General features: G+C 41.0%; 3 protein-coding genes across 8 annotated transcripts; 1 reads left to right on the top strand and 2 right to left on the bottom strand.

The window, feature by feature from the left end:
• Positions 1–21,045: 21,045 nt before the first annotated feature.
• Positions 21,046–30,037, bottom strand: THOC7 (THO complex subunit 7). Its single transcript, XM_074879043.1, has 8 exons — positions 29,866–30,037; positions 29,257–29,374; positions 28,264–28,391; positions 27,846–27,932; positions 26,376–26,433; positions 22,823–22,889; positions 22,633–22,702; positions 21,046–21,431 (listed from the first exon to the last, which is right to left on the bottom strand). The coding sequence occupies exons 1-8, from the start codon at positions 29,882–29,884 to the stop codon at positions 21,364–21,366; spliced, it is 615 nt and encodes a 204-aa protein (XP_074735144.1). The 5' UTR covers positions 29,885–30,037; the 3' UTR covers positions 21,046–21,363.
• A 1-nt stretch (position 30,038) lies between these two features.
• Positions 30,039–119,092, top strand: ATXN7 (ataxin 7). 6 transcript variants are annotated; one of them, XM_074879036.1, is made up of 13 exons: positions 30,039–30,124; positions 47,659–47,751; positions 55,915–56,175; positions 56,860–56,928; positions 79,275–79,379; positions 106,658–106,910; positions 107,575–107,837; positions 108,614–108,696; positions 110,481–110,746; positions 111,165–111,363; positions 112,243–112,364; positions 112,649–113,606; positions 114,907–119,092. In XM_074879036.1, exons 3-13 carry the CDS (start codon positions 55,926–55,928, stop codon positions 114,922–114,924), a joined length of 2,586 nt encoding a protein of 861 aa, XP_074735137.1. In that variant the 5' UTR covers positions 30,039–30,124; positions 47,659–47,751; positions 55,915–55,925; the 3' UTR covers positions 114,925–119,092. The 6 variants fall into 6 exon arrangements, with proteins under 6 accessions (XP_074735137.1, XP_074735139.1, XP_074735138.1 ...); XM_074879038.1 differs by lacking the exon at positions 79,275–79,379; XM_074879037.1 differs by lacking the exons at positions 30,039–30,124; positions 47,659–47,751 and adding an exon at positions 55,581–55,743.
• Positions 119,093–124,790: 5,698 nt separating this feature from the next.
• PSMD6 (proteasome 26S subunit, non-ATPase 6) lies at positions 124,791–131,303 on the bottom strand. The gene is made up of 8 exons (XM_074879044.1): positions 131,069–131,303; positions 130,185–130,390; positions 129,491–129,636; positions 128,189–128,408; positions 127,972–128,080; positions 126,634–126,802; positions 125,240–125,317; positions 124,791–125,096 (listed from the first exon to the last, which is right to left on the bottom strand). The coding sequence occupies exons 1-8, from the start codon at positions 131,211–131,213 to the stop codon at positions 125,000–125,002; spliced, it is 1,170 nt and encodes a 389-aa protein (XP_074735145.1). The 5' UTR covers positions 131,214–131,303; the 3' UTR covers positions 124,791–124,999.
• Positions 131,304–144,179: the final 12,876 nt, after the last annotated feature.

The raw sequence follows: 144,179 nt of genomic DNA on the forward strand, positions 1-144,179 counted from the left end.
AGGAGCATTTGACTGCCTTTGAGGCCAGTGCTCTGGATCATGAGATGCTCCCGGTTATTTCTTGGGGGCTGTGGATCTAAAGCTTGTAACAAAAATTGTCACTGATTACCAAAACTGTCACAAATCTGATAGGTCTTGCTGAAGGAGATGGAAACGGTGTGCTTTGGAGGAGAAGGTGTTTTGAGGCTTGCATCCGGGCGGCCTGGCAGTGGCATAGAGAAGCACACGGCAGGGGATGTAACTTGCAATCAATAAACCTGTTTCTTCTGTTGCATTAATCCTTTGTCTGAAAGTAGTGATTAAATTGTTCCCAGGGAACCTGGGACGCGGCAGCCCACGCGTGTGCTGTAATCCCAGCTGAGCTCTGGCTCGGCACCCCGGTGTGCCGGTGGCAGTGCACTGTGTCTCGCTTGGTCAGAGGGAGGGAGATGGCAGCTCTGCACGTCCCCTGAGCCCTGGGGACAATCCCTCTGCCCCCAGCAGCACCTTTTTCAGGCAGGAGCCCCTGTCAATGACAGGGCTGCATTTCCAGAGAGCACGATGCAACAGTAAATACGCCTTGCACAGAGCCATGGTACCAGGATTCATTGGTGTTAATTAACCTCCTCCCTTTCTCTCTTTCCTCAACAAATAGTTCCTGGTGAGACTGAACTTAAAATACATAAATGAAATTCAGTGTGATTTTTATTTTTCCCATAAAGTAGTGACTGAATCATAGTTTTCCTGAAGGCAAAAGCTATGTTTTTTTCCTAACGGCATTCCTTGTGCGTATGGCTGCACGAACCTGCTCTTCTATATCTGCCTCTCCTCCACCCCCTCTGGCAGCATGTACGCTCACGCTCACACATGCACTTGTTGCTTGGAGGGATGATGGTTTCAGGAGCCATGAAGTGTCTGTATCGGTCAGGGGTAAGCAAAACTACTGCTACAAGTGCTATCTGTGTTCAGTTGCTGGGAAGCACTGAGCTGAGAAGCGGGGGGGAAGCGCTGGTTTTGGGGAAGTGGAGATTGCAAAACACAGCCCGTGAAAGTATCGTGTTTGCAGGGACTTTCTCAAATCCTGGTCTAGGGCATAGGAGGCTGAAGTTCAGGTTTTGTCACAAAATAATTACAGCAAGACACTTAGCCCTAGATGTTTAGAAGTGTCCTCCTGGGGCTCCTCTGCCTATTCAGGAGTGGCTCCAGTTGGACATTCCTCTGCCCTGAATAACTGATGGACTCAGCACACCTTGGTGGGATGGGACATTGCACCAAGTGCACAGGTCACCAGAAATATTTTCTTGTTTTTTCCTAATTCTGCGCCTTAATTTGACCCCTCCGGTGGGAGAGGAGTTGTGCTTGCCTGGTCATGGGAGAGGAGGGGCTGCAGGAGAAGACTGGCCCCCAGTGGCATGTCTTGCCCCAATAGAAAATTCAATTTATGGGACAGGGAGACAGGCAAATTTTTTGTTTGCCTACCCCTTGTTTGCACTGTTCTAACAATAAGGTGAGCCCAGAGATGCAACGGTGATTTTTGAGACACCTTGGCATAAATCTGTGAAGAATTAGTATTTTTGTTCAACACTTATCCCAGGGATACGTCCCCATTTACCCTCCCTGCTCGATGTTTTTCAAGCGTAGGCTGCTAAGACCCACCACCTCGCATAGCTAGCACCCAAATTACTGCGGCTGGCGTTGTCTTGCAGCTCTCACCCAGGAATAATACAGAAGTAAGTGCAATCAGTGTCGGTGCTGCAGGCCAGCGCCGTGCCCACGGAGGCAGCACACCTGCTTATTGGGCCTCGGCTCTGCCGGGAAGGAATAGGAACCAAAATGGGTTAAAAATGCAACAAATTTTGCACATTTATATGAAGGGACTGTAATTTTCACATTTAACACTCTGTTAGATCTAATGGAAAGCTGATATTTTTCTGTAGGTGTGAAGTTAACCTTTCAATAAAACTAAAAGCTATCTTGAGCATTTTCAAGCTGAAGTTTAAAATAGAGCAATTATGAAACTTGTTGAAAGACTGCCAAGTTTTCTTGTTGAAAACTGCTGCAAATGAATTATGTTTCCCTTGTGATTTACAGCACAGTGTGAGGAAACTTTAGTTTGTATTTAAATCTGCTTCTATTAAAGATGATTTGCAGCTTAAAGAAATGTAACTTTTTTTTTTGGACAAAGTTGTCAAATTCCATCAGAGAAAATTCATTTCGATGTTTAATGCTACAGATTGCTAAACATGGCATTGTTTTTATGAATGCCACATGTAGTAATTGCATGTCTTGACAAAATAAAATTTTCTTTCTAAGCAAGGATGTCTGATGCTAAACAAAGTAGCTTCCCTTCTTGTGGAGACTGTTAGAGGCAGGCAGGGGCATGAGGGCAGTTTTGTCTTTCCTTAAATCCCAGCAAAGCCAGGCTTTTCCATGCCATGCTCCATTATCCTCATTTAGGTTAAAAAAGAGAAGCTGAAACACATATAGGTTTTGCACTCACACGTATATACATACTCGTGTTGTCTGTGTAGAGGATGGTGTATGCCAACAGGATTGCTATAGGACACTGGAAAAACTAATTGAGCCAGCATCAATTCTGGAAATCCAGCCAACTTTGCATCCTACTCCTAGAAACAAGGGATTAAATACCAATTCACAGCTTGCTGCTCTCTTTTACACAGTGGCAGTCACTGCAGACCGCAAGGAAGATATTCCTGGGGAAATGGAGTCTGGGGAAGATGGTCACTTACACTATCATGGCTGTAGTGTCTGGAGAGAGAAGTGGAAGCTGCTTCACTGGCCGATTTTCTAGGAAGTGGGTTGAACTTTCTGTGAAATATGGCTTACAGGATATGAAAATAAGATGGGTCTGCAGAAAGGACTTTAAATAAGGAATTAACATGAAAAATATTCCTGTATGGAATGGCTTTGTGTCACCATATACAGATACCGTCATTTCATGTACTTTGACACTTGCAACTTCAGTTGGATCCTTGTAAAATAATTCCTCAGTAGCCCTGAAAGTTTGACAAAGCAAGCTGTTCTGCTAATGTTAAGTGGTTATTAAAATATACATGGTTGGAATCATATATTCCATTTAATTACAAGGTATCTTCAAGATATTAATATCTAAGATCAGAAGCCAAAGAGCATTTATCTATTTATTTTTCTAATTGCATTCAGAGAACAGTAGGGAAGAGGCAATAATCTCCTGCTCAAAGCCACCCCTATCCTCAGTGGTCCCGAGGCAGGAGCAGCAGGTCCAAGGGCAGGAGGCCCACCTGCCCCACGAGCACCACGGCACGGCAAGTGCTGGCTCCCACAGAGGTGAGGGGACCCACGGGTGCTCTCCCTGGTTGGGGACCCGCCACCCCATCTCCTGGGAGAAGGCAAGCCTGTGCCTGCAGGGTCTCCACTGCCAGCTGTGCCTGGCAGCCTGCTCCAGCCCGGCCAAACACTGACAGGCATCCTCCAGCTTCACAAAATCAAAGCATTTTGCTGTTTTTTCTGGTTTAAATAATTAAAGGTGCTACTGCCACTCCCAGACCCACAGCACACCGTGCACAACTGTACCTCCCACGGGTGTGGGGTTAATCAGCTCAACACGACCTGCCAGGGGCTCCCCCCTCCCCTGTATCTCTCCCTTCCCTGCTGCAGCCTGGGTACATCCAAGCCCTGAAGCACCAGCTGCTTTGTGCCACAACCCCCTTGATTCCAGCTTGGGGTGGGCTTGGATCAGGCTAGACACCACCATAAATGGGGCAGCTTGTGGCAAACAAGGCACTTGGGCTCAGTTTTACTTCACAGATGGTGTCCCCAGCCTTGGTCTTTTGGGCTCAGTTTTACTTCACAGATGGTGTCCCCAGCCTTGGTCTTGCTTGAAGAGCTTCCCCATACTTGATGGACTGCTCTTTGGTACAGAATGAAGTACATCTGGGGACCTGCCCTGGTAACGACATGCTAGCTCAACAACAACTGAATTATTTGCAGTCACCTCTGTGCCTGTATATCTAATTAAAAAGAAACCATTAACCTGTCAAAGTAACTAATATTCTTGCAGTCTCCATAATTATCCTACATAAATGTCTGTCAGCTGTACAAGGTTCATCTATTGCCATCCATCCTAATAGGAGATAGGCTATTTGCCTGGCTCGTGCAGATGGGCTTGGCACTACCAGATTCAGCAAGGTGATGATGATTTACATCAGTGGAAACCTGTTTTGATAAATGTAATAGCTAGTAGATAATTGATTTCTTGGTAAAATTCAGATGAGAGAGTGTCATGATTCCTGAAAAACACAGCAAAGGGGCTTCTAAAAGTGATGAATCACATTTCTGATCTCATTTATGTCAGCCTTGCATCAACGTAGCAGTGAGATTTGTTGAGGGGGTAGGTTCAGCTGTACCAGCGCTGAAGCCAGCATTGATTTAAAGGATGCTGAATCTAGCTCTGCTGTCCCAGAGCTGTCTGTGCAGTCCCACGAGGGCCAGCTCCTGAAAACACAGAGGACCTGGTCCACTGTTGATAGCTTTTCAACTGTCTCTGGAGCGAATCAAGCATCCAGCACAGGTACTGAGGATGGGAAGCAAGTCACTCCCTAAAAGAGCAGGAAAAGGACTTTTGTTACAGTCACTTCCAGTGCAGAATTAAATGCTGAAACACAATGCTCACCATCAGGGCTCCGGCACACAGCAGTGGGCATGTGGGGACCCCAGGTTTCACAGTTAGAATAGTGCTGTACAGGAACACTATTTGAGAGTTGGGATTTTTGGTGTATTTTTAACATACAGAAAATCACTAGAGATTGTAAAGGATAGAAAAATGGAAGGGTTTTTTCATACAGGAAAATAAAAAGTGCATTTTCCCCTCATGTGCATACTCTGCAGGATCTTGAACAGTGGGAGCACTCTCTTCTCCGTGGGTGTTTAGATGGGGAGGGTGCTGCCCTGATGGATAACTCTGGAAAATTACTTGCTCTCCTGTCCGAAATAGCTTGACTGCAGTTCCAACCATAAGTTGTCAAAAAGCTGCAACAGATACTGATTTTTTGTCGAAGTTATTATCAGAAAATGAGCTATACCTGGGCTTGTGTTATAAACAGCATCAAGAGCTCATCAGAAAATCCTCATTATAATGAATATTGAAAACACTGTCACACCAACAACCAGCAGCTTAGAGCAGCCATGGGTTTGAACTGCTTTTGGTTTATGGTGTGTTGCCAGGACCAGGGGGAGGTTTTGGCTGTCTCTTAGTATCTGAGACTTCCCCTGTAAATCTTCTGTCTCCAATTCTTTTCCTACAGCCTTGTCAGAATGACCAAATTAGCTCAAATTAGTTGCTAGGTTTTTGTGTATCCACTTTGGCTGGATAGTTTGCTATTGCAAGATGCAAGAGGGAAATATTTGTGCTGGATTTCTGACAGGATTAGATTCCTGTAAAGCTACTAATCTTGGAAGCTGATAAAAAAGATAGAAAATCCCATTTCCTATTTCAGGGTATAATGCTGTTCCTTACATAGTTAACCTCACAAAAGGCCTCATTTTCATGGAAACCTCCAAAGTTTTAAGTTTTCTGTTGCCAAGAAAGCAACATTTTCTTCAATACAACTCCTCTTCCTGATGTCCTTCAAAATTTCTGTTTACATGAAAAACCTCATTCAATAAAACACAGCTGAGAGATTCCAACCAGCTCTCATTTTAGTCAAATAAATTAACAGAATTCTCTTTACCCTGTAGAATAAAGATTTCTTTGGTAGCAAATTACCTGTTGCTGCTGTCAAGTCTTTCTGGTTTTGAGTTACTTGAGAGTATCAGTGGTGTTTGGTTGGGTTATCTGCATGAAGCTGAGCTGTAGAGAGGATAAGGGGTTGCTGCAAGGTCCTTCACACCTACCACTTGCACTGTTTGTGATTGTTATTTCTTATTCTCACCACTGGATTCTGTTTTTAAGCATATGCGTAACAGAGATAAAAGCTCTGCTGATTAAATTATGTCTCCACAAACTGGAGAAGAGGGTGTGCAGTGCACAAGTTTCTAAATTTCCCATCAAAACAAGGGTACAAGCACAATAGCCACAAAGGTAACTGGCCTGCCCCAGCTCCCCATCAGCAACAGGAGGACATTTGGGGAATTTCACAAACTTTTTGGAGGTGGGATAACTCATTATCAATTATTTCATGGCTAGCCTTAGGAAAAAAATGCCTGTTAAAAACAGATTAAAAGGGAATAGGTTTCTATATTTAACAAGGACAGACAATATTAATATGCAAGAACAGGGAAATGGCTAATGAATAAGATTCGTTCTTACTAAGGCAATCCATAACCTCTTTGAGTGCCACAAGTGGTTGGGGAAGTCACTGCTGAAGTGACTAGAATTAATGAGTTGTCTCAGGAATTCTATCAAGTTCTCCATAAAAGTCTTTCACTTGCTCCTGAGGAGATGGATATATTCAGAGAGAGGCAGAGAAAAATTTTCTTTGTATCTGCTTAAAGGTTGAATGATCATGAAGGCTATAAAACCCCTGAGCTTAGGAAGCTCTTCATGCTGAATTTTTATGGGAGCTTTGAACGGCATCAGTCCCATTAGTAAAGAAATACATTTAACCTCTTCAATCTGCTGGTTTACCTCCTATGGCTCCAATCCGTCAGGATTCTTTGGTGTATGAGCACATTTAAAATGAGAATGGTAGCATGAATAGACCGGACTAGCCACGGGCTTTGATGTAGGTTTTTAATAAAGACACTGGTCTGCAGCTTGCACAAAACTGTTATTACTTAACGTTTTCCCAGGGCCAGATTGATTGAACCATCCTACACTAAATTGATTATTTATGTAGTCATTATAGGAGTTTTAGAGGAAAACAAAAAAAGCTCGAGGGTCTTAATGTATCTTATCAGTGACTGGATATCAGGTGAAGCTGCCTCATTTCTTTGGTAGCTACATTTAGGGTGGAGCAAAAATGAAACCCCACTCTTCCCTCCTGTAGAGGAAAGCTGATGCTCACAATTACCACATGAAGTAGTTACCTCTCTGCATGTCCTACCTTGCAATAACTGGAGGGTAAAAGCATATTTACTAGAGTAGTTGTGCCATGGCTTACTCGAAGACAACTTATTCGCATGTCCACGTCACAAAATGACATGTTCTCTTAGGTCAGAGCTCGTGAGGAGGGCTCAGGTGCATATTCACCCCCTTCTTCGCTGCTGAACTCTTTGATTCAAGCAAGAGCTAACAGAGGGGCATCACCTTTCTTTAAAAGTATTTCCTTCAAGAAATTGAAAAGCCTCAAAGGCTCAGGGTGCATGTTTGAGTGTGTGTATATATGCATGTATTCATAATTTCCTGTGGCAACTGTCATCCTCTTTTTATTAAAAATTTCTCACATATATATCCACAGATATATATATATATATATATAAATTGCATGTAGGAGTTGCTATCTCCTGTATCCGAAGAAGAATGCAGAATAAGTAAAGGAAGATACGGGACAGAAATGTGCTTCCCTGACATTAACATTTTGTGCCTATGTGTAAAAGTACTACCTATAATTAGACAGTGCGAGCAAAGAACAGCAATCTTTCTCCTGTTTTTTGCTCCTCTTTTACACTGAGGGTTGTGGGTCACTTCTCAGCAAGCACAGGAACCTGCTAGACTGGAGCAGGTGAGTCAGCTGAGGATCCCCCTCTCCTGGCTGGGAAAGGATGCTAGAGGAGCTCTGCTCCAAACAATGCTGAGATGTAAGTGGAAAGTGGCCAAGGACAGGTTTGCAAGGCATCCCTATGCAAACAGCAGAGACACAAGCAGAGGGGAAAATAAGTCCTTTCACAGGGTTTTTTCTTGATTATTTTTATTTTTTAAGTAGGAAATAGGAGACTTGAACAAAGAGCTGAAAGTAAGTAGATAAGAACCATGTGACAGCTGTGCAGAAAAAGAATTCAGGGTTTGTCATCAGTCTTCTAAAGATGCAACTTCAGGGTTCAAGAGGGTTTTTTTCCAGTTAGAAAAAAATGGGAAGAAGCTGTTTTCAACAGTTTCCTATGGTTTCAGAAGGGAAATGCAACCTGTCCAGGGAAGAAGTGGTAACCACTTTGGTGGAACTATCTTTATAAAGAGAGGATAAAATAAATACATTCTAGACTGAAAGAAGATGTCATAGAAATGGTTCCAGTATCATCAATAGTAAATGCTTTGCTCCTAAATAAAAGCTTTAGGCAGTCCTGTCACATACACAGAAAGGAAGAATGCTGCAAATTCTATGGACATAACCCCAATGTTTTTTAGTGTCCTATACTATGAAGAAGTTAAGGCCAAGCACAGGACACTTAACAATAATAAAATCCCACCCCTTAGCCTTTGGAGTGAGTGTATTCTCTGTTAGCATTGAATGTCACTGCAGCAAAGCTTGAAGTAAGATCTGCTCTGAAAAACTTCATTATAAGGTTTTAATAATATGAAAACTAAATTCCATGGCAAATGTTGGGGCTGACTGGTGTTCTGAAATGTCTTTATGCAAAATCTGCTGCCAGTTCAAATTAACATCTCGCATAACTAGCCCTGGAATGAGAAGTGATCATCTGAGTGATGAACAAGCCTGTTTCTGTCCTTGCTCATGCCCTGCCCCGAGGCTAATGCTCCTTTCTTCAGCACAGCTCCTCAAAAGCTTATGGAAAAGGTGTTGAATCGTGGTTCATAAGGGTTTAAGCAGGAAACAAAAGTATTTTATCATAGGTTACATGTCACTAGTGCCTACTAGAAGCTTGTATTTGAGTGCATTTAGTGCCTGCATCCTTCTGTGGGAGGGAGATGGACTCTCATCTCTCCTGGAGGAGCCCAGCTCTGAGCCCTGGGGTCAGCTTTGTCAGCAGACAACAGGTACCTGTAAGTGTCGTCCCTGTGCAGGGCACAACGCTAACAGCAGTTACTCGGTTGTGTCTGGATTAAACTGGGGTATTTGTGTGGTAATGAGTGCTATGGCATACCCCTGCATGTTTAGGTACTCGAGCTCTCCAGCATAGAAGATCGTGCTTAATAATCTGAGGTTTAGAAAAATATATATGCAAAATGTAAGTAATGGAAACAAGTATATTTGTGGAACTTAAAATCACATGAGGCCAGGCAGCAATATCTGCTGCTGCAAAGGGTCATCCCCCTCTTGGAGGTGCACTCCTCCCGAACTGCCACAGGTGCTATTGGTGTGAGGACATTGCCTCCATCCTGTGACAGCCCACAGGTAAAAATTTTTAAAAGGCCCTTTAGTGCCTAAGTGCAGAGGCAGGTCCTGTCTGGAATCTTCAGCATGGTCAAGGAGGGAGGGAGGTATCACAGTTTTCTCAAGACTTTTCTAAAAGTCCCAGTAGGTGCTGCTCCCTCTACATGTAAGCATCTAAAAGCTTTGAACACCTGTCCTGGAGCCTGTGGAGGCTGAGAGGCTGCTGCAAACAGCACAGTTTTTGTTTCTGCTGTTTTATGAGTGAGCTACTGGAGGGGAAGGGGGCACAGTACCCGGGGAGGGCAGGAGAAACCAGGCAGGGAGGCAGCAGCGGGTGGAGGAAGCTGAGATGGAGGGGCTGGAGGAGTGGGAACAAGTTGTCCAAGTGAACTTGCTGACCTGGCAGCTCTCATGGCTGGAATTGATGCCTTGCCCTTGCCTGCTAAATCACGGCTCTTCTCCTGCCACCCAGCCCGAAGTTGCGGGTTGTTGGGGTGTGTGATGCTCCCGGGGCACTGGGCAGCAGGCTGTGGGTGACAGTGGGGAGTCCAGAGCTCACCTGGCAGTGGGACCCCAGCACCAGGCAGCACTGGGGTAAGCTCCCTACCTGACAGGCTTCACATCTTATCTTCCAGCGCAAGTGTCAGTGATGCTGGGAATACCAGCTCTCTGTAATTAAGACACAGCACATCTCATTCAGCAGATTTTTATTCCCAAGTGTTGCTTCTGATGAGCTCTGTGGGGACCTTTCCCTTGAGCCAGGCCTGAGGGGTGGAAATATGTTCTCAGAAATGCGTGCCAGTGCGGATGATTTTCCGGGCAGTGAATGTCTCTGTGCAAAGCCTGAGCATCCCTGTGTGTCCCCTGGCAGGGGAGAAGGGAAAAGCCTGTACACCGGTCCTCACTGGAGGAAAAGGCAGAGAGATGAGGAGGGGGCAAGGCTGGCTGTGTAAGCCAGGCAGCACAGTTTATAACTCCTGGGTCTTGGGAGATCAGAGGTAGCTGCACACTTCTACCTTGCAGGCAGGTAACATCAGCTGCCCTGAGCATTTCCTGCTGCAGCCCACCTGTCCCAGGATGCGCCAGCAAAATCCAAGTCAGCAAAGCCATGTCTGGATGATCACCGCTGTGCCAACCCAACGGCCGTGGTCTGTGCAGACTTCCCTGCATCAGTTTGTCACTTTTGTTATCCTCTTTTTCAGCCTGGGCTTGGCTTGAAGGAGCTTTACTTAATAGCACCACTTACTGGGGGGTATTTCCAACGCAGTTCTGGGATGTGCGGTGGCTGCTTGCAGGGTAGGAAAGTTTCAGCAAAAAACTCCCCGAGTAGGTGATGCCGGTGTGTGTGTGTGGTACCTGTACGCTCAGAGCCCATCACTGGTTGCCTCTTGGCTGTGTGCTGCTGGCTGCTCTGCTCCCCTCGACTTGCTCAGCTGCCGGGTCAAGCACTGACTTGGAGTGTGTGAGCCCTTGCAGGGACAGGCAGTCTGCAGGGGGTGAAAGTTTGAACGCTTTGTCTGAATTCCTGAATGAAGGAAAACTAAAGTGAGCCACAGTTTGGTTCTACAGTGGTTCAGAAGCAGAAGCTGGGGAAGGGACAAGCTTCATCTTGGTTTTAATATTTTTAATATTGCAAACTGGTGAGTTCTTAGTCTCTTTATGCCTAATGAAGTTTTATTGTTTAAAATGTGTTTTTAAATTTTAGGTAATAACTAAATAAATCCCCACTGGTACTTAGGGCACCTTCTAAACAGAGTTCAGCAAAGCTCCTTGATGGTACTGAGCAATAATTGGCCCAGTGGACAGTGGAAAATGTTAAAGCAGCACTATGTCAGCTTCAGTGTGATGGGAAAAAGCCTAGTGAGACACTTGGGATGTCCCCACCCCATGCCGTGATGGAGGAATCATTGAAAGTTAAAGGAAAGCCCAGTACTCATTAACACAAGGACTTCACTGAAATTTCCCCAAAGCTTTTAATAGGCAAGAAACACATCTTAATAAGCAAGAAGCACAAAAAAACTCCCTAAAACTTTAATTGCTGGTCTATAACTCTGGAACTGGCAATCTCACTTTTAATGGGTCCTGCTGTACAGCTGGATTGTCAGCCACTGAAGATATTAGTTTATAATTAAAATGCTGGCAGTTCCTTAATTATAGGAACTGCTACAATATCATTCACCACTGTAATTGTTTGGCTTTCTGATGGGGAGCATGAGTAATTATTTTTCTTCAGGACCTTCAAATAAATTATTGTTGGAAAGGATATGGTCATCATGTCAGTCTACCAGTGGGAGGAACGTACTGTGCTGGTGTGATGCACAGTGTGAGTGTTCAGCAGGAGACTCTGCAGGCAAAACTCCTTCAGAGAGAAAAGTTTTGGGGTGAGGTTTTCAACCACCCAGTCTGACAGCAGAGCAGGATCTGACATGATAAATGCTGGGGTTGCTCTCTCCTGTTGGCTGCTGGAAAGCCAGGGTGGCAGCGCTGATGGCAGGAAGGTAATAACGCTGTCCGAGAGCTTGGTTCCTATCTTATGTGAAACCCTACCTCTTCATCTCCTATTTTGCTGAAAAAAAATTGGAGCACCATCAATAGAGGAGCTTTTTTAACCTGTTTGATGCTTTGTCTAAATGAGCAGTAGCAGAACTGCGTGCTAACTTTGGTGGCCAGATTTGGCTGCACGAAGACCTGGAGAGCGTGGCTGGGCTGGGGAGGGGCTGCTGAGGGGACGTCTCATCCAGGCAAAGCTGCTCAGCTGTGTTGACAGAGCCCAGCTTGTCCCGTGGCCACAAGGACCTGGGGCAAGGGCACAATGGCCAGTAAGGGAACATCAGTTAGAGAGCAAGAAGTAAAAATTTCCCAATGGTCAAACATGGGAACTGGGACCCAGAGAGTCTGTGGACACTCGAATACTCAGGTCCAGGCGCTGAGCAACCTTGCCTAAATCTGAAGCTGGCCCCATTCTGAGCAGGAGGTTGGACTAGAGACCTCCAAAGATCCTTTGTAGCCTAAATCATTGAATGATCCTGTATAGCCAGTTCAGGTACCTTACTTTACCTGTGAGTTAAGAAAAGGCAAAGAGAAGCAGGTCACCTGGTGTGCAGGAGGGGACAGGAGGGACGTGCAGCATCCGCACAGCGTGCCGGGGCATGCCAGGTCCCTTGCACACACACCAGGAACTATTCTGCTGTGGAGGCCCAGGAACAGGCACCTCAGAGCGATTCAGTGTCTCTCTGGCTTGAGCACACTGTCCAAGGAGATTTACAGAATTTTAGCAGACACAACCTGCTCCCGTTGCGCTCGCTGGGAATTGTTGCTGAAATTAATGAGCGGGAGAAGGACCGGGTGCTGAACCCGGCGCGCTGCAGCTGACGTGGCTAATAGCAGGCCCAGCAACAGGCAGGTAGCAATTTGGAGATAACACAACTGGGAATCTTTCTTGTCTCATTTGTGCTGATGTATCCATGTAATCAGTTCATTTTGATCGGTTACTATTATTTCTCAGTGAAATTGCTGCTCTCTGCTCCTCGTGCCCAGTCTCTTCCCCCGCCGCTCCCCCAAGAGATGAGCAATTGTAAAGCAAACAAGCGGAGGAAGTTTGACGATGGGTGATAACAGGACAATGTGAAATAGCAAGGTAGCCGAACTTTCCAGTACTTCCCCAAGTGTCAAGGCAAATAATGAGTATTTACTCCTCCAGTGTGGTTCTGTGTTTGTATTGCTGGCGGAGGCGTGGGAGTGGAAGCAGCGGTGGGGGCTCTGGGCTGGCTTGATCGAGAAGGCATGGTAGCAGTGGGTGTGAGGTTTTGAGCCATGGTTGGAAAAAAACGGGAGCCACTGAGATGCGTGTGTTGATTTAATCAGTTTTAGCTTCAGAAGTGTTTTTGTACAGCATACTCGGCAGTCTGCAAGGTTTACAGTTGGGGGGTGTGGGTGTGTGTGCACATGCACACGTGTGTGTATACATGCACATACAGAGGCTATAGGTCTAGTCCTGGAGGATGGGAATAAGGCAGGGGCAATCAGCTCACAGTTAATTTTCTTTGCTTTTCATTTCTTTTTTGCTGCTTTTTTCTTCTTTTTGCTCTTCCAAGAAAATATGCCCACTGACTCGCATCTTTTATGTGGTCATCCCCAGCAGGCAATGCAGTGGTTTAATGCTACAGCCTGTCTTTGAGCACTCTGCCCTGAGGATTTGTTATGTTTTAGCTGTTTCTCCCTATGGAGCTATGTCCTGCAGTTTCTTTTCGCCCCCAGCCAGGCTTGGTCTGCAGCTGGCTGCATGCAGGTTACAAGGTTTTTGAAGTCCTCTGCTTGCTACTTGCATTAGCAGGAGAAAGTAAATATTCCCACCGCTCTTTAGCAATTCTCGTCCTCAGGCACTCTTAATGGCATAAACCATCTATCAGTTGGCAGCAGGCTACAGTGGGAATTGGCACACTTGAAAAACCCATGACATTGGATTAAAAAGCATCCACAGGCCAAGTAAACGCTGGCGAAGCTCAGGCCTGGGGGGGCGGGGAGCCGGCAGCCCCAGGCAGAGCCCACAGCCCCTGGCTGCGTTGCCAAGGCTGAGCTTCCACAGCGCAGCCTTTCTGCTGGTCCTGCAGTCCAAACTCCGTGGAAATGCTGTGCTGCCAAACAACCCTTTTGCTCGCCTTAGGATTCTGCCCTCAAATCACGCTACAATGTTTTTTTTCTTTCTCACTTGATTTTTTTTCTTTTATCTGAGTGCTTTTGCAACCTCCCTGCATCGTTTTCAGCACAGCCCCTTACCCAGATCACAGGAGCAGTGATATTTTCTTCTTAAGACTTGCCACCACTCTGTGACGTGCTTGTTGGATGCTGACTGCAGCCCTTACGTGATGTCTAGTGAATCAGCACCGTGTGAGAGGCCTGTAATACACAGGTGAACTGTTTTGTTTTATTGCATATTCCATTATTTGGTGTAGGATGGTGTAGGCATACCAGTGTTAGCTGATGCCCCTGTAGGATTGAGGTCTGGGTTTAGTCCTATTAAGCTTAGAGAACGTCTCTATCTGCATGTTGAGAGACGCTGTGGTGGGACACAAATCCCCTTTTTACATCTCTTTACATTCAGTAAATATGTTGGTTATTTACTGTGTTGGAGCAAGGAGATTACACGAGGGTTTTTCCTCATGTGCCTTGAGATCCTTTGTCATTGCTTGGTGTACTTAGTGAAGCAGCTGGCAGGTTTGATGGGTTAGGCAGTAAGGAGGAGAAAGGGAGAGAACTTAAGCGCAAGTTAAATACAAATATAATCTGTCTATTCAAAGAGGGATTTGCTGTCTCTTACAGCATCCATCTGAATGAGTAGTACTGAAAAGTCAAAACCAAACACACCCCAAATACACCGCTCTGCTGCCCCAGCTCTTTGGCACAGTCTTTACGCCCAGGCAGGTCCTGGAGAGTGCTGCCTGTGTGGCCAGCCCAGCTCCCTGTCCTGCCTCGCTGCCACCCTCTGTCCCGCTGCCACCCTCTGTCCCGCATACACGAGTAAAGGGATCCACGGGCATTCCCAGAGCCCACACAACATACAGGAACAGATCTTCCCTCAGCTTTGGTGGGGTTTATGGGGCCAGGAAAGGTTGGTCCTGGGGATTTTCCCCTCTCCATCAATGTGCCAAAGAGTGCTGGGAAGAACCTGCTTTTATATATGAGAAACTGAGTGAATATGTGCCCCTGACAGGATGAGTCCTGAGATGCAGCTCATTCTTTCAGTCTCATTCTTTCAGTGAATCACACTGCTGTTACACAGCAACAAAGAGTTCTGATGCTCACATTTTATTTGACTGAGGCACAGGTCTCTCAGGGAAGGTTTCTGTCATCAGGACCATCAGTTTGCCTTCAATCACTTCTCAAGCCACCTCAATAAAATGTCAGACTGGTATGTCAGAAGGGCAGAGATCTCGCACAGCTCTACAAGCTTTGAAAAATTACCAGCACTTATCAGTCAGCCCAGTGAAAAGCTCCGGCATAACCTGTCTCCCGACACCAGGACATTCATGGACCTGTAGGCAGGTAGTGGATGCTCCCACCACGGGAGATGTTCCCGCTGTGGTTTTGCACCTTGCTGGGTACTGGGGACACTAATGACACAGATGGCAGGGGTGGTGGCCCCAGTGCTGCACGGCCCTCTGGTCCCCGCCGTCACAATAACAAAGCAAAGCAGAATTGATCCAAAACCTTTCTGTGAATTCATGCAGAATAAGTCTAAAGATATTGATGTTAACAGGCACTAAGAGAAAGAAAGAAATCAAGATGTTAATTATTTTTTTCCAGGTTTCCTGTCAATTAAGTTAAATATCTACCCCTTCAAATTTCCAGCACGTTGTAAAAGTTTCCTGAATGTAACTGGGAGAAGCTGCTCTGGACAGTGGTGGTTGTTTCCATGCGTTGTGTCTAAACTTGTCTCTTGTGCTCCGTAGGCAACCAGAGGCTTTTGGTTTCAGCTTTGAAGCTGAGTGTCGTTTGGGAGTCTTTTCAGCAGCAATACAATGCTTTAGGGAAAGTATTTTGTTTGAAATAGGAGTTAATGCATGGGGATTTTGGTGCAGAGAGTTGGATGTAAAGATGTATTTCACTTAAGTTCATATAAGGAGATTTAAGTGTAGTAATGCTTTATGTAAGAGTCATTGCAAAGGTGGCTGCAGAAAACTTGTCCTGCCAACTCATAAATTACATGTTGTTTTTTTGTTCCAAAAGGGCTACTAGTGGGGCCTATTTGTTACATGCAGTACACGCTGTTATTTCCAGCATGTACTTACGATGAAACCGTTTTTTGTTGAGAAGAGCACGATGCTTTCCTCCTTGGAGTTGAACCATCATTTTGAACTCTCTCAGTGGTGACTTTTCCATTGCAAGCAAATTGGCAAAGCATAAAAAAGGTTGCTTAGTTGGTTTGTTTTTTATTTTTCCTTCACGTGAGAGCAATTTAAAAATGTGTGTGTCTGGGCTGTTGACTATTTTAGGAATTCTCACGCAGTATAACACTTTGAGCAAACTTTTGCCAAGTTTCTCACCGTGATGCTGCAAATTCTGAGCATCCCGCTATTGAATGATCCCAAAGTGTTTCTCACCTTGGTCTCGGGCTGCCGCACTGGGTATGCAGGAGGGTGCTTCACCCGTGCTGCCAGCGCTGTCAGGCTCTGCTCTTCTCACCCGCGTGTGGGAGAGGCAGCTGGGAGGGTTTGGTACCTGACTGCTCTGTAACATCCACAGGAAAATTTAAGTATTGGTTATTGTCTGTCGCGTCACAGGGCGTTACAAAGAGCAAAGGTTTCAGCGTTGAACGTTTTGCTGCTTGGCATTGTTTTCTGTATTTTGGAGCGGTTTGGGAGAGGCTTTGAGAATCAGGGTGGTTCAGGTGAGATGCTGAAATTGAAGCATGGAGGGGGTGAGCGGAGAAACCCTCTGCGGGTTTTGAGCCCTCCAGACACCGGTGGGGCTGCCCGCGCGTGGAGAATCGAAACCTTAAAAAAAAAAAAGAAAAAAAAAAAAGTTTAAAAAGGGCTTTCGAGGCCGGGCAGTGATGAAAACCCGAACACCGAGGGCCGTGAGGCGGCCCCGACCCCCCCCACCCCCGCAGGCCCGGGCCTGCACCGCGGGGCCGCGCACCGCCCAGGCCGGCCTCTGCTGCCCCCTGCCGGCCGCGCCCGGCCCGGCCCGGCCCCGCGGGGCTCCGCGCCTCAGCGGGGCCTGGCGCCGGGCCCCGGGCCGGGGCGGGGGGGAAAGGCCCGTTAAACGAGCGGGAGCGTGGAGTGCCGGCAGCTCCTTGTGCGCTGAGGGAAATGGGAGAATTCGGAATTCGTGCCAGTGGGGTGGAAACTGAGTACTGCCCACCTCATCCCGGCTCTGCGGAGCTGCGGTCGGTGCTTGTCGGCGCAGCGGTGAGTCATGTCGGGGGCGAGCTTCAGAGCTGTCGATAAGCCCACGGGGCCTGACCCTTGGGTGGTGTGAGCCAGCGCATCACCTCGCCGGCAGCTGCGGCTCACCCGGCTCCCGGGAGCTGGGGTGGTTTATGTAATCCAAACGTGTGGCCCCATGCCAAAGCCGCACGAAGCGCAGACATAACCAGCGTAGAAAAGCGAGTTTGGTTCCGAGTTCCCTCCTCATGGGTTTCTCGATTAATACCGGCTCCTGCCATTCAGCCAGCAACTCCCGCTGCAGCTGCCTGATACAACCAGCTCAGCTCCTTGTGGGGACAGACCTAGAGCTCCTCCTGTGACACGAGCCCTCCACCATTTCACCCTGCACAGAGGCCACTCATCCTTCCCATCAGGACTCTGCTAATCTGGACAAAGAGCACGGCACGCTGTGTCCCTGCCTTTGGGATGGCTCTTGAATACTTGGGAAGCTCCTCGACGTGAGGATGCCGAGTCCCGTTGGTGGGGATGAGCGGCGTCCCAGCCCTGGTGTCCCATTTCCCCCCATGCCTTCAGCTCACAAGTGAGGAGCCTCGCACCATGATGCCCTGACAGTTCCTGCTGGCTCCTCGCCCGCTGCCAGCGAGCAGGTGAATCGCACCAGGCCAGGGGGAACATCAGGGTGTTTGCAGGTGGGCTGCGGTGTGTACTCAGCTCGGGATGCTCTGCTCCAAGCCTGGCTTTGCTTCTCCACCGCTGTGCTGCTGCCCGGTACGTGGGGGCAGGAACAGCCTTTTTGTTCTGCCTTCGCAGAGTGCTTAGCAACACACCAGCCCTGGGCTACGAGTGGCGCTTCTAGGGACTTCTGCAACACAGATAATAACGTTTATTAAAATAGACTTGGGAAATAGAGGCTGAGGTAACCCAAGAACACATTTGACAATCAGGATGAAGCATGAAAGGTAGAGCACTTCTCTAATGCTAACTTGCTTTCCCCGGGGTCTATTGTGTGTGTGTGTATATATATTTTAAGTGGTTCGTGCAGTAGTATAGTATTTCCCTAATGAATATATTCTAGAAAATCACACAGGTTCCCACAGCAAAACTAACAGTACTTGCCTGTATTTCTATTTCTTTTTTCTTTTTTAACTCACAAGAAAAGAACCACCTGACAATTGAGTAAAGGAGTGGGGGAAAGGATGGTACAAGTCACTGTGACACCTGGAAAACGTACATGACAAATATCTAAAATAATTAATAATTTCTATCTCTGAAATCCTTGGATAGATTTTTTTGCAATTTTCTTTGCTGGCAGCAGCTGTCTTCAAATTACCATGGTTTCAGAGATATCCCATCACTTGGCAGTGTGTCACCATGACCTTCTTTCTCCTACTTCTTCCATCCCTCCATAGAGCTCGCTAAATCTCTCTTAAAAAATTCTGCCCAAGTTACCAATTCTGTCCAATGTTCCACTTTTCCACTCTCATTTGGAGGACAGAAAAACAAGTCCTGGCGTAGAAAATGTCAGCTTATCACTTCAGCATCTCTCTTTCTGCTTGTATTTTTGCATCTACATGACAATGGCATTAAGAGGGAGCATTTAGCCATGTAATAATCTTTCAGCTCGCATAAGGCAAATCGTAAAAACAGGAGAGATTTCTTATTTAGTCTTGTTGAGATCCTGAGTGTATTGTATGTATAGATTTTTCTGTGTGTACATTTAGAATTAATGCAGGTAAGTAGCATCACAGAGGACAGCTTTCCAGGCAGGGATGAAACAGTGACTTATCTGTGCCTTGGAAATATGACACAAAGAAAACTTCAGTGGAAGACTAAAGGGACACATTTTCAACACATGCAGAGCAGATTCGAACCTGGAACTTAGAGCAGGTCAAATGTTGCCTAGTGTTAGAGTTTCATTCGGTTTTGTTTCTCTTTTGGTACAAAGCTTATGTTCAAGAGGTTACAGGTATAAATACTGAAAAAAACAGGAGCAGAGATTTCAGATGCCCCACTGAGGCTGCATTTGCAATAAATTGATGTCAGTGGTTTTGGTTGCTCTCCAAGGCAGTATGGTGACATCACCCTCTTGCTGCCACATTGCGCTAGGGTGACTTGATTTTCTAGGGCAGTAATTTCTTTTCAAGATTGCATCACTGTAATTCAAACTACAATACACGCCTTACTTTGCTGTGTATTTGTATTGCTTCTCTTCCATACAACTTTTGTTTCTGCATATGTATTCCTTATCATTGGGACAGACTCATGTGCTGGCATGTTTCTGGTCAAGTTCTATATGGAGCATGCAAATTCCAAGATAAAATACTTGAGTGATTCAAGTAATTTCCAAAGAACCGTGTAAAACAATGAATGGAAAAAATTGAGGTTTTCATGACAATGCTGTTATAGAGACCATTTTTAGCTGGTAAATGTCATCCACCTCTGCACCAAAATACAATGCAGGTAGCTCACAGAGGGCCTTTCAACCACAAAAAAAAATGTTAATATGCTTTAAAAGTGTCTTGAGAGTTTATGATCTTCATAATTCGTACATTCATGAAAGTGACTCCTCCCTGATTTGGCAATAATTTAGTACTGCTGCTTTACAAAGTATTTTACTGTTCACTGTTGTTAGGAGGGGAAACAATACAGAACACTAAATACTTTTTGACAGTGTATTTTTCATATTAAATCCCTTTTGTTTGCTTACCCACCCCCCCATCCTGCAAAAGTTGTAGTGCAGGAGAAGCACTGCATGTCTACACAGGCTCTATCAGGCAAACCTGAGCTTCCCCTGTGTTCTGAGTTGACCAGCTGTGAACGAGAAGACTTTTGACAGCTTATTAGTCCAGGGCTGCACTGTGCTCCTGAAGTTGTATAACTTCTCATTCAGCTGGCTTGCCTTTAGCAACCTTGGAATGTGAGCAAAACAAGCTCAGATATGTCTGTTCAGTGCAACGCACACAGATCCACAGCCACTGAGAGTGGGAACTATATGGCATTTAGACTATAAAAGTCCAAAGTCACAATCCTGTAAATCCCCCTCAGCTGTCACCTAGTTTTGAGGAGGAGGCTCCATTCTGTATAACATCTTTATTCTACCTCAACCACATAAGCTTATGACTCAGTCTGAGTGAGATCCAAAAACGCGTTCCTTTACCCAAACCATTGCAAGGCTCGATCTAACAGGTGATTTTACAACACGGCCAACAGGTAGTGACATGACCTACTACTGCCCCTTGTTCCTTCCTCCCTGCCTTACAAAACTTCTCTTCTTGGGAAGGTTGAAACCTGTATTTCCTACCTCCCAACAGACTGTGTAGGCTGCAGGATGATCCAGGTGGATAGATTCCACCCTCCCCATTAGTAATAAAAGTATCTGAGATTCTTTAATATCATGATTGCCTCTCTACTGCTTCAGTTTGTCATCATGAGAAAGGAAGGGTTCCACCATCTATTTCCAGAACTATGATGTATTTCATAATAGTCAATTGTCAGATAAAATCCAGAAGCAGATTATAAATGGTATCAGAATTAGATTCCTGGTTCTACAAGAACAAAGCTTTTAAATTGCAGTTTTAAACATGTCCTTTCAAAATGGGACTTTTGACATGGTTGCACAGAACACAGCATAGCAAGGCTCAGATCACTGCAGTCCTCTGCATCACCTTAAGGAAAAAAATAAAGCTAGTACAGTATGATTTTTGTTGTTTTACACCCCTTGACAAGCATTAATTCTATAGAAGTAATTTGTTTTATATGAAACTAGCAAATTCTAGTCTAGTCACAGGCAAGTTCTAAAATGGCAGCTACTTTGAAAAATTAAGACTCTACTTAGTTGAGTTTTAGGTCCCATCTGGACTAGGGTATGGAAGCTGGGACTCATGCAAAGATGCACTGCCCTCGCTCCAATGTCAAGTAAGGAAAGGAGCCCGTACTATTAGGCTCAATGCCTACAAAAAATAGGAAACTCTTTGTAAACACCTTTTATTGACAATGTTTTGCAAACACCTTAGTTCACAAGTACTGTGCAGAAGCTTCATCCTTTGTAAAACAAAATATATTTCTTGTCACAAATTACAAAGTTTGTTTATTAACACAAATTGCCTGTCTGCAGAGATCTGTAACTCTTTTTTCTCCCAAAGCATAAGCAAAACAAGTATTTTTCTATAAAAATTCACAGAAGCAGTAGAAAACTATTTTTCGGCTCTGTCTCTTACTGTTGGTTTCAACACAAAGCGAAGACACTTGGACATTCTTCAGTGGTATAGTCAGTCTTCATATTACATCTACTGTTTGGTCTCTGTTTCCATCTGAGTTTCTTGAGATTCTTCAGCTTCTGAAAGTTTTTCATCATCTAAAATTCAATATTACTGTTAGTCAAACATGCTTGGTTATATTTACAGACTATATTGCAGAGCTGTGTCCCACTTAAATATTTTATGTTAATTGCCTTAAATGTGTAGTTGAGTATCTCATACAAAATGCTGTGTTCAAACAAAAAAAAAAAAATCTGTCAAAGTTTTTAAGGCTGTTATCTGTAACAGCTATTACAGAAAACATGGGGTAAATTCAAGCAAAGAGTACTGGATTGCTTCAAACCACATGCCTTCTCTTTGCCTTTTAATAGTTTAACTCAAACTGAAGCTGTGGCTTCTGCTAAAATGTTACTTCCTTCACAAAATTCTAGAAGCTGAAAGGTAATCTATACATTCACGTGAAAATGTATTTTAGAGACTAATACTTAAGCAAGTGTTAGCAACACAGAATAACAATAACCTTCTGCTAAAGTGCACCTAGGATTAACAGTTCGTTATGCTTAAGAAGATCTAGATGGCCTTGGAGAATGAAAGTCCGCTCTTAGAGCCATCTCTGTATGTTAATCAGGTCATGCTCAAAGACTGTAACAATTATTCCATCTCAGAAAGACATGGCAAAAAACCAGCAAATAATATTTAAAACAATACTATCAGGGCATGAAAAGTAAGCACGGATTTGAGAATATTATTTCTATGACAAAAACGGGTATGACTAAATTCCTGAATTTTGCTCTTGTGTATGCCAGTTTTAGTCTCTGCTCTATTAGACTCACGCTCTGAGTAGGTAAGTCATTTGGCTTTCCTGTATTTCAATTTCTCTTTAGTAAAGCTCAAACAATACCACAATGGCAGTGGCATGTTCAAAACTACTGAAACAGGAATTATACAAATAAGTTTGGAAACTATGCACAAGAATACTTTCCTGTAAGAAATACTTTTTCTGTTTAAAAAAAACCCAACTTCAAATTGCTATTCTCCATCCCCACATCTCAAAAGAGTCTGTTGCCTACAGATTAGTCTGAAGCTAGTCAGGAAATGACATGGTGGCTAGCTTGTACAAGAAAAAAAATTCTGAGCAGTCTCAGGCTCTGGACTACTACTGTGGAAAAAAAAATGCTGCTGATGCAAGAGGTCACCAACCTCAATTGCACATAACTAGCCCACTGCTGGAAGCTGCAATTCCTTTTGATCTGCTGAAACCCAACCCAGTTATATATATAAATTAAGAACACCACTTACTTTCAAGGGTTTGCTGAAGTTCATGGATGGTGCTCAGGAGAACATGAAACTGCTTTCTTCTCAGCTCCAACTGGAACAATAAAATACATATTTCAGGAAACAGAGAGCACAGCCAGTCAAGCAATCCATAGTAGATTCTCCATTATGTTCCCAATAAATAATTAGAATATAATCTCTAGGAAAAACCTACCTTATCTTCAACATTTTCTTTAATGTGAGAAAGATGTTGCAGTTCTTTTCCCAAAGCTTCTAGCTGCCTGGAAAGAAGTTGTCATAGTATTTTTAAAAAGTTCTGTAAAATTCTTGAAAAATAGATTTGAACTAAGTGGAGGAAAAGGAACTATTAGATAAACAGCATAGGTAAACAAAGCATAACAAATGAAATTACATAGAGACATAAATGTTAAATTATTATGTCATAAACTTGTAATTTCAGGACTTGTTTTCTGTAAAAGGCCTCCAAGTTTGAATACAATTGTACACCGGGCATTTGGACTGTTAACAATTCAGCCCTGCCACAAACATGTTATTTACTTGACCATACAATGAAAGTTAAAGAAGTGGGTTACATTAAACACCCATGGTATTTTCATAAGCTTCACTACTTCACAGATTTATGTTGACATCAGTAGATTAAATAAAAACACGGCATCAGCAAGAACATATTTGCTAAACCTACATACCCAACATACAAACACAACAATTCCCAGACACAACAACTGACCAAACACATAGTCAAGTACCTTATCTCTGACAATGGCCTGACCAGGCAGAGTACTGGATAACATGTAGACTTTACAGTAGGTGTATGTAGAATAATCCATGTTTTTGATGAAACTACATGATACAGCTTATGCCTCAGCACACAGAATTTAACACTCATTTCCTTCTCAAATGCCTCTGGCATTAAGAGATAAAGGAAACATGCAACACCTATAATCTTCATTGTTATTCATATCCTTTTGAAATACATCTTTCAACACCTCTTCAGGATCTTTCTGCAAGCATTGGACTGTTTTCTGTTCCCACTTGGACCCACCATGGACCACCACAATCCTTTTTGAGGCAGGGCAAAGACTAACAGGTACCATAATGTACACTAGCTTTCAAATGAGGATGGAGCATCAACGCCTACACGCAAACCTCCAGTTTGGCCCTTGTACTTTTCCTCTAATGCCTACCATAACTTATGCTTCATGTAATGAGAACAATCTGTTTCTTTAAAGGTGAAGTGGATTGAGGCTGACCATCCCTGATTAATTAGCAGGCAGAGCCATACAGGGGCCAGTAAGGGAATAAAAGGGTTTTTTTCTGAAGTACTGACAACTGCTGTAACTAGTCTGGGCAGAGAACCACAAAAAGGCCTCCAGTTCTAAGTAACTCGCCGCGGCTGGGAAAAAGGCCTGTTTTAGTGCTACCTGAGGGTGTTGTCTTTTTTTGAGCCAGTACGCTTGGCATCTTGAGGGAAATGCCTGAAAGAGGGTTGGGTGTGACATTATCCCTTCCCATAACAGAGACTGGCTAACAGGTTATAGGCTCATACAGTGCTTTTGCTAATATTTGGTTTTTAGTTTCTGGAAGACTTCTGTTTGGCCAAATCTCGCTGTTTATACTGTGCTGTCAGGTATAAGCAGACTGTGAGAAGACATGCAATTTTTTTCTAATAACATCCAAGCTACATCTGGCATTTTACTTCTTTTACTTTCTGCTCCAGAGAATCTCTGCCTAGCCTTCTCATTTTTGTATCTCCTTTTCTAAAACTCAGTGTCATTTCTTGGTCCTTTTAACAGCTCTTCTGATACTGCATCTAATTACACTGTGGGCACTGCCATTTAGTAGTTCAGGTCCTGTCACTTCCTGAACTGACTAAGCTGGTAACACCTTCTCTTCTTTTGTGCTGTATGACTAGTTGTTCCAAGGAACAGTCCCTTAAAAGCATAAAGAAAGTATTTTTCTGAACTTTGTCCTATTGTGCCATATGACCTGCAAAAGCTATAAATGTAACTCTTGCAATAAAACCTGACATTTCTCCTCACAGTAAGTTTTCTCAAGTGTTTTTTAGTGATTAAGGGTTCCATGAAAAGCATGACATTGTTAGTGAGGCTTCCTCCATTCTGATTTGAGGGTGCTCCTTCTTGGTTCATAGTATGAGTTTCTGTATACTTTCCTCAAACTGGAGAGAAAGGAAGCTTTGTAATTAAAACATTGGATAAAAACTTCATCTAGTCCCTATATTCACTTGGAGAGGTCAGTTAAAGCTAGAACACTTATGAACCAAGCTCCCTTTCAAAATGTTACATTTTGTTACTATGTCCTATTTCCCCGTCTCTAAAATGGAGGATCACACTCTGCTATAGTTCAAGTTTGGATACTAAGGGCAAAAGGGGCATACAGTGTAGCCATTCTTGTGTGGATGAACACACCAGTATTTCTAACTGTAGTACACTCTTCTAAAGAGATGATAAAATCAAGTTTAAGAAAAGACAAAACGCCAAATTTACTAGCTGTGCCTTACCACCATTTCTAGCTTTGCTCAAGAAACTTATGCTTGGATGTGTTAATCAAAATTAGAACAAACCCTCCAAACCTAAACAACCTGGCATCCCCCAAGAAAAAGGTATTACTGTTTAGTTGTTTCCATTCTTAATCAACTGACTCATCTGAAAAACTTCGCTTTTGATAATTCCTTATTGTGAAGCCTCTCTTGATAAATGGCACATGCTGACTAATGAAGTAAGGAGTAGCCAAGCCTCATGAGAATCACCTGTAATAAAGTTGTGGTAATGATACCAAGGCAACAAACGATATCAAGAAAAAGAACATACAAGAAAGAAATGTGTGAAATATTCTTGGTAGCTTATAGCTACAAAAATCCTACTATTAGGGTAATAATATAATAAAATATCTTCCTTTTGCTATAAAAGGCCATGGAATGTGAAAAGACAGCCTCCCTCTGCAATTTCACTGAAAGTAGGCAACAGGATAGGTGCAAACTGCTCTTCAATGAGAACAGTAACCCCATGCTATATCTTTAATCAGGTTAAGAAGAACAAACTCATAGATGCAAGGAGTTCTGGAATGTTTCTATGGCTTGATAAAATTAAAAAGATTATGTCCCCACAACTGCCCGAAATGACCCAAAGGCACAGATAGCGATCCAAACCCAACAGTGACACAAGCAATACTGTCAGTTACATGCAAGATGAGTTGGACAACAGGTAGGTCTAACTGGCATGCCAGGGCAGGTTATACTGTGGTACACAACGTAGTCATTTATAACCGGCCATGCAGGAACAACTACTACAAGGAAAACATAAAAAAACCTAAAAGTTTTCTCCTGCTTTCTCTCATTCCACCTTACTTGCTTGTGCATTATGTATTTTGCGTCACTACTGAATCCCTTGCTGATGCACTTTACAGCACTTCCCCACTATCTCTCTTTTCTGAGCAACTCGTCCCCAGTAAACAGACATTAGATGTGCATTTACATCCGAGTTCACTTATTCACCTTAACAATGGAAAAATTTCAAATACAAAACGATGAGCAATGCTTCTGAACCCATACAGATGGGGATTAAAGCAAGCTGATAAGGGCACACTTTGAAAACGAAACCCAAGTTTTTCTTGTGTCAAAAGAAATTATATGAAAGTGAGGAAAGGTCAAACTGAAAAGCAAGGAACTGTCAAATCTGGTGACTTCTAGATTACTGGCTTATTATAATTTAATGTAGTCTCATACTTACTTCAGTGTTTCATGTCTGTCTGGATGGTGCTGTATGACTTTGGCCAATGCATCATACTCTGAAAGAAATTTAAAGAGTTTGTCTAATAATTCTGAAATTATTGATTCAAGAATCGAAAATCAGGTACCACAGAATGGTACAGATTCTTTCTCCTTCTTGAAAAACTGTTTTAACATTTTTCAAATTTGTACATAACACCTTACATATATAAAAAGTACCTGCATAATTTATACCATGCTGTAACCTTTCAAAGTGGATGATTACATGAAAAGAGATTTTAAACAAACTACAGATATGATTGTAGGCAGATAATGATCTACTCACACTTACCCAGTGCTAGTGATTCACAAAGGATGAGGCCAGAAAACAGGACCTTTAGATATCTCTGTACTGCTGCACCTTTGGTCTTATGTGTATGATTCATAAACATTGGGTTTAGATACAGTGTAATGTATATGTACAGAAAACAGTGCTGATGTTACGCATAAACATTTAAAATTTTTAGAAAAAAAGTAAAAAATGATGCATGAGAAACAACAGGGTTTTTTAAAAACTGTATTACACATTGAGAATAATATTATGGTTATACAGGCAACATCCATTTCCTGATAGTAAGACTGTACATATACCAACTACCTCATTCACATGGAAAAATCTGTGCTGCAGGCTGGACAGAACATATCAAAAAGCAAACATGTCAGAGCTATGTTTGTGAAGACATAAGAATTCTACATTCCTACCGGTTAAGGTTCTTTTAATTTCCAGCTGAGTCTAAAATTATCCACAAAATTGATCAAACAGTTGTATTTAAAACCTCCATCTGTTACACTTTTAATCATTTTCTTTGTGCATTTCATTTATCAAGAAAAAACAAAGTCTTGCCTCTCCTCAATTGCTAATCTTTTTATAAGACAGTATTACAGGGAAATGCTTTAAGTTTCAATTTAAATTATCAGCACATACTTTTAAGAGTAGGTAAAAAATACACCTCTCAGTAAGGACACATACAGAGCTCTTGGGTGTGTAACTGGCACCACTGTCTCTGTGTATGCCAAGACGTTACCTTCCCTTAAGAGCTGAAGGAAGACACTTGCATGATCTTCAGTGCTTGTCTTCAGCTTCTCTTCAGCTCTTGTCTTGCTGTTAATAATGTGCTTTAGTTCTTCAAGTCACCTGAATTGTGATAGGATGCTTCGGGGGTTTTTCTTTGGCCGGAAAACATCTCTCTGAACTACTGTTAAAGGTTTTCCTGATGTTGTATGTCATTGAGATCTACTGGTTCAATCCTGCCTGCCTCATCCACCAAAAACTTTCAGTAGTGGGTGTGGAACCCACCAGACTAAATATAGTATTCATGATGCCAGTATATTGCCGTGCATTTTCAAAAATTTGGTATCTATTTTCTGATACAATGTATTTTAAAAGAAAATAACAAAACCAACCAGTGTAAATACAAATATTGCTCCTTACCCTGGCGATTTTTTCGAATTCTTTTTGCTTGCAGGATTTGTTTTTTGCATTCAGAAATCTTCTCATGTGCTGCAGCTATACTATTTTCTTTTAAAAAAAATAAACACAGAGTTATATTGAAATCAAACAATACATGTAAACAAAGATAAAGAGCAATTTGTGACATGGTGGCCTGCTAGCTCCATCAGCTTCAAAACTATATACACTTCAATAGGTTAAAAAAAGATTTTATTTGTATGTATTTTGATATACTCATAAGAAGCCTACAGCATATATATGAGTGCTATCTATTAAGAAAAATTAAAAAAAACCCAAACCACTCATCATATGTATATATTATGTTCACCAGAAGTGGCTCAAGCTTGTCCATAAAAGAGAAACTGTCAAACAGGAAACAGTAATATTTTCTCATCTTTACCTATATCCTTATATATTTTTTCATAATTTTCCATTTCTCTCAGGTTCATATCATAGACCAGAAGAGTTTTTCCCATCGAAAATTCACACTGTGATAAAGTACTCAGCATTCGTTGGTACTGGCTGTAACTGAAAACAGACAAGATATTTACTCCTAAGCAGCATAAAAATACCCCCTACCTTTACAAAACAAGAAAACAAAGCCTCATGTAGCATAAGGAACAGTTAAATAACAATGATTAAGTAAAGAAAATATTTCAAAGATTGAATGTAAAGTTTTTTGAAAGTGGTTATAAACATTGCACCCACTAATTCCACCATCATGTCCTTATAGGTGTAGAGTATTAAAGCAATGGGCAGGTTGATCCAGGGCTTATAAATTTCCCAGCTAGGGCTGGCTCTGTGACCATCGAGATCAGTATTTTAATACTGCAGTGCTTCTCTGTACACAGAATTGTTATATTGTCTCCTCCAGGAATTTATATCCAGTACTAGTACACACCCCGCAGCAGAACACCCTGTTGTCATTCATCCCTTACTACTTTAGCCTGTTTTTTGTTTGGGTTTTTTTTTGTTTGTTTGTTTTAAAAAAGGGAACCACAGCAGCAGAAATACCAGCAGTGCTACCCTTTCCTAACAGAACAAATGCAGAACTGCCAACTAAAATATTACGAGCCATGATGCAGTTATAATAGTGGGACTCCCGGATGGATCACGCAGCGGCACGACAATCCTGAGGGCACTCGAGCGGTGCTGCCAGGTTTCATGATACAGCCTGCAGCCTTCAGTACTTTCTGACCCATCTCTAGTCCTCATCTCTCACCACAGTGCTCGGCGTCTGTGCTGGAAACACCACACAGCCATAGCGAAAAGCAGATGTGTACATTTTAACACGGATGTTTTCAAAATGGATCAAGCCCAGTTTTCCACTGAAATGCAAGCTAATCAGTTCCAAGACTAAAAAAAACCAAAAACAAAAAAAGAAAACAAATACCCTTCCTCTTGAGATCCGGAATTACACCACTTAATGAAACTCTTCACCAACAAATTGATCCGCCTGTCGTCACCAGCACCATCGCCATCGATCAGAAGTCGCTTGCGGATAACTTCATCTGAGGGAAAACTCCTGTTTAAATGGCAGCCGCCTCCCAGGGCCGAGCGCGGGCTTCACCCCCGGCCTTCAGGGAAAGACTCCCGGGGCTAAACCGGGAGGAGCTGCTCGAGAAACGCCGTCCCCGGGCGCCAGGCGGGAGCGCGGGGCTGAGGGACCCTGGGGCCCGGGCGGAGAGGCCGGGGGGCGGGGGGCGCCCAAGGCCCGGGCGTGCCCGGGAGCGGGGCTGCAGGCTCGGGGCCGGGATGGAGGCCCGGCTGCGGGGTGAGCGGCCGCGGGTCGGGCTCAGGGGGGCCGCGGGGAGAGAGGCCCGAGGCCGGGGCGTGGGGAGCCCTTCCCCGAAGGGCGGCCGGGGCCGTGCGGCGGGGGCAGCCCGGCGGGTGGGAAGGGCGAGGCGGGCCCGGCGCCGCGGGGAGCCGAGCGGGCCGGGCAGGGGTCGGGGCGCGGGGCGGCGGGCGCGGGGCGGGAGTGGAGGAAGGAGGGAGGTCTCACCGTCGGTCACGGCCCCCATGGCGGCGAGTGCCGGAGCCGGCGGGGCGGCGGCAGCAGCGAGTGAGGTCAGCTTCCCACAATGCAGCCGGCGAGAGCGGCGGCCATGGAGGGGGAGGCGGCAGCGGCGGCGGCTGGGGCCTGAGCCGGCTGGCGGCGGACGCGCGGCCCGGCGGCGGCTGCTGCGGCGGCGGGGAGGGCCGGCGGGCGAGGCCTGCGCCCCGCGTGGAACCGGCCCCCTGGCGAGGGGCGGCCCCGCCAGGTGAGGGGCCGACGGGGGAGGGAAGCGGCGGTCCCCGCGCCCGCAGCCAGGCTCCACCTCCCCGCCCTCGCCACCGCGCCCCCGGCCCCGCCGCCCCCCGCCCGGGCCGCCCCGCCATGCCCCCGGCACATGCTCCCTCGCCCTCGACGCGCCGCGGCGGGAAGGCCGCCGGGCCGGGGTGCGCCTCGGCCGCCCTCCCGCCGCGCTCCTGCCCCAGCGCGTCCTCCCGGGGCTTCTGTCCCCATCACTCTTGGCGGCCCCGTCCTCCCCTCACGGGGCTCTGCACGGCCTCGGCCCCCCACGATGGCGGCAGCGACACACGGGAAAGCGAGGTGGACGGGGCACCGCGGCGCCCAGCACCGAGGCGATGGCGCCGTGAGGGTGGTGGGACCCACCGCGGTGGCTGGAGGGAGCGGGAGTGCTGGCCCCTTGGTGCCCGCTCCCTGGTGAGGGTGCGGAGGACGTGCCCATGGCGCAGGCGTGAGGGAGGTGGGCTGGCCTCCTTGGGCCACCCTTGGGCTTGTCCCCGCTTGATGCTGGGAAGACAAGCAGCAGGGCCCGGGGTGTGCAAACAATCATCATTCTGATACGTTTCCTGGTGAGTTTGGTTGTCGCCAATGGATAGGAAGAAAAGTTGTTTCTTCCTACCCTGAGAAACTAAGCTGGCGCTGGAAAAAAAAGCTAGAGGTGTCTGGAGAAAAGAGTGTTAAGGTGTTAGCGATACCAAGTGTTGAGTTTTAGGCTTTTGGTCCACAGACTTTGACACCTGGGCAGTGCTAAAGCTGGTAGTGTTATTGTAGTATATATCATGGTACCTGAGAAATACCTTCCCTCTTCGTTTTGGTTTGGACACTTAAGTAGTTTATGGACTTGTTCTGCTTAGCACTTTGCATTGACAATTTTAGGGTCCTGGCGTGAATGTGTGCTGTAATCTGTGCTTTCCTGGTTTTAGAGCTGTGAGTGATTATGAGGTGCTTTTTTGTTCTGGATAGCGTCAGTTAACAGCTATTTACAGATTTGTAGATTGTTTCGAGCCAGTACTTTGTCTTCAATAGGCAACTGGTCAGATTCTTTGGAAGATGCTATTGGGAAAGCATTACAGGGAGTGGTCATTAAAACTCTGCCCAACTATTGGGAATAAAGAATTTCCAACACAGAAAATCTGGATAAGTGATTTCTGTTCTTGAAATCTTTATGTATTATTATGTGATTTGTGAGTGATATAATTATACGTGATAAACCTAGCTCTCTGCAGTTATACAAAGCTTGAGCCAAGGAATGGGCCATGAATTCATGTGTCATTAAAAACACTCACTTTTATGAACTCTGAAATTGTTGCCGTTTAATATAGTTGCTTTGATGAAAACCTTTGTTTTTCCTAAGGCTTTAGTCACTATGTTATAGCCCTAGTGTTTTGCCAAAGAGTGAGAAGACCTAGCTGACGTTCTCTACACAAATGTTACGCAGTGGGGTTTGTTGCTGCCTTTCCCTCTTTACCACTGATTACCTTTTGGAAGTCTTAAGCATCTTGAAGCATCCAGTCTTATCAAGACTTAATATTTTTCTTGCCCTTCTCTGAGCTCTTTCCGTTTTCTGAGACCTATCCGTTTCTACCACAGAGAGAAGTTGATCTGAACTGAAGACTTGTAGGTGAAAATCCACAATTATTTATTTAATCGCATTTGAGTACTGTTGTGTTATTTTCTGTCATTTAATCCAATATAATCTTTTTTCACTTTTTGTTCATCATTCCAGTGTTGGTCTGATAGTCTTATTAAACTCTCTACAATGACAGATAGTCCTTGAGTAATTAATTTAGAATACAGCAGTCCATATGATTAGTTAATAATATTTAATGAGTTTTGTGCCATTCTTGTCTTCATATGTGTTACTAATTACAAAAGTCTTACAAATTCTCTGTTCTGGGTCTTAGGCTCATAAGAATGATTTTGAGAACAAAGCCATTATTTTTCTTTTTAAGACAGGACTTTCAGGCATCATCAATGTTCATTAACTTTTCTCTTTTAGAATGGGAAGTAGAATTTGGTAAATACGTCATCAAGAACCTCACTAAAGCTACATATTGATGTAATAGCCTGTTGTCTTTCCTGCCCTATTTTGCCATTTTAAACATCCACGAGATTTTTTTGCCCAGGAAGCCAGTTCCAGCTTGCTGGGTTTCTATATGCACTTGAGTCTTTGGAGTCTTCTTTCGATTTCCAAGTAGAGTTCCTCATCTTGTAAGTATGAAACCACCCTTGTTTCACATGTATGGAGTGTGTGGCACTGGCTGTATACAAGCATGTTTTTCCATTAATTCAGTGTCACGTATGATGTAGATCTCAAGAGCAGGGTTGACCTAGTCTTATTTATTTGTCCTTCACCAGTTTGTGCATTCTGTGCAGATTCTATCAGCTACAGTCTTTTATATAATCCTTCAACTGACTGACAGAAATACCAAATAGCATTGGACCTTCCTTACGGCAACAGTATTGGAGATTCATGCAATAGGAAAAAACGTCTTGCATGGGGTATAGCACCTTACTCTGTGCCAGCTCTTTTAGAATAAGTACCTGTGTTTGCAGGCTTTCCAACAAGCTAATGTGATGTAGTTTTCCCTCTTTCTTTGAGTTCCTTTATATGTGCCATATGGTAAGACCTTGAAGCAGCTTATACATAATAATTTCTTGCACACCTGTCCTTGTCAAAAGTGTTAAATGATCCTCTGTAATGTTTCCAGGTGACTCTGGATACAAGAAGTATAAGCTAGGTAAGTTTAGTACTGCAAGATGTTACATGTGTGTGGAACTGGCTCAGATTTTTCATTAGTATCCTTTTTTTTGCTGAAAAAATGGCTTTTAAGTACACCAGATTATTTTTTTTTTTAATTGAGGAAATCTGTTAATGTTGAAGTTTCCTTCCCTGAAAAAAAAAAAATCTATGAGAGTCAAAGTTTAAAGAGACTTTATACCTCCTCCCCTTTTCTTTAACTGCATATAGATATTTTTTTTTTCCAACTGCAGAAAAGTTAAAGGGGAAGAAGCTTTTTATTAGTATTCCAGGCTATAATGAGCTATGATTTTTAGAGCTAAGAAAACAGCTTTAACTATTGATGAGGTGGATTTAAAATATTTTTCCTAAGCCTCCCTAATAATTTATGAGGTGGTTTTAGATTCCAGGTTTTCTTCGTGTTGAATAACTTCTAAATCAGACTGTTGTGTGGCACTAAATCTTACAGAGATCTAAGTATAGTAGGTCAGAAACTACAAGGTATTTTTATCCAGTCCAACCTATATTCTTGTCAGAAAGCCATACCAAATATATTTAGCGAGACCTATTTTCTGTAAGCCTATGTTTAGCATTACTTTTTATCACTGTCCTTTATTTCTTTGTTGATTGTACACCACGATTTTATGCAAGACGGGTATCAAACTAACCTATTGGTGTCACCCTGTTTTCTCATTTTAAATTATGTTAGAGTGTTATATTTTCTTTGCAGTCTTTAGCCTCAGTGTTTACTGAAAACTAGCATCAGTGTTTCAAGAGCTTGTCATCTGATTCTGTAAAAATTCTTAGACGCTGGCTGTCTAGTTCTGCAGATATTAAAATAATTCACTTTTGGCAGATAAACCTGAAATATTTCAATCCAGTGATTGGTGTAAAACAAGTAGTAGCTTTTTTCTTTTTTCTTTTTTTTTTTTTTTTTTAAGGTACTAAGCAATGTGGTTCTTAGCCTTGTAAAAAGCTTTCCTAAGATGGACCCTTGTGTTTCTGCAGAGCTAGCACATTTTCACAGAATTACAACATAACGAGAGAAGGGAGAGTGAAAATACTTGTTGCGACTGTAGTGACAATAACAATAATTCAAAAATGCAACATTTTATTATCAATTTTGCTGTCTACTGCCTGTGTTACCAAGATTGATTAAATGTACTGTTAATACCATACTTTAAAAGCTGGGCTCCTATCAGATAACAATGTAACCACAAGTTGTGGGCTACCGGATTGTTTTTATTTCTTATTTTTCACTATGTAACTGAAAGAAGCCTGTAAAATTCCAGAATTTTTCACAGAAGCAGTTTGAAAAATACAAGTAATAGAAATGCTGTGTTTGTTATAAAGACATTTCACTACTACTACTACTTTCCTCATGAAGTGAGACAAAAGCTTATCTTAGTAATTTAAAATAACAATAGTATTGCATGATCCTTTTAAATAATTTTTTGTTAAATAAGGGCACTGTCTCTTGGTTAATCTAGATTATACAGGGGGCATTCTGATATTGCCCTTTTTCAGATATCTTCACAGGAATTATGTAACAGCTTTCTACAGTTCATATCTGGATCCTACTGAATATTTATGAAGCTTGGAGATCAATTATGGTATGTTTTAAGGTGATCTGTCACTAATTTATTACAGCTTGTCAAACTCAAAACTACATGAGACTGGAAATTTAGGTATTCAGTGTAGAAGAATGAGTTTACAGGTGCAGGGATGCACCCAGCAAATGAAAGCGTGCCTTGCATGCGTGTCAAAAGGTGCTTTAATTGAGGCAGTGGAATTATCAGAAGTTAAAAGTGGTACACGGGGTCATGATGCCTATTCCCAGTGACCTGGGAGGTTCCCACTTGGCAAGAAAATGAAGGTGTTTTAACAGATATCTCATGAAACTCAGTGTCGTGAAACTGCTGCAAGACAGGTTAGATGGTTAGATTTTTCTTTTATTCTAAAAATTATTAACACCGTGGACTTCAGCTGCCTGTGCAATGCCTCGGAGATCCCACATGGTGTCTGCATTCTGTGATTTAAAATGACTGTCGGGTAATTTTAGAGCGGCATTTCATGTTTTGTGTATTCTGTAAGGAAGCAGCCATTTATTCTTTTGGAATTGTTTTCGACGGGATTAGTCAGTTATCTAGTAGCCTCTTAGTTTGTTGGCAGGATGTTTTCAGAGTGGTTTCCTTTATTTATTTATTTTTTAATAAAAAACCAGCATATTTTTATTTCTCCTTGCCCAATCCTACAATTCATGGGTTTGGTAGCATTTACATTGTGCCCTGAAGATCATCAGTGGCATGCCAGAGTTTTCAGAGGAAGAGGTGGATGCTGAAGGAGGTTTTGAACTGACTAAGAAGAATTTGTCTTTGTTGGCAGCAGGCCAAATGGTAAATGTTTGTATTAACTGTGGCTTGAAACATTGGATGAACAATAAGAGAGTTGTGAATATCATGTTTACTTGTATCATGTTTAAATAAATAACTGTTAGTGCTACTGAGGAAATTTTGCACAAAGATTGCAAGGGAAAACAGGCATTTCCTCCTTTGGAAAGCAGCTCTTGCCCGACTTCAGAGTGGCGTTTGCTGAATCACGTGGCCAGATGCTTTGACTCGGCTAAGAAAGCTGAATCAGAGCTATTGCACAGCTTCTGAGTCAGCTTTTCAAAGTTTAATAAAAGTTGGTTGGTTGGGTTTGTTTTGGTTTATTGGTTGGTTGTTTTTTTTTTTTAAAGCAGTCCAAATCTGTAAAAAAAGTCCTAGAAATCTTACAATTTTACAAGGCTTTGAGCTTGGCCACATCATGGAGAGATGTTGAAAGAAACGCTTCTGTCTCAGAAAATGAAGAAAGAGAGTAGAAGGTCTATATTGGTAAATATATGTTTCTTGTTTTAAATTGGGGTTATATTTTGCTTTGGATTATTTTATGGTTTATTTTCTTTTAATAGAGTAACTCTGTCAGTGGGTAGTGTTTAAGCACAGCTACAATTTACAGTTCCCGTAAAACATGATACACTGAAGCATGTTCTCACCCCCTGATTTCTGAGTGAGGTACAAGCCTGAGTAGTGAAATAGAAATAGTTGGAGGCATGGTCGCACACTTTGGTGATGCCTGCTCAGTTTTAGGTTTTAGTATGACATATGTTGAATGAACACACTGACTTTGTCAGGATAACGATGGTGAGAAACAATAGTGACTGGAAGCAGGGTAAAACCCCAAAGAGAAGTTGTGGTCTTCTCAGGAAGGAGGCACGTTCTCCTCAGTTTCTTTTTCTGAGTGGGCCAAATGTAGCTTCTAAACTATTGCTTCAGTTGCTGTCAAAGGAGATGGTTTAAACAAATATTTCAAGAGATGTATGATGAGAAAATAATCGGTCTCTCCAGGAGAGACTCTCAGATCCAGAAGGGGCAGATCCGGGTTATGGCATTTCCTTACCCTTCTCAAGCTGGTTGTACCAAAGGGAAGGTTGGTCTGGCTGAGGCCAGGTGGGTCGTGTTTCCGTGAAGGTGGAGGGGGCCAAATGCTTTAGTATTTGCTGGTGTTTCATTAAAATTATACCAGCCAGAGCAGCTTGAAGGAGATGATGAATCTGCACATTTTCTATGCAGTAGCTGAAGTAGGAATGTGCTTAAATCCTGCCTATATCCAGGGCTAAGCACCTTTCTCTAGGGAGCATTTTGGATTCATGCTCTCTTGAAATTAGGATCATAAGCCCTTTCTTTCAAAAAGGGAGCAAAGGTCAATCTTTGCTTTCAAAACCCAGGAGGTGGCAATGGTTCTGGTTCCCTTTTCGTCATTAGCAGAGCTGTTATCCGCTAGACTGCTCACCACATATGTGGGAGACTTCAACCCAGCTATCCTCCTTCCTGAGGGGATTAATGCCCATAATTCTTTCCATCAGAGTGAATTTTGTAATCACCAGACTGTTGACTAGTATGAGGTGGTGTTGCTGTCAGAAAGATAGACTGAACACAATGGTATAGCCCAACACAGAAGATATTAGACGACTAAGGACTAAGGCATTTAAGGAAATAATCCATAAAAGCAAACTAGTAGTTTCAGAAGTGCAAGAGAAGAACATGCAAGATAATTTTTGCATTGCAAATCAGATTCTGTTCAAAGATGTGTGAGTGTCTTCCTGGTGATTTCCAAATTTTATTTGCAAGCAGGGATAGAATTTGGACTTGAAAAGTATAGGCAAACAGAAAAAAACAAATTGTGGAATAAAGTAATCTGCTTCATAAACTGTTTTGGTGAGTTGCAAAAGGTAAATAGAACAGTTAATGTCAAACATTGGCAAAAAGAGAAATTGGATGCAAAATACGTTACCTATAAAGTGTGTGCATATACATATGTATTTATATATACATGTAAATTTTCAGTTGAGGTACGAAAGTGGTTATATGTGTGCCTGAAACATTAAGCCCAGAATGTTATTTCTCTTAATAGTATTTACAAAACTCTCAAGGTAAATTTTCTCATGATAATGTTTTAGTAGAGACTTGGTATAAACAAGCATTCAGGTTTGCTTGTTTTTTCTTTTGTAAAACATTAGTGCAGAATGTTTGAAAACCACGAGGAGTTCTTTTTGGTCTGCTGCCTTTTGCCTTTTTTTAAATAAAAATTTAAATGATGATTATACATGGAGAGAATTGAACTAATAAAAGAGGCAAGGCAGATAAATTGGATTTTATAACTTAAATGAAAAAAGATTGGCTTGTAAGAGATGAGAGTGAAACAAAGCAATGCTAATAATAACTACAAGTATGCACCTGTGATTTTGTGGTTCATTGTAAATATTTTCACTTCAGTTTCATTCCAGTGTTGCTTTGGCAGTTATGGGTTGGGGTTTTTTTAAATTTTTGAGATCTGCTTGTGGTTTCTGGTATATGTGTGTGTATATATATGATGGTGTTGAACAATAACATATCCTGAAATAAAATTGTGCACATGTATATTAAAACATACAGAAAATTTTTTTTAAATGTCATGAATTTGAAATTTAATTTTAAAAGTACCTAAATTGTGCTTGATCTGCAGCCACTTTGCCCAGATTGGAATAGGAGGATATTACACTCAGGTTTTCTGGTAAAGCTTTTCTTTCCTGTTGTTACGTGAAAGACTTGCACAAACAGGAGCAACTGACTGCAGCTGTAGTTTATGTCATCAAACAAATGGAAGGAAATAGCTCCAGAGCTGCTGTTTTCAAATGTTTATGTTAAAGAAGTCTGCCTTAGTCTTGCAAGCTCTTGAAGGGACTTTGAACTGTACTTGTCCTCAAATGTTGGCTAGACTTGTAATGTAATGATAATACAGGTAACAGGTTTCCTAACAACTGGATCATTCTTATTGAATCTGCTTTGTTTGTAATTGCCTCTTCACAGAGTCTGTTCCCCATTGTGTCTTTCTAGGACTGGCCTACTAAATTTGGCACAGAGAGTTACAATTCTAAGACAGCCATTTTGCAGCCTACATTTTCTTCTCTTTCTGCTAGTATCACTGAGTAAAATTGCTATTCTGTATCTTTTTTCTGGTGGTGGTTCTCCTTGGTGCTCTTCTGTGGAGATGGATGCTGTAAGAATGTATTGCTCCCTTGAAGAGGCCTCTTAAAGTTATCGGCAAGTATAGTCGTCTTTAAATAAGCAGTTGTTCTCTGTTGGCTTCTGTGCAGGTGGTGTCTTTTAAACAGCTGCAATACTTGGGGAAAAATAAGTAACGGGTAGCCCTAGCACGAGACAGCTTCTAGTAGATATGAGTAGAGTACAGGACTGTTTATTGTGGTCAAGAAATGTATTACAGTAATTCACGTCAAAATGTGAATCTTTTTTGACAAAGCTATAGAAATAGGAAAATATTACCTTAACTATGTGTCACTGTAGTTAAAGAAGAATGATTTCTGCTAATCCAGTTGTCAGCAGGGCCCAGACTTTGCTTCGTTATCCTTTTTATTGAGAAAGGAGGAAAGAGTCATTGGAAATTCCATGATCTCTTCTGCCAAAAATCATCTGATGTCAAGTCAAAGATCTTCCCAGGCAAGTGTCTTCATCAAGAGGAATGGTGAGACTGTGATATAGTTGTCTGTTGTTATCAGAGAGTTTAAAGCTTAAGAGTAAAATTTACTTTAAAAATATAAATACTTCAAAAATAGAAAATGTAACTATTAAGGGTTTATGAACATAAATATAATATTGGAGGATATATGAAAGAAAAACCTCACTTTTATGAGGTCATATTTTGCAAAGGTTTACTTTGATGTTTTCAGATTAATTTTTGACTTTTTATTTTTCTTGTCATTTGGCAAGTATTTTTCTGTGTTTCTGGTTCTTCACCAACTCTTCTTTGTGCACCATCTCTGATAACAGGAAAGTGCTTAGTTTTGCTGCAGGGCAATGGGTCCAACCTCCTCTTTATATTTGTGCTCACACCATAATAATGACATTTTATTATCTTGGGAACCTGTCTTGAATTTTTAAAGTGACAGGAATATCGTGTATACTTTTGATTGATTTATTTGTAAGTATAAAACATTACATAAGGAAGGAGTGCCTACGATGTCCTAGCTGAGCTTCCTAAACTTTCTTAGGCAAAAATATACCTACAGTATTAAGGATCCTGAGTTTGTGAAAATCAGACCACTTGGTCTGCTTTAGTTTTGAAATAAAGTATTCATTAACTGCACACACGCAGGACAACAGGGTCTGTATTGAATGAAATTAGGAAAGAGGAAGTGTGGAGATGCCAGTGCAATTGCTTAAAGATCTGAAAAACGTGATGTACAAACAAGTGCCGAAAGGACCAGTTCCTTAGCTTAAGTAAGTGGGGACTGAGAGAGTGAGAAGACAAATCTATTGAAGAGCGTTGCAAAGCGAGGGGACTTATGGCAGGTAGGGAAAGAAATAGATCAAATTGCAGCAATGAAGATTCAGCATGACCAAACACAGTTTTCTAGTGGAAGTATCGAAATGTTGGAATAATCACCTGCGGTGACAGGCTTCCATTGCCCCAGGTCTTTAAGAACAGGTTCGATTACCTGTATTGTTTCCACCAGATAGTTTAGTTATCATGCCCTGGGGCTGAGTGATGGGCTAACGTGACCTTTAGAGGTTCCTTCCATCCCTCCTTTAGTTAACAGATCTCTAACTACATGTTGCACAGATTATCCTAGGAACAGAGTACATAACTGAAACACGCTGAAACCTATTTTCCACCTCTGTAACCTGTTTAGTAGTTCTATTTCAACTTTTATTCAGTTAAAGAGCATCCAGTGATTGGCTGCTTAATGCCTGAGTGAGTACTGAGTGCCCTGTTAATTGCTACACAAGTAATAGTAGTTAGAAAAAGATATTTTTATATAGTATAATAAACAGCTGTGAATTAATACAGTATATAAGTATGTGTCAAATTTACAGTAAGAAGTGGTGTTGGCTTGGGTGGGCTTTTGTAGACATTTAAGCCACTAGTATATTTGGGTCAGTATGAATGTATTAAAATGAAAATGTTAAAGTTTTAAAATTATGTTTCATGCTACTAGAAAGACATTCTTCATCTCATTAGTATCGCTAATGTCATTAATGTTAAAGCTTTGTCAGCATATTTACACAGGTAGGCTTTGAAAGGTGACTGTTGTATCTTTGGCTATTGATGAAATTTTGTATTCAGTTTCTTAGCATGGCCTGGCATATTTCTTAGCAAACAATCTGAAGCACAAGATTTACTTGGAAAGCAGTACAGTGCTATTTTATATATACTTTCCCCACATATACAACTTAACTTTATAACAAAATGCAATTGCAGTTTTCAGAGAAAAGTGGGGAGACATGGGCCAAATGCTCATTAGTCAGAAGGCATGTTAAGAAGAGAAACCCAAATAATTTAATTTTTCAAGCTAGTTGTAACTTTCTAGAATGCGTGTTCTTGGTATTTTTTGAATGGGATTAACATTTCTCTCATTGCTCTAACATTTTTCTCCTTGTTACCAATACCGTGTTTCATGTGAGGTGGTGTACTCTGACTCTAGATGGCAGTCACTGGTAGGCAAAGGGAAGGCTCGTTCTGGGTTGCTTGGCCTGGATGCTGCAAGTCTCTGCACCAGTTGGCTTCTCTAACTGGAATTTTTATAGCGTTGGACAGCACTAAAGGTGTCACCTCAGCTTCTCTCCCTTCCAAACTGCAACTGAGATACTATGAAGAAAGAAAAAATAAAAGGCAAAAAATAAGAGAAACTGAGAAAATGTTACGGTGAAACATTCACAAAAGAGAGCTTTAGTAATGCTGACAATAGTGAAGAGATTTATTTTATATCGGCAAGACTTTGTCCTAGATTAACAAAAATAAATTTGTTTATAATGGGAGAAATACCACTTTCCCACTACATTCAGTTTCAAAGAGTAAAATAGATTGACCGTGGTGCAACCAGGGATAATAGGAGTGGAGGAATTTGTGATTGTAATCTCATTTTAACAAAGGAGGATTTCCTCACAGTCACGTGGGCACGTGTTGTTGGAGAAATAGTTCTTTTTGCTTAAGACATTGTGTCTTCCACCACCCTGTGCCCCCCATCCTCCCTTTCCAATGTCCATCCTCTCCTCTTAATTTCTAAACTCCTTCCCGTAATTTTACGGGTAATTCCTTTCCATCATACTTGTTAGCAGTCTGTCTCTTGACTTTCCACTCTGTCTCTTCTCTTTAAAACAGGATAAATTTGGGGGTTTTTTCTCTCCCTTTCTTCGTGTAGGTGCTGTTTGTCTTCCTTACTCGTCACTACTAAACAGTTTGATGTAATGTCGCACTTAGAAAAGGCAGCAGCACTCAAGCAAAGGACCAGCAGTTTCTCAGCACTTGCTGTGTAGGGATGATTGCACTTCATGGGATGAATATTGTTTGATAAGAAAGCTGTTATAATAAATACAGTTCAAACCCAGGAATTAATCTATACATTTTATTGATCACTGGTTTCCAATGCAGTGCCAAATTACAGTCTTGTTTACGTATGTGCAAATCCCAAGAAACTCTTTGGAAAGTGCTGGAGTCATTCTGGATTTACAGAGGTATACTTAAGTTTTGACCTTCAGTTTCAATAATAAGAAATTGATTTACTGTTATATTGCATATTGTATTAACTACCAGCATTAGTAAAGGGACTGTGATCCAGTAAGCGCTTTACAAATATTCTGGAGGACATTTTTTGCACTAAAAAAGAGTAACTGAAAATCTTGATCTTGATTTTTGCTTAACACAATCCTAGCAACAAGCCCTTAATTTCTTAATGTACTAGTTTAACCATGGAAAACTACTGATTTTTTTAAAGGAAGGGTGCTTTAGTTGCAGAGGAATGAAAAAAGCAACCAAAGCTTTAATTAGGTCTTTATTTTTACATGTTTATAATGAGAAATACCATTGACATCTTGTGCCAAGTTTTACAATTCACAGTCAAGTGCATTTCCAGAGCCAGTTTGAGAAATGTGGACTATCATTTGTGAGGGAAGGCCTTCTAAGAGTTAGCAGTAATCTAGTACAGTTTTCTGTGTGAAGTTCATGTGCAAGAAAGACAAGATAGAGATAATTTTGGTATTATGTCAAGATTATATATTAAGATGACAGGTATCACAGTCCCTAATAGATTGCACAGTGCAGAGATAATGAAGAGTGATGCTCTCTGTTCCTAACCCTGCCTTGGGCCTGGTAGGTAACTGTGGGCAAATCACTCCTTCTTCCTCAATTTTTCTGTAAAAATGGTGATAATGATGTGGATTAGTTTGTGTTTCATTTTGAGATCTAAAGGGAATACATAGAAATGAAGTGGTAGGAAGATGATGGGAAATATAAGGTGGTGAAATAAGCATCTGTATTACAGACAGCTTTGTACTGGCAACTGATTATAAAATTATTGATTCTACTGTTCCTTCCTGTTGAGGGTATTACTATGTACTTGTTCACAGGAATGTAGAAAAAAATCTTGCTATTTCTTATGATAGCTTATTTTTCAGCTTCTCAGTCAGAATTTAGCATAAGGTTATTCTGCTTTTATTCTTGCCCATTACCATCCCCATGAGGGACAGTTAAAGCTGTAGTTAATGGAGGATAAGGACAGCAAAGGTCTGTCTGTCTTTCTTTTCTCTATCTCCTCCCTTTCTATCTCTCTGTGTCTCTTTGGCCATTGAAAATGTAGGTCATATTGCATCACCATAAAATGGAACAGTCAGAAAGGTGTTTGAAAAATGCTGACATCCTTAGCCTGGGGTGCATGCCAGTGTCCTTTGTTTACATTGTGAATAGTGTTGTACCTGTGTAAGAACCAGCATCTCTGTTAAGGTTAGTGGTATGGTACCTAAATTATGAGTCAGATTTTAAGATGACTTTCATCTGCCTGCAGTAATTTAAAATTAGACAGATAAAATGCAACCACTCACAATAATGATATACATGAGGAGCTAATTTGAAATCTTTAATCTGCAATAACCGTGACGGTGTAGTTTGAATAATATTACCTTTGACAGAGAAGCTCAGTAATAAATTTTGCAAATCATGTTAATCATGTACTCTGCATTGTCTTGATTAGCTGTGCCTTTCTGTCTTGAAAAGTATGTTTATATTATACGTTTGTATATTCTTTTTAACATTACTGTTTTACTTCCTGCACCCTTTTAAATGAGCCAATCAGGATTTTATTTATTTAAAAAAAATTGAAAATCCTGATGTCCAGTGTGTTATTGCTTGCTACCAGTCTTTTGTTGTTTGTGTTTCTGATGTAATACAAGTTGTAATTGGTATGAAATATTCCTGTGGCATAAAATGCAGAATATATCTTTTTCTCCTCTACAATTGTATATAAATACCATTTTAAAAGAAATATATAAATATAATTTCAACTGTCCTTATTTATCTTAGATGCAGTAAGCTAATGTTTTTTTATGGATTGAACTTCCAAATGGTGATATAAATCATACTGCAAGATGCAGGTGTTTTGAAATATAAGACAAGATACTCACTTACAGAATATCTTTCATTGTTTCTGAAACAGTATTTTTTTAACCTGTCTGTTTTATGCTTTGTGTGGTTGTACTTAAACTGTTGAAGTGCGATATGCAAAGACTTCTTATGACTTTGTTAATCTTACTGCTAAAGAAGACTTCTAAGTTAAAAGAGAAATTGCTGGAAGATAAAACTAAAATTAGTGATAACATGATTTGTTGAACAAAATAATGAATGCAAATCTTTTCCTGTTGCCATTAGACAAAGGAAAATGACAGTAGTCAAAGTTGAATGCACTTTGTGCGTAATTATTTTGCAATTTTTATCGATTCATTTAGAATTATGTGAAAGGTGTTACTGCTTCTTCATTGACTAGGGTATTAGTTCTTTAGTAACTAATATATTAGTTATTTATGTTTGATGCTTCTCATTATGGAGATACCTATGCATGTTTGAAATAGTTTCAAAATAACTTGTATCATGATTATATTTTGCACTGAATATTCTGTTGCATAAATAATAGTAAATATTTAGGTAATTCTGAGAAATATATTGGTATACATAGGAACTATATGAAATCTTGAGATGCTGCAATTTTGTATTTGGTATTTACAGAAGTTTGGTATCTAATCTCTGTTTGAAGCATGTAGCTGGTATTTATTTTTTTAATCTGTGAAGATGTAAAGAATTGTCTCTCCCAAAGAGAACAGGAGGGCCAGTTATGTATTGGTAGAGCTTATGGTTCTTATATCATCTTTGGCCCAATGAGAGTCTGTAGTTGGCGGGTCCTGAGTTGGTCTCTAGCACAAATGAGATTAGCCTGAGAATTGCTCTGATTTACCAGCAGCCCCGGCCTTCTGCTGGCCACCTCGTGTTCCTTCAACACATGCCTCCTGGCACCCGTTTTTCCAAGGGACAGAATAAGACCTCCCTAGGTTATCCCCACAAACAAAATGTCTAAATGAAGCCCGGTATTGGGGTGATTATACCTAGCGTGTTCAAATCTGTTTATATAAATGTAGACATTGTATTTAATCTTAAATTTGGATATTTAGTAGATAACAAAGGAGAAAGAATGTTCCAAAATTTAGGCACATTCTTTGGTGCCTGTTTTCGACAGCTGAAAAGAAAGAGTTAAAGGGGTTTGCATTAGTTTTGATACTTTAAAAAGTTAGGGATGCTTTATCACATACCTTTACGTTTCCTTTATTTTAATAAGTTGATTTGCAATTACAATTTTCATGTAAATGTGTTTCCCCTCAAATGGATAATATGCATTAGTCATTGTAGCTATGCCTTTATTATATACGTCTGTGTAGATGCAATTTTGACCGGGGATTATAGCTTTTGCTCTGCCAGGCTGTGGTTTCCTGTCTTGCATATCAGTAACTCCCCAAAGTATTAAATAGCAATTGCAACCACGTTGCTTTGATAGCCAAGCTTCGAGAGTGACATAATGCTAAGTCTTCTTCGCTAGTTTGAAAATGCAGGTCGTTTTCCATTTTCTTGGATTGCTGGTTTAGCTATTTTTGTCATCTTTCTGTCTTTCAACTAGCTCTCCCTTTTCCAGGGTACCAAAGTGCTTACCTTCTGGAGAGAGAACTCCTCCTGGCTTATTCTCAATCATCCGATTGCTTCCTTGCATTGCTCTTTGCTGACAGTTGTGGTTGTAATTGACCTGCCGTAAATTCTCAACAAGAATCATTCCTGGTCTTTGCCACCCATTATCCGGAGAGAGAGTTCTCTTTAAAAGGGTCATTAAGCTGTCACCTTACTCTTTTGAAACTTATTCTCTTAACTTCCTTCAAACTCCACTCCAGATGTAATCCCTACAGAAAAATTCACAGCTGGTGACATAGTATGCTCTGATCTCTCCTATATAGGAATAAAATTTTTGCTGATCCTTCCTTCACACTCATCTGGTCCATTTTTGTTTTTGTACTTAACACTTACTTATTGCCCTATTTCTAGATTTTTAAGTCTTTGGAGAAGTCTTCTGTTTCATAGGTAGGTTTTGTTTTCATTTTTGCATGAAGCAATGGAGCTTGCTTTTTATGTAACAAATAACATTTACATCAGGATAAAACAAAGAGTGTTTTGCATGCAGAGCTCTCGTATCCCCTAAAGAAATAGGGGTAGAAGGAAGTGAGTGAGTTACTTCCATAGTAGGGAGATCGTATGCCTGAAGGGACTGGCACTTTGAGGCTAAACATTGAATGATCTTCTGTGAAGGGGATGATCCCTATGAATTCAGTTTCCTGTCCTAAACAAACAAAGAAGAAGGATTTTTGACTAACACTGCATTGCCTTTGCCAGTGAGCAGCAGCAAGAGTTGAAGAGAAGGGTTTTACACTGTAGTATTCAATGAGCTTTGTATGTGTAACAAGGAGATATAACGTTTTCTGAGACTTCTACTAGTGTAGAAATTTGTTAACGATCAGTTTTATTAATGATAAAGCAGAACTTCAGAGGAGAGAGGGAAAATAATACTGAACTTGCTCTTGAGTCTTGTCCACTGAAGACAAATTTTGGATTTTGTGGAGTACCTCAAATATAATTAAGGTCAGATGTGCTTCTTAGGATCAGGTGTGTCACTGAGCAGAGTAAAGCTTAGAAATAGTAAATATATATGTAGGTGATCTCAGTCAAGATAGTGTCAGCTGCTAAGCTGCAGTTTAAAAGAAGAGTTTAAAAAAGGGTTTTATCCACAGTGCAAAGAAGACTTTAAAGAGATGAACTCAGTTTGCAGACAGCTTCCCAGAGGAGCAGCAGCAGAAGCCAGGAAAAGCTTTGTTTTGCACCTTCCACTGGGACAGAGCCCTACAGCCTGTGGGATGGCTTGGATGCCCTGTTGGACTGCATGCCTCTTGTCTGGACTTTAATCCTTGAAGGGAAAAAAAATAGTTTTCTCTCAAGTGTCGTCCGGTCCCAGTGCTAGATTGTCTTATCTATATCTACCTTCATGACTTTCTAGTAGATGAAAAAAAATCATCAGTTTAATTTCAAAGCACTTATAAAAATCAATTATTTGATCTTAATGTAACCTGTGCACAAGGATGGTTGAATTTTTTTTTTAAGTTTTAACAGGGCTTTGGTTTAGCTTTAACCAATTAGTCATTGTTTTATGCTAAACAAAAGCAAACCGGGCTTAAATTTGGTTTATATAAACAGTAAGTTTATAAGCATTGAATGAAAGGGTTTTATAAACCTGAGTTTGAGATGATTAAGGTTCCTTTGTGGGAAAGGCCTCAATCTGTACATCTCTCTAATTTTCGCTAAAATCTTCATCGGCGATACAGTAATAGTCACTAATGACTCTTACGTGAGGGATCATTTTTAGCTATCTGCGTTCTATGACACGGTGGTAAAAATGTCAATGGCTGCGTACCGAGAGCCCCTGTTGTTGGAGTCGTGCTATATTCTAGAAAAACCCTGTGTAGAAAATCCAGCGCTGTCGTTTTACCAGCTTGTGATACAGACACAACCGTCTGCTTGGAAATCTGGTCAGTAATAGTCGATGTAAGTGCAGTAACTGGGCTGAAGATTGAGATTTCATCCAATGCATACCTTTCTGGTAATGTCAGGCTGCCATTTAAAGAGCTGCTCTGTACATAAGAGTGCGTAACAGCTCCCTGCTTACCTTTCAATTTTAAATCCATTGCAGAAACTGTATTTGTAAAATTGATAAAATGCTTCATATTAGTTTTTAAATAGATACATTTATAGTTGTGAAACAAAGGTGAGGTTTCAGATGTCTTATTGCTGTACTCTTTTTGGTTTTTTTTCAGAATTAATCAGGTACAAGTTAGAAAAAGCTTCCAAAATCTGAACAGATGAAGATCAATTGATAAATCAACCCAGCGATTCACCATACTTTCAAGGTACTGTGACATGCTTACCGAAATATTTTCCTTAAGCATAATATTCACATACTTTAGATGTGAGAAGTGTGGAGAACAGGATATTAGCAGGGTTGCAAAGCAAGTCTGAAGTGTTACCAGATGCAGTGGGGAGACTCTTTTTTTTAAAATGCAGGTGTTTAATATATGTTTCAGTGGGAAATAAAGCGACCTTACAATCAACTTAAAGGGAGTTCAATGCATGGAACAGTCAAACTTAGAAAGATAAAAGTAAGTTGGATTATATCGCTCAATCACTTACATGAAGTGATTTGGACAAGTAAGATGTGGCAGACAAGCAATATTTTTTATTTATTTATTATATTTCTGAAGAAGTAAACTTCTTTTTTAAATAATTATTTTTGTCTATTTCCATGTCTCCATGATTCTTTAAAGCATTTGAAGCCTGTTAGCCTCTGGTATATACCATAGCCTACCAGCTGCATCAGTTTTGTTATCTTACAAGTTCAGAAAGTAGAACTGTAAACTGAGGCAAAGACTGTGCAGTTGCCTAACACAGTGGGGTTATTCTCCATGACTAGCATTCCTGGCAGGACATTAGGAAAAAGGGAAAATTATGATAATAAATTGAAATTTTGACTAAAAAGCTGCTAGTGCAGATTTTTTTATTTGGTAGTGGTAATTCATTGAAACAATATCAGTTTCTTTCTTTGTTTCCCTTACATTTATCTTTACTCTTTATCATCATATGCATTTCACAGTTTTGTATATTTTTGCTTGAAATCACAAAAGAACAGACTTCACTCTTAAGTGAAGTACTATTTTTCTTATGCACAGGCTTGAAGAATCCAGTCTGTTATAGCCTGGCCGGTATTTGCTGTGCAAATCATCCTTTAATAGATTTAAAAATAGATTGCAGCAGAAGGGGCCATTACAGTGAGCATGGATCTGGTGTGCAGAACTTAAGTGACAGAGTTAATCTGGGCTCAAGAAGAGGGAGGAATGTTTGTCATGGTGTGGCTCCTGCAACATGTAACATTGGAAGCTGCAATATCTGAAGTTTCTATAACAAAATGCTTCCCTGGATTTTCTAGCAGCCTGAGAAGTGGCTGTATCCAGATTCGGGCTGAATTCATAGTGCCTGGGGTTACAAACATTGGCATTGTTCTTATCTACTTCCTTGCCTCTCACCCCTAAATAGGGCTACAACATCTATCAGATTTTCATATAATCATAGGAAGGTCTAGATTGGAAGAATCCTATGGACATCATCTGGTCTGACCTTCTGTTGAAAGCAGGTTATCCAAGGCCTGGTCAAGCCAAGTGTTAAATATTTCCAGCAAGGAAAAGTCCACCATTTCTATGGGCAACCTGTTCCAGTATTTAATTGTTCTCACAGTGAATATTTTTGTCTTGTATCCAGACAGAACTTCTGAAGCAACTTGTGCCTGTTGCCTTTTGCCCTGTCACTGTGTTTCTTGTGAAGAGAGTATCTTCATCTTTTCTATAATTATCTTTTACTTGTTGAAACATCATGATTACATCCCACCTGAGCCTTCTCTTCTTTAAGCTGAACAAACCCAATTCCTTCTTCAGTAAGTTTTACAACCTTCTAGTCACTTTGGTGGCCTTCTGCTGGACCCTGTCCGGTTTTTTAATGTGTCTCTTGAACTGGCCCAAGTCTTCCAGCCTGTTACAGTCTCTGTACACAGTGACACTTCCTTGGGGTATATCTACCTGTCTTCCAAGTTTCATATCATCTGAAGACTTGGTGAGGATGTGCTTACTCCCATTATCCAAATCATTTTAAAAGATACTGAATAGGATTGAGGATTGATCCCTAAGGAACTTTATTGTGACTGATTGCCAGTTTGATTTTGAGCCATTACCACCCTTTGAGCACAGCAGTTTAGCCAGTTTGCCAGCAGTTTCATGGTCCACATCCATGACCTTTACTCTCTTAGCACCCTTGCATGCATCCTGTCAAGTCCCATAGACCTGTCCATGTCCAATTTGTATGACATTTTGTTGCTAACTTGCTAAGCATGTGGTCAGTGCAGGTAGCATCAGCATGCAGCAATCAAATGTGAGAAGAATGGTATAAATTTAAATGTCCTTCTGCCAGAGTTCTCAGGATCCTTGATTTCATATCAATTAGCATATCAAACTGCTGAGGGTATGAGGACTCTGGCAGCTTCACATCACAGGTAGGCATCATCGTGGTCTCAAGGACCTCTTGAGTCCTGTGGGCTGTGCTTGGACCCAGAGTCTTCTGCCTCAATGAACTGCCAAGAAGCCATGTAGACAAGCTGGCAAGAAACCAGGCAGGGTTATGAAACCTTGCGTGGTGGTTAGGTTCCATCGGAAGATTGTTGATATTAAACTGTTCCCATTAAGTGCTTTGATTTCAATAAGTGGAAATTCAGCATTATTGGTTTTTTACAATTGACCTGAATAGCTGTGCATTTTAATAATTCTAAATTGTAATATCATATTCTCTGTGTATAAATGAGGATTTAAAAGGTCATATCCATTTCTAATTCCTCTGATTAAAATGATTCATCTGCATAGTTAGGTTGCTGAAATTGTTTTTAACATTTCCAAATTCAAAAGGTGATTTCAGTACCTCATGTAAAATGAATAAACGTTAGTTTGATTTTCAAATAATTAACTGGATGTATTTTGTGTAGTTTTACCTATTTACCTTTAACACTTGAAAACTTTATGTCACTATTCAGTAAATTCTGTGAAATTCTTTTCAAGAATTGACAGTATTTAGTGACACCTAAGCAGGGCAAAGATCTGTGTTTCTGTATTCCTTATGTTCCTTATTCTGCTTTAGATCGCTATGTCATCAATTCTTGCAGAAATTTGACTTGCATTTAAGACATATTTGATAAGTAAAGAAGGAAGTGGCTGCAGCGTTTTGCTAGATACTGTATGTTTTATTAACACATGGCAATGACATGGCTTATAATTTGAGTGTAAAAAAGTTACACTATCTCCAGTTTAGTCATTGTGGTGTTTGGATAAGCGTACAGGGGCATCTGTTGCATTTTCATCCTAATGCAGAATTCTTCACAGATTTACTTACATTTCTTAGCCTCCATTCTCCTATTCCTTCTCCACAGAAAAGGATACTTTAAGTTAGTCTTCTAATCTTAACAATATTGTTCTTCCCCTGGTACAGATGGTTTACAGTAGGTATCCGCAATAATTTCATATTCCAGCACTTAAAGTAGCTGTATTCCAGCACTTCTGTGCATCTTCAGCTCCCCCTTTGAAGTGTTACTCATAAATAAAATTATACCCATCAACCTGTTCCCAGGATCTGTGGGAAAAGGGATAATAGACTGGCATGGTTTGTTGTATAATTTTTTTATTGTGTGCTGCTCATGATTATTACTCTGTGGGATCACAGTCCTGTGTATAGTTATAAAGGGAGAAGTTGCTTGATCTCACTGGAGGTGAGAGGGAACTACAGATTACTCTAATGTGCTTTTCTTAATGTATTAATATTTTTCTGTAGTGGGGCTTAAATGAAATGGTCTGTTTTGTAATGGCTGGATAGTTCTCTCATCATCTGGATGTCCTGATTTAGATGAACTTTTTCTCTCTTGCCCAATTATTTACTTATAGTGGAGACATATTTTAAAATGCACAAAATGTACTCCCACCACTGTCAGCAGGAGCTGACAGGAGGGTCAGGACTTCACTTCAGTGTATCAGCTTCATCCTGAATCTCATCTACCGACAAGTCTTCGCTAATAGTATTTCTTCTTAGTTTTTAAGCCCTTCTTGACCATTTCATACCTTTTGGCTAGAATTAACTTATTTGATTTCCTTTAATGCCGTTATGCGCCTCAGATCTTTTCCTTGACAGACTTTTTTGTGAATTCACTATTTTTCTTTCTTCTGAGTACTGATAAAGTGACGTCCTCGTCGGTTCTCCCTGTCTCTCCCTTCGCACTTCAGTTCTTGCATCCTTTCACTTTCATTGTGGAACATCGTCAGTGAATCATATCATTGTACTTCTGTTCTTAAAAAGAGTTCAGGGCTGCAGATTCATCCTTCCTTTTTCATTCCAGTTAAGAGTTATCGTATCTCAGGTCCTATACGGAGGGTGTCTTACAGATTCTAACTGAACAGCTGAGGTGGGTGTTCCCTGTTTGAACGGCTTTCCCAGACCACCTGGCAAAAGAATGAAACCTGCCAGTACAGGTGAAAAAATGCCTGCAGTGTCATGCCACAAAATAACCATCCTCTGCAGTTTTCAGCAGTTGCACGCTGTTTGTAGGCATGCATTTAATCACAGTATCATCAACCACATTTAATATGTTGTTAAATCTATTTAGTGAGCTTTAAAACAATGGGCTTTCATTTTCTGTATGTTTTGTTTCCTCTTCTTGACTCCTTTCTTTCTTTCCTTTTGCAGGCTGTGTTATATTTTTTGTTTGTTTATGCTTTCTTCACCCCATAATTTGGCTGTTTTCTCTACATCATCCACTGTTTCCACTGTTTTCCTGCCATATATTTTACTTCTCCTCTTTCTATCTGAGCTTAACTTACCTCATTTTTTCTCTCCATTCTCTGAATACCTGTTCCTGTTCACACATATGAGCAGTCTGTGGCTATTCACACACTGTCTCAGTCCCAATGTTACTTCTTGGGCTATTTTGCTTCCTCAGTTAAGCCCTTTGAACTGGTGGCATTTCTGGGCCCCTTTTTGCTCTCTTGAAGGAGCATTGGCTTCTCAGCAGTGCTTTCCCCACTTGAGCGTTCAGCCCACTCCTGACGAGGTTCATCCCACTTAATTCTGGGTGCCTAATGCAAGTGCTTAATTTATGTGCATGGTCATTCTTGACTACTTCTGTGGTCAGCAGGAAGAGAAAGCCTTCTTCAAAAAGTTCTTTGGACCAGGAGGGACCAAACTGATCCTCAAAGTATCGCTGGCTCTCTACTGATTGCCCTGTGCTCCTGACCTGGATGCCTCAGATTCATAATAGTCACTTCTGTTCAAACTCTACAGCTTGTGCATGTGCTTTCAATTCTGATCTCCTTCTAACGTGATGGATTTTCAGGGTTTTCCCTATTTTCCCCTAAAATCATCAGTGTTTACATCCACGTATAACACTATGGAAACAATTTAAGAGAATTGAACTTGTGTGCTTAAAAAAACCCAAACACATATGCAGCCTAGTGAGTTTGTGGGAAAAGAAAATTCTCTCCACCTCCGGTCCTTGTAAAATTAGTTTTTCATCTGCCCCTGCTCCTGCTCTCTGACTAATCGGTCTTGTGCATTGAACTGATGAACTGATCTTTCTGCTGCCACTTTCCTCCCTCTACTGGAATACTGATGTACTCACGACATAGTGGGAAGATATTTTACTAGCGGAAGAAGGTTTACTAAAGGACAGCCTGAGGCCCAGACTGCAGAATTAGATCTTGAGTGGGTATATATAGGAAAAAAAGAAAAGCTGTGAAAGAAGGAGGGGAAAAAAAATGCAACAACCAGTTTGAAAGAGGGAAAAAGCAAGAAAGGGAATAATCAAAGTTGTATGAAATAAGTGGTGTGTGCTTTACCTGTTTGGCTGGCACTTTTAAAGCAAGAGGCACATCTGAGGAACTTGATGAGTGTCAACCTTAAAAACTGAGGAGTTGATAATATATTGGTTTGTTAGTTATCTAATCAGTGTGATTTTGCCGATTTAAGCCATTTTACTTTTGTGTAATTTGACATACATACATCAGTAATGTTTAAAGAAAAGATTCGTGAGATGTATGAACATTAAATTGATATGCCACGGTAAAATCTGTCACTATTTCACTATTAAAAGGTAGATGTTCTGTGACTCTGTTTGGTCAGCCATCACTAGATTTGCTTTACGATCCATGTAAAATAAATAATCAAAAAAGCCTTTACAAATTTGATGGACACTGGGGAAGCATCGAGGATTTTTTTACAAACTGCAGCTGAGGCAGCTTCCTGACAGCTTTCTCCAGAACAAAGGAGAGCTGCATGAATGAAGTTTGTAATATAAACCAGAATATTTGACACAGAGAATATAGTTGTGTCTGTAACTTGCCTTATCCTGTGGCTGGAGTCTGAATTGAGCTATGGATGTTATGTTAGACTCCATTTGTGGAGCACTTGAAGAACTAAGCTTGAAAGAAGTCAGTCATAGATTTTTTTCCTGTCTGGCTTCTACACGCTGTGTAGATTCTGTTCAGAAATTGTTTAGCACCTGACTGACATTTTCTTCCAGTGGTGTCCTTAGCTTTAATTATAAGTAGTTTTCTATATTAAGTATGTTATTTGATAATTAATCAAACAGTAATGCCCTCCATCCATCATTTATCTTTAGACTCTGGTTCCATACACACCTTTACTCATGCTCAGGCTAAGGAGTTATTTCACTGTTTTGGGGAGCTACAGTACAGTTAGGAGCAAGTGTAACTCTCTGAAAGATCAGGGCCCAGCTCAAGAAGTTGATAGCCTTTGTTAATTAATCCTGCTACAGACGTCCGCAGTAGAAGTCATTGTTGCTCTCTTTATCTAAATCTCATGGGGTTTGCCTTTTATTAAGGAGTTAAGTTAGACTTGCAGTGACCAAGAGCAGAGAAAAATCTCCCTAGCTCTGCTGTATTAGATCCACAATTTTACAAGATACATTGAGTGTGACAAATTATCAGTTGGGTGGAACACTGAAACTATTCTTATAATTACAACCTGTCCCATCCCACATGACTGATTGTCTGATGAGCTTGTATTTATACACCTTTTATAGGCATAAGTTTGGAAAGAAACATCTATAGCTTGTATAGTTCCACACTTCAGTGCAAACAGCGAAGCCGTAGCTAAGCCTGCGTGTATATACACCCCTGCAGGACTGGGACCGTGTAATCTAGGCAGATTTATTTACAGTTTTGATTTCTGCTGTCTAGTTTTGCAAATATGCATATGGGATCTGTGAGCAGTTCCACCCATGGCACAAGTCCTGTGCTCTTGAGCTTAAATATGGGCTGAGCACCTATAGAGGAGGCAGTGGATCAGACTTATATACGTTTTAGCTGTTTGTTGAGGATATTATTACTGACAGTGGCATCAAGCGTGTCCAGAAATCTTGGCCTGTAAGGTTTTTTTGATGTTAGTACTTGAACGTTTTAGTCGACTGGAGAGAAAACCCTGTAACAAGTGAATTCTAAACCCAGATTTTTTTTTTATCAACTTGATTTTGCAAAACTGAAACTTTGTTACTAGGAGTTTTCAGACAGGAAAGCATCCTTTAATCCTCGCTTTTAACACCGCTCAACGTCATCCCAAAGTTTAGGGAAGTTTAAAAAAAAAAAAAAAGCAAAAAAAAAAAAAAAAGCTGTTGTTTAAAAAGAAATGCGGAATCACAATGACATGACTCCCCCCTGGGAGACAGGTTACGAGTATAACGAAGGTAGCGACGTGCAGGAAACTCGCTCCGGGCGGGCGGCGTCTGTGTGTACGCCACCCCCCGGCCCCGGGGGGGGTTGGGGGGGTGGGGGGGGGGGCACACGGACGCCGCCCGCCCGGAGCGAGTTTCCTGCTCGCCGCTGCCTTTAAGGAGGCGCCGGGTTTAAGGTGGACCGGCCGGGAGGGGCGGGGCGCGCAAGGCCGGTTCCGCCCCGCCGCGGCGCGTCGCTTGGTCCGCCCGCCCCCCCCCCCCCCCCCCTTCCCGGGGCAGCGGGTGCCAGGCGGGGTTGTGATGCGGCCGTTGTTTTTGTAGGGTCGCGGGCCGTGGTGCGGAGAGAGAGAGAGAGAGAAAAAGAAAGGCGGCTCATGGAGCCGGGGAGCGCCTGGAGGGCGGCATAGCCCTGCTCCCCCCTCCCCGCCCAATCCCTCCCCCCGCCCCCCCATCCCTTCCGCCGCTTTGTTAGCGCAAACACACACACAAACGCGCCTCACCTACACGGTGAAGAGGACGGGAGCGCCCCCCGTACAATAATGGGCACCCGGCTCCTGCCCCCCGGGCCGCCGCAGAGGTGAGTCGACGCCGCCCCAGGGCCGCAGGTTCCCCGCGGGGAGGGGAGGGAGGGGAGGGAGCGGGCTGACAGCGCCGCGGCGCTTCCTTAAAAGCGCGGCGCCACCTTAAGCGCCCGATGACTTTTTTTTTCTTTTTTTTTTTTTTTTCTCTCTCTCTCGTTACATTATAGCAGCGGAAAGAATGTCGGCGCGGGCCGCGGGTGACGTCAGAAGGGAGCAGCGCAGCGCGGCGGCGGCCAGGCAGCGGCAGCGGCGGCCCCGCCACGGCGAAGGAGGCGGAGGCGGAGGAGGCGGGAGCGGCGCCGGCCCCGCCGCCACCGCAGCGGCAATGGCGGCAGTCGGGGAGCGCAGGTCCCTGCCCAGCCCCGAGGCGATGCTGGGGCAGCCCTGGAGCCACTGGGTCGATGCTGCTAAACTTCACGGGAACGACGGTGAGCGCCCGCCCCTCCCCCCCTCCCCCCCCCCCCCGTCTTTCCCTCTTCCAACCCCTTTTACCGGCCCGGCCTCCGCTCCCCGCGGGGCTTGGGGGTGCCCCGGGCGCGGCCCCGCCGCGGGAGGGACCGCGGGGCGCCGGTGCGACGCGGCAGGAGGGCGCCGCGGGTCCCGGGCCCGGGGAGGAGGTTGGATCCGTTTCCCCCCCCCACCCCCACCCCCCCCCCCCCCCGCCCCCAACGGCCGAGTTCGTTGTCCGGTACGCGGCTCCCGGGGCCCTGGCCCGGGGGCTCGGCAGCGGCGCGGAGCGGGCAGCGCCTGCCCCAGTTCCTGTAATCCGGGACACGGTGCGAGGAGGTCTGAGCCAGCCCCCGGAGGCCGGCACCTCCTGCCCTCGATTCAGCTCGGGGCGGTGGCGGAGGGGGAGCTCTCGCCTACAGGTGAGGGGACCCCCTGCGCTGACAGCGGCCGGGGCAGCCCCGCAGCCCGCACCGGGGACGGGGCGGCGAATCCCGGTCCCTCTGGAGCTGTTTTTGCTGGCGCAGCTGTAGGAGCACGGACCCCCGAGGTGCTGGTCTGTTCCCGCAGGGGAATGGGCTACAGGTCAGCAGTGGGGGGGGTTGGGATCAGCCCTGTGCTCTGACCAGTGCTTGGAATGAGACCTTGTGGCTTTTTGATTTTAGGAACAGCATTAGAAGAAAGTTTCAAGGAATATGGAAGGAACCGAGAAGCAATGCGACTTTGCCGAGAAGGTGAGTGCGATTCGTTCTTGAAGAAAAGTGCATGAAGTTTTCCTGCTCGTAACTAGTTACGAGAAGACGTGCATGGGAAAGAGAAAGGAAATTTCAATCCCGTATCGCTTTGGATTTGGGACTTGCGGCCTGTCAGTGAGTGGTGTTATTAGCATTATTATGAAATTAATATATAATCTCAAAACTACAAGGTAGGGCATAGGTTACTTGTCTTACTGTGTGTCTAGTTGGATTTTTTTTTTAAAGACTATAAATAGTCTAAGGAAGCTGTGTGACTAGAACTGATATCTTCTTTTTTACTAAAATATTTTGATTCTTAATATAATCTATGTCAGTATTTGAGCATTGATCCCTTTCCCTGTCATGTCAGTGTGTTATGCTTATTTCTTAGTGTACTGCTAAATGAGAGTGACCTTTCACCTGTGATTAGCAAAAGCCCATTAATGGCCCAGGTAGTTTCAAGAGTAACAATGTTCCTTGAAGTTGTCAGCAGATGGTGAATGAAAGGTATAGATTATTGGTAACTTTGTAACAGGGAGTGGAAAAACCTGTGATGAGTCTGATTTGATGTTCAAGTTTGTTTTTTGTTTGTTTTTCCAGTTTAACAATTGTTTTACAGCAGAGAAATGTTCTAAAACTTTCTTAATATTGTTGCCACTAGCTTGGTTCCGTCGGACTTTGAGAAGCATGCCATAGAATGGGCCTCGTTGATTGATTTAAATACTAGATCAGTTAGACTCGAGTCATTCATTTGATGCTATTAGAAATGGAAGATGACGGAGTTTGTAAACTTGGTTTACGATCACAGAAGGCAGGATTTGCCAGGAACCTCAGGAGATGATCTGTTTCAGCATTTGTCTGCTTGTGAGCTACAAACAGCAAATGAAACATAAAGCAAGGTGGCACAGGCTAGTAAGATTGGGAGGCAGTGATCCGTATTGAGGCTGAATCAAAATGTCTATTTATTGTAGAATTCCTAGTGTTACTAAAATTTGGAAAAAAAATTCGTTCCTAGGACCAGAGTCAGTGGCCACTGACCTGTAAGAAAGATGTAATAGACAGCTGTGCTGCAGCATTCAGAATCACGTGTGCCATTTTGCCATCTTCGAAGTGTATGTATAAGTTCTTAGGCATTTGAAAAATCATTTTGTCACTTCATTGCTGAGTTCCAATCTAATAGTTGTGTTGGATATTCAATTTATTTTTCTGAATAGGCAAATCATTCAAGTGCTAAAACAGCATTTATAACAATAAGCATACACATTATCCTGGTAAAGATTTTACTAATAAGGATTTTCAGACATTCTTTCTTATTTCTACCTCTTAAAATGCAAGCATCTAAGGTTTCCAGATTTTAAAGATTAGTTGGCAGGGTGAAGAATAATCTTTTTTTTTTTTTTTTTTCCTTCCCCTCTGGAGAGAGATCATGAAACTGTTTTTGCATAGGCTAACCACTGAGACAGCTTCTCTACACTGACTCCAACCATGTGAATGATTCGTAGGGTTATGAGTTGAAGGAAGTTCATAAAACACCTTGAGAATTTAAAAGTGAAACTTAGTAGCTCTGTCAGGCTTCCAGAAGTCTATTTATTTTGTTTGCTTTATGACATACGAATGAGACACTAACTTGGCGTATACCTGTAGCTAGTCTGTAGGGAACTTGGCCTACTGCAAAATAAAGCAAAAGGAAAAGTAGTATTAATTAAGGTTGCGCTTAAAGAACTGGGGGAGCAGGAAGACATGCCAGCATATCTATGTGTTGTGATATCAAATAAAATTTCAAGAATACAGTAATTGATTCCTTTTCCCAGGAAGAATTTTGCATTCAGAATTGAGGAACAAACATGTATTAAATAATTGGACTGTCTAAACCATGGATCTTAACACAGAAAGGTGAACCAGAGCTATAAATTTTGTCAAATCAACTCTAACCTCAAGATTTTTGCCATGGTACCACATGGTATTTTAAATATGGCTAACAACAGAACTTGTTGTGTAAGAAAATTATTTCTCTACAGATTGGGAGTTGACTCGAAGGCCCAACTTCACAAAAGGATTTCAAGGTTATTTAGGCTAATTTAACCTTGCATTGCAACTCCTCCAGTTTGCATAAAAGAATTAAATATTCATGGCCTGGAGAGGGAGCGAAGGAGGGAACATGACTTTACAGCCCACTTACTAGAATTGGGTTCAAAATCAAGAACTATTTTCTTTATTTAACAATTGTCAGCTTTCAGGTCAGGCTCCCACCGGCCTCTGTACCCACTGGGTTATGGGTTGTAGTTGTTTCCTTTTCCACATGCTGTTTCTCTGCATCTTCTAGTGGGAATAGCTTCACCGTCAGCCTGCCTGGTGGCGAGAGGTGGATTTCAGGCTTGCAGGCAGTAGTGTCTGGGTCTTCTGCACAAAGAGTGAGCATTCCCGTTGTAACATGGCATTAAAAAGGGGCTTAACGTTACCAGCTTCTCCTTTTGCTGCACTTTAAAGGAAAAGAATGATGCCTGTTATTATTTTAAAGGAATAAAGGGTATAACTGTAATTTCAGGACAACATTTGCAAGCGGTGGAGAGAGGCAGGATTTCAAACACACCTTTGTCACTGGCATTTCCTATTTGCTGATCAGGCAGCTCCTCTCTCAGCATGCTGGTATGTTGTGAAGCCTGATGAGTCCTTAATACCTGTCAGTGATGCTGGTTCCATGTAGGGATCAGGAAACTAAAATTAGTTCATAGTCTCAAACACTTTTTTCTGTATATCTAACGCTCCTTAACATAACTAAGCTCACACTGAAGGAAGAACTAGAAATTGAATTTGGGCTTCCCAAACTCCTAATGTTTGTGTCTCATACTTCCCTGTTTCTTTTTCACTGCTTTTATATGCTTTCTATTCTGCTAATCATAATATGCAATCATTCCTGCTGGGTTCCTCGCAGACCTTCACCAAAGTGAGAAACTCACTGGATGCTTTCCTGCATGTAGCTTTTTGAGGCAGTAACAGTCCACGCTGAGCTTTGATAGAGAAGTTAGAGCTGCAGGAATAAGGTACGAGCCCAATGGACTTGACTCGCTTTTGGTACGGAAAATCCCCAACAGATAGAAATGAGAAAGGGGCATCCATCATCATGGGAAAATTTTACTTCAAAGTAAATTTCAACTTTGTACACTGAAATCTTCTTGTGATGAGCAATACTATCAATGTTAGAAGCAATTGTACTTCAGTTATTTTCATACGTAGTTCACATGACGGGATCTTTTAGCTCATACAGTCACTTAATTACTAACTGCTTGTGAACCAGCCAAAGGTGTGATTCCCCTGCCACACAGCTTTTGCTGTGATGAAGCAAGTATAGCATGTTGCATTATAATCTGTAAATGCATTCTAAATCAGCGAGGCAGAAAATCTAGTCCTCTTCATGCATTTTTCCTATATTAAAACGAAACTTTGCTGAAGTACATCTTTCAAACTTGTTTGTGTGATACTGGGAGCCTGCAGATGCAGCCAGTGTACTCACGTACACTCAGTTCATCCTGGAGATGCAGCAGGTCTCAAAAGGAGGTTGATGTGTCTGTAGTATCTGATACTTTTTCATGAAGAAAATGATTCTTAGGGTCAGACTTTGTAATCAGTGCTTGAAACGTTTCGGCAAACAAGGTCATTTTTCAGGAGATTCTAGCTAACCTGTGCTGAATTTGGTTTGCCTTTAAAAATTTTTCTAGCCCATTGTTGTGAAGATGATCTCTAAATAGAACTCTGTCAGCGTAGAGTTCATTCGTGGTAACTTAGACAGGCTTCAACAGAATCTTTTGCCTCTTGCAAAATTTTACAACAGGTTGGCTCGTTTCCCTCTGTGGAAAAGTAGAGAATCTCTGAGTAGAAACAACAGGGCCTAAAGCGTTTATTGGGACTGGGGGCTTAACCTTCCCTCACCCCCCGAGAAACTCAGACTCTCCCCATGGTAAATTTCCAGTTGCTACCAGTTATCTTGTATGTTGTATTAAATAAAACATCGGAGAGATGGGGGGAAAGAATGTATCTGCTCTTAACAGAGATCATAATTAATTTCAGTAATACTTGTTAATATGTGCAACCCTTCTGAAGTGGTTGGGGTGAAAGTCTGTTAGATTCTTATATGGACTTATGAAATAATTTTGAAATATGTACAATAATAAAAATGCAAAGGAAACTACAGCATCTCAGAACGGAAAATAAAAGCATGGAGAACAGACGAGAGATTTGGTTAGACAATTTAAAATTGTTTGAGTGTTTGCTTTTAATAGCATATTTAGTGCATGCTGAAACTATGGGGTATCTTTACTGGAGCTTAAGCATCTCGTTCGGTTACACATACACCCCCTTTTTTGGTATTTTGTTTTGGGGTTTTTTTGTGTGTTGCATCCTTTGAGAGGTGAATCCCTTGGTACTGGCTATTTCAAGCACTTCACTAGTACTGTCACCATAGTTTATAGCTAACTGGCAACAAAGTATAGGAGGAGGAGGACAGATCATTTGTGACTTGGGTCTTAAGCTCGATTTGATCAAGATTGTTGAATCTTGGCCAAAAAGAGGTCTTTGCCAGCCTTGCTGGATCCATATGGTCTGTCAGTGATTTGTTCTAACCATTTGTACTTGGTGCTGCTGAGAATCCTGAGGAAGTTTCTGCTGGTTCTCTGTATGTAACTGAGCTATTTTGGATGAGGCGGTCCTCTCGATGGTCATGGAGGGAGATGAAGAGGAGGCACTTCTGTTATCAGAGGTTGAGGTTAGTTGAGAGATGGTCACTGATGCATTAGATCGTGCTTGGAGGTATCGCAGGTCAGAACTGATGCTGGCTGAGTGGTGCTGTAGCGTGGTACTGGTCTTTCAGTTTTTACAATGAGTACTGAGAGCTGTGCAGCGAACCCTTGTTCTTCTTGAGCCCATGTTGGGCAGGGTTGAGCAGTGAAATCCAGGACCAGGCCAGGCGACCTCACTAGAAGCATCTTTATCACATAGACCCAAGGTCTAGAATTTTCCCAGCAGCAGGTTCAATAAATAATTAAAACATTGCTGAAACTTTTGTTCCAATATTAAGTTGTAAATACAAGTAAGAGACAGCATCTTATTTCAAATTTAAATTTGTTTTTATTCAGCCTTGGGAGGTGCTCAGTTGAGTTGATTTTTGTTGTGTTAAATCATGTCAAAGCTGCTTAGAGGGCTCTGTAGTCCTTGACTGCCTGCAAATACACTGTGAGAATTTTTAATAGATTGAAATAAATATTTTAAGGTAGCAGTACAGAGTGCCATGCTTCTTTTTTGACATTTTGCATAGCTATTCACAGCCTGTAATCAGATAAATCTCCTCTTCATTTCATTGCATTTTAATTGACTATTTACACAAAGTGTTTTAAGGATTTGTGGACTGGTTATTGTAAAACAATTACAAGGAGACTTTTAAAGTGCATTGAACCATTTAAGAAAATTGTAGAGATTTTATGAGATAGCTTGAAAAACATGCAATTTGAAAGGATGCTACTTTTGAGATTATGTGCAGTGACTGGCCCTCGTTTTCTTGTTATTTTTTCCCTTAAATCCAAGTTCTGTTTACAATATTTAACTATTTCTGGCGAGATGAGTCACAGGTTATAAATAGAATATTGTGATGTTAGACTGCAAGTTAGAACTGTGTCATCTTTTATGCTTTAAAGATACTTTGCAGGTTTTAGATATCACCATAGTATTAGTGTGATATTGCAAGGCCTTGGGGACTTTCACTGGAACTGCAGCCACAAAACTGCCTCAATCTATCCGTAATATATGAGGAAGCAGGATATTTTACTTTTTTTATAAGAACCTTTGAATTAATTGTTGATACACAGACATAACAATCAGGAATTCACTGTTATCTAATGCTTCTTAAGTGGTATGTATGATTAGCTAGGTTATCCCTCTGCGGAAGAGGTGATGTCTTGATAATACTTGATTAGATATTGCTTTTTGTATAGTTTCTGTTCTGTATTTAACAACAAATGTTCAGTAAGAGAACAATGCAATAAATGTTATGCAGAAATATGGCTTTCACACGAGTTGATAACACTATCATGTAAGTAGAGCAGGAAAGACAAAAAGGCTTAGTGAAGGGTACTTTTAAATAAATTGGGTTAAGAGGATGCAGATTACTCTCTCTAAGGTAACTATTTTAAAAGCTATTTCTTCCATTGCAGTGGATCTATAAGAGAAGATGCATATAATTCTTACACTTTTTCTGACTACGCCTAGCCTATGGCTGTGACTGCCAAAGACTGACTGGGAGTACATGTGACCTCTTATCACTTATAAGCCAGAAAAGATTTAAGTTTTCACAAATCATAATATTTGATTTGTAATTAGGTATTCTAAATAGTCTATAAGATGCTTAAAAACTGTTTCTCTTTCCTTTTAATGAATAAAATTATTACCGCTGTGGAAGTTGCCCATATGTATGATACCCAACATTATTTCCTAGACATTCTTACAGTGTAGGTGACAGCACGGAGATGAATAACAGCTTTGTACTTACACTTTAAGTTTTTAGCAGCAAGTGTTAAAATCTGGCAAAGGGAATTCAAAGTATAATGGAGCCAAGTAGCACAACTGTAAAAGGCAATGAATTTATTGTAGTCGGTGTTCCTGTTGCTAGAAGGCTTTGCACAGTCAGATCTCCCTGCTTGTGCAGGCTGTGTGCAGCTGTGAGCCAGGATGGGTGGTGCAGTGGCTCTCAGACTGATTCTCGTGGTAAGTCAGATACTCGTGGTAACCCCAGATACTACGGGGTATGACTTCATCAAAGTAAACTGCACATGCAGCTGCTCCCACATCACTTGGGAGTCATGATCGCTAGCTTTGGAAATGGTCACTGTGATGTTGTATTCTAGGTTATTGGCTCAAGTAGATTAGAAATACTCAAATGCTCAGTTATTTGTGTATAAACGCTCCTTGTCAGACCTTGTGGAATAAGCTGTCTTGTGGTAACCTGTTTTCCCATGAGAAAGATTGTTTATTTACAAGCTCACACCCACCCTGATTTCGACTTTCGATAGCTCCAGCATAGCCCAGAGACGAACTTCATTGATAATAAACGGTGAAAGTCATAACTGGTTATACCTCCCTTCTCTGCTAGTGGAATTATAACAGCCAGAAAACTTACTCAGTGTTCTTGATCTGCTTTTCTGTGGCTAAGCAGGAACGTGCATCTTTCATCAACTGTTTGTAGTGTAAAAGAAAATGCAGTGTTCTCAACTGGCACTGAAAAAATGTATACAAAGCAGCTGAAGGCCTAAATTCCAATAGGGAGCAGCCTTCGGCTGTAAGCCCGTGATGTGCGCTTTTGTTCCGAAATCTAGAGCGCTCACCGTTTTATTTGCAAGAAAGTTTGTTGGACAATTTCACACTGATATAGTTGCCTGAAAGTCCTATAGCAGCTTGCTTGAAATGAAGTGTAGAAGCTTTAATGAGTTAAATTTGAAAAGAAAGTAATGTGCTGAATACACAGTAAATTGGATGTTTGTTTTCCTTTAACGTCAAATTCTGTTGCATCTTGCCCTTCATAAATTCAGTTTTCTGTCTACAGTTTTTTTCATTGACTGCATAAACGATGTAGTAGATGTTGTCAGTGGGAAAATTGGATTTCTGCTAGTTTATTAAGTGGTATCTGGGGGTGTGAGGTTTTATCATGAGCTGCTGAAGTCAACAAGGGTTGTGCTTGTGACTGGAGGGAGGACGCAGGACCAGGTTACAGGGCTGGGTGGGTGGCAGTTTGGATGTGCGAGACAGCCGGTTCCTAGAACCTTGTGATCAGACAGTGGCAGAGAAGTACTTCGCTATGCAAACATTTAAACTGTCAGCCCCTAGATATTGTAGCCATTGCTTTGTCAAGGTGTGTATAGCCTAAATGACACCCTCTGGCTATTGTTTCAGGCTAAAATACAGAAGAAAATCTGTATCAGTTTACACCTAGGGTGTGGTTCTACAATCTTTTTTTCCTCCCAGTAATGCTGGATTAAGCAGTATACCTAATCTAAACTAAACATACTTAATCTTAAACTAAAGTTGTTTCCAAAACAAGGTGATGGTTGCTGAAAGAAGATACTGAATTTTCCAGCACGTATTTGGTCTGGTAATCCTAGAATCTGTTGGACTGTTCTTGATTGTGTATCTTTTCAGAGTGAATCTGATCCAGTTTTTACATAGCTACCTACATGATCGTATAGCATAGTAGAACTTGTATCTTGGTTATCTTTAAGAGTGTCAGAGATGTTGTATCAGTGAATAACTGCAGTGTAAATCGGGATCAGTTGTAAGTAGTGTATCATGGAAACCAAACAGCAAGTAAGAACTAGTTTATATTATTTAACATATCGGTTAGCTTTTTTTTTTTTTTCATTTTCAGTAAATAGCTACGTCAGAAAGACAGGTAATAGAAATCAGAAGTTTCTTTGACTGAAATTCCCAAGACGGTTCCCAGTAGCTTTGTGAACTGGAGAGAATGCCATTTGAATTGGGGTTACTCTGCTGAGGAGGAGTTATGGTGTCATTTATTTTTATCTCTTATTGGACGGCTGTTACAAGTGATGCCAAAAGGAGAAAGAGGCATCACCTATACAGTAGACATAAATGTGAACCATACCAAGTATTATTCTTATCCCCTCAGAACAAATCTGCAGTAGTGTGGAATATCCAGAGGCCTCAAACTGCAGAGATTGGTTAACTGGCTCTATTTTTGATGGATATGTTAAAAGAACAAAAACTGTTCCCAATAGTCAGTGTGGGTGTTGGATTATTGAGACAGGCATGTAAAATAATTTGGAAAGCAGCTTTAAAAATAATGGGTTTTCCCAGGAATTTTCCCACTCTTCCCAGGAAATGCTAAAATTGTCTGTTTCATTCCTGTTCAATTAGAATGACTCTAGAAATGTATTAAAGGAGTTTAACTGGCCTCTGACAATTAGAAGGCTTCACTGGGCTTTGGTTTGTAAGGTATATAATTTTGGTTTTTAGGATGTTTTCTTCAGATAATTTGTTTTTTAAAATGTAGAATCTCTGTTTGAATGCATCTGTTCTGCTCTGCTAGGAGAGACAGCAGTCATCCTGCTCTCGCTGGTACTAAATGGAAATATTTCAGAGGAAAGGCTTAAATGAATTTCCTGATAGGCAGCATTTACTTCATAAAAGTACTTAAAGATGAATTTCGGAAAGCAATTTTGTTTCTAATTTCTGTGTAAATTGCGTTACCCAAAGCAACTGTCTAGAAATCACGCTTGTTAAGGAGCTTCTGTTCCATGTTGTAGTTTGTAATTTACAGAGGAGAAGTTTTGAGCCAAATTCAATAGATCGGTGTTGCCTGCTGAAGCTAGTGTGATATGTGCTTATATAATAGATTGCAAATTTTTGTCCTAAATGTGGCCAAGTGATTGAAGGAGGACTTCTACTACCAGTGGTGTTATGAGACGCTGGGAGAAATATCGATGTCTGAACTATACCTGATACAATTTGATTATGTTTTATACCTAGGCTGGGCAGAGCCCTCTCCTTATCTCTTGTACCTTCTGTAGAACCTGCTTTAATAGCCAGCTAACTTGGTTTGCTTTGCCTGACTATTTCAACACTGCTATTTCCATGGGGTGTTTGGAGAAGTCCAAAACGCATCGGCCCTTGTTTGGAAAATTTCCTTTTGGTTCTGCCTGTGCCCTGAAAGGTAGGGGCATAGACTACTGTGTCATTTGCTGGAATAAAACTTGCAAGTCTCTTCTGTTGTTTTTGTGGCCTGAATTTAATGATCTGAAGTGTTAGCTTGATAGCCTTGGAGATAAGAATGCTATTTTTATCCGCGGAGTAGGTAGAGCACAGGAGTAAAATCTTCAGTGTGCTGTCAGTGTGTCTCGTCTGAGGCTTGTTTACAACTGCTTGGGATGAAAAAGGGGTTCTCTGTGCAACACTGCAATTCTCTGTCCTCCTGCTGACACCATCGAGAGTCGTTGTGGATAACCATGACGATGTGAATGAAGGAAGTCTCCTGTCCTGGGAGTGAACCAAAATCACAGTCTGGATAGATGATGTTCTTCATTGTAAAATGGGAAGACATGATGGTAAGGTGCTGCATCAGCAGTTTTATTTATAATTTAATCACGCTAAGAGTTTTCCTGCACTCCTGTGAGTAGTGTTGTGAGATCGAGGTCACAGGAAGCGCTCTGTCGTTCGTCATTGCAGTGATTCAGGGCGATGTCACCAACTGACGGGAACATTTAGAGTGTCCCTACTGTTATGGTGGCCCTGCAATACCTTTTCTTGGACTCCTTTGGCACCTTTCCCCAAGTGCTCAGTACTGTTGCTGGAAGCAAAAGCTTTTGAGCAATTTCCAAACACAGAGCGGTGCATTGTGGGCCAGCGCTGGGAAGACTGGCTCAACAAGTTTGGCAACAGTGGCTTTGGCTTCCTGCCTACCCTGAATAGGCACCAGTAGAGATTGCCGTAGTCTCTGAGCAGGTTTGAGTTGAAGACCTCAGCTTAGGTCCTGAAATTCAGGCACGTGCAACTGCTGTGTCTGGAAAAGGATCCGCTTCTGTTGTAAAGCTTGGTTTTGTTATGCTAGATACATTTGCAGTAGTTATCTTTTGTCTGCTTTAGGAAGGTGGATGTGTTATTTGTTGTCAGTGTACTGGAGGGTGGTAAACTCTACAGATTTGTTATAATTTCATAGGATCCTGTTCACCTTTCAGTTTTCTGTTACCTGTTTAATTTTACTTACTGTTGTCATCCTGAGTCATCAAGGGGCAGTTAACTAGTGCTCTGAAATGTTCTTTTCCATGCCTTTTTTTAAAATACCAGCTCTGTATGTTCTTTTCTGTGCCTCTTGCTTAATACTGACTCCATGCGTCTTCTATGACATCTCTTCTACAGACCTTTGCAAACAGGCCTAGTCTTGTAGCACCATGCATCGGGACCACCGCTTGAGGTCTGTGGGGTTCCAGGGGGGGCAGGACACCACTTCCCTGTGTCTCGTTGCACAGTCATATTCTTGTATCTCCATAAGCATAACTTTTGCTGCTTGTATAATGAGATTTATTTGGTTTATGTCCTTTTTTGACATGAGATGTCAAAAAATTAAAATGTGTACCCAATTCCGTACTGTTTTCGAGGAGTGGAGCATTTTGCTTCCTAGCTGGCCTACAGAAGGGAGAAAAGCTCTTTTTTCATCTCCCCCTGTGTATTTAGGTCCATTCATACATATCCATATACCTTCTTCCCAAGTGTGACAAGAGTGCTGTTAGCTGCAGAGGGACCAGGGGAAAGAATTAGTGTTAGAAATATCTGTCAAATATGTGAGTTAGCCCAAACCAAGCAAATCTGTAAGTTGTCTGAGCAAATTCTTCACTCCTTTCGTTTTGTTTTGCTGAAGGTATTTGCACTTGTGATGTACACAGAAGGTCTGGAGTTCTGGTTATGTTATAGAGGCCCAGACCATGAAAGAGCAGAAAAATTACTTTAAAGAATGTCAGCCCTTTCAGTTCTTCTGCATGTATAATATGATCTAAATGTTCTTCATTTTTTAATACATCTAAATTTAAAAATATTAAAAGTTGCAGTCTCCTTCCCAACCTGTTTCTATTTAAGAGTAATATGGGTGATATCAGTAGCAGAGAACTAGTGCCAGATATGGAAGAATAATACCTGGTATAGATTTGTTCACCCAGTGTTTTCAAGGTCTTTTTTATTCTGTAACAGTTATCATGGACTTTGTGTAATGTTTGGATTTGGAATTCTGGAAAACTTTGTGAAGATGGGCTCCTAAATTAAGGCAAATCACTCTTAAAAGTGAAGAAATATATCTTGAAATAAGGATAGTGAATAAGGCTTATTCTAAAAGGGAGATGACGTGCAAAAGCAAAACCTAAATTTCTTCTTTAGAAGAATTTGAAATTCCATAACAATAAAAAAAAAAAAATCACTTCCATAAAAGAGTTTTTAGGTTGAACTTCATTTGTGTTGTATCACAAACAGCCAGCGGTGGAATTGCTGACCTTATATGGTGAACAGGAAGCCTGATTTTCTTCAAGGTCTTTTCCAACCTAGAAGATTCTGTGATGTAACTGTGTCTCAGAGGACGACTAGCACTGGTTTAAAGCTTAACACTTCTGAACAGGTAGATCCCCTCTTGGAAGGGAAACTCTGTATGTGCTGGAATATATCAGTTGTGAGAAGTAAAGACATACAGTTCCTCAGCTAGATAATTGAAATAGTCATATTTATTTGTCTAAAGGTGTGCAATAGCCAAGTTTAAAATACTTTGTGTCACTACATGTGTGTTCAAATACATAAGAAGTGGGTTGGCTCTTTTACTGCACTATAACAATAAAAACATTGTTTTATTTTCCACTTTATCTTTTAATCTTATTAAATATTACAGTACTGTTGGGGTTTTTTTTTGCTATAGTACATTTATATGCCTGTTGCTGTGCAACTTGCTGGTTTTTTTTATTGTATCAAATCAACTGCTAGTAAATTTGTAAGGCAAAGGAACTAAATTTTAATGGAAAAACTAATAGTGCCTGTCAAATTGAGGGGGATGCGGAAATGTAAGTTGGTATGTGAAAATCGACAGGCATGAGTTTCCTTATAGCTATATTAGACATGATTGAAACGGTCTCATTTTTGAAGTGGACGTTCCAATGCATGGAGAATGGGAGTGGCAAGGGTGGGGTGGTTTTAGGTAGTAGAGTTGCCTAATAAAAGAAAATACTGAAATAGAATTCAGTTGACAGGTCGTCTGTATTATTTTCCGTAAATTTTTTTTCTTTTTTTTGCATATGCTGATTTGCTCCCTCAGGTATCAGGTGCACGATGTAAAATGTATGCAGAGTATTCTTTGTGCAAAGATGCATTGGCTTTGCACAATTAAAGAATAATGTTGTGCTGGTGTCACACAGGAGTTGGGGCCGCGGTCAGTAGGGAAGAGGGTCGAAGAGGTTGAAAGATGAGCACTGCACGTGTTCTGTGTTCAGCTGGACAGGGTGCTGGGCCATCTTGTCTAGACCGTGCTTTTGCCAAGGAAGGTTGGACCAGATTATTGTTGAGGTCCCTTCCAACCTGGTATTCTATGATTCTATATGTAGCAGGGAAAATAATGTGTTAACTGATGATATTTTTAATATGAAGATTGCAATAATGCCATCATGCAAAAGATACATAACTAGTTCTTATTTTTACTGGTTTGAAAAGGTTTGTATTTTTAAAGACTTGTATTGACTGGCATTTCTGATGTCACTTTTTTGGTTATTTTTTATTATTACTAAATTTTGTTGTTTTCTCCTATCACAAAAGATGTAGTTATGGGTACATTGTATTCCTCCAATTCTCAGTAAGAAAATATGTAAATCTGTAAGTGAATGGTTGTGACCACTCTACTTCCCTAGTTACCGGGCACCAAGATACAGCCAGCACCCAGTTGCATTGCTGTGATATGGACAGTTACATAGGGAAAGGTGGCAAAAAACACACAAGCCATTTTTTTTTTCCTCAAAAGCATGTGTAGATAGGAGATGGGAAAGGGTGAGGAGCTTGGAACACGTTCACCGTTTGCAGTCTTGTATCAAAATACTTCTGCTGCAATGAGCAGTTTTATGTAAACTGTGAGTTTAGGTTTAAATAAAACAAACTTCCTTTTTCCTACTACAAAAGTACAGCTGCTGCAGAGTACACAGAGTGCTGTGTGTGAAAGAGGAGAAAAGTACCAAACCTGTTGACGTTAAAACAGTTCATAATAGTAGCATGCTTTAGGGTATATGCATTAGACTATTCTATGGATGATTTATTTAATTTTAATTAAGGCTGTGTTTGTGACTAGTTGCTTATCCAGAACTTTTTTCCCCCTCATAATAGACCCTGTTTTTCTGCATAATAACTGAAGTGTTTCTGTGTACGCTTTCATATTAAATTAGCCCAGATTTTAATTTTACTGTGTAAACTCCAAGTCTTTTATTTCCTGAATTCTATTTAATTTTTATGTCATGATCGCAAAATTAAACTCAACTTTGAGGGTTCCTTAAGCTATTTTAGCATTGGATATATACCAAATAGGGGTTTATTTTGACACAAAGCCATAAATAATAATTTGTTGGCTTCCCTAAAATACAGCAGTGGCACGATCAGATCATGTCACCTAAAAATAATGCATGACTGAATGAAGATTTCTTACATGACAAATTGTTCAGCATTTGTGTAATGCTATACAAATTGGCTGGAGAAATTTAACATATCTTCAACTCTGAAAACTCATTAATGAGTAAATGGGAATAGTTTTTGCAGATGACTGACTTCATTCAAATTGCTGATGAAAACCTGATGTAACAGTACAATGTGTGTGGGGAGACTTTTTCATCTGCTGAAAAGCTTTAAATATGCTACTTGTGTTTCATTGAGAAATTTATTAATCAGTCTTTCTACAGACAATCTTCTGTAAACTTGCTCACTTAAATTTTGTATTATTCTGTATAATAAACTTAGAAAACATGTTTAATAGATCTGAATGAATAATTTGACACACGTTTTATGTTAGATTTTTCTAAAAGATTGTGTGTAGATGAATTCATATACAAAGAATTTAACTAAATACTTAGATGTCTGTCTTGATATGTGTTTTATATATAATTACGGGAACATTCAAATCTTGGGAGCCTAAAATTAGAAGTCCCAGCTGCACGCTAGGCTGCAGGTGCACGTGTGCATGACGCACTTCTCTTTTTGGTATCTGCTGCTCAGTTTTTATCAGTGATCATGATACAGAAATTTCCCAAGACTGTTAAATTTTAGAGAACAGGAGACACAGTGACTGTCAGTGTTGCATTCTGCATCCTTGCTTGGGGAGGAAGGGCTACAGGAGAATTGCAGTGATAATGTGCTCATAGCCTTGCAAAAGGACTGGCGGTTGGATTTGCTGCTTGGATATGCTCAGAGGAGTGTTACTGCCTGCAGCATGTGGCAAACCTTTTTGCTGGAGGTGAAGCTGGAGGGGGCAGTGCAGGGAATGGGATTTTGGAAATGCAGCATGGCTGAACCCATGGAAAACATGAGCCAGGAGAGGTAGGTCCTCCTTCACCCTTTCAGGTTTCATTGGGCAAGATTCTGCCTTGAATTTGGGAAAGCAAAGTAAAAACTACAGAACCGTAGCTTTGGAAGAATAGACCACCTTGAGTTTCAAAAGGAGACTGGACAGAGAGGACTCTGCTTTTAGAGATAAAGCATTCTAATACTAGTAAAGATTTATGACAGTGATCAAATCTCGTAATGCAGCTCCTGTGCCTAGTTAAACAAGATTGCGGAGTTTTTTGGTCTTGAAGTGAAAGTCATTTCTCTGAGCCAAAACTTTGAGGTTTGGGTATTCTTAGGACTTCAGTAAAACGCTGTGTAATTGTTATATTTGCCAAACTGGAAAACACCATAAAAACATTTAATCAAGTCGTCAGCTGTTCCTTCCATCATCTGATCAATCAGCAACTGCACGGTGAAACAAAGTTCATGCACTTGTGCTCAGAACCCAATGAGAGCTATGCCTTTCAAAAGTCTCCTCAAATAGCTTGGCTTTCAAAGCTGTACGTACAAAAAAATATGAGTTACTTAATGTACAGAGTGGAGTTGGCAAGGAATTTAAAAAATAGGTAACCTTGCAGAAAATACTTTAGCAATACTTCCCTCTGAACCTAAATGAAACAGCTCGGGTATGAGACTGTCCATTTGTTTTACTTTACTTTGCATTAAAAGATTCTTTTTAACTGAGGCAACATGAGCACAAATCTTATGGGACAGATTTTTATTTTTTTTTTAAAAGTGTTTCTGTATGTAAATTTGATCGGTTTATGTTTGGTTTGTTTGATTATGCATGTGTTCTTTGCAGGCACAAATTTGTTACGCCTGCACATACGGTTCGTAAAATACTTGTGTTCTATTAATACATACATGTTCATTACTTGAAATTTTGCATGTATATTTTACTAGAATCTCTTATTTTGATGTAAAACTTGCATAAACTAGAGCATTCTGAATAGTATGGCTTTAGTTATTTTGTTCACAATATCTGTTTAGGAATATTATTTTTCTATCATCATCTTGTAAACAGTAAAAAATTTGCCAGTAGTTTAATTTCATTTCAACACTGATAAGTATACAAAACCACATGTGTGTTCATGAATGATAAGCACTTGAATGTTTCTGGAAAACAGTTTGGAAAAATATTGTGTAGAAAATAATATTTTAGTTGCGGAAAGTGAAGTATTTGTGCATGAAAGGTAAGTTTTGAGATGCTAAATTAGATCACTTTTTTTAAACATGCATATCAATTAAAATAAGGGACTATATGACTTAGACTTAAGATAACTAAATTAGTTCAGATACATTGTAGTGCTGTTTGTGAAGAAAGGTTGCTGCCTCAGGCTCACATCGAAGATCCTCCTTGCACCTGAAGATTACTTTTTATTGACAACTAATGTCAGCAATAGATCCAGCAGGACTTGCCCAGTGTGCAGATTTCTTGGCAGAATTTTAGCTTTTTGGGCTGACTGTAAGCTATTAGTCGGGCTGTAGCCAAGCTCAGCTTTCTGTCTGAATTCTGCCTGGGTTTGGTGGAGGCTGTTTTGTGTGGTGCTCAATGCTGGTTAGTTGCCTTCCTTTTCCTTCCTCATGCCTCTCCCCCAAATCACAAACTCTTAAAAATAGCAATTTGGGAGGTTTTGTCTGTTTTCAGATATTAAAATTACATTCATGTTCTCCACAATCATAAAGGTAAAAAAAAAAATATTTTTATTGCTTTGACAGGATCTCTCAGTAACCTGGGATAAGTGTTATAAGCAAACTACAGGAGGTGGCACAAAACTTCTCTTCCTTCAAGATGTCAGCTAGTTTCTAGTTACTGCAGATGTGTTTTTTCTCCCCTTTTTGAAATTTTTTCAGATGCTAGTGAAAAGTTGTTTTATCTTAAAGGAAAGTTCTAATGAAAGCATACCTTTAGAGAAAGAGATCTACCAGTTAAGTCAAGTTAAAACAAGGTGTACTCACATATTTTTTTACCTTAGTGTGATCAAGACTAATTCTCATCTAATGAGAAAACACAGCTAGTACAGAGCAAATGTATTCAAGATAGCTGTTGTGGACATTATTTGAATGTACTTGTCCACAAAGTAAATAGTTCAAACAATCCAGATTTGGCAACACTTCAAAACAATGGGATATATTTACAATTTCCTTGTATAGTACCTCCAAAACTGATCCCTGATGTCTTAATGGAAAGCCTAGTGAATTGATAAAAGTTGATTGCATTTACTTAGGGTGGATTTGGATCAGGCCCCAGTAAAAAGAAAAATAAATTCTGTGTTTGAGGAGTTGTAAAGATAATAGGGAGTTATATCTGTTGTGGGTGTAAAGTTAATAGTCTAGGGCATTGCATTTTTAGTGCATTTAAAATTAACTACAGTGATTAAAAATATTCTGGAAGTATAATCAGTTTGGTGTGCTGAAGGCATGTTATGCTATATTGTGGGAATCTTTGTAGTCAAAACATTTTACTGTTCACATTGGGCATCAGCATGAAATGTCCACTGTCAAATCACTTACATACTTGTGATAAGTCAGACTCACTTTTAAAAATAATCTTAATAAGCAGATGTTTATGCTGGGAATGGATAGGGAAGAAGTGAGCATTAGCAGTGTTCTGGCTTAAAAAATATTTCTGCAGTACTTCTATGTATTCTTGTCACTTTTTTGGTGAAGCTTTCTATTCTTTTGCCCTAACTCTGGTAGGGTTTGTTCTTTGCCCTTTCACTTCTGCCCTTGCTAGTTTTGCTTTCTCTTCCTCTGTTTCAGTTTTCACTCTCCTCCTTGTTTTTTCAGTCGTGGTGAGCAGACTTCTGCAAAATAGTAAACTTGTGTTCTGGTCTCTGCAAACAGCCAGAATTAGGGCTCCTTTTACCCTCTTCCTCTAGAGTTTGCTGTCCTGGAGAAGATCTTGACCTCACTTTTCTGGGTGATACTGCATTTCATTTCTAGAAGGGATGTTGTCTTATTAGATGCTAGGATAGATGGACTGTGCCAGTCTGAAAAGGGACAACAAGATTTGTAGGAAATTTTTATAAATTTGGGGGGGTTAAAAAGAAATCCAATAAAAATATGCAGTGGAGCTCTAGTAATCACTACTGCATCTAGTGGCTCAATAAATGCAAACTGCCAACCTGTTCTCTAACTGCGTGTTTTTTCACCCATTTTATTTGTTCTGTTTTCTGTGATGTTAAGTAATAGAATTGAGAGTACACAGACACAGTTACTTTTAATGAATTTCTGTAGTGTAACTGTCCTGAAACAGAATGCTGGAAATACTAAGAAATTACTAGATGATACATGCTTCTACATCCCTCTGGAGAAGAGGAGATGGCAGCTCAGTTTAAGAAAGTTCCATGTTACTTGATGTATGGTATGCCAGACTGTCCATTATTGGTTTTCCTTTTTTTATTAGAAAAGATGCTGTATTGGTCTTTTCCAAATAAGAAGCATTTTCCTTATTACATGCTCAACAAATAATGCTGTTAAGGTGTATCGGAACTCCCGATGGCACAGGCTCGTTCTAGTCTTGGTAAAGAGTACAGCAATATATCATTTAAAGTTACCTTTCTAAAAACACTTAACTAAGTCACATTTGAAAGGAGAAGTGAATTCTGGAGGTCACAACATTCAGAGGTTTCATATTATGGCGGTTAATAGAATTAATGTAACTAGCAGCTCCTATAAAATTAATTTTGTGTTGATACCATATAAATTCTGCATTTTGGAAAAATAAATTCAAAGTTTGATGTCGGTTTTAATTTTTAGTTTGACCTTGAAAAACATTCCCAGATGGAGAGAGTTAAATGAGCCCAGCTTTGAAAGAGGAACTTATGAATCATGGTTGCTAGGCTCTTCCTTGAGAGGCACGGGCTTTACATTTACAGTGAAGTATTTCAAAAAGTAATCTTTAAACTTGGAGGAACAGTGCATTTGAAATGACACTGGTGAAATACTGTAAACTTCATTAGACTTTTAAATAGAGAATTTGCATGTCATTAAATGAAATAGGTATAACGTATTAGATGTTAGAATATCAACTGCAAGACTTGTGAACTTTCGTAAGTGGGGAATAGAAAAATTAGGCATCAATCTCCTACTCTTGGTACGTACTTCTTACGTAAGTTTTGTTAAACTGTTCTATATATTATTCTCTAACATTTGTATGGTCGAAGTTGTCATTCTCATAACAGTGCCTTGTAGGTGTTTGCCCCATTGGAACACAGAAACAGAAATAAGATTTCCCTGAAACCTGCTCTTGCTCTGCTCAACTAAAATGACAGTGAAGCACGATAAGTACGTGGGAGCTTACCTACCTAAGACTGAGGCTCCTGGATTGGAAAGGGTGGATTCAGGTCTCTTCCAGGTGTCTTAACTGATCTTGGTTGGGTCACACTCCTTAGTTTCAAACCCATTGTTAAAACTAATGTTCAGGTCTCCATGAAATATTGATGGTACTTTTTGCCCACTGGTATCTAGTCTGTGGCCCTTATGGGCTGATCTCGTGTGTTCATGCAGTGCTCAGCATAGGCAGGTTCTAGTGTTATTTGGGGCCCTGTGGGTTTCTCTAACAAAAGAATTTGATTGTACCTATTTTAAGTAAAAGCTTTGGTAATAAAAAGCTATAGTTTATTTTACCTCATATGAGAAAACAAAAGGAATTGCATTTAGGACTCTAACCCTCACTATTCCCTTGCTGGTTACCTTTAGATGCTGCTCTACTATCAGTACTGTGGGAGAGTACAGAGGGGGTAGAAGATCTTTCATATTGATTTGTATGATTTGACTGGAGTCTTGTGCTTGAATTTCTTTGAAATCACGGTTGTGATTTTGGGTGTGCAGCAAATGTTTTTTCTGTGTCGAGTGGTTTTACTCTTAGAATGGTTCTTTATGAGTTTGCATATTTCCTAGTATCTTGACGTTGCTTTCTGTCACTTGGAGCTTTGATTTTAAAACTCTGAAGATGTACTTCACAGTGCAAAGGACACTGGTAAATTATTCTGATTTCTTGGGATCCCCAAACTGAAATAGGACAACATTTTTGTTTGCATCAATTTTTGTCCATTTGTTTCACTTGTTTAAAATTGCAGCTGTGTATTGCCAGCAAATATTCATAAAAAGGTATTTTGAGTGAGCGTGATGTCTCCAGACTAGTGTCAAGGAGTGCTTTATCTTTGCAAGAGACACAGAAGTAGGCAATCCTTTTCTCATGTTAATGATTTCCCTCCCTGCATTCTCTACAAGCTGGTGTAAAGTCTGTGAATCCAGCCTTGTCTGAAAGGTATGGTTATGAGAGCAGGTTACAGGGTGTGGATTTACAGTTCGTTAGACATTATACAGTAGTAGCCTGTCCGTGTGCTATTAACAATGTAAATAACAGGCAGTGCGTGCTGTTATTGTCCCATTCATCATGGTGTATTAGTCAAATGGAAGTGACCCTGGAGTATTTGCTTGCCGTGTGGAAACTTTTTTACGAAGGCATACCCAAAGAGCTCCTACATGAAATATTAGCAATGATCTTTAAGTTTATACTTTTTTTTTTCTCCTTACCTAGCTTAATGTTACATCACAGAAAGTAGATATTGAAAAATAGAAGTTTATTATTCCTATCTGATTTTTCCCCCAGTATATATTTACTAGTTTTGCCTAGTTTGTAGTAAGTTGGGTGTGCCTGAGGTCTTAATACTTTTTAAAATAAATATCATAGAAATAAATGAGCAAGACTTGCAACTTAATGAAGTGCAAATCAGATTTTTTTTATTTATTTATTTGATGTAATGTCAGTTGCAAAAAGGTGCCTGTGACTTAGATAAGTGTAGCTCTGATCTATCACAGCCATGTCAGATGTCCGTTGTATTTGTGTCCAACTGCAAAATCCAGTTGCAGCTCTTATTGCAGGTATCATGCTTAATTTTGATGTAGCACTAATAAGGGTTTTGGAAAACCTGGGGTAGACCTTATTTTTTAAAGAAAAACAATTACATTTTTATGATGAAGATACTACAAAGGGAGCCCTTAATTCTGGAAGCTGTTCGGTGTGGATACGTTCTTTTGTCTGCGAGGAACAAAGTAGAGTCTGTGGGGCTCTACAGGGCTGACAGCGTCATTCTGCCAGTGGTTACCTTGTATTATGGCACATTCACTCTTAAAATGCAGCCCACTCAATTTATTTCATAATTCCATTCCAGTAATGAACAAAACCATGGATGTTGTTAAAAGACACGTAGACATATTAGTAGCCTTAAAACAAAACTCTGGGGTCAGTTCTATCACAGAGGTAAATAAGTTTAACTTAATTTCTAAGTTACTGCTAAGATAGATCTATTGAGTATTTTTTTAAAGAAAATAAGTTTTCTTATATCCATTTTAAACCTTTAAATAGTGTTATAGATCCCATAGCCACATGTTTGGCAATAATGGATTTATACTATTATGTTTGCAGTTTCCTATTTTTTGTCTTCTAATGATTGAATAACATTTTTAATTATATAAATGTAATATACCTTTAAGTTGTGTAGTAAATGTTGTATTTAATGCTCCAGTAGTCTCTGAATGCAGTTTTAACTGTTAAACAATATTCTTAAGAAACTGTATTCTTAAAAACAAAATTGTAGAAACTAATTTTGTTAATAGAAGTCTGCAAGTATGTGTGTTATCTCTGAAATCCACACATGCTCTGACATACTGTTATCTCTATTTCTCTCTCTTATATAGCTGTTACACAGATATCTGGCAGCAGATGGCTGGACTATAATGCACTGTTAAACAAATAAAACCATTAGGCATGTAATACTGCCTGGTAAACAAGTGTGTGTTTAAAATGGTTTAAAAAAAAATAAATAGAAAATAAAGTTCATTTTTTAATTCATTTAATGAAATTGGAATAAAATCCAAACCCCTTTCAGAATACAGAAAACATCCCCTCTTATGTTGTGTTTGTCATTTGAAGTCAGTCTTTTTTTATTACATTCTTGCATCTGGTATAAGATAATCAGTCCTAAATCAGTTTTCTAATAGATGTTTTCTACAAGTAATCGCTCATTTTACATTTATCTTTGTAGGAAGATTTTTGCTTTTGTAATATTCCAGCACAAAATTATCTATTGCATTATATGCTCTTTTTCCCTCATTTTCAAATTTGATACAAATGTATTAAAATTATGATTCAACACTAGTGTCATGGCTCTGTAATTAAACTGTTTTTCAATAATTGTCAGCAGCTGAGAGATGCCATTTTGTCTTTTTGTTTTTAGATATGCCAATATTTGGTCTTTGCCCGGCTCATGATGATTTCTATTTGGTGATGTGTAACCACTGTAATCAGGTCGTAAAACCACAGGCATTTCAATCACATTATGGTAAGTGCTTAACTATTTTTAATAATTAAGGGTGAGGTTAAATCAGGATTAAGCCTGGCAATTTTTTTTAAATTGATGGTGCATAGATCATTACATTATTAATAATGTCAAAGAACATAACCTGTGTTTAATCATTTTCTATACATTGTAATGCAGTTACATAAAGATCTTGTTCCTTTTCATTTTTTAATGCCTTCCTGAAATGCTGCATACATTTCAAGTTTCAAATATATATAGTGTATTTCACAGACAGTATGTGTAGTGTGTTTGTGTCCGTGTGTTTCATTTCTTCTTGTGTATTTATATAGATTATTTTTACACGGGTTCTGTTACAGTGTGAACTGTGAACTTGAGCTAAAAGCTAAGCTTACAAATTTTGTGGTAAAACATACTATGCTTCCAATGGCCAAGTAAGCTTATTTATTTATTTTCAGAAGTATCAATTTGTGTTTGTTTTACTGGTCAGGTGGTTTTGTATATCAGCTGTTCTAGGAAGCTCTTGTTGTGTTGGTTGGTGTTAGCCAGTGTTTATAGAGGACTGAGAAAATGTGAAGTGCTATGCAAGTTCAGGTGCTCAGTTACATCCTACAGACCTAACTGGAGGAGGTTGGCAGTTCTTTTCCACACTCCTCTCAAGACTAGAAATTAACCTCAAACAATTTCATGCCAGCATTTGGATAGGAGGTTTTTGGTGTTCAGCTTTCTGTTTCTTGAGAAATTCAGGAGATGTTTTCTGACCAAGAGCTAATAGAGAAGATGGACAGAGCATCTTCTGAACTACTCCTTCCTCCCTCTCTGTGGGTGTATTTGTATGCGTTCCCTTTTTTTCTAGGCCTGTGCACCTACTGATTGCCGTGGTGTTTAAACGGATAGAAGGTGCTGGATATGGGTAGGGAGCCTCTTCTAGTGTTGAGAACAAGGGATAACTTTTCTTGCATCTTAAATAATCCAGCCCTTTGGCAAGAAAAGATATTCTCACTACTGCTGCTTCCTAGAGGCTGGGAAATGGTCTTCCTATGCTGTGCAGAGGGTGAACTTCTTATCCTTTCCACCTCTTGTGTGTTTTTGTGTTATAATGCCTTATGGATAATACCCCTATCCTTGCTGCTGGATTCTGCAGTTGTGTTGCAGAGTGTCTCAGAAGAATCCGAATAGGTTTTGCAACATAATTCTTACTAGTTTGCTTGTTATTCTGTAGATGGCAGTACTAATAAATTTTTTTTTAAAACGCACAGTTTTGTGGGTGTAAGTCTCCCAAGCTGTAGGGAGCCAGAAGAAGAAAAGGGCATCAGCTTTTCTTACTCTGGTTGCTATAAGCCTTTCTTCTATCAATCAAGAGTAAGTCCACCCCTTGCCAGTGTGATTCCTCACCTGTCATTGAATATCAGTTTGGGATGTCCAATAAGTCCTTCTAAAATATCATATTAAATTGGTTCTGACAGTTAAAAATACATTTATGGGGGAGGACTTGATGTTACCCAGTTCTGAGTGTGTTGGTATATTGAATCTTCCACCTTGAGGTCAGTAATATGGAACTGGCTCAGGTCGGTAGTGATGGAGAGCTGTGCGTATCTGCAGACTCTTTGGGTTGCCTTTCTGAAATGAGCGGGTGGTCTCCAAATACTGTCTGACAAACAGGTATCTGTACTGTAGGAATCAGTATCGTAGCTGTTGGCGTGACAGCCTTATGGGCAGGCTGAAGAAGCAGTTCACAAACTGAAATAGGTATGGCGTTGCTTTTTGACCATGGACGTGAAAACATGGGGTGTTGTAATGCTGCTTGTACCAGTGTTAAACTTGTTATGTGAAGTTAATTCAAACTCTTCTGTAAGCACTACTTGCAGTTTAAAAGGGAGAGAGCGAAGAGGGAACTACAGAATGAAGGAAGGGAAAATATTTTAAAAATATGGAAGAATACTAATGTAATATTCTCATTCTGTATCACATTGTAGGAGCGTGATCTCTAAACATGAAACTTTCTCTAATGTAAACCTTACATCAGTGGCAGATTCATACTTTGAGAGAAATGTAGGAGGAGGGTATGGAAATGACAAGGTTATTCTTAGTACTTCTTAAACCCATTCTGAGCAATGAAGATGCTCGGCGAGGACTGCGGTGTGCAGAGGAAACAGGCGGGGTCATTCTGATGAGAAAAACAGGCTTGGGTGGGGTGAATGTCATTAAAGGACTTTAGTTTGCCAGACTAATAGCCTCAGAAAGGTAAGAAGGCAGACTTGGTGATTTAGTGTAGTGTTAGCTCTCATTGTTTTTTATCAGCCTTCACATTCTTGAAACCCTTACGCAGTTGTCCCTCGTTTTAGCAAATCAAATGTGAAAGCTGATAAATATGGTGGGTGATTGATTACCAGGCAATGGTGTATTTTTTTTTTTTAACACAGTGTACTTCAGGAGAAGGAAATTGCTGAAGTCCTCAAAACACACAGTTCTTTTTAAAACAAAAGGTACACTATCGTGATGACAAGAAACACTCTTTGGATTCATCAGTCAGTTTCCCCTGAATTAGGTCTTTTATATGTGGCATTATTTCAGGGATTGATAAAAGAGAGATTACTTCAAGTTCTGAAAAATTGCAGTGCATCAGTGAACCTTTTTGTGATGTTCTTGGTGTCTTTTAAATTTATTTTTAATTGTTACCAGAGAAATAGTAATCTCTTAAAATATTCTACAACTCCTGGTGGTATGTGTCGCTTGTACTTGGTGTTCTTTGAAACTTGTCATGTGGGATTTTGTTTTCTGAAGTAGCAGAATATGCTCTTTTAAAATGTCACTTTTGTCAAAGGAAGGCTAAACAAGCTATTAGCTACACCTAATGAGCTAATTAATTTCTTCCAAAGCATATTCATGATAAACTACTTAACTAGGTAGGCTGAAAGTGCATTGCAGGACATATGCTGGCTTTTTTCCCTGGACCACAAGTAGTCAGAAATAATTTAAATGTAGCCTTGTTCCTCAGAATATTTGACCTTTTTAGTAAAATACTTTATTGATAAAATTGCAGATTTTTTTTGTATGTAACTGATACTTTTATATTTCATGGGTTTAACTAGAGGAGATGTTAATTCAGAATTAAATTCTACTTTTTGAGGCACTCTAAGCATGCATTTGGAATATGAATTTCCATTTTAATAATTTATTCTATACTGTTGGTATATATACTATCATTGATTTGTAAAATTTGGTGATGAATTTTGGTATGCATAACACCATGTGTAGGTTAGTTTTTTAAAGCAATCTAATATAATGAGATATCTGAAGTCTGCTACTGGTATTTCCTCTAGCCTGTGTACAGCAGCTGACTGTCAGTACACTCGAATGGTTTTACCCTCTTGGCCCCAGGGGTCAGTGATGCTGGGGATCCGGTGGGGCAGGAGCAGGCCAGCCAGCCGAGGAGGAATTGTTTCAAGACAAATCCTCTGTTCTATCAGATCTCAGCTGCTTCATTTGTGGGGCTGGACAAGTGATTCAAGTCCTTCATTGCTAGGATTCTTGCTGCTGCTTTTTGAATGGTTATGGTTTCATGGTGTCAGCATCTTCCTTGGGTGGCTCAAGGTAATTCAGAGGTGAAAGATGGAAAAAAGGTATAATGTTCAGGCATTCAGTCTAGTGGGTGGAGTACCTGAGATTGTTTTCTCTGAATAGATCATCATGTAAGCACAGTATTTTTCTCCAGCTGGAGTATTTTTCTACACTCCAGGTGATCATGCGCCAGCCTCTCCAACTCCCATGCTACACAGACCCTCTCTCTGTATTTAAATCAGGTATATTTCTTAAGTCCCTGCACAGTTTCCTCTCAATATATAAATTCTTACAGTAAAAATGACGTTGTCAAATTAGAAACTGTTGCGCTCCTAAAGACAGCGGGATGTCCCTGTGTCCCTTTTATTTCCTCTCTTCTTTCTACGTAAACTTGCTAGGTACGGTTCTTGCTGCACAGAAAGATTGCTCTTTGAGAAAGCCATTGCGACAGTTATTTCAGGTTGTTCATGGAAAACCTGAGGTGATGTGGTTTTCGGGCTGTATGACCTTTTTTTGGTATTTCAGCCGTTCCAGGGGTTTATTGCATCTCCTTGTGGTTATCAGCCTCCTGTCTGAGGAGAGCTGCTTCTCTGCACCATCTGGGCTGCTTTGTGGCTCCAAGAGAGGAGATAGCTCAGCAGTGTGGAAGCAGTGTCAGTGTAGAGACATGGGGTTTCTTCCCTCTAATTTTTCCTAGTTTATTTGCAGAGTTGTTTCCTCTGTGCCTCGGTTTCCATGGGGTTAAACTCTCAGCAATAACAATGAAGGCTACCTGTAAAACTTAAACTGAGAGCGCCTGTGAGTCATGTAGTGATTGTGAAAACCATTAATACTGTATGTATTGGAAAGAGATGATGATAGCGTGTTGGGCTGTTGAGTCATTAAAAAGCTATGTCTAGTGTTTTGATTAACTTCCATAGGTTTGGCGTGCAGTGGCAAAGGTGAGCAACTGCTGTGAGCTTTGCTTGCTGCTGCTCTCTGAGCTGGTGGGGAATCGCTTAAGCATTGCAGTTTCTGATCAGTGCCTGTTTAAACCTGAAGCATAGGATTCAGAAATGGGATAATAATACCAGATTTGGCCACCTTTTGTGATTTCTGGGAGGTTGTGAGATTGGAATAGAGAAGGTCATCACACAACCTTATACTCAGGCTGGAGAGACTCGTAGGGCAGATCCTGGCAGTAGAGAAAGAGATGTTCACTTGTGTTACTTACTTGGGTCCATCCTGCAAGTCAGTGTAAGGTCTCTCCTGAATCTCCTTCATCTAATTGTGTAACCGTACTCCTTCCTCCCTCAGCCAGTTCTCACACCCACCTTTAGTTAGCAAGTTTTACTACTTTGGCTAGTCCTAAGGGGTTTTTTTGGTGTTGGTGTTAAGTGCTTGGATTTGGAGAGAACATGTGATATTTGTTGTGATTTTTAATTGGGATAAAAGATCCGTTAACTGTCCCTGCCAACATGCTGTTGTATTTCAGATGTTGTATCATACGTCATTTAAGTATTACAGTCTCCACAGCATTACATAGTTGGGTTCTTCTGATATACTGTGAATTGAATATGAATTTGTCCTACCCTCTTTCTGTTACCTCAATTTTGGTAGCAGCTAATTGTTCTGAAAAATCTGACCACCAGTATTTAGTATTTTTAAGTTTTATTTTTCGAAGTTGCGCAGATGTTGCTTGTTTAGAATAGAATAAAGTGTTCAGCATGAATTACAAAATCAGAGAGAAAGTGTCTGTACAAGGCAGCATTTGAAGCAGATAGGAAAAGAAAGGAATGTACTGAATCTTGTTCCAAAGCCATTGGACCTGAGGATTGGGGGGTTGTTGTTTGGTGGGGTTTTTTTCTTTTGTTTTGGGGAGGGGTGGAGTGTGTGGGTGTGGTGTTTTGGTTTTTTTTTTTCCGCTTGTAGGAGATTGGCTGAGCTCATCCGCATTTTGGAGGGATAAGCCTTCATTATGGCCTGCGTACTTTTGCCAGCAAGCAATTTGTTTCAGTAATTAAGTGTCCACTGTTCGCTAATGTCTTTTTAAAGCAGTATGAAAACGTTTTATATAAATCACAAGAATTTTCTTGGGTATCAGTAATCTTCTGTAGTCGTCTAATAACCAAAATAAAACTTGAATATTATGTGGTGTGTCACAGATGTGCTGGAGTAATCTGCCAAGCATATTGCCAAACGTGCACAGGTGGCATTTGGCATATTATGGCTCGAGTTAATGTATATGATTTAACAAATTATCGTTGGCAGCTTCAGTGGCTTCTGTTTCAATACACAGTCTTCTCGCAGTAGTTTGCACAGTCCCGATTCCAGCAGTTGGATCTTAGTCTCCGGGTCCAGCAACAACTAGTTTAATTTCTTGGCAGAGATTTGTGAAATTCTGTAGCTTTTGCAAGAATCATCTTGGCATATTCCCAGAAGAGAATGGGCTCAGAGGTTAGCACGGGATTCGTTTCAGAAAAAAAAGTTTCAGCTGATTATGTAGTTATTTTGAAATAATGCATCATTAAGTAAGAAAGTATTACCACCTGGAAAGAAACTCTAAATATATTTTGGGCTTTGAAATGTGTACCCCAAAGCCATTAGCTGAATATGAAATGTGCCATGCAGATTTTAAGGAGCGATGAAGTTAGGCGCTGTGGTTAATTGTAACATCATAAACGGTTCACATGCAGAAGGTTATTTTTGTAAGCGTAATGGCTGTGGTCTTTGTTTATTACATGAAAGCATAGGGAGTCTGTTTGAGATGTTGATGGCAGTTTTCTAGTAAAACTTCCTCTTTCTTTGTGTGTACATAGATTTGTCAAGCTCTGGTTGAAGACATAAAGCAGTTTGAAGTATCAGCTAACAAAAAAGGTGATGTTCAGCTTCAGAATTAAAAAAGCAATTGATTGTTCAGTTTACCGCTTACCGTGTAATTCATGTTATTCTACCTACAGCACTGTGTGTGCTAAAATATTACAAATTTAAAGTGCTTTGGTGTGCTTTTGGCTTTTCTTACCATTGCTTAGCGTGAATCGATTTTCATGCTGTTCTGTCATAGCAGAAGACCTACAAGCAGAAATCCTTATGGTTTATTACTGGCTGAATAGAGAATACTTTTTTTATTCTATTCTTACCAAAACATTAAAATATTTAAGACAGGTCTAACATACAAAATTATGTGAGGGTTGCATGAAAACCCTGCTCCTTTATAGTGATCTCTTTGCTAGGTATTTGGAGACTTCTCCCTTTTCAAGGTAAACATTGACGGGGAACGAACAAGTGGAAAGAAACTAAAACGAAGATATTTATCTTTGTGGGAAAAGAGGAAACAGTGCCATGTTCACTGTTGCTTACAGAAGTAGTTGTTCACCAAGAGAAAGAAAGTTAGTATGTTCATCAACAGATTGAAGTAAGATCTGAAGAGAACAAGTAGTTCTAATAAAAAGTAGCTGTTGAGTGTATTTTGACTACAGCTTCACTTTGGAGGAAGCCAGCTGGGATGGTCACATCAGGACCACAATTAAAAATGATTGACAATGAGAGAGTTAACTGATCTAAAAGTCAATGTTAAGTTTCATCATTCAGAACGCAGCTCTCATAACTATCATTTCACATTTTCTGCAGGTTCAGGGAAGGCTGTTCTGCATCAGCTTTCGTGCTCCACATCCTTGGAAAGTTTCCTTCACAGCTAAAAGGGCTCTTTTTAACGCCTAAGCCACTCCTTCAGGCTGGAGCTCAGCCAGAGGAGGTGGCACGCATTGCGAGGGCAGGCCATGGGCACGCAGGGTTTGGCACGCAGCCCTAAGCTGAGTGCGGAAGAATGAAGCTGCAACCTGTTTCAGAGCTGGGGAGGTGGAAGGAGCCTGAATCGGAGTAAAAAAGGGCAGGATTTGTGCTGTTGTGGAGGAGAGTTGGGAATGTGTCAGAGCTATTGAGATGTGAGCTTGGGTGTTGAAGGGTGGAGTTAGGAGTAGTTTAATTTCAAAAGCTAACCACATGCAGATCAATTATTTATAAGGATTTCTGCATTTATTTTTGGGGGAGAAGTATATATTCTCATGAACTGTGTAGATTATTCCAAGAACTGCAAACCTCAGATGAACACCACAGCTCTTTGTGATTCCAGGGAGAAGTATTCTGGGAAGCTTGTAAAACAATGTTGCGTATTGAACTGTCACAAAGAAAATAGTTCGGGTTGGTTTTGCGCTTTTTTTTCCTTTTTCATGGAAGCATATCGTTTCAAGTTGCACAGACTGTACCCTCTCACCCCACCAGCCGACTCTTGAACAACTGCCGCATTTGGAAGAGAGAGGATTTACACATAGTCTCTCTTTCTCTGCAAGCACAGCTATGAAGGTCAGATAGGAAATCTCATCAGTAACCATCAGTTTACATTAATTTTTTTGCCAAGACACCACTGCTCCCAGCGCAGAGCTGTGCAGCACCTGGCTGGGGCAGCAGTGCCCAGCTAGTGCGGGCAGGAGGATGGCAGCTTTGGCAGGGCTGGTTCAGCTAGAATTAAGGCTAGAATTAAGTGGTTTGCAGTCTGTGTGTGTGTCTGAGGAGGGGAAAGAGAGGACACGAGGGAATAGCTAAAAAGGGAAATGTAAAACAAAGAACTTAAGGAAAACACATATAAAAAGAAATAAAGACAATAAGGAGGAAACTAAATAAGGAAGATAGGAGAAAATGACCTTGGAGGAGAGAGAATGAAGTAGGTACAGTGCTGGTTTTATTACTCTGTGTTGAGGGGAAAAAGTAGAAGAAAGGAGGAGAGGTTTAACAGGGCAAAACAAACAAAAGCTTTTTCACTACTTTTACCTCTCTTAATGTTTTGGCAACAATGCTGTCAGTGTCATTTGTGTAACATTATGGCATTCTTGGATTTTGCACATTTTGGGGGCGGTAGGGGGAAAAACATTGTGTCCTACTTGAGACACGTCTCCTGGATTTATCAGACGCTGACCATCAAGGAAAGAGGTGGATATGTGGATGCATGTACACTCATTAATAGGTCATCTTATGTTTGTTTCCTTATACATCCCTTTTACTGTTTCTTGCTCAACTTCTTAAGTTTATTTAAAAATTCTCATTTTCTGTACTCTAATAATTTAGAGAGAGAATAGGATGTACGTGTAGCTTTCAGCAGCTTTTGCAGTAAGAGGAATGCCCACCAGCTCTCTGCAAGTGGAGAGCAAAGGAGGCAGTGTAGTAGATGGAATGGTTCCCCATGCTGGACCTACATAAAAGCAGTGTTTTGTAGGAACTTCTTTATCTGCTGCCTCAGGAGAAGTAGGCAACATTCTGAAAGCTGTTTTCTCACCTAGAGCAATAGTTCACCAAATGGCAACCAGGCACGTATGTGAGTGTTGTGCTTTTGGATAAACTTGCGACAATATTGCTCTTACCAAATTAAAAGAAATCTGTAACACTTTTTTTTTAGGCACAGCTACAAAGTAGCTGCTACCTAGTTTAGGCATTGTGTCAAGTAATTTTCACCTGTTACTTATTTACTCATTTTTTATTGCCAGTTTGCTGGCTTTTTAAAAACAAAGTTGCAGGTATTAACATGATACTGCTTTGTTTTTTTTTTTTCTTCCAGGCAATATGATACACTTAAAATCTAACATGTGATACATGTAAAGTCTAGAAACTGTGTTTTTAAGGTATTACCAGAAGAGGGAGTGTATAACACTTTGTATACAATGAAACCTGTAAGTTTATTGATGAATAGCAATCAATAACCACATGATTTATATAATAAGTTAAAAAAAAAAATAATTGCAGCCTGAAATTCACTTTTGAAAGAGCACAATTAATGACAACTTTTTAAACTCCTCATTAGGCTTAATTCTGTTTAACACTAAATAATTATATCCAAGTAATGTAAATGGCCTTGAAGTCAATTCAGATTCCTAAATATTATGTTGTGTCTCCCTGTAACAAAGAGTCAAACAGCTTTTCAATATCAGTCTTGGATTAGGTCTTGCAGTACGCAGCTCTGTAAGAGCTCCATAACAATGTGAAACTTGATTACAAATATCTTTAAGGAATGTAAAAAATAACAGATAAATAGGATATGAAATTTTACATAGGTCTATGATACTATTATTGACTAAATAGGCCATCATTAGATATCTCAGGCAGTAACAGCCCAAATGCTTCCAAACCCTGTTATCTGCTATTGATGAAACAAAACCATAATGTAGCGCTTGTATAGAAAAATCAGTATTTTTACTCTATAATTTATGTAGATGTTCCTCCAGCTGTCATGCAGCAGGGCAACAGGTTAATCCTTCGAACGACAGCAAAATGATGTAGCAGAAAAAGCCATCAGTGTGTCTAATATGTAAACTCCTGATAAACTTTGCCTGTTCTGCTGCCTCATACAAGTTCTGCAGTGTCTGAGAGTGCTGCTGGCCACAAAGATTGCAATTACATTTTGTTTCCCCAGGTTATATTGGAGAAAGAAGAACCATCATCAAGAGATTCTTGTCCTCTTTTCTGTTCCCCATGTTGGCATGAAGCTCTCACTGCTTTGTAAAGGACACAATTAGACCAGGCTCCTGGAGAGTTGAAGCAGTTCCTACATAACTTGAGTTTTTCCTCGTTGTTTGGCAAGATTGACAGAAAATCTTTAACTCACAATTCTGTATAGAGTTGCTTTTCATAAGGAAGCCTTCTCTTTTAGCCAGATCACCTTCTTATGTTTTTACCCCATAGGATTTTCTTCCTCTGCCAGGCAGAAGTTGTATTGTGCCGTGTCCTCTATGTGTGACCCTGCCGGTTGCAGAGAACCTGTTTGTCACGTCTGGCAGTGGGAAGAGCCCTAGTTTCTGCAGTGCATTGTGGCTAATTCTGTGGATTAGGCAGAAGGTGTACCCCTTCCAGTGTGCCCTTCCACCTTTCAGCCTGGATCTTTCAGATATTTGTGGATTATTTGTAGAGCTGGATTTGAGCTGATCAGAAGTTTTGTGTGATATACTTTGATAGTTTTAAGAGCTGTTCATTATTGTCCATAGATATTCACATGGAATTCATGGCTCCTCTCCTTGCTAAGAGGAAAATTGGCTGTTTCCTTTGTTACTGCCTGGCTGAAGTCTTCATTTGAGTTTGTGAGCTAAGCATTTTGATGTTCTGCTGTATTAGGGTGAACTTAGTGAGGTAATTGTTTTCCCTTCTTTCACTTTTCTAGATCATAATGAGAAGCCTTACAGTACTCTGTAAGGCTCTGGCCCTTCTCGTCATTGGCATGGGACTAGCTAGCACTCATTTTCTTCAGTTTCATTTTGGCTTACAGCCTCTGACAAGCCACATGTAACCATGTATATGCCTGGAAGCATGCCATGTTGGCCCTTTCCTGGCCTCTAAGGTCAAAAGAAAGGTTTTTTAACTGCCGCAGTTCAGTCCCCTCCCTGTCACAGTGCCATGTACTCTTTGACCAAAGGTCGTTATGTGGGTCACAAATCTATCCACCAGCAAGCTTCTAAAAATACCTGTGACTGCTTTGATAGCCGTAGAAATGATATAAACCTATATATGTGCATAGTATTGCAAGGCTTGATGCTCATATCCTGCTTGTCACAGATTGAGAATGACAGCTAGTGTCACTTAAATTTGTGGGTGACCAGTTCCTTTCTCAGTCCAACTGTCTGTAGGGTTGATCAGTGTTCAGAATGAGGATGGTCACTGACCTTTAGGACCATACATATCACCTTTTTCTGTGATCACAAGAATGTACCTGGGGAGGCTGGAGGCCTGGCAGACAGTTAGGGCATGCTGAAAGCCCTGACTAGCTCTTGGGCCGCTTGCTATTTCCTCTGCCCTGTCCCAGTTGTCCAGGTGGCAGTGGTCCACAATGGCTGTGGCTGTATGCTTGAAATCTAATGTACTAAATGTCTTTTTCTGGTTTGGCATAAGTCTATGTAGAAGCCTTCACTCTCTGTGTGTACGTACATGCTATATAGGTGGCAGTTTTATTGTGTATTTCTAGTATAAGCAAGCACGTTGTAAGTGGAGTTGATACTAAGACATAAAATGCTGTCACTTGATTGTGCACCAACAAACCTGTCAAGTTGTTCCTCTCTACTCAGTCATCCATTTTATTTTGGACTCGCTCCACTTTTCTGAAACCTGAGGAACATCTAAACATGTCCACTTGGAAAAGAAAAGAAAACACCAAAATCGGAAATCTTGCCTGATACATTTGTGTTTTCTGTAGCATGTAAGACACTCTCCAAAGTGGCAGCTGCTAGAGACAAAAGCCGACCCATTTCAAAATCCGTTGCCCCGTGGTTATGGAGGTTCTGGGAATTTCATTCATAATGGTACTTTGGAGAACTCATTTACAGCTTTAGAAAAAAAAAAAAGACCCACAAGGCCTTAAATACAAGTCAGTAACACTACTTTATTTTGCTGCTCCCTTTGCTAAGGCTGGTTTCATGGTGTCACATAGCACATGGCAGGGTTCTTTCTGTGCACCCCCCACAGCAGCAAAGTCAGTTTTCTAAGTCACCATGCTGGAGTTCTCAATTGATCAAGTTTGGTGTTGGCTCAAGGCCCATCATTCTCTTCCTTCCAGGAAGAATAATAATAGTAGCCAGTAACCAAACAATCTTTTTAAAGCAAAATATTTACAACAAAACCATTTTAGACAGTACTAAATGTAAACATAAGCAGGCTGTAGTGTAAGCAAGCCCAGCTTAAGCAGTGTTGATATCAATCAGATAAAATTCCTTGGAAGTCTAAATTTTTGTATGTACCCCTCAAAACTTGTAGGAACTAGCAAACTAATCATTACTGCAGCTCACAACCCAGTTCTTTGTCATCCCCAGTTACTTAGGCCTCCAGCCTGTTCCCTGGGATCAAGTCACACTTTTTTTTTCTTGCTAGTCCTCGCTCTGTTAATTGCTAGCTTTGGCACAAGAAGGCTTGTGGTTTGTGAGACTGTCAGGTCTTTGAACGGATGGTTTTGCTCTTTGTTATGGAGAGAGCAGATGGTGCAAAGGCTCGAACTGGGCGGTCAGGAATGGGGGAGAGGGCAGGAACACTTTTTGCTGTGGCAGTATTAGCTCGCACCAGCCAGCTTAAAGTGATTGTGAAATTGGTGCCTGAGATTGCTGAATTTTGAGAAAGGATAAATGAGTTGTTTCGTGTGCAGTGGAGATAATGAACCCTGGTCGTCGTGGCTTTGTCCTGTGTGTTTTGCCATCGCTCTCCCTCCTGTTACAACACCTCCTGCTCTGTGCACATACATAGCTTTAAGTTTCATGTCATGTTTTGCCTTTTTTTTTTTTTTTTCTTCTGACTGCCAGTTTAATAAGACATACACATGCCACAGGCAGGCTGGAGTGTGCACATGATGACCAGCCAGCGAAGATATTCCTGTCTTCTGTAAGAGCACTGAGAGGTCCTACCTTTGCTGTCTGAATGCTGATTTTAATCCTAATGATAAACCCCAGTATCTTTAGGACCTCTCTCAGCAGGGAGTGGGAGGGCATACCATCTCAAAATCCAGCTCTTTCAGTTTTCTTTTAGTTAACCTAATTTAAAAATACAGAACACTAAAACGTAGACAAGTGGAAGAAGACATGGTAGAGCTGCATTTATCTCACTTCACAAACTCAGACAAGAAAATACAACGTAAGTAAAAGAGTAAAAATTTCCTAGCCAATCTTAAAAACAATTTTCTCAGCAATGCAAAATGTCCAGAATGCTTGAGGTTGTAGAATGAATCCCCACCCCCTGGCATTTCTTAACATTCTGCGGTACTCATTCATACTAGGCAACTACTGTATGTGTGTGCATAGTGATAGCATCACAGATGATATAAATTATCTTTTCAGGTTATGTGCTCAGCAAGGAAATGAGGAAAGGAGGGGGTTGATGCTGTTCTTTACGTTATCTTGAGGAGTAGGAAGCAAACTTACTTCCATTGCAATAGTTTCAACACAATTCAAGTTGTCTTTCTTGAATGATCTTGCAACACCAAAGACCTGGAAATGAGGTTCTCTGCAGTGATTCATACTGAACTGCTGCTCTCCCTCCTGCCCTGCCTGCGCTGTCCTGATGTTAGAGCAGGAGTCTTGTCCCTTCAGCCTTGTCCCCTAGGAGCGAGCAGTGTGTGCAGGTGTATGTCCCTTTGGGTATATATCTGCACAAAGTATTACCACAGCTTGCAAGGCTAATTTTAGGCCTCTGAACTCAGATATTAACTGATGGCATAAGTGTTTATATTGAATCTAATGTTGTTGGTGTTTGGAGGAATTTTTTAAATGACTTTGAGTAGTGTTGATAGAAAATAAAACTTAGAACCTCTTGCGATATTTAGTACCAGGAAAAGAACTTCATAATTTCATTGCCTTATATAACGAGTTGTTTTTACTACATTAAGTAAAATTACTTTTGCATGTCAGAGTACACTTGCAGCACGTGATTTAACTGAGACACACGCACAATCTGTTTCAAGGTGAAACCCCATGAATGTTTACTGTATAAAGTTACTTAGAAGCCTTTGGTCATTGGAAAATAGTAAATAAAAACAAAGGTACAGATTGAGACAGTTGGCATATATGCTGCTACTATAACATAAGCAAGCATAAAATCCCTTTGCATTCTCTCTCTGCCTTTGTGTGCCTTCCCGTGGGCCGTTGCCATTTTCTCCCTGTGTGAATGTACCGTCATGCCTCTCCCTTCCATTCTAGCTCCTGCCTTGATGCCCAGCTGCTGGGGAGTCTTAGCAGTTGGGTTCTTTGTCCTGGCTCTTACTCAGAAGGAAGACAGCTTTCAGTATTGTTGCATGTGGGAATTAAATTGCCTGATCTTGGTCGGTTTATTTGTGGAGCAAGCAACAAAATAGAAGTTACTTGCCCTCTTGGTCCTAAAATAAGAGTGGGCCAAATAAAAGACTAAAGAAGGATAAATTCTAGCTTTTAAGACGACAAATACATCAGTGCTGGTTCCCCACATAGTGGTTTAAAGTCAAGAATTTTGTGAACCGCTAAAATCTCTTGGAGACTTACCCAGTTTTAATTATGGGTGTCATGTAGAAGAGTGTACAACAGAAACAAATCCTCCAAAAATATGGATGCCTCTGGTACCAATTTTAGCGATGGAAGGAGATATGTTTTAGAAACAGCATAATCCAAAGAAATGTCTTTGTGTTCCTGAGTTGTCCTTAACAATTATTGGGTGGGTGACATGAGCTGTCAACTTCTCTTGAAATTCAGAGCAAAACAGAAGCTGGTTGCTGTCTCGTATTCTGAGTACATAGACATGGGAAAGTTAGTATTTGTGGTTTAGGATTCAGTATTCATTTCTAAGCTTGTTAATGGGAGCAGGAGTCTTCATGTTTCTGTATGTTCCTTTAAAAGAAGTAAACACCAACCCAAACAAAACCAATCTGCTGAAATGGTGCTCCTTGCTTCTGTTAAACCCTTCTTAATGAAAATAAAGTGGTATGCTAACACACTGATACTAATACACAAAGGCGTTTGTACAAGCCAACTGCCTTTCCTCTTGGCAACCTTTTTATTTTAGTGAAAAAGTGTTTTGCTTGGTTTTAAAAATGAATTTGGGTGTAATTTGATAAGTGAGGAAAGACCAGAAGTTTCAGCTTTGATTATGATAATTTAAAATGAGCAGAACCCACAAGCTGTTTCTGCCTATTCTTTTTTGTCAACAGATACACTGTAATTTTTACAAGTGATTACTTAAGAAATGGTCCAGAAATTAGTAAGTTGGTAAAAATTAGATTTTGGTATCCATGCACTGACTTTGGGTGGAAATTGGACCTTGATGTTCAGACCTCAGAGTCTGGAAATTTTGGATGTCAAGGCCTATCTGGAAGTTTAGGATGGTAAATGCTGGAGTGAGTTTTTGCTGCTGGAGAAGCACACCAGGAGTGTCCTCCAGTGCTGTGCTGGGGTGGCAGGGACCATGTCCCCTGCGCCACCAATGGCCCAGGGATCTGCAGCTCTGGGGATGCTGGGTGCCCCCAGGCTGGGCGATGCAGCCGTAGGGGAACCGTCCCAACGTGGACGTGCCATGGCCACAGCTGTATCTGACCAGCACCAATGCCACCTCTGGTGCCCATCAGCACAGCAGACTTCTAGGTAAAACTGAGGCTGGCCAGAGGCCCAGGGGTGGCTGTTTGCCGCAGGGTGCCGGAGGCTGGCCTGGAACCCCAGCACCGGTGGCAAGGTGGCCCGGTGTGGACGGTGGTGTTGCCCACGGGTGTCGCAGGACCTCGACGGAGTTCAGAGTGACACGGATAATCTCACAGCGAGGGATTAAGCGCTGCAAGCGGCCCGCGTGAGCCCTTCTGAAATGTCACCGGAGCGGTCTGGCTCGACTCCAAAAGCAGGCGGGTGGTGAGTTCGCCACGAGCGGGGGCAAACCAATGAGCTCTGCTCCACGCCATGCCCCACAGCCCCTGCTGAGGTCATGCTGGGAGCTGGCTCTTTTCTCCAGAGCTGCAGGGCCAGCTGTACGAGTACCATACTGGGGGGCTGTGGGAGGCGGCCTCTGCTCCCGAGTTGTTTCCCTGCAGAAGCTTGAAAATCCCCAAAAAGTGCTCTGAAGCCACAGCTCTGATGGGAAGAGTGCAGGGAGAGAAAATAGCAATGAAAACGTAGCTGATTGCAATCCTCCCAGGCCTCTAGATAAATTGGCAGCTGTTAATCAAAGTGTTAATTAAAGAAAGAAACTATTAAGAGCATGTTCGTTTTAGCTTGTTTCCCTGAGTGTGCTCATCCGTGTAATTTATAAATCAGAGGGCAAATACATTCCTTGTTACGGCTCTGCGGATGGCTGGGCAGGATGGTCTGTGCCGTTATATCTGGGCTTTGGAGGAAATGGGAAATGCAGGCACAGCCTGGATATGTGTCAAGTGCAGTTGTGTTTTTATTTAAAAGGTTAAACTTGCACAAACATTTTAGTTAGCACATCCTAATTACAGCATTGCTCCATTATTTCAAAGTGAAATGTGAAAAGGCTGGCTTATTTAATTCGAAAGGCATTACTGTGCAAGCACAGTAGGTTCGTGCCCTCGTTTGACTGTATTAGTGATTTCTGTGAGACTTTACTGTGCTAATGCTGCAGTAAAATTTTAATTAGCGTATAGTTAACGTGGTCAGTATTTTTAAACATGAAAACGGTTGTTTCGTGCCAATTGTGATTGACTAGTGTTAATGAAATAAGCTGTAATGATCCTTTTTTATAACTCAGAAATTACTAATGCCTAAAAATGTTAAATCAGGATCTGACTTAGAACAAGAAACCAAATTATTTATTCTGGTTTCCTTTTGTGTTGCAAATTGAGTATTTATGTTCCAAGAGATTTCAAATTTTGAAAAGTTACTCACCTCTTGAAACATCTTTTAAAAATATTGCAATTCACACTACCACAGGTTTGCTTCTCATCTTGCTTTTCCATCCTGAAAAAGTTAAAAATTTTGTCTTTAAAACCTCAGAACAGAAAATGAGGTGTTAGCTGTGCAGGCAGAACCCCAGCCTGGATTCCTCGTACTGTTCTCATTTCTCCGTGAGGTTTTCCTGCAAGTGGGCACTGCCCGTAGGTATAAAGGCCTTTGTCCTGTTTGCCATGGGGAAGCGCATGAGTTGTTCCATCTATAGAGTGTGCGTGGTCGGTACCGTACGTACGGGGACAGAGGTGAGAGACAGGTAACGTCAGAGATAGTGATGGGAGCTTCCTTCTCAGCTCCCTCAGTCAGCGTTTCCACGTCTCAGCTGTGAGCATTAACACCTCAGGGAAGAGGGGGGGGCTGTTGTAGTTGGCTAGTTCTGAGTAGACGTGTACATGTTTATCTCTTTTAATCTTACAAAGCTTTTGTATTGTGTGACAGTGGATGTCAGTAGTCATGCAGTATGTGAGAAAAATATTTGTGCTCAATGTCTTTTTCCCCCATAGTTTCTTAATGACAAAATCAAAGAATGTGATTTACTTAGCTGACACTACTATTTTTGTGCATATCCTGTGATATTTTCCCTTATTCCCCTGCTCAAAACAGAGTCAATTCACTCTTCTTGATCTCTTTTGCACGGAGAGCTTTCCATTTCAAGGCCTTTTTTTATACCCATCTCCAGAACTTAGTTAGCCCTTAATCCACTTTGTATTTTGGGTCACTAACAGCTTTTAAGCAGGTTTTCAATGTCAGCATTTTTTTTTTTTTTTTTTGTGTAGGAGCTGAGTCTGACAGTCAACATACAACAATTAAAGTTTGCTGCACTTAGAGAAATAGCTACAGGGGAAGACATTAAAATTCCTGATTGTGGCATGAATAGAAGCATTAGCAAGATGAAAGCTAGACAGGCATTTGGATATGTGAACTCATCTGAATACACTGCACAATATTATAATGTTATGTGATAAGGTCTTGTAAGGAGTGTTGTTGATGCTGAAGGGGAAGAACATGGTGTTCAAGGTGTAAACCTGATTTCTGGGTAGAAAATGGACAGAGAGAAAATCAGAAATTAGGTGGTGGTTCTTCCCTTAATTCTTTATTCCCACATTTAATAAAGAATTGTGCTTTCAACACACAATTCTATTAAACTTCTGTTTCCTCAACTTTTTATTAAACTTTAGAACAATGTGGGGTATTTTTAATTTGCTTTAGGCGTGTTTTTCAAAACTGAAGCTTTTCTTTAATGTCATTCAGGGTAAGCATATATAAGACAACAGTTTTCCAGCTATATTTTTGAGGAAGCTGACCCATACTGCATCTTGGTACACTGCTGATCTGTACTAGCTACCTTTGTTTGACTCTCTTGTTTATTACCACTGTGGCTTTTCTGAAGTTTTTTCCAAATAACAATTTTTTTTTAAATAGCAAAAGAATGCTTTATTCAATACCTGCTTTTTAATCAGTCAGTGCAGGTATTGTCATGTCGTCAACAGGCTACACAGAGATTAGTGCTCATAATGTGGACATTATAATCTCCCCATGGCCCGATTACCATCTAAGACACTCTGCTGTCCTTCCAAAATAACTTTGCAATATTTATATTCCAGTGCTTGACAGATTTACAAGACAGCTACTGACCAGAAGGGCCAAGGCCAGTTCCCTGGTGACAAATCTGTCCTTTCCCACACCTCTTGGCAAGTTGGTCAGGAAAGCGTATCAAAAGTTTGATCTTGGATATTATGCCTGAGTCTTTTTGAGGTGTTAAAGCTCTTGTGTTTGGGTTTATCTGAGCAAAGAGGGGGATGGAGAAGGATGGGTAAAACATCCTTCTCTGGGTGATGAAGCGGGACCTCCCAACAGTTGGTCTCCCTGGCTCCATTTTGCTTGTGGTTCTGCTTTGTGAATAATGGAATGTCCTGCCTCTGTCAGTTTTCCCATGTTGCTCTTGAGAGTTTTATTGGTCTTCACGGGGCTCTGAATAGCTGAAATAAACCTGATGGGAGCATCCCTAATTCAAGTTTGCCACTGCACGAGGAAGCTGTATGACACAGCAAAACCCTAGTCTGTCTGCAGGCTTGGTATGACAGTTTGTATTGGTTGATGCTTCAAAAGTTATTTTGCATCTCTCGGTGGCAAACCGCATGTATTTTAGAGAGGAATTTTAAATCTTGTGGAAATTGATTACAGAACTACTCACATGCACCGAATACAAGGGGTTTTGAGAGGGTTAGTAACAAATATGGAAAAATGGAAAATCTAGCTTTAGTAATGTACAGAGTTGTGGAGAGGCAGCAGTGGAGAAAGGGATTTACTTGAAGGTTGTTTATTCAAATATATTTTAATGCTGCTATTTTTTGCTATGTTCATAACAACTCTGTTTGCAATCTGCTCCTCGCTCTCCTTTCTCTGGTGGTAATCTTGGAGATCAGGGGAGGTGTGCTGGGTTTGGGGCCATTTTGCAGCAGTTAGCATAGTGAAGATGGACATTCCTGCTCAGTTAGTGTTGTGCTATTAGAGAATTACAATACCATCCTGGCTACACTTGTAGTTGTACTGTTTTTAAAAGGATCAGTCAAATACCCTAAATTATAGTTATACGATCATCTCCTATTTGAAATATGATTTTATAGTATTGAAGTTGGCATTCAGAATCTTACTAGTGAAAATGATCTTTTTCCACTCCTCCCTGTTCTTTTCAATGGCAGCGAGAAAACTGACCCTATTTACACAGAATTTCATGGTCCTTCAACATATTTTGCACAGTGATCACTTGAGAGTGGATTTTGATTCTTGAAAGTAAATCTCTAGGAAAATTATAAACATATGTATTTAGAAATCAGAAGTCAAGTAACTGGTTTCACAGTTTTAAAAGTAGCCAGTGCTTCTCTATAACTGCTGTAATGCACAAAATAATAATAGCTAGCATTTGCATTCTGTTTCTGTTCAGATGGATGCGGTTAGCTAACTCAGAACACCTCTTGGGAGTTGAGTAAATAATTTACAAGTATTCAAATTTAAATGTTAGGAAACTTCAGAAACTTCAAAAAGTGGCACACCTAATGCAGCTCAGTGAGGCTGGGGAAGACGAAAGCCAGAATACTTCTCAGAGGATGTTTTCCGATTCTCAACTTTGCTCACATTTCCTATAAGTGCTCTGGTAAACCTGCTTTTAAAAACAAACCAAAGTGAAAGTTGAGCTAAAATCCGTCAGTCTAGGACTTATGGACTGATAGGAAGTAGGTTATGTGAAACTTTTAGTTAACTATTACAAACACATCATTCAAAATGATCAGTGACTTTTGGTTGCATTGAAGTTTGGATTTCATGAAGAAGATAAGTGTGCTAGACCATCATAAACATCCAGATATGTTTTATTTACACGTCTGAAATAAGTGTGAATTACTGTGGATTTTGGAACTGGAATGATACACTGAAACCCAAATATTTGTATATAGGAGAGCTTTGGGTTCTGAACTGAGCATTTGTAACCAAAGCATATCTTAAAAAAAAGTGAGTTTTCATAATAAATCAATGCACTGTAGTTAAGGCATAGCCATTGATATGCTTCTTAGGGAGACTTGTAGTGGGTGTTTTGGAGGTGATTGACAAGGGAATGGTGCAGGAATTCATACCTGGAACAGTGGGACCTTTGTCCTGAGAACTGGACATCAGAGTGGGAAGTAGACACATGAATGCTGCCGTTAAACAAAGGTGCAGAAAACAGATGACATGTAAAGCTTACTGGTGATACAGCCCTCATTTGAGAAGTAAAAATGTCCTAGGAACTGACATAATTTTGGACCATACTCAGTCATCAATTAGAATGGTCTTGACATATTTGCTTTATTTGACTGTAGGCTTCAACAAAGGATTTTCTGAGAGGAAGATAATTTTCTGAGTTCTCACTGGAAGAGCATGAATGTTTCATGGCGCTTACCAACCTGAATCCTCCACAAATTGCTTTATGTGAAAGAAAATTTTAAAGGGAATTTTAAAAATCATTGATCTCTATAATTATGTTTTGCTCCGTAATGTATGTCTTCAACTCAAATTCTATCTTTTGTCCTTAAGAAGGTGATTTTATCTTCTTGGGTATTAACCACCTCAATGTAAGACTTTGAACAATGCTGTAGAATGTATGCAGTAAGGTGTAATGTAAAAACATATAAACCAGCACATTTTATATCTCTGCTAGGCAAAGCAAACCTGTTAACATACCAAGTTGTAGAGGTGAACTCTGGGTTTTAAAATATATTCTTCAAAATTGTCTAGGTATTGCATTTCAGTGGATTTTTGAGAAGAGACACATTTTAAGTAAAGTTTTGTCATTGTAGCTTAACAGCCTCTTACTACCAACTGTGGTGGTATCTACACAGGCAATAGAAATATTCTGTACTGCAGTTGCGTCGAATATTTTTTAAAGTGAGGAAGTGCAGGACATAAGGTTGTATTGGAATTGCTAACTTGACCATAGTCTGTATAAAAGATATTATATAAACATAGTTCTTAGATAAATAGTTTATACCTATTACAATTTATAATCTTGAAGAACTCTGGTCAAGATAAGGAAGACCGTTGTGGTAAGTGTAAATACGTAACGCAAAGTAATGCTTACATATGTGCCACCCTGACTTGCATTTGGTATGCTGCAATATCAAATTATACACTTTCTTTTCTTCCCTTTCTCATTTGCTAAAGTGTTACTTTTCTGTGAATGGAGTGCCATAAGCATACATGACTATCAGTCACATTCTCTTTGTGGTTTTGCTAACACTGAGTGATAAACAATAATATCAGCTGCCAGTTGCAAAGCAATGTTTTTTTATGAAATAGTAAGAAGAATTTTCTCTAGAGACATGACAGATTGTACTGGTGCCAATCAAGCCCTGGCAGCCTGTCATACTGATAGCTTGGACTCCATAAATATTCTTTTCTGTAACTTTCTTGCTGGAGTGAAAAATATAACTTTGTTTAGATGCTGTCTGTTCAGCTAAGAGTATAAGTTTAAACACCACACAATGGAAGATGGAGTGACCTCATCCTGATTTACAGCACAAACAGAGCTGATGGGATGATTAAAGGAACATCAGTGGAAGATTAAGGCAGAATCCTTGGTATCTCGGCCCTGTGATTAGAGCAGGATAATGAAGCAGCAATAAGAGAGTGAGCAGCAGATCAAGATCCCGCACAGGCAATTGCTCCCAAGCAGCTGCGGGCTGCCAGCGTGGCATCAGAGGAAGAGTAATTTGCCTGCTATGCCCATGATTGTTTTAGCTCAGGTGTTTCTCCTGTGAAATCCTCATGGATCTAACTCTTTTGTTTTTTCTTTGTCATGGTGCGGTCAGAGTGATGGTAGATCAGAGCACAACACAGGTATTTGGGGTAGAGCCACAAAAGGGATTTTAGTTGGTTGCTGAGTAAAATCTGGAGCTACAGTGAGGTGCCCTTCCACAGCAGTGTCCCAGTCTGTGTTCTCCTGTCATGTCATGGATCTGATCCTTCTGGAGAAATTAGAAGATCAATTACTCTAGAAATTTAATAGTCATGCTGGCAGAAAATGAATTTTATCCTCAGATAAAAGATGGTTTTTAATATGGCTGTACTAAATGATTGCTCAAACGACAAGTCAAACAGTAGCTCAGTATGATGGGGAAAAGAAGTTTGCATTAGGTTGCATTTTTATCATGCTTATACTTTAGGTGAGATGGATATATGAAATAATAATTACTTAGTTACCTGTATGCTTTGTTTCAGTATACACAGTTAATTCTGTAGTCTGAATGATACTCTTACACCTAGGCTAACCTATGTTAAAACTGTCTGAATGTTAACTAAAGTTGCAACGTATTGCACCAAACTAAACTTGTGTGTGTTTCAATGGGTGTGCTTCACTTTTAATGACGGCTCTGCTAGTGCTGACACAGGTCAGTTTGACTTTTTGCCCCGTACTTACGTAAGAAGTCTGTATAAAAAAATGGGTTTATGAAATTTGATCTGTACATCTTGTATTTGCTGCTCAAAGCTATTAATTGATGCCCAGAGAGAATGAACAGCACAAAACACTTCCTAGATTTTGGGAGCTAAATGTAGACCTGGGAGGAACATTTTGAAAAATAGTAAGAGTATTGTTACTCTTCTTTTTTTTTTTTTTTTTTTTCATTAAACATACAGCAAAGAAAGTAACATTTTATGAAAAACAGAACATTTTTCTCTATAAAAGGATATTTTATTTTATTTTAATATAGAAATAAAGTTACCGATTAGTTCAAGTGTTTACCCATTGATGGAAGAATAACAAGTTGTAGCCAAACATGGTGAGAAGCTTTCTTTTTTTTCTTTCTCCTTTTTTTTTCTTCCCCTTCCAAGTTACTTTTTTGCATTTTGTCAGAAATTATTGCATGTTTAGTGGGAAATAGACAATGGAAAACAAGATTTTAAACCCAAGGCAATTGGCAACCAGACTAAGGGCCAAATGAAGCTGTTTATTTTTTTTTTTTTAAAGCTCTTGAAGAGATTTAAATTAGCAATATCCATTTTATCAGGAAGTCCTGTGTGCTTTGGCAGTATGCGTATATAATTCTTGCTCCACCGTAAGTCCAGTAGCACACAAACTATCACTGTATTTTCCCAAATTGATAGTTCACAGCTATCCCAGTCATCAAGCCTTTGGTGGCATGCCATCTCTTTTCACAGCTTTCTAACTCTTTACAGCCTTTGTCGTTAGGGTCACAAATATGCTATATAAATGCAAAGATATTTAGGGAGGAGTTTATTTGTTAAGATTTAGTGCTGAGTACAGCTTTCATATTAGGTCAGATTCTACCCAGTGCTGTGGGATCAAAGAAGACTTTCAGATTTTTTGTCCAAAGCCAAAACTTTCATTTTCCTGATATTTAAAAAAACAAAACCCCACCCAAATGACAACACCATGCCCTGCCCCCCCCCCCCCCCCCCCCCAAAAAAATTGTCCCTATTTTAGAGTTTAGAACCATGTTACACAGGTGCAGTATTTGAAATATCACTTTGTGCTGTAAAAACAGTCATGACATTAAAAATGGGTTTTCTTTCAAGATTTATGTGAAGAGAAGGGACATGAGTGCTAACTTTTAAAATTCAGAAGCTGAACACCTGCAGATAATTATATTTTAAAATGTTTTCAGGCTGAGTCAGTGTTAATGGCGAATGGGAACTGTGTGAGATTGGCAGATGATTAGTCAAATTTGTCATTATAATATGCTTAGCATAATAAGCATGGTGGTCTTGATTATTCAGTGACAGTTTGTGTAGTAATTTTTCCATTAAAAGACTATGTCAGTCTGTCAATAAATACATTCATTAGATCAAGCATGCCATGCTTAAAACATGTCTGATTTCAAAAATAGTATTAGCTTTCTCCAATAAGACAAGGCATCAGTAGTATTCAGATGGTTTACAAAACAGACCTTAAGCTGATTTCACTTAAAAACATGGATTTTATAAAAAGACTGAAACATTATATATAATCATATCCTAGTAGCAGCCTTATTTCTACTTTTATGTAAGTCAACACAAAACAGGTCTAGACAGGTTATGAAAAAATAGCTGAAAATTCTTATGTTGTTGATAAACTACACTAGTTGTGGTTACGTATAGGAGTGAAGGTTTCACAGACTTAGTGTTATAATGTCTCTTTCAGAAATTGTCTCAAAATTCTAGAAAAATTTAATTTGGCTTTTTTTGTGTGTGTGTTCCAAATCATACGTCTGTAGGATGGGAATTCTCTCACAGGTAGACTGTAATCTTGATGTATGATCAGCCGTTAGCCTTAGTTCTCTTAGGTCAACTTCTTTGATTATCAGCAGTCTAAACCACTTTCTTTTTATATTAACTTACTTGTTTGAGACTGGTGCTATGAAACATTCATGCAAATAGTAGTCAGTGACATCTCAGTTTAGTACGAGAACAGTACCAGTTAAAGTTCCCAGAAAATAAGTGTTTGTATAATTTAGATTAATAGCTGAGATTAATATTTTGTGTAGTTTATTCCTAATGATGGGATGCAAGGAGGTACTTGTGTCTTATTTCTACTCCCTTTCTCATCTGCCTGGTTTTCTCCAAGCAAGTAACACCCTCTATTCCTTCAAAAAAAAAAAAAAAAAATCAAAACAAACTCCCAAAGATTGCGTTAGTCATCCACTGGTTTATTAGAGATTATTTGTAACTATGATAAGAACTTGGACTTTGAATTTTCTAAATATACAGAAGGTGGAAGAGTATTAAGCAATTTTTCTCATTATCTCACAGAGTAATCTCACAGGGTGTAGCATCACTGAACTAATGGCCCTCAAATAGTAACTTATCGGAGCTGCTCAGGGATTCTTGCCATTGCTATAAAAAGACATTTGGCAATAAGCAGTGTATCATATTAGAAGCACGGCCGTTTACTAGAACAGAAATATGCTGACGTACTTCACTTACAAATTCTTCAATGGCATCTGGCTCTAGAAAACTAAGTAGAGGATTTTGAACATCACAGATAAACTAGTCATTTTAAATACTATAACTTTAAAGCAGTTGTTTCTTGAGGTGGGTGATAGATTGTGGCATTTGTTATGTATTTCTGTTGGGCATTTCACTGACCTTTGAGACCTTTTTGGTAAATAATAATTAAAAAGTGATGACTTCTGCAGAAGGTTCATTAGGTAGTTTGCACCCATTTCACATTTCAACACATCACTTGGTTTAGTTTCAGAGATAATTTCTTGAGTGGAGTTTCCTAGTCTAAGGTCTATGCTTTTTAATTTTTTTTTTTTTTTCCCCTGAGCTAATGAACACATTTAAAATGCTGGTTCCCCACCTCTGTAAGAAATTAGCTTGCCAGGTGTTAGGCTCCTGTGTTTTTCCTCTTGCACTGCTGGAGCGCCTTGACTTTTTCCCCCTGGTTATTGCTGTTGCACGGTCTTGCTTGCAGGAGCTGTGCAGCGGGTGATGTACCTGGTGACATGGGTGCAGGGTTGGTGCTGTCATGTTTGATGGCTTCCAGCTACAAATGGAGTCCTGGTTGGTCATCATGAGTGGCATATGATTGCTGTATTTAGGATTGGGGGGAAAATGGATTATATATTTACATTTTCCAGAGCATTAGACTTCTGTACAGGTTGTGCTGGACTTGACTTTCACTCTTGGCTGTAGTAGCTTCATGAGTAGCCTGCTGCTTTCATAGTTTAAGTAAATTTAAGTCAAAATCTGTAAGCTGGTCCTGGGATTGATCGGTGATGGATTTGGGCACCTTTAACAATACTTGGCTGAGTGTTACCGCTGTTGAGGAGAAAGGTGCCTTTCTACTCCCTCCATGGACCTGCTGATTCTTGGTGTTCTCTTAGATCTGTGGTTTGCATATACTGGATTGCCAGACATGTCTCTTAAGCAGGTGTTGCTTACACAGATCATTGAGGAATCACAGGTGTCCAAGTATCAGTCCAGCAAGTGGTTAATGTCGGCAGAGCTGGGTACTCCCTGAAGCTGTCAGGTGTTTTGTGACTGAGAATTCATTGTTCCAAATATACCTATATATATTATACCTGTATAATATACACTATTTTAACCGAAATGGTGCTAGCAATATATTAATGTTAATGGTATAATGTTAATTAAATAATTTATTTTCCAACACATTCATTGATGGAACCTGACCACTCTTAATTCAAATGTTCAGATATTGTACTTTTTTTTTTTTTGTAGAAGAATATCAGTTGCTCCTTTTGATGATGTTCCTAAATAGAAATCCTCCCCAAACTGGTCATACTATGAAAAAAAAAAAAAAAAAAAAGAGGAAAACAAAACAAAAAAACAACACCCCAAAAACCGACGTAGGTCAATACTTGAGCTGCCCAAAAGGTTGTAATGAAGTGAAAGTTAAAATGATGACTCCAGTATAATTTTGATCATTAGGAGACATACTTACAGATTTGTTATCCTTTGAGGAAACCTGGTATTTCAGCTTGCTTGGCCTGAGGACAGGGGTCTCTGCTTTGTGTGTCTGAGGTCTAGGTTTGATTCTCACTTTCTTGTTCTTTAAGATAGAGAGAGAATGGGGAGTGTTATTAAAAGCTAAGCTTTAGTGGCTGAAGAACATAGCTCCCAAAGTTAAGAGACTCCTGTAACCGACTGGGGACCAGCAATGAGTGGAGCCTCATGGATTACAGTGAAGCTTGAATCCTCTATGCTCTGTGTGTGGCACGGGACTTCCCAAGCCAATAAAGGAAAAATGTTAATGGAGTAAATGACAACATGAAGTATTTAAGAATTGTTTCTGTATGGGAGCTTAAAACCCCTTTGTTTCTTCCTTTTCAGAAAGAAGACACAGCTCCTCCAGCAAGCCACCTTTGACTCCTCCCTCCTCTTCAGTATTTTCCCTCATTTCATCTTTCCCTTCAAAAAACAAAGGTAGCAGTGGAAGTGGGAGCAATCGTTCATCCAGTGGAGGTACTAGTGCATCATCATCAAATTCCAAGTTGTTGAAATCACCCAAAGACAAGCTGCAGATCAGCGGAAACAACAGGTTAATGCATTCGGTACAGCATAGCAAAGTTCCCCATGATAAAATGTGAGTATGTGTTTTGATGAAGAATTAAATGTTACTACTTGCATAGACACGGCTTTATTGTAGAATTTCCTTTTGTTTCAGAGGGTTTTTGGTTTAAGGGATAATCATTTTAAACTCCTCCAGATCTTTTCCAGCAGCCTAGTCTAAGATTATAGATAATACTTACGACTATGTTGAACAAGAACTCTTCAAAGCTGCATCTTAAATCACTATAAATAAAGGTCGTTTTACAAGGGGCTCTTAGTTCTTTGATCTAATCTGCATACTTTGATCATAAGTGAGTTTTAGCTCTGATTCAGGTGATTTTTGACCTGCACACGTGAGACTGCAGAACTGATAATATAATTTACTCTCACAGAATGGAGCATTTCTCACTGGACATAACACGCCCGTTCCAGTTGCTTTGGTGATATGCTGTATCTGTGAATTCAAATAACAGTTTCTCTGAAATACTTAGAAGGAAATGGGGACAGAAAAGATTATGGACATCATAAAAAATGTGAAAATAAAAAAGATAAGATAACTGGGAATAAAGGAGGAAGGTCTACATTCGCATTGTGAATAGATCAGAGTATTGTTGAGTAATAACGTATTTTTAAGTACTTTTTATAATTTATTACTATAATTTTCAATTTTCCCCCCTTTTGTTTTTCATAAATAATAGTATGACTCCATCTGTCAAAGTGGAAAAAATTCATCCAAAGATAGATGGTGCCCAACTGAAAGCTGCTGTTGGTCCAACTTGTTCTACTACTGTGAGTTCCTCAATAAAGACTGGCCTTAATTGTCCCTCAATACCAAAGCCACCCTTGCCTTCCCCTGGACAGATACTGAATGGTAAAGGTCTTCTCTCTGTGCCTCCATTTTTGGAAAAGAAATCTGAAGAAAATACAAATAATAGGAAATTTTTACATAAAAGATTGTCAGGTAATTGTGTTTAATTATTATTTGCTATATTCCTCTTAGTAGTGTATCTATAGAAATACATATATAGAATATATAGAAATAAGTTTCAGAAATAAACACTTTTATAAAACTGTAACTTATAATTGGATACATTTTATATATTAGAATTTAAATCTATAACTTGACATACTCTTCAAGGACACAAACAACTTGAAATGTGGCTGTTGTTTTCAGAAACCATACAGATCTCAAAAGGCCAGTCAGTTCTTACAGTTTTAAAATGATGCTCTTCTACTATCTTTGAAGATTTTCTTTTCCTTCTTTCTATATGGAAGGTCCAAATGTACATAGAAAGCAGAACAACTAGCACCTCAAACTCAAACATGTAAACCCAGTCTGTTCTTTACACTTTTTAAACACAATAACTTTGGGTGTTAGAAACCTGGTAAAAAAGTTGTTAACACCAAAGCCAACAACAAAACCCCACCATTTGTTTGTCACTGTTCATATTGACGGTGACCTTTAATCCTGACATGGAGGATCTATTCCTCCTTTGGGGTCCCTTACAGCTGTGCATTTCTCCATTCTGTTTGTAGACAAGATCTGTATTTCAGCGCACCGTAAACCTGCTGAGAACGTAGAAAGTGTTATTTGTACAATTTTGTTGTGCATTTTTATTTATACATTTGCCTGTGTTACATTTGAAAACAGTTTTCAATCTGGTTAATTTTTATAATGAAAATAAATGTTAGTATTTCAAAATGTCTTAACTCTTCAATACTGTGTACCCTTGTCAGAGAGAGAATTTGATCCTGATATATACTGTGGTGTCATTGATGTGGAAACCAGGAAACCTTGTACTAGGTCTTTGACATGCAAGGTAGGATATCTTAACCAAAATAAGATTATGTAAAGTTTTAATTCAATTTTCTGAGGAATATGATGGAAAACAGAAAACTACAAATTTTTGCTGTCAGTATTTGCCACTGTAAATGGTACTTCTCAAAACATGTTGCCCAGAATCAAGAAGGAATTGTTTTTGAAGTTCAGTTATTTATTCAATAACATACTTTTTGAAGTAACCTGAAGATTTGTATTTTTGTATAAACCCTTTAAACATGGATGTTGGTGTGGGACAGATTATGTTACTCCACATGTAGATAGTAGGGGCCAGCATGATGTTCTTTTTGAGGATAACCTTTGGGTCCTAGATCATGAATTTTAAAATTCCTCATAAGCATTAAAAGTATTTGTTTATGCAGGATTGAGGTAAATCAAGCTCCTCCCCTCTCACACCCCCTCCTTTTCCCCCAGCAGAGTCTGCAGTAGATACTTAGGAGGTATTTGTGTAAATGCTGATGCTGCTTGATACACCACTACAGGCAACTCAGAAATGAGTCTTCTGAAAAAGCCACGGAGTATGCCTAGAGCTTAAAATCTAAATTAAACAATCTGTAAAAACTTTTGGTCAGATGAAATGTGTCCTCTGGCTCAGAAATCTTGGGGACAGAGAGGTATCACTTAGTCCCAAGGAACCAAAAATCCAGATCCCCTGCAATTGTGTAATATTTAGCTACTTTCCTGCAAAGCAGCTAAACTGTCAGTAGGGGAAGCATCTGGTAAATAAACCACCTACAGAACAAAGGTAAATGAAGCTGGTACTAATGACCCAGAGGAACTGAACTTGAACACATTGCCCTTTTGGAATTACAGGGGGGAGGCAATTGTTTTTCTAATAGAGGAGGGAAAAGCTTCAAGATTTTACAAGAGAACTAAGCACATCAAAGGTGTAAAGAGAAAGAAAGTAAAACCATTTCTCAGTAATTCCTTGTTATTGTACCTACTCATAAAATATTTTTTTAGAATTGCTATTTGTGTCTGAATTATGTGATAATTTTTACCTGCTAAAATGAACCCAATCAAACCTTTTATGCCGTGTGGGGAAAAAAAAAAAAAAAAAAAAGGAAAGGTATTGTATGTCACTTTGACAATTCAAAAAATAACTTCCATCTATTTCACTTTACCTAGAATTTATGCCATATATACACATACACATCTTACTATGTGTAGCATTCGGGACACTCAAAATCCTTTGAGTGTCTGACTGGATTCTGCTGTATTTTTTTGCATTTCTTAATATCTGTTTGATTACATTACATTAGTTTTCAAGGAATATGTAGAAGGAAGCAAAGTATTATGTAAATATATTTTATGTCTCCCATTAAAAGTCTGATTTTAAGCATTATTATGTTAAATATAATATTTTCGTAAGTGAAAGTAAATATTTAGTATTTTTGGTTGTGTACTAGTTGGCAGTTAAAACACCAATGTAAAAAAGATTTTAAATTCTGGTCTTAACCTTATAAGAAGTTAAGTTAAAAAATAAAAGAATTAAAGAAACTGGCAGTTTCTTTTTTTTAAAAATAAATTTGAAAGAAGTCTTTTACTCATTTGCTGTTTTTCATTATTTTGTATCAGACAGGGATATAATCATCCACCAAGCAATTTTAAAGTTTGTTTTCTAAGTCATTCTTCCATTTGTTTACTAAACCATAAGTGTGATGATTTTCTCTGTGTTAGAGCTCTAGACACGTGTTTTGAGTGTTTGATTTCCACAAATCTAATAGCCTGGGATTAATGATTGATTTATTCATGCTTTTGCAGACACATTCCTTAACCCAGCGGAGGGCTGTACAGGGTCGAAGAAAACGATTTGATGTGTTATTAGCCGAGCACAAAAGCAAAACCAGGGAAAAGGAACTTCTTCGACATTCGGATCATCATCAGCAGATGCCCCCTCTCAGGGAACCACATCCCTCACCTACTAAAACTTCCCAGGAGCTGCACCAAAATTCTCATGGAGTTACTCTTACAGAATCAAAGCCTTTATTACCTAATAAACCCAAACCTCACCCCCCCAGTCTTCCAAGGTAAGGAAAATCTGCAGGTCCAATGGTATGAAATTAATACTGGTAGCTTCATCAGGTGGATTTTGAAAAAGAAATATGGATCTGTTGGATGGGGCAGTATTTTTGCTCTAGGCCTGGTGACTGTCTGTCTGCAATTAGCAATTACTGAGCTGTAACTCCTAGCGAGGAGGGTTTGGTGTTTGAAACAGTAAAAGCTGACTTGCATCACTGAAAGCATTTCAGCAGTGGTTGGGCAATGCTGCTTTTCCAGGGGTGCCATACCTCCTGTCCTTCCTCCTGGTAGATGTGTTATGAGACTATGGAAAATATCACAAATCTGTTAATGTAGATTTCCTTCTGTCAGTAAAAGTAAACACTTAAGCTTGGAATTTTTAGCTAGACTTGGTTCAATAACACATTTCCTGCTTGCCTTGCCCAGGCCTCCAGGCTGTCCAGCCCAGCACAGTGGAAATGCCCCCAGCGAGTCTCCTTCTGTCCATGAGTCCCCACACCCTCCCTTGCCTGCAGCTGAGCCAGCATCTCGGTTATCCAGTGATGAGGGAGAATGTGATGAAAAAGAAGAGCCTGTTGAAAAACTGGATTGTCATTATTCAGGTCATCATCCTCAACCAGCCGCTGTACGTTTTAAGTAAAAGTTAACCTTGGTCTCTTGCTGGCTCTGAACTTGTAAACAGATTACTTGGGGGGTTTAAGGGTAGTGTTCTATTGGGTATGTGATTTTTTTTTTTTTTCCCCCCCTAGATTTTAAAAAATTATTTTGTTGTCTAGTAGACAGTGAAGGTTTAACTGTAGTTGCAAAGTAAATGTGCTAAAGAAATATGTTTGGAGCTCACTTACCCAATCCAAAAAAAATTAAAATGCCAAAATACTGAAGATGAAATTGGTAACTGTTCTAAAGGGCTGTGGTTTTGGAATGAGGACATGTAAACAGTGCCCTTCTGGTGACATTTGGTTCTTGGACTTACGCACGCATGCACGCACACGCATTTTTTTAATCAAGGTGCCAATCATCACAGTAAAGGTAACAGTAATGTGTTAATATTTAAAACTTGACAAAAGCTAGTTAGTCTAACTACAGACACAAACCTTATTGCCTAGCCTGTATATCAGATTATCTTCCTTTTTTTAAACAGACAACAAGCAGATAGCTGACAGCTCCTCAGAAATAGATGTTACATTGTATATGTTATATTTTTATACACACACACAAACACATACTACTGTCCTTCCCTGTTTAATCAGAGGGATTCAAATTTGACCACTGCTTTTGGCCATAAGTATGGGAGCATCAGATGGGAAGAAAATGATTCTGGTAAACCAAGGCCAAAAATTTAAAATAGTTGTTATATAGGAATAAAAATTCTAATTTATACTTTATTCTTGACTTAAACATCTAAAAGCATATTCGTTTAGCAATATTTATTTATAATCTAGTGCATTGTTATTTAGAGTTGTTACTGAAAGTAGAAAACGCTAATAAAAATCTGTCTTTTCAGTTTTGCACATTTGGTAGTCGGCAAATTGGAAGAGGTTATTACGTGTTTGACAAGCGGTGGAACCATATTCGATGTGCACTTGACTTCATGTTAGAGAAGCATCTTAATTCACAGATGTGGAAGTGAGTAGAAGTGAAAGAGTTCTTACTCTTCTTGGTATTTGTAGAAACACATGAAGCCTGTGATTCTAGTTAAAGAACAGTAAGTTCATGTTCAGATTAAAGGGGTCAAAGGTTGATAGTTTATGCTTTACATTTTCTGGAACAATTAACTCTTAATTTAATAAAATATTTTAGTGGTGTTAGCCAACCTCAAGATACAATCACTCTAACGTAGCATTATTAGACTGGGTGTTATTCCGAAGAACGGTAGCTACGTAGGTTTTTGTTTTTCTGTTCACCTGCAGGAAAATTCCTCCAGCATCTAGTAACACAGCTTCAGTTCGTGCACCACATCGGACAAACTCGATGCCTGCTTCACAGTACGGTGTCAGTGCAGCAGGTTTCCTCTTACCCACCACGGTTATGTCATCGCCAGCATTGGTATCTCCTTCCTGTGTGTCTCTGAATAATAAATCGGTACCATCACATGGAACAACACTAAATGCCAATCCTGCTACTTTGGGTGCAGTGGATCCTGTCTGCAGTATGCAATCAAGACAAGTGTCTTCATCCCCTTCAACACCTACAGTGCTTTCCTCTGTACCTTCACCTATGCCCAGCAAACCTCAGAAAATGAAATCCAGCAAATCTTTTAAACCTAAGGAATCTTCTGCTGGCAGTGGCACCTGTAACAGTACCGGCAGCGTCAGTAGCAGCGGCGGCTCAGGAAAGAAGCGTAAAAACAGTTCCGCACTGCTAGCACCTTCTCATTCCACAGAGTCCTTTAGAAAAAACTGTGTGGTTAACTCTGGAAACTCTGGGACCTCCTATCATCCATCCGTGACAGCTTCGTCCCACAGCGTTGGCCTCAACTGTATGACTAGCAAAGCTAACTCCGTTAGCCTCAAACACGACCAATCAGGGAGGGGTCCTCCGACTGGAAGCCCTGCAGAATCGATAAAGAGAATGAGTGTGATGATGAACAGCAGCGACTCCACACTCTCCTTAGGGCCGTTTGTTCATCAGTCCAGCGAGCTGACTGTAAATTCACACAGCAGTTTTTCACATTCGCATACTTCCCTTGACAAATTAATAGGAAAGAAAAGAAAGTGCTCACCTGGTTCAAGCAGCATAAACAGCAGCAGCAGCAGCAGCAAATCAAACAAAGTTGCCAAATTGACATCGGTGAACAATGTTCATGCAAAACACACTGGTGCAATCCCAGGGACGCAAGGACTGATGAACAATTCTCTTTTTCATCAGGTATGAAATTTTGTCTTAAACTAAGCCAATATGAACATGCCTCTTCACATGCTTATATTACGTGTGTTCTCTTAATTATTAGATAGCCAATTCCAGATCTTATTCAAGTAAAAGATAGTTCTCCTATTTGTCCACTACTCATTTTGAGTGTTTTTATAGTGCATTTACACAAGATTTTTATAAACACTCTCATAAAGTGTAGCTTTTTTCTTTTAAGTAAGCTTAAATATGCCATACCAAGTTCCTTAAATTTTGCCTGTGAATTGCTCTCAGATGAAATTCAGTCCTCACATTTTAAAAGAATAATTTTAAAAATAAATCTTGCCAGCCAGCCATGGAACTGAGCTGCATGTCTCAGCCTGACTTCTTGTTTCTGTGTCAGTAATAAACATTCTACAGAGTGGAACATAATGATGCTGGTAAGAGAACTGTGATACTGTGATAAAATAAGCCTATTATCCCAAGGTGTCATTGACTGACTTCTTAGTAATAACGAGATTAAATGTTATAAATAAGATACAAACCTTTTTAGTTGGTAAAGCAAACAGATTTACTATAAAGGAAGCAGATCTCATGAATATGTAAGATCCCATTTGTTTTTTAAACAAATTGCACTGAAAAAGTAGTGTATTGGGAGAGAAAGTTCTAGGTAAGTTAGGATGAGAGATAATTTAGAAACTGGTAGCTCAGCCTTCTTAATAATACTATTCAAATTTACTTGGAGGATCACTTGGAGAGGTAAAAATAGTTTGATACAGCTCGAGGAGAGTGTAGAAGATGAAATTTTAGGGAGCAGCTAACTACGGTTTTCAGGATTGAAAACACAAAAATCTTTTTGTTTCCTCTGGTGCTAATAACCTGAAATCTGTGTACCTGGAGAGCTAGGAGGTCAGTAAGATCTTTTTCAGAATGGTTTCTTGACTTTCAATTTCAGCCATAGAGGAAGATTTTCACAATTACGTTGTGTTTACTGTATCAAAAAAAAAAAGGCATTCAGAGGCTGGATTTATTTTTGGACTTTCCTAAAACTTGCTCTTTCACCTATGCAATGTAAATAAAGGAGAAATATGATTTGAGTGAATTAAGGAAGGAAATCATGTCTGAAACCATTATAACTGTAAAGAGCTTTAGCTTGAGGATTGTCAAGTCTCGCAGAAGCCAACAGCATGTTAGTGGTGTCGCATTGTGCCTGCTGATTCTCCCCAAAATATGCTCTCCTTAGCCAGGAAATGTCTTTTAAAGGCGTCTGCTGTAACAGCCTGGCTCACTCATCCTTCTCTTTCTTCTGCTTGCTCAAAAGCCAAAGGCCCGTCCCTGATAGCTGAATGCACCATGGTGAGAAACGAACTGGACAATTTTCACTACAAGCAAAACCTCCATCTGGATTTCTGGACTCCAAGATGCCTTGAGTTTTCCCAACTTCCCATGGTCCTCAGGTGTGGAAATCTACTGGACTGTCACTTAAACAAGGAATTTCCCTGAAGCCATGTCTGTAGCAGCGAATATACTAGAAATGGACACTGGATGAAGTTCAGCCACATAATTGCTCTTATCAGTGTTAACGGTGGTCTGGACTGTTTGCTACAAATCTGTGAGATTTTACTTACAGGAGTACATCATCTTGCCACTATTTGACATAGATTGGCTGGGCAAACGAATGTTTTCTGGGGGGAAATAAACGTTACTGTGGACTTATTTTTATACTGATGGTGTCTTTTGTAGGTGATAGCTAACCGGACAGACACCCTCAATGGAGAGGACCCCGTGACGAGGGGGAAAAATGTGTGAGGCACAATGGAAAGAAGCCCTCAAGAAGGGAATATGGCTTTAGTGTTTTTATAGCAATGTTCCTTTAATGGAATATAAAAATAGCACAATTCAAAAAAATTAGTCTGTGTTTTGCCCAGCCTTTTGCAAGTAATTTGGGATAAGAAGCTATCAGGAGTTTAAAAATAAAAACCCGACAAAAACCAGAAAAACTTGTTTGAGGCCATCGCTCAGAAAACAAGTATAAAATGTCGTACTTGCATGATACAAAACCTATTTTCTATTCTTTCGAATAAGATCTGATTGCAGAAGAAAATAAAAGTTAATTTTGTTTTTAAAAAAAATCCAAAACCATCAGACAAAGGCAAATAACCTCTAAAACTATATGCCCAAAGAACGTATTTATTGACCTATACTGTATACCATAGGCCTTTGTTATTTAAAAAAAAATTACAACTGTATTGGTTAAATTAGGCTGGATTTGCCTTCCAGCCAGTAAAAATAGCCCTTTTAAAACTAAGTATTTAAAGTATTTAAATATTTTCTAAAAAACTAAGTCAGTTTCTTTATGCCTTGTTTGTATAACTAAACATTAACATGTTATGCTTTCAACCACTCAGATTTTTTTCAAAATTCTGGAAAAAATGCCAATTTGACAGCAGAGTCCACCGTAAAGCGCAGATGTGTGCATCAGTCACCCACGCCCACCAAGGCTTTATGAATAAAGGGGGCTTTACACAGTTTTATATAGTCCAGTCAATTTTATGAAATATTTTGTCTTGCTTCAAAACACCTCAAAAATGAATTCCACTAAAGGGCTTGTTGTATTATGATTTGATTCGTCTGGATGTTTTTAAGTTTTTTAACATCAGGTAAAGTCTCAAAATTGACTAAGCTTTTATTAAGCGGGCAAAGCAAAGGAAAACAAATTTCTAACCAAGAAGATATTTTTTTCTGCCTTAAAAGGGCACCAGCTATTGCTGAGAAGAGACAATCTGAGCCTGTCTAATTGTTCGCGTAGCCCAGCCTTCTCCCCAGTTCTGGTGGCAAGTAGTACATCAGGGAATCCAAAGCCACTCTGAGTAGCAGTTGCTTAGTTGTTTACCTAACGATGCTTTCAGTTTGACCTGAACTTGCTACGAAATCATTGTTATACAGCAAAACAACAAGAAGCCTCTATGCAGACACTTTAGCTTTGAATTGATACAAAAGATCACATTGAGAAAGCAACGTACTAGAGACACTTATTATGCAAACTTTAAAAAAAAAAAAAAAAAAACAAAAAACAACAAAAAGACAACTTTTCAGGAACAAAAGGATTCGTATTTAATAAGATGCCCTGTTGAAAGGATTGTTAGAACTGCAATTGGTTTAACGTAAAGGGAACCAAAGTGCTATGCCACAAAGAGAAATCAAAGTGTATTAAATCCTGCACCGTTTGGAGTGAAATCCACGCTCTGATGAAGTCCCTGGGGCAGAGCTTCCGCTTCAGGATAGCGTCAGTCACAAGTGCAATTTGACTCTTGATAGACACAAAGGTAAAGGAAACAAAAAAATTTGGCAAGACTGAACGCTAGCGAGTTTGGGATCGAACTCTCCTCTGTTTTTTTAAGGTTCTGTTGATCTGAAAGCATAATGGCAAATTCGTGCTCCTCCGATAGCGTGCAGACGTGTTAAAAAGTGAATTCCTGGTCGCTGCTCGTACAGAGCCAGTGTCTGCGCAGCCACCAGCGCCGTGTGGGTTTCAGCCATTGGGAGTAAAGAGTTAGAACATCGTCAATTCTGTCTGCCCTTGAGCATAGACCTGCTTAAATGTTATGTTTTAGGTCTTGATTTATAAGCAGAACATTGTTCCTGAAGCTTTTATTGTCACATAGTTCTTACTGTAAATAATTAAGGAAGCTTAAAATTAATTTTCCTTGCAAAATTGAATTTGCAGTGGCTGGGTTGTTTCTAGACAGATTTTGGTATTAATTTAAGAGATACAGTTTTTATAGTCTTTCCAACTTCTCATTATGACTCCTGCAGTTTTCTTAACCTAAAAAATTGCTGCAATGATGAACAAAGAATTATACAAGAAAAAAACATACTTTTGTATCTTTATTTTGGAATTTCTTGTTCTATTATAAATATTGAAGTATCCCTATTTCAGAAGACATATTTTGTTAATTGATTGTACATATTTAAATATGTATTTTTGCACAGGTCTTTTTTTCTTATATCCAGTTTTGGTACAATTGAGATCATCTAGTATTTATTTATTAATTAATTAAAAAAAAAAAAGCAAATACCTTTTTATAATTTGAAGTGGTTCACTGCCAAGCCAATAGTTAACATGCCTACTTTGCAACTTAAGGGATGCCTCCGTTTTGTGAAAGCTGTGTCCCTTTTCATGTCTTGGGAGTGGATACATGCAAACTATTGCCCGGGTCCTGCGGTTGGGTTCTGCCGCGGGAACCCGAGCGCAGGATTGGAGCCGAAGCGGTCGATACGGCATTGCTTATCAGTTGCCTGATTCCCAGAAGACTACATTTAGTTAAGTGACACACTGCTTCTCTTTTTTTAGTGTTCGTGTGCGTGTGTGTGCGTGCGCATTTGTGTGGGTCTCATGTGGTTTAAAACTAACGGAAAAACTGAAAGTGCCTGATATAACTAGTTTTAAGCTTGGACTGTTTAGACAGCGTCTCCTTAAAAGACTTGAATGTTCAGTTGAAATTTTGGAGCTTGCTTTTTCCACCTATATATAATATATGTGTGCGTATATATATGTATGTGTGCGCGTATATATATATACACATACATATATATATATTTTCTGAAATTAATGAGATGGGTTGACAAAAGAAAGTGAATGATGCTGGTAACTTTTGTAAAATCTTTTAATTAGAATACCTTGTGTTGGAACAATCCCACTGATAACTTCTATTTAATATAATGCCAAGGGTTTGAAATATGGTTTTAACCAGCAGTTTATTTAACTGTCTCATTCTGGGGAGGGAGGGGGGCCAGTATTCATGAATGAAATAATTTAGAAAATGTTCAGAATAGTTGGTATTCCAGGAAAACAAAACAAACAACCCAAGTACGTACCTCTTAAAACTATTAAAAAATAAAGATGTGATTTCCAAATGACACTTCTAAGGCAGTTGTCTTCCTGTAAGAGTTCTCTTGCCAAGGAATCTCTCTCTCATCTTTCACTCATTCTGTCCTGGAGGAGGGAATTGGGCTTAGAAAGATTCTTAAATGTTTCACTGTTCAGCAGAAAATAATCATTTTTACCTTTTGTGCAAGATATTTTACGTTTTAAAGATAATTTTAAAATGAGCACTACATAATGTCAATGTGAATGTAGGCCTTGAAAGCATCTTGCTCGGTGTTGAGCCTGGTTCTAAAAGCAATCTCCTGTGTAAAATGTGTGAATAGTTTGATAATTTGTATACATAATCAAGAGCATCTGATCAGCTGAACTCTGTGTTGGCTGCTGTATAGTACATGAACAAATGTCATGGGATAGAAAAATTACTTTGGATATTTAAAAGAAAAATAAATATATAGTCTATTTGTTTTGTAACAAGTTTCTGTAAATAAAATAATTTATACTATTTATAAGAAAAAGTTGTGCTTTGCTTCATGAAAAAGATTAGTTTGTTGAACAAACATGTTACTAAACAAGGCAATAAAATTAGGACTTTTCAATAAATGAGGTTGGTTGCATGGAATACATTATATGTTTCTGCTTCATTATAAAATCATTCACCATTAAAGGAAAACATTATCTGTATCGGTGCCTATGTGAACTAATTTCAACGAATTGGATGTGGTCAAATTTTGTCACTGTACCTCAGCGTTGCGAGAGCGGCTGCAGGGTCAGCCCAGTAGGATCCTGACATCCTACAGGGTTCTGGTACCCGTTTTTAAGAGGTGTCTGTATCAACTCCGCAGTATTTTTTCCTGTGCAAAGGATGTTTTGTTATTTAAGGTTCACTCTTTATATTGTTTTCTAAATAGAATAATGAGCAGCAGCTTTTACAGCCCCAAATGGGGTATGTTGAATGGTCATGATTTCTGACTTTTTTGGAAGGGAAAAAAAAAATAATCAGTGTTTTCACAGTTTAAAGATCCAGTGTGTGAATTCCAGAGGTTAAATACTCTTGCAAGGCTTTCCTCTGCATGTGACTCGGGACTCGCATGTGGTGGACGATTTCTGAGGAGCTGTTTGTAAAATTGGTAAAACTCCTGTTTGTGGGATAGGAATTGAGTTACATCCATGGCAATGCTCCCCTTATTCTCTCTCTCTTCTTTTTCTTTTCCTCTTACAACAGTATGAACAAAGTTTTCCTTAGTATTTGGACAGCTTTTGTGTGGACTGAAGATTTTTATTTGTCTCACTTTCCTGCAAATACCTTTCTTTTCTAGTAGGAATTTCTCATTTCTGCCCCACCCTATAAGGTGTGAGCACTGACGTTGGTTGTGCTGGGCTGTGCAGGTGGCGGCAGCACGGAGCGGGCAGGAGGGGAGCTGGCAGCGCGGAGCAGAGCGCTCTGCTTGTCATCACATTCAGGCAAGTCCATGTCTCGAGCTGTCTGTGTCTGCTTCAGAACTGAGGGATTAACTCTGCATTTAACTGCATTAAAATAGGGTTCTGCCTCGTCTAAATCTGGTAAGGTGAGGAAAGAGGGGAAAAAAAGGTGCGTTTATCCCTTATAACCCTGAGCTCTTGAGGTTTCTCAGAGCAATGTGGGTGTGGAGTGTCCTCCCTCTCCCCTTCCTTTCCACTGCAGCGCAGTGCCAGGGAGCCCGGCCTCGGGGCGGGGAGAAGAGCTGCTCCCTGGGCCATCGCTTCTCCCAGTGACTCCTTTTAGTAAAGGGGTTTGTCATGAAAAATGCCTCTGAGCAGGTGCTGGGGTGGAACCCAGTAAACACCGACCTCCCTTGAGCAGACAGAAAGCAGTTTCTCTCCTGTCACTGATTGTCTCGTAGGAAAACGCTCCAGTTTATATTTGGGAAGAGTCACTTGGTGATGCAGGAGTTTGGGCCTGACTGATAGCGCATGCAACGCAAATCCAAATGTCTGAGGTTCTGTGTGCCTGGCTTTGTGCACGTGCGCGTGTTGTCGATGCCCTTTCCATTTAAAATGGAAGCTGGCGATGTGTCCTTTGAACCCAAAGGATCTCGAGGTCCTGGAATGAATGCAGAGGAGGGCAACGAAGCTGGTGAAGGGCCTGGAGAACAGATCCTGTGAGGAACGATTGAAGGAGCTGGGACTGTTTAGTTTGAGGAAGAGAAGGCTGAGGGGAGACCTCATCACTCTACAGCTCCCTGAAAGGACATTGTAGAGAGGTTGGTGCTGGTCTCTTCTCACAGGTAATTAGTGACAGAACAAGAGGGAATGGCTTTAAACTGCAACAGGGGAGTTTTAGACTGGACATTAGGAAAAAATTTTTCACAGAAAGAGTGGTCAGACAGTGAAATAGGCTGCCCAGGGAGGGGGTGGAGTCACCATCCCTGGATGTGTTTAAGGGTCGTTTGGATGAGATGCTGGGGGATATGGTGTAGGGGAGAACTTTGTAGAGTAGGGCTGAGGGTTGGACTCGATGATCCCAGGGGTCTTTTCCAACCTGAATGATTCTGTGATTCTCCTGGGGAAGACGGGTTGGGCTCAATGGCCTCAACCTGCCTTTGATAGAAAAACTCCTAAATCTGGTGCCGCACCTGCAGCAGGTGCAGCTCTGGAGGCAGGGGTGGGAAGCTGGCCCAGCGCCCTCCCTGCCTACAGCGAACGGCCCCGGCACCCGTCGCCTTTGTCGGCTGAAACGTTCTGTGGCTGCTGTTGCTTATGCCAACTACTGAAACAACCAATACAAGGGCTTGCAACTGGCTTTATTTAAATGCAAATTCCTGTTGGTTCCTTATTATCAGGTTCTGCTGCAACAAATAATCAAACACACGTGGCTTGTAGGATCCACCACAGGACTCTTAATTTGCCTGAATGCTTTTCTCAGCGCTTTGGCTCAGAACTGTGTTAGCTGCTGGATCTGTTCCTAACAAGCAGCATGGGATCTTTGCTGCAGAAAAGCGGCATATGCTTGTTTTGTTTTTTCTGGCCCACCAAACTTCAGGAGAATCTTGAAAACTTTTTATGAAGTTGTTCAAACTAACCTGGATTCAAACTTTATCGCAAAGGATGAAAACCAGCCCGAGAAATGCAGTCAAAAAGCTTTGTCCAAGCCCGTGAGAAATGGCTGGAGTTGACAGCTGTAGCCCAAAGCTTTCTTGAGCATCAGCAGGGACAGTGCGTTGCTGCTCAGTTTAGGTGCTCTCTGAGAGTGCTGGAAGTTTTCTTTGTCCTCCATTTTTGCAGTTGAGTTCCCTTCACCTGCACCCCTTCCCCTCCACAACAAGGGACTTTTTTCCAAAAGCCTTGTCTTGTAAGGCTAGACCTTAAACTGGACCCCAGTGTTCAGTGAGAAGAAACAGAGCTGTTGGCAGGTCAGCAGAGACAGGTGACCCAAACTAAATTTCAACCACTTTGTAGCAGTTTTACAAACAAACCCTACGACACCCCCTCTCCTGTCCTTCCCTCCTGCGTTCCCACAGCTTCATGGCAGTGAATGTGTCACAGAGCGAGGTGGAAAGCGTCTCCGTGGTGTGGCTGCATCTTGAAATCTGTCTGGTTCTGGCTACTGCGGTGCTAGTGTGAAGTCAGCCTTCCAAAGCGAAATTGGAGAATGGCATTAGTTCAAGGAATTGCGCAAGCTTAAATTACGAGAGAGAATGTACAACTTTGGCATGTGGACTATAAATCCATGGAAAGCTGTCAAGACCGAGGCATGAACGGCTGTGTCTGGAGTGCCACGCACCATCTGAGTTAAATAAATGGAAATCATGAGAAGAAAGAAACCAAAGGTAAAACTGATGTGACCGCGGGACAGTGAAAGGTAACTTGAAGTTACTTCAGGGTTTAAAGGAAGCAGAAATCCTGTTGCTTCTGATTTGACATGGGAATTGAAGTAGGCAATTAAAAATGATAGAACAAATTATGCCCTTGATCAGTTCAAGGCCTGACCACCCTGGCTCCCTCCTTGGAAAAATACTACGGTTCAAATTGCTTTTTCTTTTTTTCAGGGGAATCAATGTAAATAGCTCCTCTGGCTACGCTTTGTGCATCCAGCTGCAGACTTCAGGAGGCCTTGCTTGTCCCTACAGCTATCTGGAACTTTATCCCAGTATTTGGCATAGCTGAGAGGCCGAACTGCTGCTGAAAGCCTTAAAATTGTTCAGGTAAAATTGTTGTGACTTTCTTGCCAGGCCTTGGCCCAAAAAGCTTCGTCAAGAAGCCCCGCAGGTTCCTCTCAGATCCTCCTTCACAGGACACAGGCTGAGGTAAGTAAGTTGGGATCTTTAAAGGGGGTCTTTAAGTCTCTAGTACAATTAGCATTTTTCTAGGTAATACTGACATCTTGATAAAGGTTTTCACTTAAGTAATTTACTGGAGGTGCACTGAAAATCAGTTCTCACTTTGCTCTGGCAGGACACGTGTGCTTCTGTTTTGGACATTCTTATTTTTCACCTACCTGAGCAGAAAACGCCAGACCCTGAAATGCTTGGCCCCCGCAGGGTGAGAGTGATGGTTAGAATAAAATAAAATGTGAAAGCTCTGCAAATATCTTACAGCACACTAAGAACCTTTAGTAATACTTTTATTTTCCTCACAAAGTAGACATTTCCAGGTTTTTTTTCCATTGCTCTTACTAAAAGAGCAGCAAGATTTCTCTCAAGTGAATAAAGCCTAGAGCAGCCTAGTTTTAAGTAAGTTTCTATTCCCTTCAACTTAAAGTTAAAAATATATACGGTAATACCTAAGCTGGATGGAAACCTTGGGATTTATTTTGCAAAGTTCTGATAACGTTAATTAAGGCCAGTTCAAATACAAATACATTGGAAAGGAAAATCCATCTGTGCACCAGAAATTACATCCCTCAATCCAGTGAAGCCCACGGCCCCTACGCTTCACATCTGCACGTAGGGAAGGTGGGAAAGATGTTACCAACAGGCAGCCAGAACTGAAGCCTTCCTAGCTAGCTCTTTATTTACTTGATACAGAACAGATCTAGGAACTGAGATCACTGCAGTTCTGACAAGTCTGAATCTTGGCCTAAATTAATTAAAACTTTGTAAGAAGTGGTACGTGTGAACACACAAAGAATCAATAGCTGACCATGTGGTAAACAAACTAGGGTTCTCTTTTACTATTCTCACTATTCTAAAGAAAGGGAAGATCAGAATTTTCTTCTAATCAGTAGTGTCTGAAATCTGAATCTTCAAACTCTAGCTAAGTAGCTATGTCTTGGGGGAAAAAACCCAACAAACCAAGCAAAAATCAAAACAGCTTCTAGTAAGTAGTAAAAGAAAACTAAAAATAATTAGGTCGTATTCTGGGTTTCAGAACAGTTCAACAGAGAATATTAACAGACCCTCAACACTGTGGCTGAGGAGTTTAACCTCAGGCAGGTGGCAGTGATTCAAAGACAGGGGATCCTCCGTGATCCTGCCAGTACGAGGAGTGGGCATGTGGAACCCCACGCTGGCCTAAGTTGCTGCACAGTGGCCTCCAAAGGCCAGGCTCATCCTCTGGGTCTATCTACCTGCTGGTGTTACTTCGAGTATAAATGAACACAGACAGTAAATGGATTCTGTTGCTAAGTGCAGTGGGATCAAACAGCTAACAGAACTAAGTCACAGACTTTCTCTGGGAGGAAAAAAGAAACCTCAAGCTGAGCCAAGCCAGCAAACAGCTGCTGCCGTAGCTCTGCTAGGGCCAGAAACCATGTGTCATCAGCATGGCAGCAGCCTGCTTGAAACGTTTATTCCTCAGCAGCTGTGAAGAAAGAAATCGTAACCCCCTACAGTATTTGATCCGTTCTGTCAAACTGCAATAGTATCTTCCACTGTTCCTACCATCATTCTGACATTGCACTCTAACAGAGGAAGTGATTACACATGTAATGCTTTGCTACTGTGCTGACTTTCTTTTCAACAGCTAGCAAAAATGGCATTTTAAGGGATAGGCTACTTCAGTTAAAGATGTTCCCAACGTTATAGTTCTTACAGTTTTCGTGGTTATATCATTGCTTCACCACAGTCATTTTCATCCTTATTCCTTCTCCCTTAAGCTGTAATCCTCTCCGAACAAGAGCTCCTCCTGTCTAGACAGTGCACAATCTCCACTAAAATTTTTGGCTACTTTTAACTATTATGCAACTGATTCTTTTCACCTTTGATTCAAATACAGAAGTCTTAAAGCAAGCACAGATCACCATCAGTTCTCGCTGTTCACAGACCTTGACGCTGCTTTGCTATTAAATATTGAACGCTGTATACACAGTCAAGTAAAGGAATAAAGTACATTACAAGAGATCACCAACTGTATCATACATTTAATAAATGAACTGGGATCCGTACACCAAAACAGAACATTGTTTACATAATGAAGTGGCAAGTAAAAACACTATCCCTCTTGCTAGTATTTTTTTTACCTACAGTATACCAAGTTATACAATATATTTATAGGTTACTTCCAAAATGTTTTTAACATCTAAATTTTGAATTTCCTTGCATTAAAAAAATTACATATTAATTACTCTGGAAAGTTTCTGAACTCTGTTTAGCAGCAAATCTCCTTTCTTGATGGTTTCTTGGTACTGCCAATTCTTGCTATCAGGCCTAGGAATTGTGGGGGGGAAAAAAAAAGTTTAGAAGTGAGAATGTTTTACACCAAGCCACTTACTTTTCTGTAGTAAGTGTCATCAAAATGTATAGAATTCAACTGAGCTGTCAAAAACAATTTCTAGGAATTGATAGCATACCTGTTAGTTTCTACAATTTCATTTACTTTGTCTATTTTGCAGTGTAATCGCCCAGCTGCAATAAATCTTGAAAGCTCCCTAAGTGAAGGAAAAAAAAAAAGTTGGTTAAACCGTTCACCAAGGACTTGTAGACCTAGCAGCACCAAAACTGCTGTTACAAAACAACAGTGTCACCACGCTGTTTCTGAAGCAACAGCCTATATATTTTCACAAAATATCTTATGCATCCTCATCTTATTAAAGCTTGGCCATTACACACAAGAATGATCATTCTAGAGAGCTGAATACAAAATGTCTTGGTACTTTCTTCTCAGACCAAAGTGTTATTCCCGAGTTAGTGAAATTTATCACTTAGCTTAGTATCAATTACTCTTCAAATTCAAAGGCAGCAGTCATGTCACGTGCCTATTTGGAATTTATCCTGAGGCAAGTATCTTCAGGTCAGTCAATTCATTAGAAAAGTCTCTTAATAGTTCCCTACTCTCTAGTAGCTCTAAATATGCTGGTTTTTTATTAGTATTTTGCTTAATCAGCTGGTGGTCTACACCACACTACTGATGGTAGAAGAAAATATTCCTGCGATCAACAGGAAGTCAAGTTACAACTAGTAATAAATTACTGGGAAGCATAAGAACTAGTATGACTGCAAAACGTTTACCTTTGAGTTGAATGGTATTTGGTTTCTCTTGAAACACCTATTACTTAATTTCTGAATATTTCAAGCAGTATTCATATTTCTGAAACATTTTTCTATGTTAAAAAATCTGAAACTTCTCTGTGAAAGCAGAATGACTCTTGTGAAGGCATTTGAAACAAAGTGTTTCATGTACATAAATGCAATTTCTCACTTCATGTTAGTTCTCATCATGATCTAACTCTGTTGGGTTTTATAATGGAAAAGAAAGGCAAATTGAGACTGCAGGGTAGGTTTGATTTAAGTGAAAACCAGCAGATCCTGTCCACAGAGCAGAAAGCAAGCAAAACTACCTAAGGAGACTTGTAGGGTATGTTAAATGTGAGGATTCCTGCAGTTGTAACAGTTAAGTTTTCACGTAGTTGTGAACTAAGTCATCCTCTAAAATCTTAAGTTTCCTAGTGCATGGAGGTCAATATAGATATAGCAGTATAAAGAACAAAATTATTAATAAAAGACGTTTCTCATATGGGATTTAGAGTGAAAGAAATACTGGAAAAGTTGTAATGAGAGATTGGATTCAAACTCTTTACTGAGACATTAAGTTCACTTAAATTTAGCCAAGCTCGTGCACAGAAACATAACTTGGCACATTTAGAATCAAAGTAGAACAAATATTTTTGTTCATAATGACATCATTATAAATAATTAAAAGGTGTAAAGTGAGATCTTTATGAACTTAAAAAGCCAAATAACTTACTGATCTATGAATTCTACACTGACTCCAAATGCTTCTGCCATGTATCCTAATGTCAGTGACCGGTAAGACTCTAGGAGCTGGCTATATGCATGAATTCTCATTTCCCGTACGTAGTATCGATAGTGAGGTGCAAACAGCCAATCTTTTTTCATCTCTTGTTCTACAATAGCTGAAAAGGAAAAAACCAACCAAACAAAAAAACCGAGTCAGTAATCTCCCAGAAATGTAAAATATCAGTTACGTAAACAAAACACGTAACACCATCAGTGTGAACGTAACTATGTTGTATTCTTGCACACTTCAGGATATGAAAGGTGTTGTACGCTATAGAGAAGCAAGTTCGTATAATCTATATCAGTTCTAGAACCAGAAGCAGTAACAACATGCCAACAATATTGTGGCAAAGCTAACGAGACCCTGTTTGTCAGCACAGAGTCCTTCTCGAGGGTGTGAGCAGCCTCCCCTCTGCTGCAGGGGCACCACCTTGCTGCCGGCCAGCGCCGGGATCGGCCATCACACGGAGCAGTGGGGCCCTGGGAAACATGCAGCACTTGGCAGGGAACTACTTGAAGTTGCCCAAAGCTGCATAAGGAAATAAGAGCTAGTACCAGAAAGTTAATCTTGAGATAGTTACAAGGATTTCCAGGCACTGAAGTGACTTTTTCTCCTGACAGTTTTAGTTCTCAGCTAGTGATAAGGCCAGCAATGGAAAAATATTGCCTTTAGCTCTTAATCTCATCAGGCCTAGTCTTCCACAAAATGAAGGGTTCTTTTTTGCTTTTTCTAAATATCTTAGTTTCTTGTATTCTAAATCTCACAGAAGGAAAACAAGCAGTCTGAGACCTGGCAAGAATGAGAGTTTTCTGAAAAACTTTTCTTCAGCGTCACCCTTTTGAAACCAGAGCAGAAGGCCAGTGGTACCAAAGAAAACTTTCCACGTAATTTCTTTTACAGGCTGAGATTTCAAGGCCTTTAGACTACAAGTCCTATAACTTCTTTCAAAGATAAAACCTTTCAAAGCTTTCCCATATGACCTGGCTCTTCAGGTAAGATGGTGTTCTACAGCTATCTTCAAAACGCTTTTCCACCCTATCGGATGGGACCTTTCAAAAAGTTCACTGTATGCAAAGGTTGGTTGGTTTGCCTGATTTTTCAAACAAACAGCAGCAAATTGTAGATCACCGTTTAAAAAAAAATATATACCTCAATTTTTTTTTGGAGGGGGGGCATAAAGTAGCTCTAGTTCTAGACTGTAGCTACTCCACAAAAGTTGTGGGTGATTTGAAACAAGTAACTGAAGCACCTGAAATAGTGTTGCAGGACAAAACTTGGCCTTACCTAATGACTGGAAAAAGGCTGCATAACGGCATTCATAAAGAGAAAAGAGATACTGTCGTACAGCTGGCAAACTGTGTAACACTTCCAGAATCTCTGCTCCTTTAATAACCTGAAAGCAAACAAATGTGTTTAAATACCATCCCTTTCAGCCTGGAGAAAAACAGGTTAAAGAAAGGCCGTGTCTGTTTGAAACAGTGTTTCCATCTGCTTTCCTTACCTTTTCCCTGAGGTCGGGCCTGTCTAACGCAATCATGCTGACATAGACAGTGTACGTTACAAATGTTTTGTAATCCATAAGTTCATAGGATGTAAACGTTGAAACTGTATCAAGGAAGAGCTCCGCTGCTTGTTTGAAATCTCGAATAGCTACGCAGTAAAGGCCCTGGTACACTTTGAGACGATTTCTCCTGTCCCAGTCTCCTCCCTCTTCTATTAGACTTAAAATAGGAAAAAAAAAGAAATATTTACTTATGTAAATGTATTATGTAGTAAGTTATACAAAACAGGACCAGTAAAACTGATGCCATGTGATTCGAGAAAGATTAACTTGTTTTATGTTACAGCTTGTTGAAAGAGTCCAAGCTTTGTACACCTGTCAGGGGTAGGAAAGTGGCTTCCTTGGGACACGAGAGGTCAGACGCCTTTGCACAGTGCAAGTTCCAACTGAAAGGAAAAGTTTATAGCCTCTGAAGTTGTGACAACAGTCTCTTGAGACGTGCAGATAAATAGTACTGTCAACCTCAGCTGCAGCAATATATTTTCAGAGTGTATGCTGCTAAAATCAAAGCTATCCAACTAGCAGCCTAGAAAAAAATCACAAGTTGCCAATTTTCAAGAATCGTATTAACACAAAATTGATGTGGCCATAAGCAGAAGCACAGGTTGAGACAAAATCTGCTGAGAAAGCAACACAAAAAAAATCATTGCTCAAGGAACATGATAACTGGGAAGACCCCCTCTGCCTTGGTGTCTCATGGCTGAGACTGGGAACTGCAGCTTGCTACAGCAACCACTGAAGTTCAAAATGTTGGGAGCACGGAGCCACTGAAGCTAGCCATGGCAATGAGGGAAGGAGAGCTGCACCAAAGCACACCGTGCTGACATGGGGCTCTCACTTCTAGAGGAAAAGCTGGTGCTTCACAGAGCCAGCTGGGTGGCCGCGGCAGCAGCTGGATTCAGCTGACAATCCCGCACTGCGCTTTATAGTACAATCTAGTCACACCCAAAGTTATTTGTCTTCTAACAGCGACAGAACAGGAATGTGAGAGTGGGACGGGCTACAAATTAAAATTAAGTCAGCTGCTAGAAAACAGCTGACACAAAATATTAACCTTTCTTCCCCCTCAAAAAAATCCAGGAAGAGGAAGATCTCTAGTACAAGCTAACACCCACCCATCACTGTGATTCTGTCTCACAACCAGTCTTAGTCATTTCTTGACAGCAAGGTATTTATCTTCTATTTAGTTTGTACAGTTTATCTCAGAAGTGCTTCAGTGCACTCAAACAACCCAAGCAGTACCTTTTTGCCTTTTCAATGTTCCGTGTGATGAGGTCGTTATCCATATAAAACAAGCCAATCCTTAGGAGATAGAACACGATGTCTAGACGATGTCCCAGTGCCACAGTTTTGTCATAAGTCTTGCGGAATGCAGTCAGAGCTCCCTCCTAACAAGACAGTATTTTTTACAGTAAGAATGTTAAAAGCACCTATAATATTTACAAAATGTAAGTACACACGTTCTCTTCCACTGATAGTTGTGACTTGTTAAGTTCCCACCAAAATTTAACATCATGCATTCTGAATATCTTAAAGAATCAAAGTTTAAATCAAGTTAAAAGAGCTGATCCTCACAGATCTCTTAAATCTAAGAACTATGAAAATCTGCTCTGTAACTTGAAATTAAGTAGCACTATGTAAATAGCTTTGAAAAGTCTAGACACAACAAAAGTGAAAAATAACATCTGCAAACGGAAAATAACTTTTTCCCTTTTCAAGAAAAAAAATGTTTTCTTTCAAGGGCTACTTGTTTTTTTTTTTTTCTAGGTGATTTAAATTTCAGTAACACCCTCCCCTATTTCCCATCCAGGTCTGAGTTGTGCCATTGAGAAAACACACTGTAAGTCACCCAGCGCTCACTGGAACCTGCCTAGCTAAAAGGATTACAATGCAGTGATTTTAATACGAGTCCATAAAGCCTCTACCACGAACCAACCTTGTCCCCAATCCTGCACAGGTACTCAGCTTTGGCCATCATTGCATCTCGGATTTCGCTCTCCCCCAAGATCTTTTCCGCATCTTCTAATTCGTTGTCAAGACGCTTCAATTCTTCCTCATTAGCCTTCTTCATTTTGTTCAACAGATCTGTGTCTATCTGCCATTCCAGAGACTTGCACAGTGCTTCATAATACGGGGCCATATCTGAAAGAAAAGCAGGAAGGCTGCTGCCAGGAATTGCTGCAACAAGTGTGTGTGTGTGTGTGTGTGTGTGTGTGTGTGTGTGTTTCGAAAGCAGAGCACTGAAGACAGCTTGTCAATGCCTGCCGTGTCATTTCCACAGTCAGGTACCGATTAAATCCAGACGTGATCGAGACAGTGTTTCAATAGGCCTTGCCTGTCATGCTTCATTTTGCTGACTCTTTTCTATCACTGCTCTCCTTACACCTCTCCCTTTGCACTTTCCTTACTGTTTATCCGACTGTGAGCAGAGTGAACCCCCGTGCTCAACGCCCATGCCTTTTAAAACACCGACACGACACTAACAGTGGACACAGCTGGGGACAAGGCAACACCCTGGTATGTCCAAACCCCCCTTCCCCTTTCCCCATTGCTCTCGGACTGTCCATGCCCCAGGGACAGACTCATGCCCTGCAGCCGGGAAACGTGTCAAAACACACCCCCCCACCCCCTCACATACCCCCCCGACCGTCCCGGGGATAAATGAACCGACAGTCAGACCGGCTCCCCGCTGCACTCGCATGCCTCCGGACAGACAGACCGACAGACAGAGCCGCCCCACCTCCACGGAGGGAGGGAGATCCTCCCTGCACCCCACAGCCGGCCAGAGCCGCCCCCCGCCCCGCACCAGGCCGCACTCACTGTGGAGCCGCACGGCCGCCATCAGCTCGTCGCGCGCGGCGGGGTCGGGCGCGCGGGGCCGGAGGCTGAGGAGGAAGCGGAGCTGGGCGATGCGCAGGTCGGGGTTCTTGGGCAGCCCCTCCTCCTCCAGGTTCTCCAGCGGCATGGCGACGGGACGGGACGGGACGGGGCAGCTCCGCTCCGGGCGGCGGCGGGCAGGCGGCGGCGCGGCCCAGTGACTCAGCCGCGACGGGCGGAAACGGCGGGCGAGCTTCCGCCTGGCGGCGCCCCCTGCCGGCCCGGAGGGCTCCGCGGGGCTGGGGGCGCGCCGTGATGTGCGCATGCGCGGGGCCGGCTCTGGGGGTGCGCGCGCAGGCTGTGGGGGAGCCGCAGCCGCGCTATAGGGGCCGGGCGGGTCCGCGCTGGGGAGGCTGTGGGGACTGCGCGCGCTATAGGGGCTGAGCAGGCGCGGGTATAGGGGCTGCGGGCGCGCAGGGCGAGCTATAGGGGCTGGGCGTGCCCGGGCTATGGGGGCTGCAAACGCGCTGTCTGTAGGGGGGGTGTAAGAGCTGTGCAGGCTCTCGGGGCCGCCTGTGCACAGGGCATGTTATAGCGTAGGGGCCGTGCACGCGCGGGCTATAGGGGGTGCAGATGCACAGCGCGGTTGACCCTCCGCCGCGGTGTGTTTTGCTCGGCTTTTTAGAATGATTTTTCGGACGTTTGATGCTTTGAATATGAGGTAGGGAGAGATGCTTAAAAGGGATCTCGGCTTTTGCTGTGAAAAAAAAAAAGAAGAAAAGGATTTGTAGCCTTCGTAGTTGCAGCAAAAAGCTGGAATATGTTGCCCGAAAGCACGCCTGTGGCTCGGAAAAGCAGAGGGCAAATCAAAACGGCTTTAAAAACCTGTGTTTTGGTTATATCTCATCCATATTGGGCCCAGAGGTAGTATCACTCCTGACTTCTGGCCCACATTCCCATGTACTTTCCATCTAGTTTTTCTCAACATTTCTCCATCTCTTTATTAAACACCTTTGGATTTGTCTTTTCTGACCTCATGCAACACACGCTGCCGGTACCAGCGGCTGGAGCACGTTCCTGGCAAGTGCCCTCTCCCTTGGTGATGGTGAGCCAAGATGGGTGGGTGGGGGCAGCGGGGTCGGGTGCTCCCCGTGTGTCACCCTACGCCATCAGCTTTGGTCCTGCCCCGCTTCCCCTGCCCGCCGGGGGCTGCCTGCACATTGGCTCTGCCAAATTTTATAGATGGGGCATATGGGCGCAGCACCGTGCGTGTCTTCGTGAATTTCAGTGTGTGGAGTTGCATTTCATGTGTGTTAAGGTTCAGCCCTGCGTGTGACCCCAAGTCAAAGCCCTTTTTTATCCTGTAAGCCAGTGGTTCTCAACCTGTGGTCCGCAGACCCCTGGGGGGCCGCGATGTCATCACAGGGGGTCTGCGAAGGCTTAAAGCAGGGGTGGGGAACATCCAGCCCAGAAACGTTTGGTCTGCAGCAAGCGGGAATCATTGCAATAAAGGTATTATAATAGGAGTGTGTGCATTAACAGATTAACTTATTTCCCCTTCTCTTCAAATTTGAAGACGCTTCATGAGAAAATTGAAATAGATATTTGATGCAGTCTAGGGCTTTAAATCTTGAATTAAGTCTTGGTGGTCTGCTATAAGACACTGAGTATCAGCCCTTGTTTTCTTTTTCATCTTTCTATTTGTCACCTGTAAGAAGATAAAGCCGCAGTTGGTGCTTTCGGAGCGAAGCATGACCAGTTGTTGTCATTGCAGCGCTGGCTGTCGGCTTGTGCCCCTGTCTGGGCAGCGCTGGACGAGGGGGGATGCCTGAGCCAGGCAGTGGGGCAGGCACGGGGTGCTTGGCTCCTGCAAAGGGCATTTTGTTTATTATATATTATTTAGAAGTTTGTTGGAAAGAACTGTTGTCTGGTGCATTTTTCATAGTGCTAGTATTTGTTACGTTGATTCTGATTTTTTTCTTTCATTTAAGTAATTGGCTTGTAGCTCTATTGTTTTGGAATGAAATAAGGCTGTGTTTTCAGTTGGGCAGCTCCTTTGTTTCTTTAGGAGTATTTTTTTTTTTTTTTGTCTTTTTTTGAGTTGCAATCACTTTTGTATTGATTGCACAGTAAGGAGTTGCTTTGATGCTTTGCAGAGTACTGCACGTAGATCTTCTGCAGCAGTGTTGTTTGCCTGTTGGCCTTTACAATTTGCTCAGAGACCTATTAATTAGGTTTTTTTATGACAGACACTTTTAGGCCTCTTGCATATTTTTCTTTTGAATCTTGTCCCCAGCTCTATTTCTTGGGCAGTGTGCTCCAGAGCTGCGGTATGCTGTTTATTCTTAGCGTGCCTTGTTTAGGAAGAAAAGGATGGTTGTTTTTTTTCTGCTAAGTAAGGCTGATGTTTCATACACTCAGGCACTGCACACACGGGTGAGTGTTACTCATGTGAGCAGCCGAGCAGGGATTAGCTCACAAAAATTGAAGAAGAAAAAAAATTGAATCGGCTCCAATGTCCAGCTATTGCAGCCAGTCTCTCCAGCGCTGGGTGGAAGGTGGAAAGTATGTGCAGCTCTCTTGTAAGCAGATAACCTGGCTGTCACCTTAGCTCTTTTCCTAATCCTTAATAAAGATTGGTTTGCAGCCACAGCTGGAGGTCTGCCTCTCTTCCAAAATTCACGTCATTCGTAACTATTATAGCTCCGGCCATTCTTACTGTCCGTAGAAATATTCACGCCCTGTCAACGTCACTGCATTTTTGGCATCTACACTTCATTGTGGCAGTAAAAGCCACAGTTTCATTATGTGCTGTGGGAGAAGAAGTTTTTCATTCTCCCATTTCTGGATTTGCCACTTTTTAATTGGCCTCAAAATAAGTTGCTAGGTGTGAGAAGAGTAGGGGAGCCGAGTTTTAATTTTCCTGGGTTTAGTTATTCCTAAAATGTTGTGTTTTGTTTTATAACCATATGAAACACTAGTTAATTAAACCCCCCCAGCATTTATTGTCAGTAAATATTTGCCCACATTTTTGTATTTATGTATATTTAAGCAATAACTGGGAGCAAGGGAGCCAGCTACATGCACGTGACGTTCACTTCTAAACATGAAAGGAAATTCAGAGAGAGTATTTATATCTCAAATATTTATATGAAGAAATAAGGCCTTGTGGTGACTGTAATTCTCACATGGTCTTACAGCATTCAAAAGGATCCAAATACTTTTTTTTTTTTTCTTTCCAAAATGGGCCTCAAATTATTCTTTCCTTCTCTGCAAGATGTGGCAGGGCTGTGAGGAACCCTGTGGTGACTTCTAGTAACTCTGATGATGCTCTTGCTTGAAGAGTGAGAGCATGGATATGCTGCAGGTTGGCTAAATGGCATAACACACCGTGGTTATTATCTGGTTATCTCCAGCTGAAAGTAGGAGACAGCCCCTTTTGCAGCTGACAGGAGCTCTTCAGCACCTCCCTATGGCTCTGCACCCACAAATCCTGTCCGCCTTCCAGCTCACACCAACCCCAGGAGTGGGTCTGGTGGCATTCAGGGCATCCAAGGAGGTCTCCTGTGCCTGATGGTGGTTTTGGAGGAGGACAGGTTTGTCAGCCCCTTTAGCTATGTGGTCAAGCTTAAAAATAACAAAATATAGTGGTATTTGCTGTCAACTGGCCAGTGCTGCCTGTCGTGCAGCTGATGGCTGTGCTCCTCCCATGGGGAGCAGAGGTCTGCCATCCGTTCGTTAAATCAAGGGGTATTGTAGCTCTCTGGTGTGTAAGAGGAGCAGGCACTTGACTTTTCCTCCCTGTGGCAGAGGGCTGGTGCAGACCTCACGTTCCCTCCAGCAATGCTCACACACGTGGAGAGGTTTGGTTGCTCCTTGCAGTTCCTGGGTGGACACATCGTGCATGGTCAGTACCCCAGACAGTCACAGGTGATCATGGGCACCCCAAGTAATGTCACCTTCCCCATTACCATTTTCGCAGCTGTGGGAGGCCACAAGACAGAGCTGGAAGTGCAAATGCAGGTTTCCAGATCTCCTCCTTCCCTAGTAATAGCTGTTACTAAACGCTACCCAGAGCAAGGTGGCTTTCTGTGCCCCTGTGTGTGGGGTTGCTCCTGGTTGTGTCCTCGCCAGCCCTTCGCCCAGGCCACCCCAATGTCCAGCGGGGCACACGGGCTGCAGCGTGTCCGACTGCGGCTGAGCTGCCACAAGGTGACAGTGTTTCAGAGCAATAACTGCGCCGCCTCTCTATCTTCTGGGGGTTTGGTTTGCTGGGCATTTTTTTTTTGCCCCCAGTGTGCAAAGTGAAGCCCCGCTATCGCTAAATGCTAACCGAAAGCTTTGGGGACCACCTCCCTTCTGCAGGGGCATAGCTGGGACAGACCACCCGAAACCTGCCGTGTCCCCCTCCCCAGCCACCGACTGGTCTCCAGACCCCAGTGCCCGGCCAGATGCTGACTTGCTGCTTGAAGGGAGCCACCTGTTACAGCAGTGTCAGAATCCGAACGTTTTGCTGACAAGTGCCATGGATGGAGCCAGGGATCCTGGCTGTCACCGCTCCCTCTGCTCGTCCAGCCACGCCAGGTGCGGGGGCTCCTCTCTCCTGGCCTGCAAAAGGAAGAGCTTACATCACCTCAGGGGCTGCTTGCCAGCAGAAGGTCACAGAAGTGCTCTGCTTTCCTCTCCAAGGAGCTCCTGTGGCACTACCTGGCTCTGCTGAGCTTCAGAGACAGGGACCACCCCGGCACTGTGAGCATCCTCTGCCAGCAGATCAGGATCTGCGACAGGGCCCCGGGTTAGAGCTAAGTGCTGCTGAATGGCTTTGCTTTCCCAGCACGGAAGGCGTGAAGGGTCCCGGGAGCTGGTTGTCATGTCTGTGCTTTAACGAAGAGCTCTTTGTGCACAGCCATCACACCACAAGCTGCAGGCTCACCTCAGTAATACCAATTACGCTTTCGTACCTTGCTGTGATCCTCAGACATCTTCAAGGCCAATGTGTTTGTTTCATTTGCAGGGCTGTTTGAACTTAACTTTGGAAAAGATGGCACTTGAGTCATGTTCGGCTTCATTCTGCATCCTCCTGTAGTGGAAGCGTTGACAGCAATACTCACAGCTGCACTATATAAACCTACAGGTGTTAGGCATTGATTTCTTCCAAATAAGCTCCTGGAAGTTACCTGTTTTCATAAGTAATTATTGTTGGCATAGATACGGCTCTTGTCTCTGGAAGTCTGGCTCTCAGAAATTACAGTCTGGATCAGCAAGGAGTGAAAGACACAGGGTCAAGCCCTCTGCCAGCACAGCTCTGCTGGCCAGCTGACATTAGACAAGCCCTGGGACAAGTGTAAGGACAGTTAGAAAATGCCATTGGAGTGGGATTTCTGCATCTCTTTAACTCCCTGATGTCATTTTGTCACCCTCTCCATATTGCTAATTGCATCTGATCCGCCAGGTATCTGTTTCACAGCAATTAGTGTCTTTTATTTATTTATCTGTGTATTTTCAAATGAGTAAATCCTTCCCCACTAGCGCATCAGGATGTTTTGAAGGACAACATTTCACATAGTCCCCAAATTAAGTCTTTTACAGCATTAAAGTCTGTTAATTGGGGTATTCCAACAAACAGCCATGTTAGAGGGAATTTATTACCCTGGTAAGATAAGGTGAAACTGCATCATTAATTAGAGACCTGAAAAGCTATTAGTGTCTAAGGGCCATGAGAAATCAAACTGGCAGGTAGGGATGGGACAGCGGGGGAGCCTCGTCCTTCACCCTGTACCTGAGGCAGCCCTGGGTGCAGGGGAGGGTGATGGCACGCTGCTGCCTAAGGCTGGATTTATTTAATGCTACTGCTTCAGGAAATCTCAGGGGGAAAGCTTTTTGAACAGGTGAGAACCCACTGTATGCGGTGCCACAAAAACATACGTGAAGAGGCAGCTCCTGGGTGAAATGGCTGTAATGAGTGGAAGGGAGTGCTGCTGGCACGGGAAAGCGAAATCCTGCGTCGTGTCTGTCCCTTCATGAAACCAAGAGACACCGAAATGACGTTTGTGGACATGCGTAAATATACACACACACAAATGATTTATACTTGAACCTTTTATTTTAGGTCCTGTATTCCAGCCTGCCTGTTCTTAATGCAGACTGGTGGATGCAGACGTTGAATGGCGTATATGAAATGGTAGCCTGTGAAGCTGAATTTCAAAATGAGGTCTATTTACTGCATCTTTTCTTATAGTACAAATTTACTTTCAGGAATTTGGCACTCCAACCTGCTGGTGTATTTGTTTCATACACAGCAACAGCAACTAGGCCATAACCGGTGTTTCCTATGAGAAACGGTGTGAATATTGTCACAGACTGGTGCTGGATCTGGCCCTTGCTTCCCCACATGGAGCACAAATATTGATACCTCCTCCAGACTGATGTGACAGTTTTTGGGGGGTACCATCTACAAGGTAAGGTCTACTGCTTTTTAAGGTATCCTATTGCATGTAGAAATTCACAAATCTTTATTAAGATTTGTCAGCTCCAGCTGTGTGTCTGCATCTGCCTTTGTTTTTTAGGTAATTTGTGCTGTATACTTTTACCACATGATTGGTTTTATTGTATTCAGTTCCTTCTGTTGGGCACTTGTGTGTTGACTATGATTACTACCACATCAACTGAAAATGCTCCTGTACTGTATAATTAACTTTATCTCCTTTGCTACAATGCCTCTCACTGGTAATTACATACGCTTCAGCTCTTTCACTGCATTTCTAAGACTTTAAGAAGTGCTGATTACTCTTGCCCAGTCTCTGTCCAAACTGGAGGGTTTTTACATGTCTACAATTATATCTTTTTCCTTGCAACAGCCCTGCTGTAATCTGGATATTGATTATAGTACAAATAAAGTGATCTTTAAATAAACCATCTGTTTGGAATTCCATCAGCCGGTAGCAAAAAGCTTATTTAAATCCTCAGGTTGTTGGCCGGTTGATGTGATAGTTATCAGTTTACTGAGGTAATTTGAAATGGAGAGCAAGGATTTTTGAATCTTTCAGTCCTCTGGGGAGTTACTCCATTTTCGTCCTCCTTAGCTCAGCCTTGTCAGCCTTCCCTGTGGTGCCTTAGTGACTTTCATCCTTTGATGATTTTTTTAAGCCTCTTTTTCTAAGACAATAGTCTCATGCGATTATACCCTCTGCCCATCGGTGTGTGTTTCTGTGCTTTAATGCATTTGAACCCCTTGGTCAACTTGAACCAAATTTGGTAGATGTCATGAGCTCTCAGTAATGTCCAATTCCTTGAAGTTACATGCAGATCAGGTAGGGCAGATCCAGAAAGGATCAGCCATTCTGGCTAACCCACACCATCCTGCCCTGCAGCACCTGTATCTCAGTGCCCCGGGCTAATAATACCTTTTGCTTACCTGGTGTTTAGGGAAGGTGGCCAACAAAGACTGCTGTGTGGCCATTGCAGAGTACATGGAGGAATGGGAAATATATAGGTGTGAGGCATGTAGGAAGGAGGAGCTGGGAGTATCACCATGGTGGGGATGGGGGGGAAGTGGGGAGAAGGGGTATGGGATCTGTGAGAAAGCAGCCTTCATCCTTGACTGCTCTCAGAGCAGCAGCTGCTGCTGTAATTACAAATATTGATGTATTTTCCACAGCTTCTTTTCAAACACACAGCCTCGTTTATTTTTTTTTTTTTTTCACTCTTTATAATGACAAGTCGTTTTCACATCATGCAAAGAAAAGCGCTTGGCTGAGAAGTGTTGTATAACTTCTATTGAGAAAGTGTTGTATAACTTCTATTGAGATCTGGTAGCAAACCAGGCACACATTTATTAATCAAGGGAAGTGGTGTTTGATGCAAACACCAGTGCAATGATTTAATATCGTGCTGTCTTTTAAAATAAATACGGAGGTGGAGTGGACGCAGTGTGAATGTCCTGCTAAGTTCACAGGACAAGGTACTTCTCTAAAACTTACCAGAATTTAGGTCTGGCCATTGCTGCAGACTGTGGTGTACCTGGAGAGCAGCTACCAAATGCCCATTGACTTGAACATCAATTTAACTCAAGAAGGTGCTCTTGTTTCCTTTTCCTGAGTGTACTTTGAGTCCCAGAGCGAGTGGGATTTGAGGGTACACACTCACAGTGCTGTGCTGTACTGTCCCGGCACCGATCCCCCAAAGTGCTGCGCTTTTACTAATGAGCAAGTCGCTAGCCTGAGAAACTTGGGTGAAAATAGCTGGATTATTACTTTAGGGGGTTTTATGTCGGTTTTAATAAGTGTGCAGAAAATTCAAACCATCTGGAACTGAGAGTCCACCTCTGTGTGCAGTGCTGGAGGGTGCTCCTTGGCTGATGCAAACTGCTTTGCCATTGTACAGAGGTATCTGAGTGACTCTGGGAAGTGGCGAACTCAGATGCCTAATTACCTCCAGTATCTTTCTTTCTTTTATTTGGAAGACTAACCCTGCTTTCCCAGAACAGGAATATCCTTTATCCAGCAGAGGTGAAGAAAACTCTCCAGATGATTTACATCATGTCTCGAGATCAAACCTTCAAAGGTCAGCGAGAAGGGCCTTAAGCAAGGAAAGCGTGATTTAGCCCTCTATAAATGCTAGTGTTATTAGTGGTATTACAGCAATGTAGGTAACTTTCAGTTGCATATTTAATCTTCTTCAGCTGTGATTTGACATTATTGAGTAAAAAAACCTGTGTAATTGGTTCCTTTTGGTGTCTTTCTATGTCGTAACTGCTCAGAAGTAAAGAAACCAGTGCCTCAATGGTATTTCATAAATACCTGGTTAGTGCCCTGTAAAGCCCTGCTGGCTGCAGCATCCAGCCTTTGCTGCCATGGCAGTTATCCACCCGTCTCCATGGCACACTGTTCTGTAACTGGGGCTGCATTAACTTCCCTTTTGTAGCTGATTAGAATTGCCTTTTAGGTAGGGTTATTTTTCTCTCTATTTCCATTTTCCTTTCACCTCCCCCCTGACTTTCTGCTCCTCATCTCTTGCTCTCTGGACCTTTCTTTTTTCCCTATTCCTTATGCTTGATGGTAGCAATCACCTCCTCTGGTAAATGAAATGGTTCTCCTGCTGTTGCCTCCTTTTGGGGTGTAGTTTGAGTTTCCGATAGTTATATTTTACATGGTGTGGATATGACCAGCTTCTAAAATCCCCCCACAACTCACATAAACCCAGTGTGATGCTGCAACACCTCTGAGGTACTCGCCCTTGAACCAACCTCTTTTTGTCTTGCCTGCTGAGACATACCTCTTGGCAGTTTCTAGTGCACAGACACTATTTGCTGTCATAGGATTATTCCTGTTTATTCACTGCTTATTCCAATGTGGCATAAAAAATGGAGTGGGATTATCCTGGCTCCAGCCAGCAGTGTGAGCTGGTGAGTGATATAACATACATTCTGCTGTTTCTTGCATCTTCCAGTTAACATTTTTCCCTGTTACAACTCAATTGTTTCCTCTCTAAATGCATAAATTGCCCTTTAGTGTTTTCCTAGAGTGACCTGCATGACAGTACCTCCACTTCTCATCTGCTTTCCTCCATGTTCACTCTGGATCCTGCCCTGCCGTTCCCAGCACCGTCTCACGGAGGTTGTACCTGCTGCTCTGCTTCCTGGCCTGGCACCCCTTGCTCCTTCCCCTGCACTTGCAGCTCACGTGCATCAGCCCACTGGCAATTTTGGCTGGAAGGATAACCCCAGACATACCACCGTCCATCTAGCATGGATGAGGTGTTCCTCACAGCAAAGAAAAGGCACTTTGTGAAATGCGGTTTGCTGCTCTCTTGAGCAGAGACAAAGGTGTCCTGGTTTGTGGCCATCAAATGCTTGCTGTTAATTGCAGAATACCTCCCAGTCAGCTGGAGGCTGTACCCCTGCTTTCTGCCCATCAGGGCTCTCTGCAGACACGCTGAGCTCCCTGTTTCATGCATTTTCTGATTATTTCAGTTCTTTGGCACCCATCCATTCTGCTGTTGGGTGGCTGGATCTCGCCCTCACTGTGTATTTTCTGGTCATAGCCATTCTTGGTCAGATGCCATTTAGACACCGGTCCAACTCATCAGACAACTTGCTTTCCTGCTCAAGGCCTTGGACTTCAGTTGCATTAACCTCTGAGAAACCCTCTCGTCTTCAGTTTGATGCAGGAAGTATTTGTTTTGTGCTGGCTCATTTTTTCAGTATTATTTTTTCAGTAGTGTGTATATATATAGTGCGTATACATATATATGTATACGCACTATATATAGTTATATATAACCATATGTACACACTGTACTGTAAACACACACACATGCATGAACTTATCTATCTATACATATGTAGGTATGTATATAATAAAGCTTAAAGGAGTCTTACTTGCATTCATTTTTCTTTCAGAACTTTTTTCTCCTGGAGTTTTTGCTGAGACATGATTTTCTGGTTTGCCCCATTTTGCCCTTTAAAATCCATTTTCCAAGAACATCTAAAATTACACTGTTTATTCAATTGACTTTTAATGTCTAGAACCTTTGCAAAGAAACATTCCTGGAGTAGCTATTTTCAGCTACCTTTTACATACCTACTTGTGTTTTGTGCTACTTTACTTGTAGTTTCCATGACAATTATCCCCAGAGTTAGAGGCAGCCTTGCCCTTGGTTGCTGTTCTGCAAAGCTGCCCTTGCTCTTGCCCATCTGAGGATCTGACTGCAAAAGTTCATGCTCAGTTCAATTTTTTATTTTCGTATCTCCTGTATGTCCCACTAGCACTATACAGGTGGTGCAGACTACCATAATATATATGCATATTGTCATGGAAATGATTTGGAGTGCAGAGCCATCTCATCCTTGAAAGGAGCAGCGTGTTCTGGCTGGTGGCAGAGGACAAATCACCCACGGAAGGACTCGTACGAAGGATTAGCTTTGCCTGGTGCAAGGTAACGCACTACTCAACACGATTTCCCAACAGCGCAGTGGAGCCAGGTTTGGTACCTGCTAGAATAAATGAGCAGGGTGGAAAGAGCAGGTTCAGGCTGTGTGTGGGTGTTGGTTTGTGCGGAGCCTGGCTGGCTCCTGCCCCCGCCGCACCCCAGGACCAGCTCCCCACCGGGCACAGCCCCTGCCCAGCCATATTGTCCCTCCTGGGCACATTGCTCGACTGCCACTCTCCTACTGCAGAGTTGTCCAAACATGAAAAAAAGTATTTTGAATAGTTTGAACCATATATTGAATATTTCAACATCTTTTAACATTTTTAGCATCTTCTTGGTGTTTTCCTCTTGCTCATTCCTTTTCCTGTTTTCTCCATCCCACCTCTAGTGACTCACAGCCATTCCTGAAGTGCGGCGCAGCAATCCTTTGATCATAGAATCATAGAATGGTTTGGGTTGGAAGGGATCTTAAAGATCATCTAGTTCCAGCCCATTAATTGATATCTTATCCTTATATATTTCCTTATCATCCTTATCTGTTCAGTCTGGTACATATAACTCTGAGCTGTCTGTATGATCTACTCTCAATCCTGCCAGTATCTCCTCACCCTTTCTGTGCATCGTTTTTCCCTTTAGTTGACCATTTCCTTCCATTTTTCCATGTGCAGCCTCCTTTGATTCTTACCTACTCATGTCCTTCCCTCCGCCACCCCCAGCTTCCTCTCCTGAATCCACTTAAGTGTAATTTAAAACATACTGCATGAAAGTGAAAGCCCAGAGAAATATTTGCTCTGGCTCTCGCTAGCACCTTGCCATGCCAGTGAGCTCTGAGACAGTGGATTCTCAACCCTGCAGTAAAACGAGCCTTTCCCGTAAGTTTAAAATTTGAGTCTTTCTCACAAACTACAGTCAAAATGATTGTCAGCTCAAAAAGTGCCTTTTAACTAAATTCAAAGGAATGCATTCAGAGCAGATTTTTGAATTTCGCCATGATAAAACTAATTACAATTATCAGTCTGTTACTGAAACAGAAAACATCCAAAATGCCACAATATTTTAAGTTATATTTTAAGGAACAAACATACCAGATCAGAGGAAAAAGCTTCAAAGTCCAAAGTGATTGTCTTCTTAAACAGTCTTAATTGCTTGTAAGACAAATGGGAGTGAAGAACTAGGGGAAAGAGAGAGCCTTGGAGATAATCCACATGGCGAATGTGATCTGCTATAGCGAATGAGCCCTGTGTGATCCAGTACTGAATCATCCCAGATTACCGACCCGCCCGCCCAAATGCCACCACCTACCAACTGACTGACTTGGCTCGTAGCGTGCAAGGGAGACCAAGAGGTCCCATTTCAGGTGGTTATGGGATAATGAATGCTACTGCTGACTACTGAGAGCAGCTCTCCAAATCTCCTTAAGTGGTTATTCATCCTTGTAGTTGCTCTTACTCATCTCATCCTTAGTCAGATGAAACGCAGAGTTTTGCAGCCATGCTGGGTGAATTGCTCTGCCCTGTGGGAACAAATTATCCCAGTTCTGGGAAAAGCTTGCCAGCGTTGTGTGGCCTTCCTTGGGTGGGGAGGGAGATCTTGGTGATATGTGAGATTGAGCTGCTCTGTGCAGTTTTTTCCAGTATAGCTTGAAAAGTCCACTTCTCCCTCTGGAAGGCTTTTTTCTTCTGGAAATAAGCTATTTTTAAATAACTGACTGATTAGAGCCTTGACTAGTTCCACTGTCTGCTGGGGGTGATCTCCATGGGTACACTTTGCTAGTCTGATCCTTGCAGGATTCACTGACAGGCCCAGACCAGTCACAGCGGGGTTTGGGGCGATATTTCTTATCTGATGTGTCTCACCAGGACCTGGAGACTCCCCGTTGTGGGTAGCTCCAGCAGCGAGAGGCAAACCTCACTTCCCCAAGGGTCTCTAGTGTCTGATACTCTCCTGTCCTCATGCTCCACCATGTATCCAGCCCCAACACCTTGGGACAAACCTTGGGAGCTGAGCACGGCAGCCGGTTGTGCCGAGACGCCCCGTTGGGCTCCTTCATGTGCAGTGGCCAGCTGCCTGATTAGCACAGTGTCTATCTGCACCTCTTCCTGGACCAGCTGGGTGGTGAGATGGTCTATGGAGAAGTCCAAGGGATGGCAGGAGAAATTAGAGGAAAGGAGGCAGTGGAGGACCA

The sequence above is a fragment of the Strix uralensis genome, chromosome 10, assembly GCF_047716275.1.
Source record: "Strix uralensis isolate ZFMK-TIS-50842 chromosome 10, bStrUra1, whole genome shotgun sequence".
Lineage (NCBI taxonomy): Eukaryota > Metazoa > Chordata > Aves > Strigiformes > Strigidae > Strix > Strix uralensis.

Bases quoted from the DNA above. Each gene is read 5' to 3' on its own strand.
- PSMD6 (XM_074879044.1), bottom strand. From the start codon at position 131,213: ATGCCGCTGGAGAACCTGGAGGAGGAGGGGCTGCCCAAGAACCCCGAC. The intron at 129,637-130,184 runs GTTGGTTCGTGG...CTGTCTTGTTAG, and splicing joins TGTGCAGGATTGGGGACAAG to GAGGGAGCTCTGACTGCATT. The intron at 125,097-125,239 runs GTATGCTATCAA...CACAATTCCTAG, and splicing joins GAAATTGTAGAAACTAACAG to GCCTGATAGCAAGAATTGGC.
- ATXN7 (XM_074879036.1), top strand. From the start codon at position 55,926: ATGTCGGCGCGGGCCGCGGGTGACGTCAGAAGGGAGCAGCGCAGCGCG. The intron at 106,911-107,574 runs GTGAGTATGTGT...CATAAATAATAG, and splicing joins AAAGTTCCCCATGATAAAAT to TATGACTCCATCTGTCAAAG. The intron at 108,697-110,480 runs GTAGGATATCTT...ATGCTTTTGCAG, and splicing joins CTAGGTCTTTGACATGCAAG to ACACATTCCTTAACCCAGCG.
- THOC7 (XM_074879043.1), bottom strand. The intron at 22,890-26,375 runs GTAAGTATGAGA...ACTTCTTTCCAG, and splicing joins GACAGACATGAAACACTGAA to GCAGCTAGAAGCTTTGGGAA. The intron at 22,703-22,822 runs GTAGGTTTTTCC...TTATTGTTCCAG, and splicing joins AAGAAAATGTTGAAGATAAG to TTGGAGCTGAGAAGAAAGCA.